Source organism: Trachemys scripta, chromosome 7 (genome assembly GCF_013100865.1).
Source record: "Trachemys scripta elegans isolate TJP31775 chromosome 7, CAS_Tse_1.0, whole genome shotgun sequence".
Classification (NCBI taxonomy): Eukaryota; Metazoa; Chordata; order Testudines; family Emydidae; genus Trachemys; species Trachemys scripta.
The window spans coordinates 111006851-111151029 of NC_048304.1; the positions used below are offsets into that span (position 1 = coordinate 111006851).

Below are 144179 nucleotides of genomic sequence, written 5' to 3' on the forward strand. Positions count from 1 at the left end.
CCATCTGGTTTGGGAACTAGAACCACTGGAGATGCCCATGCACTCTTAGAGGAGCGGATTATACCCATCTGTAGCATGTCCTGGATCTCCCTTTGAATAGCAGTTTTGGCATGAGGTGACTCCCGGTAGGGTGGGGTTCTAATAGGGTGAGCATTACCTGTGTCAATGGAGTGGTATGCCCGTTCGGTCCATCCTGGAGTGGCTGAGAAAATTGGTGCAAAGCTTGTGCACAGCTCCTTGATCTGCTGTTGCTGCAGACGTCCAAGGGTCGTGGAGAGGTTCACCTCTTCCACGCCACCATCCTTTTTTCCTTCGTAGTAGACACCTTTAGGCCACTCCGCGTCATCTGTTTCCTGGGCTGTAAACTGGCAAACGTTTAATTCTCTGGAATAAAAGGGCTTAAGAGAATTAACATGGTATACTTAGGCTTTATGTTGGAGGTGGGGGAGGCTATGAGATAGTTAACAGCTCCTAGGCGCTCCTGGACCGTGAATGGTCCTTCCCACGATGCTTCCATTTTAGGGCCTGGAGCGCCTTTAAGACCATGACTTGGTCTCCTACTTTGAAGGACCATTCTCTGGAATGTTTATCATACCAGGCCTTTTGCTCTTCCTGAGCATTCTTTAGGTTTTCTTTAGCAAGGGCTAAAGAGTGTCGGAGGGTGCTTTGTAGGTTGCTTACAAAGTCTAGAATGTTAGTTCCTGGAGAAGGCGTAAACCCCTCCCATTGCTGCTTCACCAACTGTAATGGCCCCTTAACCTCGCGGCCATACACAAGTTCAAATGGTGAAAACCCTAAACTGGGATGTGGTACAGCCCTGTAGGCAAAAAGCAACTGCTGCAACACTAGGTCCCAATCATTGGAGTGTTCATTTATGAATTTACGTATCCTGGCCCCCAAAGTTCCATTAAAACTCTCCACCAGGCCATTGGTTTCATGGTGGTAAGGGGTGGCAACCAAGTGATTCACCCCATGAGCTTCCCACAGGTTTTCCATGGTCCCTGCTAGGAAATTAGTTTCCGAATCTGTAAGGATGTCGGAGGGCCAACCTACCCTGGCAAAAATGTCTGTTAATGCCTGGCACACACTTTTAGCCCTGGTTTTGCTTAAGGGTACTGCTTCCGGCCCTCGGGTAGCAAAATCCATGAAAGTCAGTACGTACTGCTTTCCTCTGGGTGTCTTCTTTGGGAAAGGACCCAGAATATCCACAGCTACACGCTGAAATGGGACCTCAATTATGGGTAGTGGCTGGAGAGGGGCTTTAACCTGGTCTTGGGGCTTTCCCACTCGTTGGCACACCTCACAAGACCGGACATATTTAGCAACGTCCTTGCCCATTCCCTCCCAGTGGAAGGACTTCCCCAACCGGTCTTTGGTTCTGTTCACCCCAGAATGGCCACTGGGATGATCATGGGCTAAGCTCAAGAGCTTTACCCGATACTTAGTGGGAACTACCAACTGTCTTTGAGGATGCCAGTCTTCCTGGTGCCCACCAGAAAGAGTTTCCTTGTATAAAAGTCCTTGTTCTACAACAAACCGGGATCGGTTCGAAGAGCTGAGAGGCGGTGGGGTGCTCTGCACCGCCGCCCAAGCTTTCTGAAGGCTGTCATCTGCTTCCTGCTCGGCCTGGAACTGTTCCCTTGATGCTGGAGACATCAGTTCCTCCTTGGACTGTGGACTGGGGCTTGGTCCCTCTGGAAGCGATGCAGGTGCTGGGGCTGTTTCCATTGACTGTGAACCGCTGTCCACTGGTGCACTATGTGGTATTTCAGGCTCTGGCTGAGCCTCTTGGGTAGGGTTATCTGCTGCTTCCGCCAGGTCAGGCTCGCTGGTGCCCTCTGGCATTGGAGTTGTAGACGGGTTTGCAAGCGCTGGACTCAGTGCCGGCAATGATTCTGGTGCTGGTTGCGTTAACAGTTCCGGTTCTGGGACTGGCTTTGGCTGGGTCTCTGGGATTGGATCCATTACGGCTGTTGCAGTCGTTGGCAGGGGATCCAGTTCCACCACCTTTGTCTGGGTCTCCGGTAACACAGACGGGGCCCTGGTGGACGGCTCAGGGACAGGGATGGGGGTGAAAGCTTGCTTAGCCTGGCTGCGGGTAACTATTCCCACCCTCTTGGCTAGCTTCACATGGTTAGCCAAATCTTCCCCCAGCAGCATGGGAATGGGATAATTGTCATAGACTGCAAAAGTCCACATTCCTGACCAGCCCTTGTACTGGACATGCAACGTGGCTGTAGGCAAGGTTACAGACTGTGACACGAAGGGTTGAATTGTCACTGTAGCCTCTGGGTTGATGAGTTTGGGGTCCACTAGGGATTGGTGGATAATTGACACTTGAGCCCCAGTGTCCCTCCAAGCGGTAACCTTCTTTCCGCCCACTCTCAAGGTTTCCCTTCGCTCCGAGGGTATGAGAGAGGCATCTGGGTTTGGGGATCTTTGGTGTGATTGGGGTGTAATGAACTGTAATCGGTTGGGGTTCTTGGGGCAGTGAGCCTTTATATGTCCCAGTTCATTACATTTAAAACATCGCCCTGCTAAGGTATCACTGGGACGATGTTGGTTGGTGGAGACTGGTGTGGTGGGGTGAGAAGGCGTCTGGGGTTTCCCTTGGGATGTGGGTGGGGCCTTGGGTTGTCCCCGGTGGTAAGGTTTTGTTTCGGCTTGCCCCTTCTGATATTCGCTCCAACTGCTACTAGTTTTTTTCTTTTCTGCTGCCACCTCCACCCGTTGGGCTCCAATCTCCCCCGCCTCAGTTACAGTTTTGGGCTTCCTATCTAGGATGTACCTTTCTATTTCCTCAGGAACACCCTCTAAAAACTGCTCCATTTTTACTAGGGAAAGCAGATCTTCCAGAGATTTAACATTTGCTCCTGACACCCAGGCATCACAATTTTTGTCAATGTGGTAGGCATGACTGGTAAATGACACATCCGGTTTCCACTTTAGGGCTCTGAACCGCCGATGGGCATGCTCGGGTGTTAGCCCCATTCTGAGTCTGGCCTTGTTTTTAAAAAGTTCATAACTGTTCATGTGTTCCTTAGCATTTCAGCCGCCACCTCTGCTAAGGGTCCACTGAGCTGCGGCCTCAGCTCTACCATGTACTGGTCTGCAGCGATGCTGTATCCAAGGCAGGCCCTTTCAAAATTTTCTAAGAAGGCCTCAGTATCATTGCCTGCCTTGTAGGTGGGGAATTTTCTGGGATGGGAAGTGGTACCTGGAGGGGGGTTGTTAGCATTGGCTGGTGCATCCTGCTTAGCCTTTGCTACTTCCAGTTCATGCTTCCTTTCTTTTTCTCTCTCCTCCATCTCTTTTTTTTTTCATCTCCATCTCTTTTTCTTTCATCTTCATCTCTTTTTTTTCTTTTAGCTCCATCTCTCTTGTGGGCCCCCTCTTTGGCTTTCTCCTCTCTGTCTCTCAACTCTATCTCTTTTTCTTTCAGCTCCATAGCTCTCTTGTGGGCCTCCTCTTCGGCTTTTTCTTCTTTTGTAGTCATTTTCCTGTTTTCTTGTGCTGGGTCACCCCCTCTGCAGTTGACTGAAACTGGGAAGCTCTCAGCTCTGGCTGCTGCTGAGTTAACAGAGACTTTCTAACTAGCTACTCCTGAGGATGTAAAAAGAAAAAAAACCCACAATTCAGCTTGTAAATACCTTTTACCAGTCATTTTCTAATTTGAACACTTCTCTTAACAAAGGACCTGTTAAAAAAACTTAACACCTCTGCCTTCAGGCAAGGAGAGATAAGATATGCATCTATCTACTTCCAGCTGGCTTTCCAAGCAGCTAGAAGGAAAAAAAAAATCTCACTGGCTTTTGGATTTAAAATGATCCCATGGCTGCCACCATGTCAAGGCTGGATCCCCACTTTGAACTTTAGGGTACAAATGTAGGGGCCTGCATGAAAACTTCTAAGATTAACTACCAGCTTAGCTCTGGTTCGGCTGCCACCATTTCAATGGATTCCATTCCTGGGAAACCTTGAAAAACCTTCACCAAATCCCTGGTGAATACAAATCCAAACCCCTTGGATTTAAAACAAGGAGAAATTAACCATCCCCCCTCCTACCAACTCCTGGTGAATTCAGATCCAATCCCCTTGGATCTAAAACAAGGAGAAATTAACCATTCCCCTCCTTCCTCTCACCAACTCCTGGTGAATCAAGATCCAAACCCCTTGGATCTTAAAACAAGGAAAAATCAATCAGGTTCTTAAAAAGAAGGTTTTTAATTAAAGAAAAAGGTAAAAATCATCTCTGTAAGATCAGTATGGAAATTAACCTTACAGGGTAATCAAACTTAAAGAGCTCAGAGGACTCCCCTCTAGTCTTAGGTTCAAAGTACAGCAAACAAAGATAAACACTCTAGTAAAAGGTACATTTACAAGTTGAGAAAAACAAAGGAAAACTAACACACCTTGCCTGGCTATTTACTTACAAGTTTGAAATAGGAGAGACTTGATTAGAAAGATGTGGAGAACCTGGATTGATGTCTGGTCCCTCTCAGTCCCGAGAACGAACACACTCCCAAACAAAGAACACAAACAACAGCCTTCCCCCCCCAAGATTTGAAAGTATCTTGTCCCCTTATTGGTCCTTTAGGTCAGATGCCAGCCAGGTTACCTGAGCTTCTTAACCCTTTACAGGGAAAAAGATTTTGGAGTCTCTGGCCAGGAGGGATTTTTATAGTACTGTACACAGGACAGCTATTACCCTTCCCTTTATAGTTATGACAGGGGGGTTGACCTGGTCCCTAAACGGTGAGGATGATTGGAAGGCTGTACCTCAGGAGAGATGCCTTGGAGAAAAGGACTTTGTTATGAAGGTATTGTTGTGAGTTCTATTTGTCTGGAAGACTTTACTGACAGTCTTGGTAGAACTGGGTGAAGGTCATTTAGAAGGGTCAGCTGGGAGAAGCTGGCTTAGGGCTTTAGTCTGCCTGAATCACAACACAGTCTCAAGAGGGAGGGCTGTGGGGCCTCTGAACCAAGGGGAACATAAGACCGACCCTACTGGGTCAGACCAAAGGTCCATCTAGCCCAGTATACTGTCTGCGGACAGTGGCCAATGCCAGGTGCCCCAGACAGAATGAACAGGTAATCATCAAGTGATCCATTCCCTGTTGCTCATTCTCAGCTTCTGGCAAACAGAGGCTAGGGACACCATCCCTGCCCATCCTGGCTAATAGCCATTGATGGACCTATCCTCCATGAATGTATCTAGTTCTTTTTTGAACCCTGTTATAGTCTTGGCCTTCACAACATCCTCTGGCAAAAAGTTCCACAGGTTGACTGCGCGTTGTGTGAAGAAATACTTCCTTTTGTTTGTTTCAAACCTGTTGCCTATTAATTTCGTTTGGTGACCCCTAGTTCTTGTGTTATAAGAAGGAGTAAACAACACTTCCTTATTTACTTTCTCCACACCAGTCATGATTTTATAGTCCTCAATCATATCCCCCCTTAGTTGTCTCTTTTCCATGCTGAAAAAGTGTGAAGTGTGTGAGTGTCCAAGGACAGCTCTGTGGAACAGGCACTGGAATCTGGATACTAGTGGGCTGAAGAAACCCGCTTGAACCACAGCACAGCCCTATAAAAGAAGACTGTGAAATCCTTGAACCAATGGAAAGAAATTGAGACTGGGGACCAGGACAGGAAGAGTGTGGAGGGAAAGTGTCTCCAGAGAAGTCTGGGGTTGTAGTGGGTCTGGCACAGCTCCCTAGCCCAGAGGGAACTGGAGGGGAACCAAGATGCTGCGGCCCTGGAACAAGAGGTGAGTTGGAAGCCCCTAGAGAGCCGGTGGAAACTGTATTTTCGTAAAAATACATTAGCCCCCAAGAAGGGGAATGTTGCTTTAAATACTCAGGACTGTGAATAAATTTATTTGGAGATCCAGGAGTGAACTGAGGGTAGGGTGCCTGCAGGGGTACACTGTGTCACGAGAGGGCAAGTTCTGGGATGGGACCCTGCTACAAAAGTCAACCAAAACTACAGGCCAAATGCAGTTATCAACTGGGGCTTAGCATTAAAAAGCATCATATGATTTCTGATGAGCACAAGTGGTCAGCACTTCAGCATTCTGTCTTATCTGAGAGATAGCATTGCCAATCTCCATAACATACATGGAGAAACACCAATTTACATCTGCTGAGGACCTGGTCCTTATATCCTCAATCCTTCCCTATTGCTAACTGGAGCAAAGGCTGTACAAAATTAGTTACGGTAAATGTTGATTAAAAAAACCTTTTCCCTTTGGATGTCGAGATTAGGAAGATGCAGAACAAGTAAATCTATGAAAGACCTAGAATAAAGGCAGAGGATTATAAAGGATTAGGGTTTTTAATTTTGCAGTTCCTTAATCTCTCTTTTCTTTACAGGTTCCTGCCTTTGTGATACCCTCACCCCAGGGTAGAGGCTTGGGACAGAATATCATCACCTTGATATTTCATCACTGAAACTGATAGCTAACAGTTAATGCAGCTCAAGTGGTTAACTACTGTCTTTAGACCTGCGACTATGTCTACACTTGGAGCTGGGGGATGTGATTCCCAGATTGCATAGGCATACCCTCACTAGCTCTGCTCAAGCTGATATGATAAAAATAGCAATGTAGCTAGGGTTGCAGGGAGAGCAGCTTGGTCTAGCTGCCCCAAGTATGTATCTGCCTGGACCCCCAGGTACACGCTCAGGAGAGTAGCCCGAGCCACCACCCATGGTACCCCAGCTATATTGCTATTTTTAGCGCATTAGCTCGAACAGAGCTGGTATGGGTGCACCTACCAGCTGGGAATCACACCCCCGCCCCAAGTGTAGACATAGCCTGAGAGTCCTTGGTACAAACCCCAGCAGAAACACATTGCTCCTATAAACATCCAATTTGCTTTTCGATCTCCTTTATGGGGAATTAAGTCTGATACTCCCGTTATCAAGAATTAGGAGTACTCTGGTGGAAAACAACATAGGGGAATAGCAATACGATTGGGCTGCCAAGGGGAAGGCATGATGGAGATGGAGGAGGGGGAAAGCTGAGGTCTGGAAAAACACTTTTGACCAAAATTTAAAAAAAATGGAAGCCTAAAAATGCATCTTAAATTCCTATGTAGATACAGCCATAAAGAGCCTGATTTTCAAAAGTGCTGCACACCCAGCACTCAGTGGGGAGTTTGTGTGCGTTGCGTTTGCCTGAATTATCACTAAACAGGAAAAGTTCAAATCCTTTGTTTTTTCGACTATCTAATATTATGTATTATTTGTATAGTGGCTTGGGCTCCGTTGTGCCAAGTGCTGCAGAAACACACAGGGCGACAGTCTCTGCCCTGACAAGCTTTCAATCTACTTTGAAACAAGATCCTGTTCCAAAGCCCATTGAAGTCAGGGGAAAGATTCCCGTTGATTTCAATGGGTTTGGATCACAAACAGGAAGAAGGAGTAGGTCAGGGGAGAACTAGGGTCAAGATAATAAGATCATGCAGTAACATAGGTAGCCCGAGGACAACTTGATAGCTCCGTATCATTGGGGAACTCCTTTTTAATAAATAAGCCAGTTCTTCAAAGGCTATTGCCCCAGCTTTCTGTCATTAGTTTGCTGTTTTCTGTATTTATTGGAGACCTGATCTGATGCCCATTGAAATCAGTGGAGGACACCTATTGGATTCAATAGGGGATGGATCAGGCCTTTATTTTATTTTAGGCTTTTAAAGTAGGGACAATAGAAAGGACAGCTGCTTGGGATAGATTAACTTTAAGCATCTACTTAAGTCCCATTGACTTAAGGGACTTCTTCAATTGAGTCCTTTCCTGAATTGGTGCCAAATTGTGCTATAGAAAGAGTGGAGGTTGTTCTAATGATGATCCTTATAAACAACTGAACTGTATTTACCCTTAATGGCCAATTCTGTGAGGTGCTATGCTATACATTATACGTTTGCTTGTTTTAAAAAAAAAAAAAAATTAAAAAATAACTTTGTTGAAATATTTTTTTTTTTCAAAAGGCACTCACATACTATTTTGGTGAGTCTGATATAAAAAGACAGACTGAAAAAATTGCCTGATAGTTCGAGTAAAAAATAATCTAAATCAGTGACTAGCATTCAGTAATGTTCTTTTAAAACAAAACAAAAAAGCAATTATATTCAGTAAATATAATAGGCTAATATGAAATGAGATTGACTGCTAAAAAAATGTTGATATCACCAAGGAAATGACTTTAGGCAACTCAGTTTGGGAACGAGAGAGCTAGAAACATACATCAGAAGTGTTCAACGCTGGGTGACTACTCTATGCATGGAAAATCTGAAATGAAGCTGTTGATATTAAAGCTAATATCACAGAAAAGATTTAATATGAAGTGCAAACAAAAATTCTTGAAAATTCAGTTGTTAAAATGTTTTTGGTTTTTCTACATTCTACATACAAAATTCCAAACAAAGTTGGAATTATGTTTCACAGGATTTTGCTCTGCATGTAAGGGAATTGTCCTGGCACATCTAAAAGAGAATCTAACGTTGATATAGAGTTCATTCCTGCAGCTTTCCAGTCCCTGATTGTTTTTGATTGTTCTTTGTTGTAGCAATAATGATTGCATTGCTTTTGTTAGTGATCCATTAGTATTTCTATTTTAAATTCTTATTTCAAGGGGCTATTATAATTCGGTCATAAAATATCGCATGCTGAAACTGCCACAGGCGTCAACTCAGAAACACATTCAAAATTTGGAGAAAATATCTATTACACTATGTTGAATACATGAATAAACTGAAGGGTAAATTTCTCTCATATCCTAACTGCATTGCAGATTTCTGGGCTTTGAAATGTATTATGTGTTTGAGGTGATGTCAAAATAATCCTCACCAAACTTACAGGACAACGACTTCAACGGGCTCATAATTTGTGGGTCTTGTGCTAGTCTCCCAAAATGTGACTCAGCAGATCTGTAGGCCCCAGAATTTGAGAAGGTTGATCTAAAACAATAGGAGTGTGTTTTTTGTTTTGCAAACATGGATGGATTTAAATGTTTGTGTCCATTATTCTTTTCCTGCTGTCTGAAAAAAGGTGGATTCTTAAAACAACTTGGTAAGTAATTTACAATTGACTTTGGAAAGACTGATTTATGGTCTTGAGGCTCTTCCGATTTGTGGTCAGTTGTGAATTGTTGGGTTATGGGAGACTTACACTTCCTTACTACTTTCAAGAACCCTCAAGGTTGATAATCAAACTGTAGGTCCAAGGATATTTTGCAGATTTGTGCTTTTCTTTGGAGGTTTTAGGGTTCGAGAATCAACTGGACCATAAATATAGTTTTATCATCTATGACATGCAAAGATAAAATAGTGTTAAGTCTGCTTAACCATTTTCACAGCATCATGGTGAGAGAATACAACGGAATGGAAATTACTTGCACAAAATGTGACACATTCCTGGCATGTTGCTCAGTGAGGGTGACCTGTTTTTCATCTCACAGAGAAGCACACCAAATGTTATGGAATATTCCAACCTCAGCTGCAAAAATTATATTAATTACCTATTGTGTCGCTGACCTGTGCTTAGCATTTTGTGATACTAACAGCCAGAAGCAGGACAAGAAGTGGGGGCAAATCTTACACAGTGTATTGCATTTCTTAGTAACACAAGCTCATTAAGCTGTATGGACCCTGCAATTTTGGCTGAATATAATTTTTTTTCCATAGAACAGAGCCCAGTATACAAATTTGGATGCCCATTAATGGATCCACATCAATTCTGACACTTAAATCAACAGTTGGACATATAAATGTCTGTTTCACACACAAACATGCTTAGTTAAACATTCATATATAGGATTTGGACAGCCTTTTAAGGAGCCCACATTTGATTTGCAAACTGGGGCATCTTGCAGCATTTCTTAAAAGTTTTCAGATCTGGAATTTGGTCAAACAAGGTGGAAAGGTCCTCGCTGTAGATTCAGTGAAACCAAAATATTTAGTGAATTTGTGTTGATTTTTATTGAATTGTTTGTTTGGTTTCTTTTGGGGGGGAAACTAAAACAAAAATTGTGGAAGAAAATGTTTCATTTTCTTTCAACATTTTTGAAATAAAACATTTTTGATTTTTTTTATTTTAAACGATTTTTGTTATGAAACTTCCTTAAACTTTATTTTAAAAATGCAAAAACATTACATTTAAAAATTCTTGAAATCTAATGTTTCATTTTGGGTCAAGTGTAACCTTTCATTCAACCCAAAATGATTTTTTAAAAAACTTTTTGATCTGCTGAAAATTTCTCTAGTTGGTCTCACCCAAAATGAATTATTTTTCAAGGTTATGAAATTGCCAACAAACCAAAGAATCTGTTATTTACCAGCTTTAGTCCTCAGCCTCTTCAAATGAAAGATGAAAGTACATGAGGCAGCACTAAAGATGCACTTTACTCCAGTTTCTACATATGTTAGACAACACAAAAGCGCTGATCTCAATAAGGATCACTTCACCATCTGTAATTTTGGATGCTGTTTTGTGATTCTTGAACTCAAAAGCCATTATTGTTTTTAATGTCACTTTGCAAATTATTATTTATAATGTGAGCAAATTAATTTTGCTCAGTTGCCCTTGACTTTGCAGCAAGACTTATCCTTTTATTTTGCCCTTTGGCCTTCACAGCATCCTCTGGCAAGGAGTTCCATAGGTTGACTGTGCATTGTGTTAAAAATACTTCCTTTTGTTTGTTTTAAACCTGCTGCCTATTAATTTCATTTGGTGACCCCTAGTTCTTGTGTTATGAGGAGTAAATAACAATTGCCTATTTACTTTCTCCACACCAGTCATGATTTTATAGACCTCTATCATATCCCCCCTAAGTTGTCTCTTTTCCAAGCTGAAAAGTCCCAATCTTATTAATCTCTCCTCAGACGGAAGCTGTCCCATACCCCTAATCATTTTTGTTGTTCTTTTCTGAACCTTTTCCAATTCCAATATATCTTTTTTGAGATGGAGTGATCACATCTGCCCTCAGTATTCAAGATGTGGGCATACCATGGATTTATATAGAGGCAATATGATCTTTTCTGTCTTCTTATCAGTCCCTTCCCTAATGATTCCCAACATTCTGTTTACTTTTTTGACTGCCGCTGCACATTGAGTGGATGTTTTCAGAGAACTATCGACAATGACTCCAAGATCTCTTTCTTGAGTGGTAACAGCTAATTTAGACAATGGAGGATGTTGTGAAGGAAGATTGTTCATGAGAGGATCGTAGTCTTTTGAAGTGTCTACAAAAGGTTGGAGAACCACAGTCTTACTGCCTTGTAGAAGATGATTGTATGGAAGAGTAAGTTCATTAAAGCATTTGAAAATCAAAAGGACAAAAATGAATTGTGTTCCTCTTTTCCCTCTGGAAAATCTGCCATGCTGTTAATAGCAGTTTAAGGGATTGTGGCATATGTAGCTGTCGACTTTCAGAATTTCAGCCCCGCTCCCAGGAACAATGAATAGGTGAGCTGGTTCCCCCCCACACCCATATTGCTTTTGCTGATGGAGGCTGTTTGGGGTCTTAATTTCCTATCATGACAACATTCTTAGTTCTTTGAGAGTCTGTTCTGTTTGCTCTGGCTTATGCTCAGCTAGTCAGCTGATGACTTCCAGTCTACAGCGTGATACTTTTGTTCCTCGTCACAGAGGAAAGCAGATTAGGTTTGTTTCTTTTCCCCTGCAGAGTATAATGCTTTTGAATCTGCCTCTTTGAGCTTAAATTTATGTCCTTTGCTATTCCTTCTTCTACAGTACAAATCCTTTGTTAAGCTAGTAAAGTGCAATCCAAATGCTGTTCACTGTTAGTTTTAAATTGTTTAATAGAAAATATGCTCAATATGCCCTTTTACATTTCTTAATTCTTCACCTACATAAAATTATTTTTTTATTCTGCTAGAACAACCAATCAAATACATGCATTTCCTTCTGGTAAAATACATCTGATATTATAACAATATCACTCCTAATGTTACAGTTGGCATTATGAGCCACAGTGTTTAACCCATCCTGAGTCTAATAACAAAAGAAAAGGTTTGATTTCATGGATGTTTTATTTAAAATTATTACTAATATGTTAGGGCCACATTATGAATCCTTTACTTTCACAAGTAGTCCCTCTAAAATCAATTCTTCTAGCTTTGTATTCCTATTTGTGGAACTTCTCTAAATTGCCTCCAATATCTTCCTGGGTTGAGGTACCCAAAGCAGGATGCAATACTTCAGATTCAGTTGCACAAGATGCAATCTAATCTGAAGTATACACTCTATGTAACATATCTCTATTATATGCATTACAGAGCTAGTCAGAAAATGGGAGGTTTTCCCAGAACATTTAGACTTTTTTGTTGAAATATCGAAAACTGAAAAATTTCCAAAAAAATTTCAAAACAGAAACTGAAATTTTCAGCAAAAATTCAGAAATGTTCACTGAAAGCAAATACTTCTTGCAATACAGAAAGTAAACAAACTAAATAAAACAACAAAATCATTTCCTAAAAAAAACCTTTTTTTTTTTTTTGTCAAACCAGTTGGGTTGAAAAATTTTCATCAAATCTTAATACACTGGACAAACCTGCCGTGTTTCCATTTACAAACCCAAGTATTTTCAACAGATTGACAAATAACTGATCATGATGACTCTTGAAGTGAACCCCAGGTTCATATTAATGTGAAGGTATTTATACACTGTAATCAAGTCACCTCTCAGTCTTCTTTTTGGGCAGGTCTACACTAGAAGCCCTCCATCGGCTCAGCTGCACCAATGCAGGTGCGCTGCTGTAGCGCGTCTGGTGAAGACGCTCAATGCCGATGGGAGAATGCTCTCCTCTCAGCATAATTACTCCACCTCTGCAAGAGGTGGAAGCTATGTCCAAGTTAGCGCTGGTGTGGACAGTGTGTAGGTTGCTATAACTTGTGTTGCTCAGGGGGTGTCTTTTTTCACACCCTTGAGTGACATAAGTTAGCTTGACTTAAGCGGTAGTGTAGACCTGCCCTTAGATACACTAAACAAATTGAGCTCTTTGTGTTTCACTGTAAAGCATTTTCTTCAGCCCCCAGATCATTTTTGTGGCTCCTTGCTGTGCCCTCTCCAACTGTTCATCTTCCTTTTTAAAATATTGACAACAGAACTGTATGCAGTTTTCTAGCATCAGTCTAACCAATGCCATATATAAAGGTGAAATCACCTCCCTACTCCTACTCACTACTCTTCTGTATATCCAAGGATCATTTTAGCCTATTTTGCCACAGCATCACACTGGGAGCTCATGTTGAGTTGCTTGTCCATACTCCCCTAGATCCTTTTCAGAGTCAATGCTTTCCAAGAGACAGACCCCCATTCTGTAGGTATGTCCTGAATTCCTTGTTCCTAAATATATCATTTTGCATTTGGCTGTATTGAAACATATTCTGTTTGAATGGGCCTATCTTATCATGCAATCCAGATTGCTTTGTTGGTTGCCTTGTCTTCACCATTGTTTATCACTTCACCAACCTTTGTGTCATGTGCAAATTTTATCAACAGTGATTTTATAGTTACTTTCAGATCATCGATGAAAATGTTGAATGGTATCGGGCCTCATATCGATCCCTGCAAAACCCCACTAAAAGCAGCCTTGCTCAATGAGGATTCCAACACTGACAACTACTTTTTGAGATGTGACAGTTAGTCAGTTCTTAGTCCTTTTCATGAGTACTCTATTAATATTGCACAGCACTAATTTTTTAATAAAAATGTCATGTGGTACTAGGTCAAATGCCTTACAAAAGTCTAAGTGTATTACATCTTTGCAGTTACCTTTAGAAACCCAAATTGCAATCTCATCAAAGAATGAAATCTGGTTTGTTTGATAAGACCTATTTTCCATAAAACCATATTGACTGGCATTCATTATATTGCTGTCCTTTAATTCATTATTAATTGAATCTGGTATCAGCTTTTCCACTCTTTATCCAGGAGCTAACCAGTTTATTGTTACCTTGGTCATTCCACTTGTGCTTTTTGAATATTGACATAACATTAGCACTCTTCCAATCTTTCAGAATTTCCCTGGTATTACAAGATTTATTAAAAATTTAACATCAGTGGGCCAGATATGTCTCCAGCCAATTCTTTTAGGACTTTTGGGTGCAGATTACCCAGGCCTCCTGATTTAAAAATGCCTGTCTCTAGTAGATGTTGTTTTAATGTCCTCCATAGTTACTAATGGACTGGAAAGTATCCTCATATGATACATCAACCTACTTCTTTCCAAAAACAGAACAGAAATATTTACTCATCCCTTCTGTCTTTTCTATGTCATTAGTAACAATGTTATCATCTCTACCTTGTAATGAGCCTATACCATTGCTAGACTTTCTTTTGTTCCTAATATACTCTTAAAAAATCCTTATTGTCCTTGGAGTTGCTAACCTCGTATTTCCCTGATGTCTTTTGCTTTCCTCATCAATTTTCTGTACTTCTTAACTTCTAATTTATATCAATTGCTGTCTATTTCCATTTCTTAGGTTGCTGCCTTCGCTTTGCCACTGAACCGGGATGTGCTTTTAGGCACAATTGGCCTCTTTCTTGACTGTAAAATTGTGGCTTTTGAGCCAGATAATAAACTCATAAAGAATTCCCAAGGTGCAGTCACGTTTTTCTGTCTTAAGTTTTTCCTCCCCATCAATTTTGCTTGTTTTCCTCAGCTTTGGGAAATTAGCCTGTGATGAAGCTGAGAAACTGCCAGCCAGTACCACAGGGGTTATAGAAAGCCTGCCAGCCCTGCCCTGTTCTACCTGTAGCCAATGCCAGACCTGGAGGGGGCAGAGAAAGAGGGAGCCTGGCTCAGTTCAGGGCTGACCGGTGAAGAAGCAAGAGCTAGCTGCCTCTCTATCTGAGGGAAAGGATCACTAACCAGGCAGCCACCTAGGAGTAAGCAGTGTCTCCCTAGCCACAAGAAATTGTGGAGGAAACCTAGGAGCTTCCAGCACCGGAGGCAACTGAGGGGGCAAAGCCCAGGGACATTGTGGGGCTCAGCTTCACCAACTTGCAGCTGACCCACTTGAAAGAGCTTGGGAGTGTGACAAGGTGCTCGAGATGCACGAGAGGACCCTCTGGGAAGCAGGCTGCCCAGCTAAGTTTATTAGAGGGGCCATGTCCCAAACTGAACAGACACTGGTAGGAAGTAGCCCAGGGCAGAGAATTTATTCTCCCTACCATGAGGGCTGCCCCTATTCAGGGCTGGGACCCAGCGCCGAGGGAGGGCCTGGGTCCCCCTGCTCCCTTTCCCGTCCTCCCCCCCCAAGCCTTAAAGACTGAGGCCATGCAACCAAGCAAGAGGCTGGAAGTCACACATTCTAACTAGTAGGCAGTCTGGCCCTCCAGGCCACCTATTACATAGCCCTTCTGAAGTTTAATTATATCTGTCTATAATAGTATAAATATACTAGTATAAATCCAGAAATAATTCCATTCAACTAAAAATCGGGCGCTGCAGCTTTTGTTAACTCATGCTTGCAGAAACCATCTAAGTGGATAATGCTTTCCTCTTTATTTTCCTGATAATACTTTCCTCTTTTATTTTCATTTTCTAATTTAATTTAGCTTCACAGCGAGGAGTCTGAATTCAAATTGTTCACAGCAGAATGCAGAGGTTTCTATGCAAGTGATATGTTTCAGAAATGTTATGTAGATCTCAGTTAGGAAATTCATTCTTCCAGGCAAAGGCATACCGCAACATACAATAGAATAGAAATTTCTATCCGGTTTCACCATCATTACAAATATAATTCATTCAGTTGTGGCTATTATTCTGGCCTACTGTGAGCTGCTTTTGTGAGGACCAGGGATAGGAACAACTCTCAATGATGGCTTATACTTATCATTTACACCATTTTAAAGTTCTCCCACTACTGTTGATTAGCCCAACATTTAGGCCCAAAGGACTGACACTGCTTCTCTTACTAGTCAAGGAGCAGAATTGGAGCCCAGATATTGACACCTAACGAATACTAAACTCACAAGGATTTCAGTGGGAGTTTTGCCTGCACAACACATGTGACCTTTTATGGCTTGATATAAAGCCCATGGAAAAATTACCATTGACTTCAATAGGTCTTGGATAAGACACATCTAGAATGGTTGAACCAACTGTTAGCATTTCCATACAATCACAATGGACACAACTGAACTTTGGCAGCATTTCATCCCTTATTAGTTCAGTACAATCATGTTGTATTTTGTTTCCTTATATGCTAATATATCACTTTATGTTCAATTACTGGACATAGTTTAAATATCTCTGACATGACACGAACAATAATCTTCTTTTTAAAATTGTCCATGTAATATTTTTTCCCCCTTTAGTAGGGTAATGAAAACAGCTGGAGGTAAATTATTATAGTTCAAAGTTACACATTGACATATTTTTCTCTCAGTGTGTGTGCAAAGCTCCCATTAGCAGTAATGAAAGTTTTAGCTGTATCAAGAGACCATATCCCTGTAATTCAATTCATGGAATCAGAGAAATTAGAAATGGAAAATTCCTAACAGCATTAGATCATGTAGTTCATCCCACAACCCAGTGCCAGGTGGACTCTATGCAGAGTGAATGAAGGCACCAAAATATTCAACTATTTTTCATATCTATTATTTATTATACTAAAAACCTAAACAGCAAGCAAGTTTCATGGAATGTATTTCTACTGCTCAGTAATAAATCAACATATAGAAGAAACGTATATACCTCCAAGCTATGGAAAGGTAGCTGTCCCTGTAAATTTAGTGACTGACATGTTTTGAATGGCAGCCTATAACAACAACACATAACAGCTGTGCATTTTTGTATAACATGCATGCAAAACCATAAAATTCACCTAAGAATTGGGCTGCTTGGTGAAATCTGCCTAAGTCTTGGCTTAATATTTCAGATAGCAGTGTTTTGAGACTAGTCAGATCCAAATCTATCAACATCTCCATGGAAGCTTTCATTACTTCTCGGGTATAATTATACATCTATATTCAACAGCGGCATGAGTGTTACAGAAGACTGACTTTACTATTCATTATCATGACAGTTTCATTTATCTGCAGAAGGTCAGATAATAAAAGCATTTATAAAATATGTTGCAGTCAGAACATGAAAAGGAGAAAAACAGGAAGCAATCTTGAGATTTTCATATTTATCTTGGCATTGGTTTCTTTCCTTTTCATTTTACTCGTTGCATAGTCAGAAAAGCCCTGTCTTAATTTCAATCTACAATTAAGTGTTGTATGAATTATGGGTACCTCTGACTGATCTATTAGGGGAAGCGTGTAAAATGAATATTAGTCCTTATTAAGGACCAGACTGGGACTTTTCACAGAGGAAAGCACTACTCAGTATGAGTAAGGACAGCAGAATCAAATCTAAAAGTTACTTGTTACCATCACCAGCATAATGCCCATTCTGAGATTCTAGTACAGTTCCAACTCTTATGGTCCAGTTTTGACACTTGTACTTTTTAATCTGTGAGTAGTTCTACTAATTTCACTACAGCGTGGGTCACTACTTAATGTGATTGTGGCAGAATCTAGATCATAGGGAACAGTGATCCCTATTAAGGGCCAGATTTTGGCTAACCCCCGTGTGGGTATGAAAAAAAGAGAGGGAGGGCAAAAATTCTTTCTTGCACCCCCCACACAGAAATCAGCCATGTTTGCAGTTTTTGTATTCCTGTGAGCAAAGAGATTGTTCCTAGCTAGTGCCCCTAGAGGTTCTAGCCACCCCCAAAAAGGAGTGGGTGGGAGACAGGGCCATGACTCTCCAGCTGGAATGACCAGAGGGAAAGCGTGTACATCCTTATGTGGTGTAGAAGCAGGTGGTCTTCTGCATAGTAAGGAACACAGAGGCATTATGCCTTCTTGAGGCACGGTCTCTATTGGAGTTCTCACTGAGGAAATACTTTCCCCTTTCTTCCTGCCAAGTGACCTAGAATCCTATGGGCACAGTTGAGCCCTACAGCACTTCCAGTGAAAAATTAAGAAGTTTGGGAAAGAGATAGGGAAAAGCAGGGGCAGTCATGAGGCTGTTAGATATAATTCACCATAAGGTTTAATTAAGAGAGCTGATCCTTCCCCTACCTGGATGAAAAACACACCTCCTCTGTAAGTAGAAACTACACCGAGCTAAAGGTTTTGACATTTCTCGGTCCAGACTTCTCTGGTGATGCAGCTGTAAAGCAGCACATGTTCCTGCTGGAGATTATAAATGTGGATGTTACTGCTAACTTCAGTGGTTCCCTACAATGGTTCTCCAGACACTGTCATCCTGCCTGGCCAGTGGTCAGGCTTTTCCAAAGGGACCATACTCATGCTTTATCTTTACTGTACTTTCTATCTCCTGGTTTTCGTCCTCTTCAAGAGGAGTCTTTGCCTGTCAGCCAGTATATTTTATGCATTGTTGCCCTTGCCAGACTAAGAACTCACGTCTCCTGAGCAGTAATTCTCTCCTCTTCTTGCCTTACTTGCCTACTTGTCTGACTGTGACATCAGTCAATATTTTCTATCTCAAGTCTTCTCAGCTTGGTAACTTCCCTTCCAGAAATGCCTAAATCCAATATAAGCACATAGGCTGTTCCCCATTTGCACTTTACCTGCTTCTCTAGAGCCTAAAATAGCTTGTCACCCCCTCTGAGACTATGACTGTGTTTCTTTTCCTCAGGGCACCACTCAGGTTCCAATCCTTGGGTGTGGCCAAGCTGTGCTCAGCAGTTTCCAACTGTGGGAGGGAAAGTGGCTTTGAGCCACAGAAGCACTCCTCCAATGTCTGGAGCTGCTAGGTGGGCCTGCCACTGTCCAAAATTAGACCAGCCTTCGGGCTGCTTTAACTTATGCTTTTTGGCAATGGCTACATGGGGGCCATTGTGGCACACACTGTTTATTTGAATGCAGCAGTGCTCAAGCCATGCCCTGCCCCCGCATCTGACATGTCCCTTGAGCCGGGGCTATGAGTGGGTGTGGTGTAGCTTACACTAGTACAATACTCCGCAGGCTATTTAGGCCAGCTTTAGATCTGTATTGTACTGCTGGACCAATGCTCAGCAGAATTAGTGACAGCCCGGCGGAAAGCATGCTTTAGTTTCCTTTTCAACCTGTCTTTACCTTTCCACAGGAAGGTTTCATTCTCCTACAAAGGTTGTTGAGACGTACAGTAACTCCTCACTTAAGGTTGTAGTTATGTTCCTGAAAAATGTGACTTTAAGTGAAACGATGTTAAGCGAATCCAAATTCCCCATAAGAATGAATGTAAATGGGGGGGTTAGGTTCCAGGGAGGTTTTTTTTTTTTTTTTGCCATACAGTACAGTACTATAGTTGGGAGGTGTCCCCACCTTACCCCACACAGGCCCAGCCCACAGGCACTGGAGATGAGGCACGCAAGGAGGCTGAAGGTGCTGTAGGCTAGGAGAAGCACGTTGCGCAGCAGCAGTGGCAGCTTTCCCTACTCTGCAAGCACCAGGGGCAGGAGGCTCAACCCTTGGCCTGCCCACGCCCCCCTTCCCCCAAGCCCCCACCCTTAACCCGCCTCTTCTCCCCCCCCACCTCCTCCCCCTTTACTCCGCACACGGCATCCTCGCTCCTCCCCTCTCCCTCCTCTGCCTCCTGCCCGCGGCAATCAGCTGGCTTGCGGTGTTCAGGGGGCAGGAGGGAGGAGCGAGGACACGGCGTGCAGGCTCCCCCCTACCTCCATTGCCTCCTGCCTGCAGCAATCAGCTGGTTTGTGGCATTCGGGAAACAGGAGAGGGAGGGGGAGCCTGCGCGCCGAGTCCTCGCTCCTCCCACCTCCCTCCTGAACGCCGCAAGCCAGCTGATTGCCGCGGGCAGGAGGCAGGGGGAGGAGGGGCAAGGCGCTGATCCGTGGGGTCTGCTGGTGGGTGGGAGGTGCTGTGGGGAGGGCGTAGGGGAGCTGATAGGGGGCTGCCAGCTGTGGACAAAGCAGGCAACTAAACAACGTTATAGCGAAGCATTGCTCAACTTTAAATGGAGCATGTTCTGTAATTGAGCCAGGACGTAAGATCAAAACACCGTTAAGTGAGAGGACATTAAGTGGGGAGTTACTGTACTGAACCCCAAGTGCCATCCCACAGAATGGCAGATTGTATTTGGATGGTGATTATTACTAATCGTTTGCAGAATGCCTTATATACATGAGGTGTTTTCCATAGCACAGAGCCCCACACGTTTTCTGCAAGATGCTGAGCACTTCCTACGTGGGGCAGAACACCTTCCTCTCCTACTTAATGGGAGATGAGGGTGCTCCACACATTGCAGGATCAAGCCCGTGGATTGCTTAGACTCTGTTTCTGACTAAAGCAAGCACCGAACAATAGTTCAGGGTCATGTTGGTATCTCCACTTTCTTTTCCTCAACACCTGATCTATAAAAGAAAACTACATAAATGCTGAACTTTAGCGATGTCATTCAATACTGAATAATGATGTAAATAACCTTTAAAATGTGATATATTGTTCCTTTTGTAAGCAAAGCAAAGCAAAGCAAAGCGTGGAACCTTTTTAGCTAGTTTGTAAAGTGAAAGACCTTCCTGGGGGCAAATAGAAAAGATTTACTAACGCTGATACACAAGTAACAGTGGCACCTGCTCAGCTCCTGAATGCAGAAGAAACAATAGCAAGCTGGAATAAAAAGAAAGTGCAAATGGATGAGCTAAAAACAAGCGAGATGAATGCAAGTGTAATGACACTAGGACTACATTTTGGTCAGGGAAGGTGTTCTCTTTGCTGAAAGGTTAGCTTTCAGTACAGCTAGTGACTGTTCCAGAGCCCACTGAAATCAGCTGAAAGCTCTAGTTGACCGGGCTTTGGATAAGGTCCCTGAATGTTTGCTAGGAAGGAATGAGACTTTAAGTCTCCATAAAGATTTAAGGAAGGATTTTTATCCAGACCTTGCTGTATTAAGGTGCAGGGTCTCTAGAGCTAGTCAGGAATTTTTTGGCACAACTCTTCTTTTGTTGGAAAATGCTTGACTTGTCAAGAAGGCTTCTCAGGATGGTATAGAGAGAGAGACACACACACTCACCCCAGAACAGCCAATAACCCAGATGGGATGTGGGAGTCCCAAGTCCCTGCTCTGAATCAGAAAGAGCAGGGACTTGAACCTAAGGCTATGGCTACATAAGAGAACAGCTGCAGCTGTGATGCTGTAGCACTGCTAGGGCAGATGCTCTGAGCCTATGGGAGAGAACTCTCCCATCAACTAAATTACTCCAGCCCCCCTGAGTGAGAACTTCTCCCGCCAACTTAGTGCTATCCACACTGGACTTAGGTTGGTGTAACTTACAGCACTCAGGTGGGGTGGCTTATTCACACCCTGAGTGACATGACTTATACTGACCTAAGCTGTAGTGTGTACATAGCCTAAGTCTCCTTCATCCCAGGTGAGTCAAACCCTGCAAATTTTTCACAGAATTTTTCTTTTCTGGGCAGCCCAAAACATTCTTATCAGAAGTCAGTGGTGTGACACCCAGGAAGGGTTAACTTATAAAACCCATCCTGATGAAGGTGCAGGGCAGCAATGCCTGCCCTCAGGATCACTGACCAGCAGATGAGAGTTTGTTATGATGATGCAATATTTGCAGCTTGACATCCTTGCTGGACTTTGTGTATGTGTGTTAGGTCTGAATTGGCTGGCATCTTTTTGGGATTGCAGTGCACTCCAGCTTTCTTGCTCCTCTGACTGAATATACGTCTTACTGCTGTTTTCACATTAGTTTCTGAATATGCTTTTCCTCCATATGCAACAGTGATGAGGAAGGACTGTATTGCATAGTGGCAGATTGATGTAGCCTAGGTTACTGGAAGCTTTTTAGGAAGAGCACTGAGATTTGTTATTAGGAGGGAAAAGGTCTGGTAGTTAAGGTGCTGACCTGGGAGGTAGAGGTTCAACTCTTCTACTGTGACTTTACACAAGTCTTTGTGTGCCTCAATTCTCTATATGTAAAATGGGGATAACAGCACTTCCCTGCTTCGCAAGAGTGTTGTGAGGATAAATACATTAAAGATTGTGATGGATTTCAGAGTAGCAGCCATGTTAGTCTGTATCCGCACAAAGAACAGGAGTTCTTGTGGCACCTTAGAGACTAACAAATTTATTTGAGCATAAGCTTTTGTGGGCTACAGCCCACTTCTTCGGATGCATGTGACAAATAACCATAGAATCTGAGCACCTCACAATCTTTAAAAAAGAACAGGAGTACTTCATGCATCCGAAGAAGTGGGCTGTAGCCCACGAAAGCTTATGCTCAAATAAATTTGATAGTCTCTAAGGTGCCACAAGTACTCCTGTTCTTTTTTAAAGATTGTGAGGTGCTCAGATTCTATGGTTATAGGGGCCACATAAATTCTTTAGATCTAGAGGTACATAACTCTGAGTGTAGCTGATCGTGGGCCAGATCCTTGGCCCAGTTCTACCTGCATTATACCACTCTAGTGGCACAAAGCAGCTGGAAATCCAGTGGATCTGCCCAGATCAGGATTCCCCTGGCATGGTGAATTCCCTGGATGGTGCAGGGCTACTGTGGAGCACCCAGATGTAATTTAGAACAGCCTTAGTTGCTTTATGGCATGCTGTGGCCAGCCGCAGGAGCGGGTAGGAGCCATGTTTACAGGGAATAAGACACTTTCAGGCAGCATACTATTTAGTAGGGGGGAACAGTTTTGAAAGTGACACCTCCTGGGGAGGTATTTGAGAAGCCATGAGGCTGAAGAAACTATGTTGTAAGCAGCCTCAATAAAGTTGGAGTTTGTTAATTAACCCTGTGTCAGAGTGAGATCTTATATGGCAGAAGATGAAGCATAAAACAAGTATTCACAATTAACAGCCTAAATTTCCAAAGTTATGATCCACTAGGCCTGGGCTCTGTGTAAAATCTGGAATGGACCCTGTGGAAGCAGTCTCTTTTCTGGTTGTTCCTAAATTCTGGTTAGAAACAAGAGGGGATATTCCTAGACATCACACGGACCCACATAGTCTGCAACAAGTCAGAAGGGACATGATTAGCTTCCTCTACAACTACTTACTTTAAATCTTATAATAAAGCACATCATGAGATTCACAAAGCACTGGAAATGCAACCATCCAATCCCCCAATGCTTCTTATCAGTGATGAAAGAGATGTCTCCATTTGTTGGAAACTTGATTAAACTTGACTGTTCCATTCTCTCTCAACAGGGGATGAATTAAAAAAAACCCACTTTTGTGCTTTCGTTTCAAGTACAAACATCTTCCTTCTGAACCCATCTAATGAATTTTCCAGTGCTTAACATCCTCCTGAGCCTGGCTGTTTGTTTATTAGCATCATCATCATCTTTCAACTGCAGATTTGCAGTACCGCACAGCCCTATAGCTGAAGAAATGGCAGTTGGTTTGTCAAAGTTTCATTTTAGGGGGGTGTTTCTTTGAGCAGAGAAGAACTTACATCCGTTTCAAAGGGGTAGCCATGTTAGTCTGGAGCTGTAAAAGCAGCAAAGAGTCCTGTGGCACCTTATAGACTAACAGACGTATAGGAGCATGAGCTTTCGTGGGTGAATACCCACTTCTTCAGATGCATGCTTCGGATTAGGTTTTCAGTTTTCCAATGGGGAAAAATATTTTTTTTTCAACTAAATGAAATTTTTCATAGAAAGCGTGTGCTTTCCTCAAAGAAATATTTTTCCCCATTGGAAAACTGAAAACCTAATCCGAAGCATGCATCTGAAGAAGTGGGTATTCACCCACGAAAGCTCANACTGTCCACATATGGCCTCAAAAGCGTGAAGGGGAGTAATAGTTGGACAAAATAGGGAAGATCTCAGGGAGAGAGCAACATGAAGGACTGCTTGAGTCGTAACAAGCAGCTCTTTCAATAACCCACTAATTTACAGAAGCAACATTATTCTGTTTATCATGCCCAGGTCCTTCATGTAAAAGCAGCAAAGAGTCCTGTGGCACCTTATAGACTAACAGACGTATAGGAGCATGAGCTTTCGTGGGTGGAAGAAGTGGGTATTCACCCACGAAAGCTCATGCTCCTATACGTCTGTTAGTCTATAAGGTGCCACAGGACTCTTTGCTGCTTTTACATCAGTTTGAAACTTGTCTTCAGTGCTGTGTAGTTCTTATTCTACATGGCATTTCCGTTCTCGTATCATCTTCAGCTTGCTTACTGAATGCCGAACCTGCTTGTTAAGTTGAAACTAGTGCAACTCCTGCGATGAAGCTGTGAATATTAACATTTGTTTGAAACAGATCTGGTTTGCTTTTTAATCAGAACTGGTTCACAGGTTGTGGAAATGGTTCTGGTTTGAACAAACCTGCTTTTCTCGTGTTAGAATTTCATTTCTAAGCGACAGGCAGCAGTTGGGTTTGTATGTGTTCATACCTGCTTGCAAGGTGGTGGCTTGAAAAATATCACTCTGAGCTCTAGCCAGAGAAAGGTGGGTTTTGTTGGTTGTTTGTATATCCATCTTCTCCTCCCTTAAAAGTTTCTTCAAAGCCACATAATTAAAAATAATCATTGAGGCAGAAGGAGTAAGGAGGAGGGGGGCTGTGAAAGGCATATGCGAGAGAACGGGTGGCAGAAGACTGGGCTGTAGGAATCCCAATACCAGGGAAATCAAATGAATTTTAAATGCAGGGTTCCACCACTAAGCTGGAACATGGTGTGATATCTGGGACCAATTTTTTGCAGGAAGTATATCACCTGCAATCTGTGCCACGAAGGGGTGAACTGTGCTCCAAGGAAGCACATGGGGATGACAACTATGCAGCTTTTTGAGGGGCAAATGGAAAAAAGGGTTTTTGAAAGACAAGGGCGGTCACAATTGTAGTGTTGTGGTATCAGATTACACCCCCAGCTCCTAAGAAGAGAGAAATGCATGTGTTAGGGACCGGAATGTAGGCAGTTGTGACTTGTGGTTGGAGGAGTCAGGCCTATTCTTTAGCGCAGGTATTGGAAGTTAGGAATCGGAGCAAAGGGTCAGAGATAAAGTCAGAGATCGGGAATCACAGCCAAAGGTCAGAACCAGATTACCTGGCATGTCGCAAGCCAGGTATGTGACAATCAGGGTCCAGGACCCCAAATGGAGAACAATGTGTGTGTGTGTGTGTGTGTGTCTGAACCCCAATGAATAAGCAGCTGAATCAACTGGTTGTATAAAATGTTATTGTGTATAAAAATGTCAAGCAAGGATTTTTTATGAAAGCTCGTAGTGTTCTAAACTTAATAATTATTGAGATGTCATTAGAGGAGGTTTTGGAACAAATTGATAAACTAAACTGTAATAAGTCACCAGGACCAGATGGTAGTCACCCAAGAGTTCTGAAGGAACTCAAATGTGAAATTGCAGGACTAGTAACTGTTGTCTGTAACCAATCATTTAAATCAGCTTCTGTACCAAATGACTGGAGGCTAGCTAATACGATGCTAATTTTTAAAAAGGGCTCCAGAGGCGATCCCGGCAGTTACAGGCCGGTAAGCCTGACTTCAGTACCAAGTCAACATGTTTTTTTGTAAAGGGAAGTCATGCCTCACCAATCTACTAGACTTCTTTGAGGGGATCAACAAGCATATGGACAAGGGGGATTTTCAGAAAACTTTTGACAAGGTCCCTCACCAAAGGCTCTTAGGCGAATTAAGCTGTCATGGGAAAAAAGGGAATGTCCTCTCATGGATTGGTAACTGGTTAAAAGATAGGAAACAAAGATGAGGAATAAATGGTCAGTTTTCAGAATGGAGAGAGGTAAATAGTAGTGTCCCACAGGGGTTTGTACTGGGACCAGTCCTATTCAACATATTCATAAATGATCTGGAAAAAGGGATAAACAGTGAGGTTGCAAAATTTGCAGATGATACAAAACTACTCAAGATAGTTAAATCCAAAGCAGACTGCGAAGAGCTACAAAGGGATCTCACAAAACTGGGTGACTGGGTAACAAAATGGCAGATGAAATTCAATGTTGATAAATGGAAAATAAAGCACATTGGAAAACATAATCACAACTATATATACAAAATGATGGGGTCTACATTAGCTGTTAGCACTCAAGAAAAAAGATCTTGGAGTCTTGGACAGTTCTTTGAAAACATCTGCTCAATGTGAAGTGTCAGCCAAAAAAAGCTAACAGAATGTTAGGCACCATTAGGAAAGGCATAAATAATATGACAGAAAATATCATATTGCCTCTATATAAGTCCATGGTACGCCAACATCATCTTGAATACTGCGAGCTGATGTGGTTGCCCCATCTAAAAAAAGAATTGGAAAAGTTTCAGAAAAGGGCAACACAAATGATTAGAGGTATGGAACTGCTTCCATATGAGGCGAGATTAATAAAACTGGGACTTTTCAACTTGGAAAAGAGACAACTAAGGGGGGATATGATAGAGGTCTATAAAACCATGACTGGTGTGGAGAAAGTAAATAAGGAAGTGTTATTTACTCCTTCTCATAACACAAGAACTAGGGGTCACCAAATTAAATTAATAGACAGCAGGTTTAAAACAAACAAAAGGAAGTATTTCTTCACACAATGCACAGTCAACCTGTGGAACTCTGCCAGAGAATGATGTGAAGACCAAGACTATAACAGGGTTCAAAAAAGAACTAGATAAGTGCATGGAGGATAGGTCCATCAACGGCTATTAGTCAGGATGAGCAAGGATGGTGTCCTTAGCATCTCTTTGCCAGAAGTTGGGAATGGGCCACAGGGGATGGATCACGTTGTGGAAGCAGATAAAGAACTGACAGGAAGGAAATGCAATGCATGACAGTTCGTTAGCAAGAGTCAGGCTAACTGTAACCCTAATAACACGAGATTTGTAGAAGCAAGGATTGTTTGAGGTGAGTGGGAAAGAACTGTGTGAGAAGTTGTTGCGACCTTGTGTAAATAATGTGTAAAAAATATTGTATGTAGACTAAAGTCAAAACAAGTAAAAAAAATAAAATATCACGATGGCCCATGTATAAACAAAATGCAGCTGTTGCTTATTATTGTTTGTAATGAAAGGTATAAAGGTTTGCTGTAATTGTTTACCTGTAGATAGACCTGTTTAACTCTCTCTCGCTACGCAATTGTTAGAGAAAATAAAGTAACTGACTTGCTGTACCCAAACAAAAAGTGAGACCTCTGTTATTCTCCAATAACTTGATGATAACCTGTCTGTTCATTCCCTTTGGGGCACCTGGCATTGTCCACTGTCAACAGACAGGATACTGGGCTAGATGGACCTTTGGTCTGATCCAGTATGGCCATTCTTATGTTTATGTAAAGTCTTATGTTTATCTTATGGATACAGGTTATGGTTATGAATTTATGTATTTAGCAAACTTTACCTCCACCTCACACCTGGCTGGTGGCTGGTCAAGCAGGGAGGAAGCAGACTAGGCTAACTCCAAGCACCTAGCATTGTACAATCCAGGAAAAGACAAATGATGGGCCATTGAAATTAGTGGGAAAACATCAGGACATCCTGGCTACCAGTGGAAGGAATTTTCCCACTTGGAATAACCATGAGTCACCATACGAGGAGAAAGAGGGGGAAATTGAGGGTGGGGGGAAGCCTTTTAAAAGCAGGATTGTGTCAGAGGTTTGGCATCCACAACTGACGGACAGTCTCAAAGAGGGGGAGGGATGGATCCCTTTTATGGCGAGGGGGTACACTGGGAAACTGTTAAAAGGCAACAGGTAGCTTGTACTAGAAAAGAGATTTTATCTAATGTGGAAGTATAAAGCCGGAAGTTGTATCTGTTTATTTTCTGTGTCACAGGTATATGTTTGATTTCCTTTGCGGCCTCATTTTGAATCTGTGGTTTTTCTATTCAATACATTTGGTTTATTTTTAACCCCAAGCAGGTCTCTGGTGTGCAAATGGTGTGGAGTGTGAGTGCCAAAGTAAACTGATAGCTGAGGGGTGGGTTTCATGCCTTAGGGGGTGACAAACCAGAGGGGAAAGTTCCAAGTGTCTGGTAGTTAAGAACTCAGGGAGGATGGATTTGAGGAGACTCTGGATGGGAAGAGCTGTTGGTGTCACACTGCAAGGAGTAACTAGGCTGATGGAAGGCAAGGTGAAATCTTATACACTTCTACCCCTATATAACACAACCCGATATAACACGAATTCGGATATAACGCGGTAAAGCAGTGCTCTGGGGGGGCGGGGCTGCACACTCCGGCGGATCAAAGCAAGTTTGATATAACGCGGTTTCACCTATAACGCGGTAAGATTTTTTGGCTCCCACGGACAGCGTTATATCAAGGTAGAGGTGTTGTTGTGGTCTGGCTCCTGGTGTCAGAGATCTGAGCCAGAGCAGCACAGCATTAAGATGTCTGAAGGTTAAAGGGCAGATAGTGACAGGAATGGATCAGCAAGGAAAGCTACCTCTTGGAGGTCAGGTAGTGTAGGGAAAAAGCCAGAACTGTCATAACGCCAAGCAGAGTTGGACCTTGCAAAGGAAATTAAAACCAATAGTAAAAGGTTCTTTAGCCAGATAAATAAAAAGAAAGCAAGGAAAGAAGAAGTGGGACCACTAAGCACTGAGAATAGGATGGAGAGTAAAGATAATCTAGGCAGGGCCGGTGCAAGGATGTTTCGCGCCCTAGGCAAAACTTCCACCTTGCGCCCTCCGCCCTCCCCGAGTCCTGCGGCAGCTCCCCCCCCCCCCCTGCCCTGAGGCACCCCCTGCAGCAGCTCCCCTCACCCTGAGGCACCCTCCCCCGCAGCAGCTCCCCACCCTGCTCTGCCCTGAGGCACCTCCCCCGCGGCAGTTCCCCACCGCCCTGAGGCGCCTCCCCCGTGGCAGCTCCCCCCCAGCCCGGGGAGCCGTGCGGCAGCTCCCCAGCTCACATCTGCTCCGCCTCCTCTCCGAGCACGCCGTCGCCGCTCCACTTCTCCCGCCTCCCAGGCTTGCGGCGCTAATCAGCTGTTTGGTGCCGCAAGCCTGGGAGGGAGAGAAGCAGAGCGGGGTGGCGTGCTCAGGGGAGGAGGCAGAGCAGAGGTGAGCAGGGGTGGGGAGTTCCCCTGCGTGCCGCCTCCCGCCCCCCCTTACTTGCTGCAGGCGGCCCTCCCCCCGCCCCCCTCCCCCAGCTCCATCCGCCTAAATGCCGGCAACGACTGTGACGGCCGAAGATCTGGCCGTGTGGTTGCCGCTGAATAAAATGCCGCCCCCCAAATGCTAGTGCCCTAGGCGACCGCCTAGGTCGCCTAATAGGTTGCACCGGCCCTAAATCTAGGTATGATCAACACCTAAACAAATACTTTGCCTCAGTTTTTAATAAGGGTAATGAGAAGCTTGGGAGCAGTGGCAAGGTGGCTAATGGGAACAAGGGCATGGAAGTAAAAATTACCACATCCAAGGTGGAAGCCAAACTCAAAACAGCTTAATGGGACCAACTGGGGAGCTTGGATAATCTCCACCCAAGGATGTTAAAGAAACTGGAACATGGAATTGCAAGCCCAATAGCAAGGATTTTTAACTTTAAACTTGGGGTTGTACCCTATTGCTAGAGAATTGCAAATATAGTGTCATGACTCATGGGCCTCAAACTTGGCCCACAAGGTTCATGGGAGCAGCCATGCATCAACCTTCCATCTGTCAGTCTTAGGACAATAGCTTGCCTGGGACTCATGAAGCCTAGCCCTCATGTGAAGCTCCACCTCAGAGGTGCAGTTGGCAGAGTCCCAGAGCAGCTGATTGTCTTGATGGCTTGATTTCCTGGCATCTGACTTGTGGTTCTGACTTCCGATTTATCTCCTACATCTGACACCCTCATATTCTGACCCAGTCCGACTCTTGTTCCTGACTTGTGGTTTCAATCTCCAGTGTGAGTCCTGCTTCTGACCGCCAGGTATCATGACCCAACTCATTCTTGACTCCTGTCCCGTGACTGAGGACTCAGCTCTGACTTTTAGGTCTCACTGTCATGACCCAGCAGTGACATATTACCTATATTTAAAGGGGCAGAGGGAGGGAGAGAAGTGATCCAGGAGACCACGGGCCCATTAGTTTGACCTCAATTGTATGCAAGGTCTTAGAACAAATTTTGAGAGAGAAATTAGTTGAGGACATAGAGATAAACAGTAATTGGGATAAACACGACATGGTTTTACAAAAGGTATATCATGCAAGACCAACCTGGTCTCTTTCTTTGAGAAGATAACTGATTTTCTAAACAAAGGAAATGCAGTAGATCTAATCTACCTGGATGTCAGTATAGTATGTGATACAATTCCACACGGGAAAGTATTAATTAAATTGGAGAAGATGGGAATTAATACAAGAATTGAAAGGTGGGTAAGGAACTGGTTAAAAGGGAGACTACAACAGATTATGCTGAAAGGTGAACTGTCAGGCAGAAGGGAGGTTACTAGTGGAGTTCTTCAATGATCAGTCTAAGGACCAATCTTATTTAACATTTTCATTAATGATTTGGCACAAAAAATGAGAGTGTGTTAATAAAATTTTTAGAGGCATTGCCAATATGGAGAAGGAGCAAAATAGCATACAAGAAGATGTGGATGACCTTGAAAATTGGAGTAATACAAATTGGATGAAATTTAATAGTGCAAAGTGCAAGGTAATACACTTAGGGACGAACAACAATAATTTTTGTTACGTGATGGGGACGTATCAGTAGGAAATGACAGGTGGAGAAAGCCTAGGTTTATTGGTCAATCATAGGACAACTGAGCCACCAATGTGATGCAGCTGTGAAAAAGCCTAATGCAATCCAGTAGAGATAGGGAAGTGTTATTACTGTTACACAAGGCACTGGTGAGATCTGATCTGGAATACAGTGTGCAATTCTGGTCTTCCATGTTTAAGAAAGATGAATTCAAACTGGAACAGGTGCAGAGAAAGACTGCTATGATAAGAGGAATGGATAACCTACCTTGCAAGATGAGATTTAAGGAGGTTGGCTCGTTTAGGCTAACAAAACAAAGGATCAGGGGAGATATGATTGCTCTCTCTAACTACATCAGAGAGATAAACACCAGGGAGGGAGATATTTAAGTTAATGGCCAATGCTGGCACAAGAACAAATGGACATAAACTGGGAATCAATAAGTTCAGGCTTGAAATTAGATGAAGGTTTCTAACCATCAGAGGAGTGAAGTTCTGGAACTGCCTTCTAAGGGGAGTAGTGGGGGTAAAAAACCTAAATGTCTTCAAGACTGAGCTTGATAAGTTTATAGAGGGGATGCTGAGATGGCCTACAATGGCACATGGCCTATCCGCAACTGCTATTAGCAGATCTCTTCAAGTGCCAGAGATGGGACACTAGATAGGGAGGGCTCTGAGTTATTGCAGTGAATTCTTTCCCAGGTGTCTGGCTGGTGGGTTTTGCCCACATGCTCAGGGTCTAACTGATCACCAAGTTTGGGATTGGGAAGCAATTTCCCCCCAGTCAGGTTGGTACTGACCCTTCGGGGGGGTTCACCTTCCTCTGCAGCCTGGGGCACAAGTCATTTGCTGGTTTTAACTAGAGTAAATGCTGTATTCTCTGTAATTTGAAGTCCTTAAATCATTATTTGAAGACTTCAGTCACTCAGCCAGAGGGTATGGGCCTACTACAGGAATGGGTGGGTGGGGTTCCATGTCCTGCAATTTGCAGGAGGTCAGACTAGATGATCATGATGATCCCTTCTCACTTTAAAGTCTATGATGACCCTTTACTGGTCTGGGTAACCCCCAAAACATCACAAGGGAGCAAGGCTGGAAGGAGCATAAAGTAACACAGCTGGAAACAAATGCTCTGCTGCTGGTCTTAAGAGCAGGTCTGCTGATACCTTCAGCCAATCGGGTAGTTTGGCCAATCGGGTGGTTCACAGTGGATCCAGCTGTGCTGTCAGACTGCCTGGGGGTTAAGTTAGCAGGCAAACAGGCTAGCTGCAGGTCTTTACTCCTGTCAACATGCACCTATTCTATAGCTACAGCAGCAGCTGAATCTGTAAGGAGACTAGTCCAAGGTGTACAGGATGTGGAGAGCATGGCAGGTAGCAGTAGTGGTTGAGCTGTGAAGGGGCCAGAGAGGTGTGGTGAGGGGAAGAGTGTTCATATGCTGTGTGAATTGGGAGTTGCTATGCAAACAACAAACTGTATTGGAGAATCTGTGTAGTGGATACCTAGGGCATGTCTATACTTATGGCTAAATCGGATCGGCACTGCTGCGATTGATACAGCGGTGTTGATTTAGCGGGTCTGGTGAAGACCTGCTAAGTCGATGGCAGAGTGCTTTCCCGTCAACTTCTGTACGCCAACTCCCTGAGAAGCATAAGGAAAGTTGGCGGAAGAGCATCTCCCATTGACACAGCGCAGTATAAACACTGCTGTAAATCACCCAAGTTACGTGAACTTCAGTTACATAACTTACATAAGTGAAGTAGCATAAATTAGGTCGACTTTCAGCTTTAGTGTAGACCACTCCATAGATAAATGCTTGCATGTCTTAGGCCAGGTCTACACTAACCCCCTAATTCGAACTAAGGTACGCAACTTCAGCTACGTGAATAACGTAGCTGAAGTTCGAAGTACCTTAGTTCGAACTTACCTCGGTCCACATGCGGCAGGCAGGCTCCCCCGTCGACTCCGCGGTACTCCTCTCGTCTAGCTGGAGTACCGCAGTCGACGGCGAGCACTTCCGGGTTCGACTTATCTCGTCCAGACAAGACGCGATAAGTCGAACCCAGAAGTTCGATCGCTCACCGCCGAACTACCGGGTAAGTATAGACCTACCCTTAGAGAACTAAAATGTTTCTGTCACCGAGTAAGTGCTTCAGAAAGAGAAGTAAGAGAGTATTAAGAATTACTTGACAGGAAAGAAATGGTAAATAGTTAAAAGCGGATGATTTTCTGAACTATGAGACAGACAATAATGACATAGAAAGTTCCTGAACATTTTATTTTAGGATGCAGTGTGCTTCTAAATGTATGGAAAATGCACTTAATAAAGGTTAGGTGGAAACTTATTCTGACAAGGAATGCTTTGCAAAAATCATCTCGCTTGATAGCATTTTCAGTTTTGGCACAATACTTTTGTGTCTTTTTGGTAGTAGCAAAATAATACAGATGATTCATATATACTGAAATAAAAATACTTCTTAGATGGGAGAAGTTACTTTTAGTTGTCCGTTATGGAGATATTAATAGAGATGGATCCAAACCACATCTAATATCTAAACTTACCTAAAGTCTGTGAGGGTTAAAACCTGGATCTAATTTTTGTGGTTATGCTTGGGCCTAAAAACTCACCTAAGAAATCCACCTCCTTTATTGTCCTTAGATTTAAAAGCCTTCCAAATTCCCAGGGCTTTTGATCTTATGTTCTTTTTCAGGGCTCACAAACCTTGCCAAAAATCAAATGATGAAACAGTTGATTCTTAGCCATTAAAGGGAAATTAGAACAATGTATTGCTCAATTTTATCACTCTCTCTTTGTTTACTTTCAATGATTCAGAAGGCGTACTTAAAAGTGATGCATAGGTTTAATCAATCTGCTTCCTACTTTCCCTTTTGTTGCATCTGCTGCCCTTGGAAACAAGCACATAAAAGTGCTTCTTCACATTTTCCGCATCAACCTGACAAAAGGCAGTATCTGTCCATCTGGCCTGATACACAATCCAAAACAAAACAGGGCCAGCTGTTGGGCCTCTTCTAATGAGCAACCCCTCCAGGACGTGTACATCTTCACATCGTCTTACCTTGGACCTTGCATGGAACAGTTTGCAAATTAACTTTGGTATGTTTGTTTTTAATTGTCCCACTAGCTAGGTTCCCAGACTGTGGGACCCATTGAACTATTCACAAGCAGTTTATGGAACCGAAGAATTTACTTGTCAATAATTTTGAATTTCAAATATTAATGTGATTTGTTTCTTCCTTTATATAGAGCCAGCAATTAGCTTGTTGTGATTATTCAGTATTCACAGATGGAACATATGCTGTTCCTTTCGAAATTCAACTTAGCATAACAGTCCAAGTATTAAGCACATACAATACAGTATCATTCGAGTTTTCCAAATGTGTTTAATCTGAAAATCCTAGTTATTCGAATCCACGGTGTGTCCCCCATGTAGCCCTATGTTAGTTAATAGCATTTCTGTGTATCTGAATGTCAGGTTATCTGAAACTTTCAGATGTCCCTCAGGCGATATGAACAAAGAGGAGTGTACTGTATACTCTTTATCTACCTTGACTTAAATTATATTGTAAACTATTCAGGATTCAGGACATGGACTGTCTTCCACTAGATTTATGTACAGTACCTAGCCCAATAGGACCCTGATCCTGGTTGGGGTATCTAGGTGCTACTATAATACAAACAATACATAATAAGTATTGGAAGGAGTAATGGGCCAGATTCTACTCTCACTTAGATTGGTATCAATCTCAAGGAGCTCCACTGACTTTTCTGGATTATTCTGGATTTACATCAGTCTAAAGATTTAATCTGCAGCCCACTGAAATCAATAGGGGTCTTTCAGTGGATGAGACCAGCCCTAACTGAAAGCAGAAGTTGGCTCATGTCTGTAGTAATAAACCAAGACAAGATTTCAATGGGTAAAAGATGTAAGAGAGGATTTGTAGCAGTTAGTCACCTTTGCATATGGGCAATTGATTATTACTTTAGAGTGCAGATGTTTTTAAAAAGTAGATGAGATTCAGCAGGAATCATGAGAAGGCATTTATGCCTTTAGACCAGCCTTAGGAAAACTTAACAGCTGTCAAGGAAAATATGTTTTCATTGATGTATTTATTGATTACCAAGAGCTTGATCTTTCCATTGACTTCATTGGCTTTTGAATCATGCTTTGAGAGGGTGGCCAATTCTGAAATTTGCTTTCTCAGTATGATTAGGTTAATATCATGCCTGTATGTGGCCGTTGAACACATTGTCCAAAACTTTCAAGCCTATTTGGATCAAAGAACTATAGAATTCTTGGATTAATATTCTCAACAATTTTATATTACAATGTGTCTGGTACAGGAACATTATTTCTGGGATATGTATGTTACCACATTGCTGTCATTTGCACAATGGAGGAAAGAAATAGTTTTCATTGGGTTTAGTTTATATTGGATCCTTTCGTGTTTTCAATATCCTGCTCAACTCTAGGTGCTAAAGAGGAAGCTTTAGGACCCACCCCCATCCAGTGGCGGATTAATAATTTTGCCGCCCCTAGGCTGGGAAATAATTGCCGCCCTGGTCCCGCCCCGACTCCGCCCTTTCCCGCCCCCATTCTAACCCCCTCCCCAAAGTCCCCGCCCCAACTCCACCCCCTCCCTTCCCCTATTGGATCCCTTCCCCAAATTCCCACCCCCGGCCCCGCCCCTTCCCCCAGCACGCGGCGTTCTCCCTCCTCCCCACTCCCTCCCTGCCCTGTGAAACAGCTATTTTGCGGCGCAAGCGCTGGGAGGGGAGAGAAACAGGACGCGGCGGCGCGCTTGCAAAGGAGGCAGAGGTGAGCTGGAGCAGGGGGACGGGGCGCAGAGGGGAGCTTCCACTCCTGCAAATTTGCCGCCCTAGGCCTAGGCCTTGGCCTTGTTGGCCTAGGCAATAATACAGCGCTGCCCCCATCCTGTATCATTTTCACAGCCAGGGTGGGGCCACTCACAGTGGGACCAGTGCGAGGTTTGCTGCACCACAAGGGGTGAGGTAGGATCTGAGGGGCTGTATGTAGGTTGTTCATCCCTGATAGGATGCAGGGCCTTTGTACCACGGAGGCTTCCTGTGTGACAGTATCCGAATGGCAAGTGAGGAAACAGCCAGGGCAGGATTATGGAAGCCTGGAGCAGGCTAGAAATGCTGCTGCTGCAATAATCCCGCACCCCCTGGCAAGAGTGTGTAATGTGCAGAAGGCTGCTACAGCCACTCTGCAGCTGGTGCTTGGGATGGTGTGATTCTTCCTATCCTCCCACAGGTCTGCCTAGTGCCCTACTCACAATGGGCACCGGCATGAGGTTTTGGCCCTCGCTCCACAATTACTGTAACCTGTTTGGAAAAGAGTGTATTATGTGTGATAGAAGAAGTGTATTGTTCATTGTGAGACTGTTCATTGTGCCCTCCATCACCATAGTATATGAGCACCTTATGGTCTTTAATGTATTTATCGTCCCCCCATGAGGTAAAGAAGTATTTGTCCTCATTTGACAAGATGGGCAACTGAGGCTAAGTGACTTGCCCAAGATCACCCAGGGAGTCTGTGGCAGAGCAGGGAATTGTACCTGAGTCTCCCAAGTTCTAGGTTTGTGCCCTAACAGCTGGACCATCCTTCCTCTCCCAGATACCTGGAAACTGTAGTGGACAAATCATAGTAATTGCCTCACTAATGACACAGTGTATGCTAGAAATCTGGTACCTTTTGGTGGAACAACTTAAATTTATTCCTGCTGTGTAAACAGTGGCATAAAACTGAATAACTTGCTCATGATATAATGGAGCAATAAAAATTGGATCTAATTGTGTGTAATAAGGCACACAGGACATTGCTCCAAAGATCCAGAGATAAAAGAAAATCTGTTCTGGAAATAGACAACTAAACAGATATGGCTGTGATGGGCCCAGTAAAGGAACTTTGGGGCCTGATTTTCAGAGGTGCTGCACACCCATAACTCCAGCTGAAATCAATGAGCACTGCAGGTGCTCAGGACCCTTTGAAAATCAGGCCCCTAAATGGAAAAGAAGAACTACCGAGAAGGATTGAGTCAGTAAATATTTTCAGGGAAAACATAAGGGTAGCAAAAAAGCAAAACAAATTAACATGAGTCAATTGGGTTGAGACAGGCTATTACAAATTTATTCAGGGGAAAAAATGCAGTGAAAGTAATTTTGCTAACCATTACCGTACAGTTCCCACAGATATAAACTACTATAAATAAAAGGAAAGAACTGTGCTAATCTCAAATTCCATTGTGAAGAAACTGTTGGCAAACCTTGACTTTTTAATAGCGACCCCTGTACTCTTGAGAAAGTAGGTTCATTAATGAGGACGAAGATTAAATTAATGCTGACTCAAACCTCTCTGAGCGAATGAACTCTTTTTTACAGTGTCTTCAGTAAGAAGAACATAGAAAAGAAATCTGAATAATTTGGAAGGTTCCTGTGAAAATAACCATTTTAAAAGAACAAGTAATGGAACTCTTGGAATGTCGGAACAGATGCAGTCAGCCAGTCTAGGAACAGGCCAAGCATAGTGAGGGAATTAGCTAATAAATTCCATTGATAATTATTTCTGAATAATAAAACAACAGGGTAGGATGCCTGAATGAAAGCAAATGTAGAGTCAAATTTCATTATCCAGTCAGAAAAAGGGATCCTGACAATTACCATAACTCATAACTTCTATCCACAGTAAAAAAAAAAAAAAAAAAAATGGAACAAAAACAAAAAAAACAAATCTAGGGTGAGCCATGAGCTACAGGTAACATGTTTTCGGGTTCTATTGCAATGTTGATGGATGCCAATGAAAGAATCACACTCACGCTGAGTGTGCTATGCCCCCAGCTTTGGATAGTCTCTAGGAGGGGCCCGTTCCATGTGCCTGGCCTCCAGGGGTCTCAGTTTTCTCCAGGGTAAGCCATGTGGTTTCATCAACTCCTTAGATTGGACCTCTGGGCCTTCAGCACTCCTGCTTCACACTGCGAGCTCTGTTCAGAGATTCCAACTGAGAGAGACTCCTGGTAGAGACTTGTACACTCTTCAGGGATTAATGGACCTCAGCAAGCATTCTCAGGGACACTCAGAGTGTGTTATCAAAACAGTAGGGTTTATTAGTCATCTGGAACACAGCATAGGAAGTCCTTACAATAGCATAGAGAACTGAAGGTTAAAGCCTAGACCATTCTGGTTAGCCCAGAGCCCAGACAAGCTATAGTGAACCCCATTGTTTAAGCACCGCGTCTCTCTCCATCTGACCTTTTGGTCAGACTCCAAGTGAAAGCCCTGACTTCTTCCAGCAGCCAACTCTTATCCCACCCACTTCACACCTTCCCAGTCCTTTGTTCTCAAGCTGTGAGAGGTTGCCCAGCTCCCCTGCTGAGAGGTGGGGAAATCTATCTCTGTCTGAGTCATAGGTTGCTAGGTATCAATGTCCTGGTGATTGGCTTTGCCATTGTCTTCATGGAGTCTCCTTTGACACGGGGTCAGCCTCAGCTAGTCTTTTTTTCTATGACCCATTTAGTCTCAGGCTAGGTCTATACTACCCGCCTGAATCGGTGGGTAGAAATCGACCTCTCAGGGATCGATTTATCGCGTCCCGTCGGGACGCGACAATCGATCCCCGAATCGGTGCTCTTACTCCACCAGCGGAGGTGGTAGTAAGCGCCATCGACAGAAAGCCGCAGAAGTCGATTTTGCCGCCGTCCTCACAACGGGGTAAGTCGGCTGCGATACGTCGAATTCAGCTACGCTATTCACGTAGCTGAATTTGCGTATCTTAAATAGACTCCCCCCTGTAGTGTAGATGTACCCTTAGACACCAAGGCAACATTCGTAGCGGTATCTCTTAGCCTGCCCTGAGAGCAAACAGTCCTTTCCTACCCACTGGGTAACAATGCAACAATGTAGGGGAAGCTGAGGCACACACTGGATTCATAACAATATTACAGAAAATTCTCACTTCATCACAGAGAGCCCTTCATTGGCACTGGATCAGTCCCATTAATGATAAATCTTGGCAGAGAAGCTGGATGACATTTTAATAGGAATGTGGATGAAGGGTCTTAGTTAAGCATTTGATGCTTCTGCTCTAAGAGGGTATGCCTACACTGCAACATAATTAGTGAAACTCAAGTCAGTGAACCTTGGGTTTGAGAAACCAGGGCACGAGCATCTACGTTGATTGCTGATCCTAAGCTGAGAATTTTTGAACCCAGGCTCCAACCTGGGGCTCTAGCATCCACAGCGCGGTATGTAGGCCCAAGTCCAGCCAACCATATCCTAGATTGCCCAGCATCCTCCCGAAATGTGGCTGCTCTAGTGCTTTGGTCATGGGGAAAACTTGAATGTCTACCCTGTACATCACTGGATGTTTAATCAGCCCTCCAAAACATCCTGCCGAGCCGTCATTTTGATCCTCGGGCTCCCAGCAACTAGAGCCAGCAATGTGATGCAGTCACCATTTGAGGAGCTTCTCTCACTTGCATTTTCTCTTTTGTTTAAGGAAATGGGCAAAACTTCTGTGATATGCTGGTGAACATTCTGGCAGAGTTTTCCGACCCACCGAAGGCACCTGACAGAGTTAAGGATGGAGGAGGAAAAGGAGAAGGAGGAGCAGAACACAGACATGGCAGACTCTAGTGGGCTGATGCTGCTCATGACAGTCGGTATAGCCGCTGATGCCCCTTACATAGATCAGCACTTCTGCAGGAGGGCCACAAGCAAATGTAAATATGGTAAAGGGACTCTACCCTCTATGGGGATATATGATTTAGAGTGTGTTCAGGTGAATGCACTGTCAGTTTTCTATGGAAAGGAAGTAGCCCTCTCTCTGAGAAAGTGTCCCCTTTTCTTAGAGGGAGGGATGTGCCAGCTGGAGGGGAAGAAGGGGATGATTGAGGGATAGAGGCAGGCAGAGATGAGCCTGAGGACTTGTCTTCACTACCGGGTGGATCGAGGCTGTGACGATGGATCCACTGGGGATCGATTTAGCAAGTCTAGTGAAGACCCACTAAATCAACCACTGAACATGCTCCCAACAACTCTGGTACTCCATTGGAATGAGGCCCATTATTCACGTAGCTGGAATTGCGTAGTTTAGGTCAACTTTAGATCGTACTGTAGACTGCCCTGAAAGAGAGAGAGAGAGAAACAGAGAGTCTGTGAGTCAACTGAGATAGAGAAAGGGCAGCCAGAGGGAAACTGGGAATGAGTGGAACTGAGAGTAAGTTGAGAGACTGAGATTGAGCAGAACAGACAGACTTGCAGAAGAGGGTCCCTTTAATTTGAAGCTGGCTGGCTGGTCAAGTCACTCCATGTTTGATGGCGTGTTCCTGAGCATTGGATCCGGTCATCTCCTGTCATTGATTCATGTTGTTCTGGAGATCTGGAACAGGAGAGCCAAATATCCTCCTGATCCAGTTGGTCTGGTCTAATGTATAGACCTGCAAGCAAGTATCACTGGAATCAAGTCCATTTCTTCACATAATAATACATGGAGATATACCTATCTCATAGAAATGGAAGGGACCCTGAAAGGTCATTGAGTCCAGCCCCCTGCCTTTACTAGCAGGACCAAGTACTGATTTTGCCCCAGTTCCCTAAGTGGCCCCCTTAAGAATTGAACTCACAATCCTGGGTCTAGCAGGCCAATGCTTAAACCACTGTGCTATTCCTCCCCCTCTAAAGGAGAGGTGCTGGTGGCTCAAAGACTGACTTGGGCTTTAGACAGTACCCAGTTTCATGTTTGGGCAAAGGGGAGCTTTGAAATAAAATAATAAAAATCTATAAGATAATAGCCTGTACATACAGAGATAGATATTGACATACTTCTTTTATTTAGAAGGTTATATATAATTAAATACACTTAATAGTGAGTTATAGTGTGTGTGTGTGTGTGTGTGTGTATTTGAACCATTATAAGTTTTTTTTAATTCTATTGTAGGTAGGTGGAATCCAGTTCCAGTTGTTCCAATTTAAATAATTTTTTTTTTGCCAACGAGTTGTATTACCTTGGCTACCTTTAAATAACCTTTTATCAAGGTGTACCAACTCCCTTCCCTCACCTACCAGGTAAATTATATCACCACTGTGATGGACCATTACTAAATCTTGGTTGCTGGTTTTGGGACAGGATGACCCCCAGATGTATTTCAAATTATAACACAATAACCCTACTCTGAGAGGTCTCTTTACACAGAGACTGGTGGGACCACATCATGCAGACCAGGGATGCCCAGCAGTGGGTCTAGAACATTTGCATGAAGAAAACTTTTTGCCTTGCCTTATGAAACTATATCCTGATCTCAGAGGCCCTTGCAAAAGAAGGTTTAATTACACTCACAGCAGGTGAAGAATGGTGGTTGATTGTATGTTTAGCAGACTGAAATCCCACTGGTGCTGTCTATAGACCCATTTGGATTCCAGTATCCTCAATGCTGTCCTCATTATTATGGCTTGCTGTGCTTCACAATCTTTGTGAAGCCAAAGGTCCCTCTCAATAGAATTATGACAGTGACAGGCTGCTAAACTGGTAATTAGCCAGAAAGTGCAGCTACCACAGATGCACCCAGGCAACAGAAATTAGAGCTGTTTTGTGCTCCCACATCATGGGCTTGCATGGGCCATTGGAAGATGTAGAGTAGTACCATTATGAATGTGCTTGTGCAATGCTTACAGTACATTAGGTAAGGGGGTGTTGATTGTACTTATGATGATCACTTTTGAAATGGCGGGGGGGGGGAAAGAACTCTGGATTTAGTGATCTGGACTGAGAAATAAATTGTTTGCATACAACTTCAGTATTGCTTCTTATGTGTTTATTTTTATCATTTGAAATAGACACTATATGTTGGTGTAGTGGGGCAGCTGCCCCACTCCTGCAGAAAAGGGATTAAAAGCAGTCCTGGAGAGGGCTGCAGCAGGGAAAGGGATTAAGAACAGCTGGGGGAAGCTGACTGGGTAGCTGACTACAGCTGTGGCCAGCTCAATCAGGGCCCAGCTGGCCCTTATAAGAGGGCCTGTGGGCCGGGAGTCTTGCTTTAGCCCTAGAGTGAGAAGGGCTAGCTGCCTGAGAGAAGGTACCTGAAGTGGAGCAGTGCCGGGGAAGGGCAAAGGGAACTGGGGAGCTCCAGCCTGGTAAACCCCCAGGCTGCAGGCCTTGGTGAAGGCCTACCAAAAGGTACTAGGGCTGCAGAGAGGCAGCCTGGGAATAGGCAGAGGCAGCTGGTCCTAACCCCTTGCCAATGATGAGTGGCCATTATGGACTGCAGTTTGCCCCAGTGAGAGGGAGCTAGATGATGACTGGCAGTAGCCACTGAGGCAAGGTGGGTTTAGAGGGTTGGAAGTTCCCCGGGGAGGGGAGACCCAGAGTGTGGAGGTACTGCTGGGGCACACCCCCAGGTTAAAGGGTACCGGGGTCCAGGAGGGACATGGGGGTCCAGTGCCAGGTGAGCCACCGGCTTGCAGAGGGTGCTCCACAGCTGGTGAAGAGCTAATTCCCAGGACAACCAGCAGGAGGTGCCGCGCCGGTGAGTCGTCGCCTCGCTAGAGATGGCAATACAATTTCTTAATAAAATAAAAACCTTTCTTTTTGACCATTTATTAGAAAAGCACAATATTAAACTATTGGATCGGATACAGAGGGACCTAGACAAATTAGAGGATTGGGCAGAAAAAAACCTGATGAGGTTCAACAAGGACAAGTGCAGAGTCCTGCACTTAGGACGGAAGAATCCCATGCACTGCTACAGACTAGGGACCGAATGGCTAGGTAGCAGTTCTGCTGAAAAGGACCTAGGGGTCACAGTGGACGAGAAGCTGGATATGAGTCAACAGTGTGCTCTTGTTGCCAAGAAGGCTAACGGCATTTTGGGCTGTATAAGTAGGGGCATTGCCAGCAGATCGAGGAACGTGATCGTTCCCCTTTATTCGACATTGGTGAGGCCTCATCTGGAATACTGTGTCCAGTTTTGGGCCCCACACTACAAGAAGGATGTGGAAAAATTGGAAAGAGTCCAGCGGAGGGCAACAAAAATGATTAGGGGTCTGGAGCACATGACTTATGAGGAGAGGCTGAGAGAACTGGGATTGTTTAGTCTCCAGAAGAGAAGAATGAGGGGGGATTTGATAGCAGCCTTCAACTACCTGAAGGGGGGTTCCAAAGAGGATGGAGCTCGGCTGTTCTCAGTGGTGGCAGATGACAGAACAAGGAGCAATGGTCTCAAGTTGCAGTGGGGGAGGTCCAGGTTGGATATCAGGAAAAACTATTTCACTAGGAGGGTGGTGAAACACTGGAATGCGTTACCTAGGGAGGTGGTGGAGTCTCCTTCCTTGGAGGTTTTTAAGGCCCGGCTTGACAAAGCCCTGGCTGGGATGATTTAGCTGGGAATTGGTCCTGCTTTGAGCAGGGGGTTGGACTAGATGACCTCTTGCGGTCCCTTCCAACTCTGATATTCTATGATTCTATGATTGCCTGGCAGGCCAGCAGCCATTCTACCAAAACACTAGCAACACCAAAACCTTTAACAAAACCATCAACAAGTGCAAACAATGAAACCGTTTCCAAGATGGAAACCCCATACTGTGGCATGTCTCCAGGCCCCCTCATCTCCTTTCCCATGCTTGTCATGCACTGGGCACCAGGATTAGTGGGTGGAGGTAAATATAGAGGAGGGGCTCAGCAGCGAGGACTGCATGGAGAACATTTGCCCTGTCCATCCACTGATTGGGCCCAACTCCATGGCCCATCCTGCCATGGAATTGTCCAAAATGTTCCTGGTCTGCAGCACATTGCACTGTGGAGGGGACTCGGAGGGGGGGGACAGAAGGAGCCTGCAGTCTTGCGGGCATTAGTGAAAGCAGATGCTCATAACAGTTTTCTGCTGTGCTTTATCCTCCTCCCTTAACTGCAATTCCTCTTCTAGGAACTGTGAAACTAGTGTCTGTTCCTGCACTGAAATCCTGTCCTCAAGCGGTACAGCCAATCTGAGCATTTCTGCTTGCTTCTCATCTTGCCTTTCTATTTGCCACCTGATGGTACAGGCTTCTACTGGAGTGCGGGCAAGCTGTCAAGATACTACAGTCTGTGGAGGTCAGTGGGTCTGGAAGCAGACAAGACACAGATGGTCGCAGTCTCAAGTGTTTCAGGGAATGAGCATACACAAAGTCCTTCTGGAATTTCAAGGACACAAAATGTAATTTTGTAAAACTGTACTTCAATATATTGCTAGAAGGATGCTTCAGACCACAGAAGTTCCCTGGACACAGCAAGTTTAATTGCCATGAAAGACTTGCACAGAGAGTGTAAGTTAAAACCACAATTGCGCTTTTCTAAAATTTGCAGATCAGTTTGGACATTGGGGGACGGTGATCGCTGTGGCATTCTACATAAACCTTCCCTATCATTCCAGGCATTCCACATTTTGCAGGACATAACAGTTCCTGTAGTTCCCGGCTGGCAAAGAGAGGTTTTGTTCCAAGCTTCTGGGGAAGTCAGCTGTGTATGGAGAGTGAGCAGCACATCTAGGAGTGGAGTGGGCTGGCCCGCTACCAAGGTAGACCTGGAAAATACACCTTTTCCTAAAATGTGACTACCTATCTGGAATTCCTGCTTCAGGAAAAGATTTCAGCTATCAGCACCCAGGATTAGGTCAACATTCATGAGGGAATTAACAGGATACTGTGTTAGCCTTCATGTGGGATGGTACCATGGATTTATACAGTGGCATCATAATATTTTCTTCCCTATTATCTATCCCTTTGCTAATGTTTTCTAACATTCTATTAGCTTTTTTGACTGCCGCTGCACGGTGAGCAGATGTTTTCAGCAAACTGTCCACAATGATTCTGATCTGTTTCTTGAGTGGTAACTGCTAATTTAGACCCTGTCATTTGTCTGTATATTGAGATTATGTTTTCCAATATGAATTACCTTGTATTTATCAACACTAAATGTCATTGGCCATTTTGTTACCCAGTTATCCAGTTTTGTGAGACCCTTTTGTAACTCTTCACGGCCAGCTTTGGATTTAACTATCTTGAGTAATTGTGTATCATCTGCAAACTTTGCCACCTCACTATATATCTTCTTTTCCAGATCATTTATGAATATGTTGAACAGCACTGGTCCCAGTGCAGATCCCTGGGGGATGCCACTATTTATCGCTCTATATTGTGAAAATAGACCATTTAGTCCTACTCTTTTTCTGGTCTTTTAACCAGTTACTGATCCATGAGAGGACCTTCCCTCTTATCCCAAGACTTCCTACTTTGCTTAAGAGACTTTGGTGAGGCTTTCTGAAAGTCCAAGTACACTATATCCACTGGGTCACCCTTGTCCACATGTTTGTTGACCCCCTTAAAGAATTCTAATAGATTGGTGAGGCATGATTTCTCTTTACATAGGCCGTTTTGATGCTTCCCCAACATATTGTGTTCATCTATGTGCCTAATAATGCTGTTCTTTAATATAGTTTCAACCAATTTTCCTGATATTGAAGTCAGGCTTACCATCCTGTAATTGCAAGAATTGCCTATGGAGTCTGTTTTTAAAAATCGGTGTTACATTGGCTATCCTCCAGTCATCTGGCACAGAGCCTTATACCACAGTTAGTAGTTCTGCAATTTCATATCTGAGTGCCTTCAGAATGCTTGGGTGAATACCAATTGGTCCTGGTGACTTTTACTGTTTAATTTATCAATGTGTTCCAAAACCTTCTCTAATGACACCTCAATCTAGGACAGTTCCTCAGATTTGTCACCTAAAAAGAATGGCTCAGGTGTGGGAATCAACTGCAGAAGATGTGAGGGAAAGAGTGATGCAAAGAATGTATTTAGCTTCTCAGCAAATGCCTTGTCTTCCTTGAATGCTCCTTTTGCACCTTAGTTATGCAGGGACCCCACTGTTTGTTTGGCAGGCTTCCGGCTTCTGATGTACTTTATAAAATTGCTGTTCGTTTTTATGTCTTTTGCTAGTTTCCCTTCAGATTTATTTTTGGCCTGCCTAATTGTACTTTTACACTTGACTTGCCAGAGTTTATGTTCCTTTCTATTTTCCTCAGTGGGATTTGAAGGAATTTTTAAAATTGTCTTTTTGTCTTTTTACTCTGTTTAGCCAAGGTGGCATTTTTTTGGCCCTCTTACTGTTTTTTTTAAATTTAGGGTATACATATAGTTTTTGCTGCCAGTGCCACAGTGAGCCACTCCTCCAGGGGAGCATCAAAAAACTCATCCGAATACATTCCCAGGATGTTCTGCCCCTGCTCCTGTGGGAAAGCCTCCTTGGGGACTGGTTTCACCACTGGACTCATCCAGCACCTAATGCTGGCTCCCATTCATTCTCATTCTAGATTCTGGGGCCATCAGGTCACCATCTTGGCTGACCAGGTCATCATGCACCCCTGTTGGCTCTGTGCTAGGTTCAGTAACCAGCACCCGGTCAAAATTGACAGCGAGTTCCCAGAGGTGGGGTTCTGGTCCCTGGCTAAGCACTCCAAGACCAACTACTGCAAAGTATGTTCCCTACACTGGTCATCAGTCCGGTGCATTTCCAACATGGCCAGCTTCTTCGTTGTTTAGTGATAAGCATAGTCATTCCCAGTACATTTACTGAAATCATTGCTTTACTCACCTCACACACCACAGATTCAACAAAATCTGGCTGTGCTACTATGATTAGGTAGGAGCATGCTTGGCAAAGGACTTCTGACTGGTGGCCATTGCAAATGCAGAAGAAGGTTCACTGTGTTTGCAGCGCAGCAGTCAGAATCCAATGGAAAGGTTAAATGTTGAGCTGTACTTGAGCTGAGGTGGTTGCCTCCATTTCTTAGGAGTCGATTGGTGACTTGTGGGATAGAGAGGACAAAGAACACTGGTACACCAGTGTAGGGATTTGTGGGACAGCGTTGGTGGTCTCCCAGGCCTGAGTCCAGAGTGGCTGTGTCCACACTGCAGAACAATAAGGTTTGAGTCTTGGGTCCCAGCTGGACTTGGGCTTGTACCCTCCATCCCTGTGGGGTCCTAGGACCCTGTGTCTGAGCTTGAGTCAGAGAGAGTTGTGTGTGGCTAGAAGGGGGGTTAGGGTCTGAGCCCAGGCTCATATTGCAGTGTAGGCATACCCAAAATCTTAACTGGAAAGCTAATTCAAACTGACTTGAATAAAAACACTATCCCATAGACTGACATTGGATAAAATGACATTAACAAAGGGCAATGATAAATAGCAATGTAATGAGCTGGCAAGAAGATGGTTTGTGGGGTACTGCGGGGCTCAATGAGTCCTATTGTATCTCAAGAGTCTCAGGTAGAGGGAACCCTCCAGTTGTGTGCCTCTCCCTCCCAAATCTCCAGATCCAAGCAGCCTACATTTTAGACAAATTTTGATGTATATCTTAAATCTATAAATGGTTGGAAATGTTTATTTCTTCAGAAAACAAATGACTTTTCAGCAAAAATTAAAGAGTATTGAACATTTTTGGCCCAAACCCAAAATATTTCAATTCAGAAATGCTCTATGGGCTTCATGTGAGTTGTAGTTTGGGTACCTCCATGCTTCCATTCTCCTCTACAGCTAGGCTCCCTGGTTGAACTACATCTACCATGATGCACCACGATTTGCCCTGTTGGTAAGCGGATGTCATGCAGTCTTGGACTCACCGAATGTGGTGCATCATTAGAGATTTAGTCCAGTAGGAAGCTTGGCCCATAGAGGAGAATGGGGACATGAAGCTAATAAACTACAATTCCCATGAGGTACTATGGCAGCATTTCCAAATCAAATTATTTTGGGTTTTGGGCATTTCATTTTTTGATGACTATCAAATTTTTTAATGGAAATCAGATCTTTTTGAGAAATTTTGTTTACTTGAAAACCTAATTTTCCACTAAAAACAGATTTGATGGATTTAAAAAAAAAATTCTATTTAAATCCTCTATATTCAACAAACGAAACCCCAGCATAAGAAAGCGTGACCCCTGGGGAACACTGGACTCAGATCTCAACTTTGCAGTTTAATTTAGCATCTTCATATAACCCCTTTTAAATTAAATTAAACAATCAGACACAAGTGGTTGCACTAATTAGACAAATGTACTTTGCTACTTTAGTTTGCTGCATCCCAATGAAATGAAAACATTAAATCAGGATTCTTGGTATTTATTTGTTGTAGTGTTATACAACTATGTTATAGTGCTGCCACAATGCTTCCAGAGAAAACCAATGGTGACCTTGAAGTTAGGGATCTATTAGTTTAGTTCAAGTCTTGTTATGTTAGTAGAATACAAAGACTGATGCTGATGTAATTTTATGGAGTGCGCTCCCCTTCTTTCTTGCTTAGAATACCACTGTGTTCCTTTTTTATGTCCTTTGCAGGCATGTACTGTGACCTGTTCTAGTTGAAACATTCTGAAAGGAGCAACATCACAGCCATACATAATAAGTCTGCTCAAGGACACAAGCAGCAGAAATCATGAGGATAAAGCAAAGATAGAATTATAGGACCAGACCCTAAGCTGCTATAATTCAGCATAGATCCACTGATGTCAATTCAGACACGTTGCTTTAAATCAACTGAAGTTCTTGCCCATCCTCTTCATTTATACGTGTGTTTGGGGAGATAGTACTTGAAGGAACCAAGTCATGCTCTGGGTGACATTTAGAAACAGAGATTTTTTTCAAAGACACAAATGGGAGGCAACTGCCCACCTGTCAGGAGTGAGCTGAAGGGAGCCAGCAGGCCTGCTTTTAAGCTCAGAAGGCTCAAAGCTTACGCTAGCAGCTGTGAGTGCTCCTGTACCCGCCTTGTTCCCAATCTGTGCTATCATGGCTTGTGCCTGACTCTGGTTCTAACCATTGGTTTGAATCCTAGGTGCTGCCCCTAACTCAACTGCAGCTCTGACCCTTGACTTGATTCCTGGTTCTTGACGCTGGTTTGTGGCTCCTGACTCCTGTTCCAACCACTGGGCTTGACCACCCATGCCCTGGTTGTGAGACAAGCTCACATTGACGTCCAGTCAATTGGCTAAATGCCAATTTTACCTTTCAAAATAATCTTCTTGGAGCCTGCTTCTCCACTCACACAAATGCTTCTCCTAGCATTTAATAATAATAATTAATAATAGAAGTTAGTCTTGGTACATGTCTTAGTAGTTAAATTATATTTCTTGGCTTTTGACACCTGTCCAGCACAGATCACTGCGGGCTTAGAATGATGCATAGTGATATCTGGGAGTTGCGGGCAGCCGTGCCTGTGGATGGTCAATGTAAACAAACTGTCTCGCGGCCCGCCAGCAGATTACCCTGACGGGCCGCAGGTTGCTCACTACTAGTGTATGACTTGGCTGGAGGGCTGAGTCACCGAAGACCGACCACAGAGAGTGATTGCAGGCGCACACGCTCGGCCAGGGGGTGCTCGCGAGAGGTGAGTGCGACCCTGTTGTGGTGCTACATTAATTTTGTATTGTGCTAACTTTTTGATTAAAATACCATGCTGTGCTAAGGGAAATGCTTTACAGAACTCTAAGTATATATGTCAACGCAGTTACCTCTGTTTTTGAGGAGATTACTAACTTGCCTGACACTGTCAATTTCACATATAGTTTTTTTAAATAAATAAATAAATAAATAAAAGGCATCCTAAAAATAGGTGTGTTCATAAGAGTCAGAACCAAAGTCCACGGAAGTTGGCTAGAAATGATATTAGATATTTGGAAAATGCTCCAAGGACTTGCAGTTACATTGTTATGCAAATATATGTGTAATCAAGTTGTCTAATTTTAAAATAATTTGTATAGCTGAAAGGATAATTTCCGATTCAGTGTTCAGCATGTTAGCTTGCTTCCTATGGAAGCCAGTGTGAGCATATCTTAAAAAAATGAATGTGTCCAACTTCTACTACAGTATACTATGTATACTAACTTTCTCAAGGACACTTTAAATTTATTTTAAATTTAAAATACTATTTATCTTTGTAACATGAGAATTTAATTTTTATACAGAGCATTTCAAGTGTTAAAAGGGATGATGGACTACAATAAAACCATTGAATAAAATCCCAAAATATGGCTGGTTAGAAATAGAAAGTTCCTATTGAATTTTCAGGTTTTAACAATCCAGATTACTTTTATTGACTACTCCTGACAATGAATCATTACATCCGATTGCTAATTTACCCCAGTGCTTTATAGAAAGAGCACAAATATTGGGTGAGAGCTATGCAGATTTTCACCAGGTGAGGATCTGGCCCATGAAGTTTAATTAATGAAGGCATCTAACAAGTGTATAAAGATAGGAACATTGTACAGGGCTGGGTCTAGCACAGTGTCAGTGGAATGGGAAAGTCGGCTAAAATATGGCTAACTGTAGCCAAGATTGCTTTTTCTGACCTGAGCTGCCCATAATCCAATAGAAATTCTCAAAGTCTTCCAGTAGCTTTGTGCTAGACATTGTCTGAAAAGTGGATCTGAAAAACCCAGCCAAAACATACTTATTTATATTAGTGGATGAGTCTGAAGAGCGGTGAAGGGCATTAGGAACTATTGTCTGCCACATTACAGGTGATATTTTCTTTTTATCAGCCAGGCAGACATGTTCCGTTCAGCGGCAGGCACAGTATTTCAGTTGGTGTCTTCATATCATGCCAATTGCTTTACTGGTGATGCTTAGCTGTCTTTTGTCTGCTAAACGAGTGACCAGACATGTAGAGCCAAATCCCCAGCCGGTGTAAATTAATGTAGCCACTTTGAAGTCAATGGAGTTATGTTGATTTGACCCCCAGACTGGATTTAATTGATTAACACAGACCTCATCTTCCCACTGATGCAGTGTATGGACTGCATGGAATTTGGTCGTCAAACGCTTTAGATGTGCAGGCAGTGAGAGCATTAGCTGAACCTATTGATCTAGCCAATGACAGCAATGAAGATCTTTTTACAGCTGGAAACTCTCTTTGCCACCGCAGTCCTTCTTCAGGATTGTGTGCAGGAGACCATCCCACCTTTCCTGCCCCTTGCCGTGCATCTGATTCAACTGGCAGACAGTTCCATGTGTAAAATGGACTCAGGACTGTCAGGTACTGTCTGATTGCAAGTGACTCGGAGTTTTGAATCTCTTGAAACATTGCCTTTTATGGCAGAAAACAGTGGTGGTTTAGGATGATCCAGTAAGATGTCAAGTGCTTACTGAAAAACGGCATGTGTGTAATATAGTGAGATTGGCTTGAACTGTATAATATCTGCATTGCCTGTTGGAATTAAAGAGAGAAAAGAGCTGCTAAGAGACAAATATAAATGGCTCTCTTCAGTGATGCACACTCATTTCTATGTCTCTTCAGATTTAAAAAACAGGCAAATGAGCCTTTCTCCAAAGACCAGTAAACCATAAGACTACATTTGCAGCAATATGCAGGATTTTAACAGTGCAAGGCCCCTGAATGTTAATGAAATATCCCTTTTGTGGTGCTTTGAAAATGTACAGTCATTTATACTGTCACCAGAGTTGTCATACTGTCACCAGGAGGATATAAAATATATGCTGTCCAGATGATATTCTCACTGAGTATAGATAGCCCTTAGGAGTATATTAAAGCTGACAAGCCAAAATTTTTAACACCCTTCTCTAATTTTTATATGTACAACTCACCAATACACCCGACACCACCAGCCTCTGTCGGGGAAGGGAGGAAAGGCTACAGCAGACTTAAAAACCCTGTGTTTTGGCTGGGTGACCCACCACTCATAGACTTTAAGGTCAGAAGGGACCATTATGATCATCTGGTCTGACCCCCTGCATGCTGCAGGCCACAAAACCGTCCCTACCCTTTCCTTGACTCTGCTGATCCTGCTGGGATCAGAGATTTGGGCATTCACGTGCGGTTTTATTCAGAGCACATGAAGGCAATGGATAAACCCTATTGACGTCAGTAGGGTTTGGATCAGCTCCATGAAGAAAAGGGGTCCGTGCTTGTTATGCCATCCTAAGATCTATGCAACAGCTAGCTTCTTGGGAACTGTTGGAAGTGAAAATGATGAGGAAACTGTTCTTTGAAGTACCTAATGAGCAGAAACCTTGTCAGTTTAGTTCCCTTGCAAAATAGAGCTGGCAGGGAGCATGGTAGAGGGTGTGAGGCATGCGTGTGCACACCCTTAATGTACACGTTTCTGTCCATGACAAACACAGCATGCTGGGCTGATCATTGTTGGGTCACTCAGCTGAAGGTCGGCCACTTCAAGTCTCTAGGCAATCAGACTTAACACTTTAATATTTGTACAGTACTTTGCAAGGATTAGTTATATCTTCAAGGACCCTAAGTAGTAGGATTACTATATTATGGCTAGTACCTAGTGGGCCAAATCCTTAGCCGTAAATGGGCAGAGATCCATTGAAGCCACTGCAGCTCTGCCCATTTACACCAGCAGAGAATCTGTCCCATTACTGCTTGGGGAAGGTTGCTTGCGCAAGGCCCTGCAATGAAGGAGCGGAAGAGCTAGGATGAGAGAGTGGGAATTCCTGGCTCCCAGTCCTGCTCAGTCGTCATAGGGATATAGGACTGGACACAGGCACCGGCTTCCAATTGTCCCGGGGGATGCTCAATACCTCCTCAGCCCCAAGCCCCTCCCCGCCTCTTCCCATCCCTGCTCTGCCCCCTCTCTGCCTCTTCCCTATCTCTTTCCGCCTCTTCCCCCAAGCCTGCCTCATTCCGGTTCCTCCCCCTCCCTGCTAGCGCCTCCTGCATGCTGTGGAACAGCTGATCATGGTGGCCAGGAGGCGCTGGGAGGGAGGGGGATGAGTTGATTGATGGCTGCCGGCGGGCTGGAGGCCCTGCGGGGAGTGGGAGCTTGTCTGCTGGTGGGTGCTCACCACCCACTAATTTCTTTCTGTAAGTTTTCCAGTTCTGGAGCACCCATGGAGTTGGCGCCTATGGGACTGGATGCGACTTGCTGGGTCATTGAGTCCAGTCCCTTCTGTCACAGGCAACTCCATCATATAATCCTGTTCACCTGTTTACCAAGCTCCATCTTTAAACTAGATGCCATCTCTGTTTTTAATCCTCAGCTTGAAGATGTGACAGTCTTTTCTACTAGCATTAAGAAAAACTCTCAAACCTAAATATTGGGGAATGTCACCCTTTGGGATTCCGAACCTTAACAATGCACCTATAAAACAAAAAAGACTATGTCCAAATGATGACTCTGTGTCCTAACTTTTGCAAATGTAACTACATGGCCCTTGAAGTCCCTTCTAACCTTATGGCTCTATGATTCTACCTTTTTAGAATGTATTCACTTTGCGTATTCATTGTTTTGATATTAACTTTTTAACATAGTCTAATAAACACGACTGCCTTACAAAGAGCCGATGACTCATTTTAAATAACAATCACAAATATGGGTATCTGTACAACCAGTAATAAAAACAACCACCCACACAAAAAAGACTGGGGTTGGAAGATACTGTTCAGAGTGTTTACATTCTAAATTTCCCTCTTTAAAATCAAGCAAATCTCTTGGGAAATATTTGAATTTCATGTGGCTAGGACCTGAAAATAAAGGTCAGTGGTGCATTTTAATACTTGAAGCAGAAAGGTTTGAATATTTTATTGTCATTCACCTTGGTAATATTTACAGCCATTAGAACCAATTTTGCAAAACTGAAGCAATATTTACTCTAAATGAAATGCACATATGGTCTTCGTGAATATTCAGTTACTTTCATTTGAGGCTCAGTCACTGAGCTTGTTAAGTCACATAATTGTTGCAAGACATTCCTCAATAGCAAATTATGTGAATTAATTAGAGTTTTACAGAGAAAATGAAAACTGATCACACCCCACACAATAATGTCAAGCTCATCTCAATTCTTTCCCTCTCTCTTATACTTAGAAACTTTATCAACATTTCCTTGTGCTGTGTAGTTTGAAATCCTTTGCAACTGCAAATCTATCCCTCTCAAAATATTATTTGAGTGGGCCATATTTGACTAAAGTCTATTAGCCCCAGTGCGTTTGCATGCAAATGGAAGGAGAAGGAGCCCTTTCTTCCCCTATTCCATCACCTACATAAAGGAAAACGGAATGCCAATGCATTCCCTGAGTATGATGAGGGAGTGGATTGGAGAGAAGCCTATTGAGAGGTATTCAACAGCTAAAGGAAAATGATCAAGGCCCTCTCTCCCATATACTATCTGGGGCTGAGATGGGGGTATGCATACTGCACTCTTACAGAGGATATGCAACAGTGTCATTCTGTGCACCTCAGCGCTTGGCAGGGACAATGTCTATGGGCTCTGGCCCATGATAGAAGCCATGACAAAGACCATAGCGTCTAGCTAGTTCATAGTGTTAGCCGGAGCACACAGGTTCTCAGTTACTTTCATAGCGTATGACTAATATGTATGTGCATGACATAGCAAACATGGAACAATAATTTACATAAAGGTTTTCAGAAGGAGTAGAGCATTCCAAGCAAATTTCTTGTAGATTTAGTTTGTACAAAGCACTGCACCAGAGGACAAGGTTCTGTTAGAACATCCAGCATGGGGATTTGGAGAAAAGAAAGAGAAAGTTTCTGATGAATGAACCAACCTCCAGATAGTACACTGAAGATCAGTTTATCATTGATGATGGGGAGTGGGGGGTCTTGGAGGAAGAGACCCTTGGCAATACCTGCCTTTCCTCCCTCTCTTCAACGGCCTCATATTGTTGTTACACTTCCTCCTACTAACAATGGGTACCCTACAGCCTCTCACTGCTCTGTTTGGTGGCTGGGTGTGGGTTGCTGAGGTGCTCTCTCTGTGTGTACCATTCTGGGAACCAGCATCCAAGAATGTTTTCCCAGTGAAGAGTTCCACATGCTCAACACATTGAGTTGTCACCAGACCTTCAAGTTGGGCATAAGGTTGCAGTTCCAAACTGGTGCAGATCCTCCTATGTAGCGACACCACTGTAGGAGGGGGGCTGATGGTGATGACTTACAATCTAATTGAAGAGAAGCCACAACCAGTTCATACAACAATAGGAGAGAAGGAGAACAAGGGTAACTGTAATATATTCACATAGTTACATAGGCCTGCTATGTGCTCAGTATGATAGCTCTGAAGTGTGTGTGTATGTGTGTGTGTGAGAGAGACGTTTGCCTCCAACCTAATTTTGGCATCAAGCAGAAGTAGTTCTTGAGGTGGGATTTGGAGAAGAAGAGGTCAGTGACTCTATGACCTAGTTCAGGGATGGCATTTGGGGCCTAACTTTCTTTCACACTAGGTCCTCTTTACACTCGTTTGGTAGTGCAAACGGGCTGTAATGTGTACTTATATCCACTTTTACTCGCAGGCCAAGGGGCTTTAAGAAGCAGGCCCTCCAGTAAGGCATGGCATGAACAACAGCACAGAGATGATTGTGGGAGATGTGGCCACACAAACAAGGCTGGTATAGGGTGACCAGATGTCCCATTTTTAAAGGGACAGTCCCATTTTTTGGGACTTTTTCTTATATAGGTGCCTATTACCCCCCCACTCCCTGTCCTGTTTTTTCACAGTTGCTATCTGGTCAACCTAGGCTGGTGGTATAGGCAGAGTGGAAGGGATATGACACAAGAAGAGGCGAGAGAAGATGAATAGAGGGTCAGAGTTGTGAAGGGCCTTGAAAGTGATGGCAAGAAGCTTGAACTTCATGTGGTGGAAAATGCAGAGCCAGAGGAGGGATTCAAAAAGTAGAGAAAAATGCTCAGAGTGATGGGAAAGAAAGACAAATGTACAAAATGTTCCTAATATTGGAGGGAGATCTAGAGATGATGCAGATACAAACCAGACTAGTTTGGGTGACGGAATAGACTTTTTTCACATAGTTTCATTTCTTCCTCACATTTGCTATTAGTATAGTATGTATTTTTTGTCCTTCAGAGTAATAAATACCCTAAGGATTGACAATTGCAGTGCCTATTGATAATAGCTTATTTCTTTAAAAAATGGTTCCTCTTAAGAAAAAACAATAAAGGACACTCCCATCTGGGTACTAATGACATAGTAATGGTTGAGTTCAGATTCCCCCTTTCTTTGTTTTAGTCTCTCAGGAAAGCTCAAACATGTGCTCCTTCCATCCTCCTCAATCCCTAACCTCTCTGAGGTGACAACTTAAAGTGATTAAAATGGCTTTTAGAGTTTAAAAGAGAGTGGAGTCAACTGAATGGAAATCAAAGCACTGGTTAGCACATAGAACTTACCAGATAAAGGGAGGAATATTTCATGAATATCCTCTCCATGAACACATGGCTCCTTCATTATTCCTGTTTCTCTCACAGAGTTACTTGCTGGCTGACTGAATAAAGCCTTCTCTCTCTCACTGGCACTGTCCTCATGTCAGTACAATCAAATTAACTCTAAACAAGGATATGATATTTGGAAGGTTCAAGAAAAAATACTGCACTGTGAATTATTTGTCTTTCTTTCTCTTGCGCTAGTGATGGCTCCTTGCAGACAGAAGTGGATATACTCAGGGTCGGGTTTGAGTGATGCTGCCATGAACTTACTATGCTTTTGAGCAATGGCAAATGAGCTTCTTCAATTCGTCATGGTTTCACTGCCGTCTTCTACTGGGTTTGGTTGGGACAAAGGGAACGTTGTTCACTGGAGACGAGTGAGACAATACAGGAGAGATCGAATAAGCATTTAAAAAAATTCTTTATACGGTATTTGTTCAGTGGAAGACAAAATCCATGGACCTCAAGTAAATGGTTCACTAGCTCTCACTGCTCCTTCCTTGACCTGCTGTATATCTGAGCTGACACTATGCAAGTTTTGGCACTCCCCAGCTTTAGTGGTTCCAGCTTTGTCCCCATCTGTCCACATCAAAAAATTCACCACAGAATTGGAGAGCACTGACTACAATTAACCATTGTCTGCTAAAGGGGAACCAAGGACAGGCACAACAAGGATGGTGCAGATCAAGTTTGACGAACTATGACAGGAGTTTTGTGAGGGAAGTTGCACAATATCTGTCTTGTAAGCCTTGAACAAGGTAGTTCTCTGACTGAATTTATATGCAAGTCTGAAAGAATGGAACTGTGAGATGAGGGGTCATATCCAGCTTGCTTTATTCAAACAAGCCGTCTAACTGATTCCGGGGGCAAGGCGTGATTTGAATAAAGCCGTCAGAATTTGGATCTAGGTTCTCTGTTTTCCTGTTTAGTAGTTCTGGCCAGTTAATATTTCTATTCCATAAAATCCAGCTCCCATGAAGATTTCGCATATATCCTAGGACTGAAGTTGTTTAAATCGTGCACCTGAAAGGACATCATCAACAGTCTTCGAGACCCTCTGGCAACAATTTATATTGGTGTTTTTCACACTATAGAAAATGCTTGTATGTGAAAAGGAGCTTCTGAGGGTCTGAGTTTCTTATTTTCACATTTCTCCTCATTCATAGCTGACTTTATTTGTTGCTCTAGGCAACATTGGTTGAGTCATAAAGACAGGGAAACCTCACTGGGGAAGAGATTCATACTTGGGAAAAGGTTGCGTAAGGGATGTCAATACTTCAAAAAGAAATAAAACAGTAAGTAAGATCTGTCTTTTTTTCTGCTATATTGATCACTTTTAGTGGGTATATCCAGAAAGTTGACTTTTTTCTGTTTCCTATGAAAGGGTTAATGACTCAGGTGCCAAATATCCTAAACTGTGTACTTCCCATGTTGAAGTTCAATGAACATGCCTTCAGTAGTATTAGGGATGTTTTTCTTTGCCTATTTGATAGGATCAATAAAAACAAATGGAAATAGACAAGAAATTGTTAGGCCTGGTGCTTCACAAGCAGTCAAAGAGGAGCCTGTTATGCCTTCTGGAGCAGCTCATGACCATGAGTGCCAACCTCAGGGCATACTGCCCAAAGAAGGGCAGACACCCCAAGCTGGTGATGTGTTCTATAATTAGATTTTGCCAATCAAGTAACCAATGTAAACTCGTGGATCACTTTAACAGTCTGACTATGGAGTCACAGACAGTTCCCTTGGGCTCTATCTTGCCACTCAGGCAGCTGGACTTAGTGATAAATGGTCGCTAACTCCAAAAATCACAAAATATTCAGGTTGCTCCCAGTTCCCAGATCAACTTGTACCTAAGATCACACACCAAAGCCAACACTGGTAGCCATTCCTATAATAAACCAATTAAGGATTTATTAACAAGGAAAAAGAAATGAGAGAGTTATTTAAAGGTTAAAGCTGGCAACAAATATGCACAAAAGAGTTCAGTCTCTGGTTCCAAAAGGTGATGAGACGTAGTAATCTGTCGGAATTAAATGTCTCTTCCAGGCTAAGCCAGGTTGATCCTCGGGAGCTCTGATTTTTGTTTCTTAGCTCCAGACCTTGTAAGAGTCCAAACTGCAAAGAGATGAAAAATCTTCATTGGCAACTATCTTTATTTCCCTCTTGTAGCATTCCAACCAATGGGATGAGGCCTTCTGCACTTACTTCTCCATGGGCGGGTGGGGCAATCAACAAAGCTTTTGTTCTACAATGGCCCACTTAATTTTGATAGCCCTCCTGGATGCGTAGGTGGAGCTTCTCTTCCTATCTGAGTTCACAGGTTCAGAGCAGGAATTTTTACAATTATAAAACAAACATATTTTACCCTGTAGCATGGAATATAGACATTACAAGTAAGATTAATGCAGCAGTTTACAAGTATTTTATAGAGTCTAAACACTAAATACATCCTTACAAGTATAATGTCTATCTTGAACAATATACCTGAGCTGGTTTGGTTTCCAGCTATGAATTTATCAGTGCTCAGCAGATGCCTACAAACTTGGCAAGAATTGCAACCTGGTTTATCAACATTGCAGAACCCATAATCCAGATAGTTATAATGACTTTCATGGTAAATGTATAATTAGCTTTAAGAAGTTATAGAAAACTGATTTAGGGATGTACACTAGAAAAAGTCATTCTTGCTCTTAGTACAGCTGGGTTAGAGATACATGAGAACTACATAGTAAGGGTGGCTACAAGATTGTTTCTGTCTACCCATGAAAATATAAGAAAGATATAATGGGGTATGTTTACATTTTAAGCAGGAATTGGGTATGTGGCTTCCTGTGAGATCATTTGCCCTAATTTTGCTTTTGTATTGGTTTCAAAACTTTCACAAAGTCTCACAATAACAAGCAAGAATTGGTATACTTTTTTTATGAGCTAGGCGGATGTAAGCCCTGTGGCCTGAAGTTCTAGAGGGTAAGGAGCTCTCTGCTCCCATCTGTTGGTGAACAGGGGGAAGAATGGCCACAGAGTTGCTTTATCTGCATATTTACCCAAAGCTCAAGGTAGACAGAAGCTCCAGAAGGGAATGAGCTCTCTGAGCCACCTATTGTGGAACAGGAAGAAGTATGGCAACAGAGCTGGTTTCATTTGCACAATTTTTTACCCAGAATTCCTGCAGTAACAATTTGGGAGTCACTATAACTGTACACCACCTCAGAATGGTTGGGCAGTGGAACTGAAATGAGAATGTAGCAAGGAGTACTTCCCAAGTAGCAAGGATTCTGTTCAAAGGTCCTATATGTTCCTGGTTGTTCTGTACTGAGGGTCTTGTACTACTAGGAAGACTTGTCTATGGGATGTAATGTTAAGGTGGCTTTTTGCTGAAAGCTGCAGAGGGCTGCACCAGAGCTGAATAGATGCTAGAGGTCCTTTCTACATGGCCACTAAATAAAGCTGAAATCACATTAGGTGGTAGAGTCTCAGGAGAGAACCAGGCTGCCCTTCCCAAGGAACTGGCGACAGGCCTGAGTGAGTGAGCCTCAGGATTCTGAGACTGTTTCCCACTGACACCAAACTGTGAGTGGGGTTTAGTGGGTATGGAAGGGGCAAGTGACATGGTGAAGGGACATTTGCCTACTGGACATTCACACTGGCAAGTGGGGAACCAAGTTAATGTACCATGAGGGACTGTTTATTTATTATTCATTTAGATAGATTGTTGCTGTGTTTTCCCAAATGTATGCTGTTCTCTTTCCTTCTAATAATGTTTTCCCTTGTTTCATACTTACTCAGTGCCTGTGAGAGGGGAAGTATTGCTTGTTAAGGCACCGAGAGAAAGTAGTGATCCCAGAAATTCTGGGTGGGGACTTGAGCCAGTGGTGTGTGTTACTTTTAAGAAGGACCCCGCCCCCAGCTATTTGAACCTGGCCCTTGTTGTTGCTGACCACTCCAGGCAGAAGGGTTGCACATGGGAGGATTAATTTCTGAGGACTAGCCTCTCACAAAAGAACAAAGATGGACTTTCTGGGACTGTTGAAAGGCAGCGAGTTGGGATGATGGTGCAAATTTGAGAAGAATGGTCGAATAGCTCTATTGAAACAATGAAATATGAGCAACCCTAGTACTCCCTGAATGGTTATTTGTCTTGTTTTGTGAAGTGGTCAGATTCATTGCCTAAGTCCTGGATGAAAAGGAATGATGTATAAGATAGTTTCATCACTTTTCCTGACACGCTTATATCTTTTTTCCACTGACTTTTGCTCAGAGAAGTCAGCTTCCAGTCACTTTTATAGTATTTTAAAGTTTGGTCTGTCCTATAATTTAGATTAATAGATCTTTCTGGGCTTGTTGGTTTTGTATTTTCAAATTTGATTACTTTTGTTACTCGCCTTGGTATATAAAGCTCAAGGACTTGTGTTCTATGCCATATGGCACATTAAACCTAAATTCTGCAGCCAGGCTCCCTGATGAGTAAGGCACAGCTGGGCTGATTTGAGCTGTGTGTTGGAAATTATGTAGGCGTGATGCACAAGTCCAATGGCGCTATCAGGCGCAAGACAGACCGTGGGAAGCAGGAGAGAAAGAGTCAGTGTGAGATCTCATCAGCTGACCTACAGCTCTGGAACTCTCTTCCACTGGTGTTAAGACTGAATGATCACAAACCAATACTGCCTTCAGAATGAAATATACCCTCCTTTGTAATAGTTTGCCTACAGTGAATAAATACAGCAATAACAACCCCTAGCTGTTTGTGAAAAGAGATGGGAGAGTAGGGGACAGGACAACAGGAGATGTAATCTGGTGTTTATTAATGTTTATTATATTGTACTCTAATCAGGTCAGGGCCCCATTGTAGTAGGTAGTGACTTCACTTGAATAGAGTACCCTTGACATCAAGGTGCCATTGAAGTCAGCAGTCTTACTCACGTGTATAAAAGTAGGAGCATGTGTATGTATTTCAGCCATTGGACCTAAAAGTCAAGGTTGGAGAACAGCATAGCACAGTGATGGGGGCCCCTTTAACGCCACCTTTGCACCCTCTGGATTTTTACCTGCTGTGGGGGGCTGAAATGGCTACCGGCATGAGTTAAATCAGCCTCAATGGCTGATCTAACATATGGCAACCTGCTGAGAGTTGCCTATGGGCCAAATGGCTGCCCAGAATTCCCACAATGCTCAGCACTATAGGTATACCTGTTCTGCCCCCAGATCCACCCCGGCATGCCCTCTGTGCCAATGTCCGTAAGTGGGGGACAGCACTTGGCCTCTTCCATTGACCCTACACTGCTTCTGCACTCGGGAAATTCTCCTCAGGCTCTTTGCCATTACAGCTACAGCCCCTGTACACTGCAGAAGCAGCATGTAGGAGCCATAATCAGCCCAAAGATATAATGAGAAGGTGAGTAAACAAGCCAGTGAAGGGGGTTGGTAATAATAATTGGATGTTTTGAAGGCTCTCGGTTACCATAGTGATGAATAGATATAGAAAGGGCGTTGGGTCAGGGCCATCATATTTTCTTCCTTCATACAGTGTCCATAAATGGGAGCAGGGGATGAGTGAACTGAAAGGAATGAGGTTCACCATCATATCTGCTACCCTCAACATCTCCTGGCACCTTGAGATCCACCATGACCAGGCTGGGCCAGAGAGAGGGAATCCATTATATAGCCAAAGCTGGTGGAAGTGGCAAAGTTCTTAACAACACCTGGAATGTGGGACTTACGTTCCTCCTGTTAACTCCTCCCTCATGTGTCCTGTTCCTTCCCCACCTTATTTCTTCTCTTTCCTATCTCTCCCTTTTTGCCTTTAGTTTCATAAGATAGCTAAGACAACTCCATCTTTTGCAGCACTGCTGTGAACCCATGACCAGAGAAGCAACTAAAAGCAGTCTACTAAACAAGCCAACACTGGAACATTTGCCAGGTCTCAGCATGTGCTGTGCCTGTGGTTCTCCATCAGGGAAAATGCAATTAAGAGTCACAGCTAGAGACTGAAGCAGAATTTTCTCTCTCCGCTATTCCTTTCCGTCCCTTTGGTGTGTGTTTGTCTTAAAGAAAACAGGATTTGACTTTAATAACTGCAACTCTAGAGCATCCCAACTCACCTTCTTTTCTTTTCCCCAAAAGGACAATTAAGACTATCTTTACTACCATCTAAAAGACTGTCAATCAGGGGCCTTTTTCTTACTAGAAACTCCCTACAATTAACAGCAACGGGAACAAGAATATTGTTAAAATCAAAGCCTTACTTAATACTTTACATGTCAACTGCTTTAACTGATTTTCTTCCTTTCCCTGTATCTTTAACTAAAGGTTTAAAAGATTTGCAATGGTGGTTGTTACAACAGGAGTAAGGTAGCAATAATTAGATGCAACACCCTGGACCACACTGAACTGTTTAATATTATAACAGTAAACAAGGGTTTTATTAATATCTTATCCCCTGTTGGGCCTGAGACATCCCTTCCCTACCCAGAGCTGAACTCTTGCACGTACCTTTAGCAGTTTTAGAATCTCCAATCCGAACTCAGATGAAATGGCTGCTTATCACACATTTAAACCCTGGGACCAATGGAGCTTGGTTGATTTACACTAGCTGATGGTCTGGAGCTATTTCTTACTGAACAAAATGTTGCTCTATTAATTAAATGAAGACAGTAATGTCCTGATCCTGGATACGTGTAGGCATGTGAGTTGTCCCAATGACTTCTTACATATATAAAATTATGCAACTATTCAAATCTTTTCAGGGTTGAGGCCTTAGCCACTTTGGCTCTAATTCAGGAAAGCACTTAAACAGAAACTTAACTTTAAGCTCATGCTTAAGTTCCATTGAAGTCAACAGGACCAAGGCATATGGTTAAAATTAAGCATGTGTTTAAGTGCTTTCCTACTGGTGCCTTTGTAAGTTGCTTTTCTTCCTTCTGTTTCCTCATTCTTCTTCTACCAGATTTTTATAGCTTTCTAGCTGTGTTTAGTTTCATGCATTTGAAATAGGATTACATACAGCACCCCATCCATTACACTAGATGTAGACAACACCAGCTGCACAAGACAGAAAATGGAGTAACCCACAGTGGAACAAGCATTTAAAGTTGCTTACAATTTCTATCATCATTAATTATAGGCTACTTTTAGCATCTCGATAGCTGGAAAATACTGCCTGGTGCTATTTGACTGGAGTGAATCACAGTAACTGCAGAGGGAAATGGGACAATAAGTAAACAAACAACTCTTGACACAATGACATTTTGATTTGTGTGGGTACATATTACAGCTGTGCTAAATAATTTCAGTCCATGCAATCCATCCTTCCAGATTCTTTTCTTGTGAGGGTTACAAACTGTCTAATGCAAACTAAACCAACAAATGGCTGGGTAATTCAAGGGATTGGTAGTAGATATTAATCCTAGAATAGTCCAGTCTCTGATTTAATGATACTTGACCTTACTGTGCTTAGGAAAATGCTAAAAGCCCTCAAGTGCTCTACAAATAAGGGCTGAGATTTTCAAAAGTGGAAATCTAAAATTTGGCTCCGAGGCCAAGATTTTCATAGGGGACCACTGATTTGGGGTGCTCCATTTTTTAGGTGCCCAACTTGAGATGCCTTAAAAGGGTGCAATTTTCAAAAAGTGTTGAGAACCTCCTGCACCTGACACTACACCCCATTTTCTTCATAGTGATAGTAGTATGATATAATTATATCATAATTATTATGTATTTTATGCAAGATAAGTCATGTGAGATGTCATTGGAAAGGTTATGCTTTGCTGAATATGATTATCCTATTTGTATGCATATATCATTTTTGTATCCAAAGTAATGAATATTGATCATGTATCTATTTCACATGTAACTATTCCTGAGTAATGCCCACTAGGAAAAATTCTCTCAATTTAGATGGCTGGCTGGGAAGGGCCCATTCAGGTTAATGAGCCATTAGGAAGAAACAATAGGCCTTAGGTGAAGCTCATCTCCCACCTGGTGATCCTTTCTGTGCAGGCACGGCTCCATGTGTTTTGCTGCCCCAAGCATGGCAATCAGGTGGCTTCCGGTGGCATGCCTGCGGGTGGTGCACTGGTAATGCGGACTCGGCGGCATGCCTGCAGAGGTCCGCCGGTCCCGCGCCTTTGGCGTACCTGCCGCAGAAGCCGCGGGACTGGGGGACCTCCCGCAGGCATGCCGCCGAAGGTAGCCTGACTGCCACCCTCACGGCTACCGGCAGGCTGCCCCCCCGTGGCTTGCCGCCCCAGGCACGCGCTTGGTGCGCTGGTGCCTGGAGCCGCCCCTGTTTCTGTGGACACTCCAAACAGCCAGTGGGGGATGGCTGCTGTGACTGTACAGGGGCATGTGACCAGGTCACCTGGTGCTGGACTCCATCTTGTGATGTCAGTATTTTTCCACTGACTGGCATGGGAACCAAGTTTTGAAACAAAGGGTTCCTGCCATATGCAAAAGATATATAAAAGGCAGGGGAGTGACATCATCCAGGTTTTTCACTGACTCTCCACCCAAGAAGACTCCTGGAAACACATGAGGAACAAAGACTGAACTGGGGGAAGTGTGGGATCCAGGCTAAAGGGATTTTTAACCTGTGAATGGAACACCTGGGGATGCCAAGCTGTAAGCCAGTGCAGCTTTCCCCTTAAGAACCTGTAGCCTGCTTGTATCATCACATAGGGTGAGAATCTGCTATTCAAGCTTAGTTTCCGGTTTTGGTTTATTTGCTAGGTAATCTGCTTTGATCTGTTTGCTATATCTTATAATCACTTAAAATCGATCATTTGTAATAAATGTGTTTTTGCTTTATCTAAACTAGAGTGTGGAAATCATAACTCAGGGCAGAAAGTTGTTGCATATTCCTCTCCACATTGAGGGAGGGGCGAATTTTATGCAGCACAAGATGGTATAATTTTGGATTTTTACTCCAGAGCGGGTGCATGCCTGAGGACCTGGAGCCTTCCCATGCAGGGGCTGGTCAGAGAGCCTACATGCATGTAACTGTAGCTGGGTGTGTCCCTAACTGTATGTATGCTGGTGAAAGTTCAGACTAGAGAGGGCTTTGCAGCTTGTCACAGCAGTACGGTGTAAAAGGAAGCCCAGGCTGGTGGGTCTGGGGGGCTCAGTGATACCCCAGTTCCAGGTGGCACCCCAGGGAGAACCCGTCACACCTCCCCTCTAAAAATCAGGCCCCGTTTTGATGTATCAAATCATTAGTTACTTTTGACAAATCCTGACCCTGAATCTTTATATGGGCTCCTAAATAAGTGGTCTGATATTCAAAAGTACTAAGCACAGCAGCTCCCACTGAAATCAAGGGAAGTTACTAGGTGCTCGGGTCATTTATTCAGTTACCTAAATACAGAGTTTGGAGTCTTTAGGCCCTCATTTTTGATAATCTTGGCCTGTGAACCCACCTTTCAAAAGTGGCTGGCTAAACTGCATGCTTATCTTCCTCATTGCCACGCACAATTTGGGTGGCAATCTTGAAAATTTGGCAATCTTAATGAGAGAGGAAGAATATTCTTGCTGTTCAGGGACTGGACTTGGTAATCAGACAACCTGGGTTCTATTCCCAGCTCTGCAACAGATTTTCTTAACATGTCCCTTGGTTACCTGTTCCAATGCCTAATGCCCCTCATTGTTAGCAATGTCTACATTGAAACCTGTGTAATTCTCTCTGTGAACATTGACTATGTACATTGGGGCTCTACAACCTCTCTTTCGAATGATTGTTATGCAACATAGCAACCTTTGAATCGAATAACATTCCTACATTTACTGTATTAAAATAGACATAAATCCTTTTAACCTATATAAGTGAAATCCCGACCGCAGGGCAAAACTCCCTTTGTCTCCAATAAGTCAGAATAGAGCTGACCAGAGGAAGACAAATCCATTTTGCAGCAACTTCGGAGGTTTTGACATTTGTTTTGATTCTGCAGGGGAACACAAACAAAACCGTTCAAATGTTTTTGGTGTCAAAATGGCGTTTTTTTATTGAAACCTGAGCTTTTTGATTTAGGAAGGGCTGCATATGAGTTGCCCCAGGACAGCTTTACATCTCAGGTTACTCTGTAAAAGGCCGAGTAAGGACTTGAACCTAGGTCTTCTACATGGCAGGCCAATGCCCCTTCAAAATAGCAGTATACATGAAATGTTTCAGATTCAGTAAAACAACATATTTCAGTTACAATCTGTTGCCAGTCCATGGTGTTGGGAGGCCACCAGTTCTTCCATGTGATAGACATGGGGCAGACTCTGCAAAATAAAATGGCTTCTTTCTCCTTTTCCTTCTCTTGTTTTTCCCCAGTTCAAAGAGCCACTGCCATTCTGGGATTCCTACTCCAAATTCTGCTCTCAGTTAGTGAGGAGAATGGTTCAGTGGTTAGGGCACAAGCCTAGGTGTAGGGAAATCTGGGTTGAAGACCCTGCCCTGCTATTGACTGTCACTTAGGTGCTCTGTGCCTCAGTTTTCCACATGTAAAATGGGGATGATACTTCCCTACCTCACAGTGGGGCTGTGAGGTGCTTAAATACTGTGGTAATGGGGGCCATATAAGTAGATTGATTTACACCTCGGTAAATCCAGAGTAACCTCATTGAAATCAAATAAGTGTACATTTAGACTGTTTAGTATTTGTTGGTCTCCATTAATTTTCCATTCTTCTCTCTTTATACTACAATGTTCAAAACGCTACAGTTCATTGCTACCGAAACGTTTTGGATTATTACTTTAGGGGACTGTGATTTGCTTTCACAGGGGCTTCTCCAGCTGATCCTGCTTTTCAAGAGAAAGGTGTCACCGAGCCACTGCCAGCCATCTCTGCTGATTGGTGGATGAGGAATTTCAAAGTAGTGGCTGATGCCTGAACCACTTTCTGGGAAGCTCCATTCCCACAGGAGATTGTCATTCAGCTAGTGGTCAGGATGTAAATGAGAGCAGAATTTGACTTAGTAGGTGAAATCCTGGACTTACTAAAGTCAACGGTTTGGTCATTGACTTCAGTGTGGTCAGATTTCACCCAGTCACTTTATCATGCACAAGAAGGTCAGGGAATGTGTGGGCCCCTTACTGAATGTGGGAGGCAACCTAGTGACAGATGATGTGGACAAAGCTGAAGTACCCAATGCCTTTTTTTGCATAGACAAAGTCAGCTCCCAGACTGCTGCACTGGGCAGCACAGTATGGGGAGGGAGGTGAGCAGCCCTCAGTGGTGAAAGAACAGGTTAATGACTATTTAGAAAAGTTGGGCATGCACAAGTCCATAGGGCCAGATGCAATGCATCCAAGAGTGCTTAGGGAGTTGACTGATGTGATTGCAGAGCCATTGGCCATTATATTTGAAAACTCATGGCAATCGGAGGAGGTCCCGGACGATTGGAAAAAGGCAAATATAGGGCCCATATTTAAAAAAGGGAAGAAGGAGAATCCGGGGAACTACAGACCGGTCAGCCTCACCTCAGTCCATAGAAAAATCATGTAGCAAGTCCTCAAGGAATTCATTTTGAAGCACTTGGAGGAGAGGAAGGTGATCAGGAACAGTCAACATGGATTCACCAAAGGCAAGTCATACCTGACCAACCTGATTGCCTTCTAAGATGAGATAACTGGCTCTGTGGATACGGGGAAAATGGTGGACATGATATACCTTGACTTTAGCAAAGCTTTTGATACGGTCTCCCACAGTATTCTTGCCAGCAAGTTAAAGAAATATGGATTGGATGAATGGACTATAAGATGGATAGAAAGCTGGCTAGATTGTCAGGCTCAACAGGTAGTGATCAATGTTTAGTTGGCAGCCGATATCAAGCAGAGTGCCCAGGAGTCGGCCCTAGGGCTGGTTTTGTTCAACATTTTCATTAATTATCTGGATGATGGGATGGATTTCACCCTCAGCAAGTTTGTGGATGACACTAAGCTGGGGGTTAGGGATAGGGTCCAGAGTGACCTAGACAAATTGGAGGATTGGGCCAAAAGAAATCTAATGACGTTCAACAAGGACAAGTGCAGAGTCATGCACTTAGGACGGCAGAATCCCATGCACTGCTACAGGCTGGGGACCAACTGGCTAAGCGGCAGTTCTGCAGAAAAGGACCTGGGGATTACAGTGGATGAGAAGCTGGATATGAGTCAACAGTGTGCCTTGTTGACAAGAAGGCTAATGGCATATTGGGCTGCATTAGTAGGAGCATTGCCATCAGATAAGGGAAGTGATTATTCCCCTCTATTTGGCACTGATGAGGCCACATCTGGAGTATTATATCCAGTTTTGGGCCCCTCACTACAGAAAGGTTATAGACAAATTGGAGAGAGTCCAGTGGAGGGCAATAAAAATTATTAGGGGGCTGGGTCACATGACTTATGAGGAGAGGCTGAGGGAACTGGGCTTATTTAGTCTGCAGAAGTGAAGAGTGAGGGGGGATTTGGTAGCAGCCTTCAACTACCTGAAGGGGGGTTCCAGAGAGGATGGATCTAGACTGTTCTCAATGGTGACAGATTACAGAACAAGGAGCAATGGTCTCAAGTTGCAGTGGGGGAGGTTTAGATTGGATATTAGGAAAAACTATTTTCCTAGGAGGGTGGTGAAGCACTGGAATGGGTTACCTAGGGAGGTGGTCGAATCTCCATCCTTAAAGGTTTTTAAGGCCCGGTTTGACAAAGCCCTGTCTGGGATTATTTAGTTAGGGTTGCTTTGAGCAGGGGGTTGGACTAGATGACCTCCAGAGGTCTCTTCCAACCCTAATTTTATATGATTCTATGATTAAGAACATTACGTAATCATGAAAGATCCTGGTATAATCAAACACTGCTTTAGTTATCTGTGTGTGTGTGTGTATGTGGGGGGAGGTGAGGGGGAGAGAAAGAGGGATATTCATTCAGCTAGTGGACGGGATAAGGCAGTTTGTGAGGTTTGCTTAAGCTTTGTAAGGCCTATTACTGTCTCATTATTTCCTTCCTAAATTAGTTGCAGATTTTGTACTCAAGGCACTAATAATATAATGGATTGGTTCCCAGGTTAATTCCACATAGTCCTATACTGGTGACTTTGTCACAGTGGGACTGTGAATCTAAAGCAGAAGAATTCTCTTATAGTTTTCTCTGAACATGCTTTTATTATATAGTTATTTATGTTACTGTGTCTGGAATGCTGCTATATCTTGATAATTCATAGTTGCTGAGTTGAATCATTCATAACCAGAAGGTTTGTTTAGTTTGTTATATCTGGATTAAACAACAACATTCTCATCCATCTTTTAGTTAAAGCTAAGCATGCTGCAGGGTTCCATCTGTATAGATCAAGTTGCAGGATCTGGGCCCTCACGGGGAATTATTTAAATACGGTATTAAGCACAGACCGTTATTTTTTTTCTCTTTAATAACAGGTCTGCAACTAAATGCAAAGTTCACGGCAAAGAATAGGAAGTAAATAACTAGTTCCTTCTCATGAAAAGTGGCAAGTGTTCCCTTTTAAATTGTGTAACATTGCCTAAAAACGGCAGTATTGGATGTCTTAGGAATCTCAGTCTCAGTCATGCTAGACATCAAAGTGTTGCTAGTTGAACTACAATCTCTTGAAATGCTAATCTGCATCGTTCACTGCAATGGACTGAACATACAGATTGTTCCTTTAATTATTTGAAAGAAAAAAGGGGGAAGATCTCCTTTAATGATTTTCCAATTCAAGGGCAATGTAGTTTCCTGCCTCCAGCCAATTTAATGATTAAAATATGGCTTTGTATGATTTATGAGTATCAAGATTTCACACCAATCTGTTAACCTTCCAGTCACACAGTGATGAGTGAACCCAGTCTGAGTCTGGACATTTGGACTCAGTGTTGGGGCACATTTTGTCCAATTCTGTTTTACTCTAAAAAGGGATGGATGAATCTGTAGGAGGAAGTTTGGAACCTAATTTTCTTCAGCCAGGGAGGTAATATTCTTCTGTGGCAGGAAAAATAGGCCCAGGTGTTCAGCCTCCAGGTCCACAATTATGAAATACTTTCTCCAAGTAATTGGGGAAAGGAAATTAATTGAAGGGAAATTTATTAAAAAGGCATTTTTAACAGACTTTGCTATTCTCCAGGGAACCGTCCTCCCTGTGGTGCTTCTCCTTAATCAGGGAGAGACATAAGAGCTGTATGTCTCCAGCATTTTACACTTACAATGGAAGAAATGTATTTTCTAGGGTGAGGCATGACAATTGGGCAATGCCTGCCTGCCTGCCTCCCAATGACAGGGATCCCATGAGTCTGCAATGAGTGTGGCAGCAGCAAATGGAACCTGGAAACTGTGGTGCTGGCATGTGATATACCTGGGCATGAAACCTACGGCACTTCGGAAACTCCAAAGTACAAAATGCTACTGGGCATTTCCTCAGCAACACCAGCTATCGCGCCTGACACTCTGCTCTCGGCATTGGCTTCCCACAGAATTTCTAATCAAGTTCAGTGTTTTGGTCCTTTTTTTCAAGCTCAGGGTACCTTACAGACTATTTAAAGCTCCACCAGGATGAAGACCATGCTTGACAACTTCGCTCCTGCAGTACAATGGAACTCTCAACAAGAAGAGTCAAACTTGTCTCCAGGGGCAGTCCGAGCCTGTGGAATGAACTCCTCCAGCAACTAGAGACCACATCAAATCTCACCACTTTCCACTCCAAGTGCAAGGCGCATTTCTTTGCCTTTGCCTTCTCTATTTAAACACATAGCAGCAGGTATAATAAAGAACAAACCAACCAACCTCTACCTGAACAAGACCCCTGACTGCTCACACTTCTTCCTCTGGGGAAAGGATGAGGGAACAAATAACAGATACCAGATGTGTAGTCATTACTGAAAGGTGCTCAGATACTATGGTGATGAGCATGCTATAAGAACCTATATGGAATGGAACAGTGTGGTACTATGCAATGAGCTTCCGGCTGCTTTCGCAGTCGCAGTGTATTCTCACTATGGCATAGACCAGGGGTCATCTATTTCTTGGTCAAGGCCCAAATTTCTCGGTCAAAGTCCAGAATCCAGAGAAAATAATAAAAAAACCTAACAAAAATGATAATTATAAGTAAATAAAAAGATTTTGGGGTCCGTTCAAAAAGCATCTGGTGGTCTAGACTTGCCCTGCGGTCCGCCTATTGACTACCCCTGGCCTAGACTGTAACAGAGATGTACAGCTCTAATTAAGGGGCTGCAGTAGCAAGAGACCCTGAGATATAAGCCCTTGTATCAGAGGCCTGGTATAAGGCAGGACCTGCTCACACAATTTGTCAAGAACAGGGCTGATATTGCAGAAATACACATTCCTAAGAAATGCTAAGCACAGAGTGCTCACGCAAACACATCCAGATATCAAGTGGTACCAAAATATCCCGATATCAAGGATGGTACAAAAACATTTCCCAAGGTTAATAGCAACACACTGATTCCTCCTAAAAGATAAGGTCAGGATGACAGTACGTAATAAAAATGTTTTAATCAAACCAACGTGTACAAGATGATGGGTGATAACTAGTGACGTCAGGGGGCAGTAACTAACTACGTCAAAGGGGTAGTACTAACTTGTTTGTATCAGGGTATAAAGAGTATCTCAGAGGGAGTATCTTTGTCTGGCCTTAGGGAGGAACGGAAAGTCCCACCGTTCACTGAGCTGGTCCATTGTTATGGGCATACATGTATTAGTGGTCTGATAGAGTCTGCAGGATACTAGTACCATGCTTTGTCAACAATAAACCAGGCTGGGTGCCTTCATCCCTTAATGGATCTTGTCATCATTGGGTGTTTCGCTTGAGATCTGCCGTGCCAGCTGTCTGCACAGGGCTGGGGCGGCACACAGAGGGAACACACACATGTAGCCAAACATCTATCAACATCTAACCACAGGGGCAGTACGAAGTTCACCTCAACAAGGGCAGCTTGAGGGGGATTATGACTCAGGCTGTGTTGTCTTTTAGGAAATGTGCCCTTAGGCCTGTGGGCTGGGAGGGAAGGTATGGCCTCATCACCTTTCCTGGGGCAATATGCTACTTAGGGCAGGCCCTGCATTCTCCTGAACACTGGGGCTGTGATTTTGACGGGCCTTGAATGAGGAGTCAGGGGAGGGGTGCTTCTTTCATCCTCTTCCCCTGTGCCCAGGGCCGGCTCCAGGCACCAGCCCACCAAGCTTGTGCTTGGGGCGGCACCTGGAGGGGGGCGGCGCTCCGGCCCCCGGGGAGAGCGGGGCCACGGCCGGGCTCGCCGCCCTCCCCCCGGCGCTCTGGCCGCCCTCCCCCTCGGCGCCCTCCCCCCGGCGGCCGGGGGGAGAGCGGCGAGCCCTGGCTGGGGCTCTCCCCCGGCCGCCGGGGGGAAGAGCAGCGAGCCCTGGCTGGGGCTCGCTGCCCTCCTCCCCGGGGCCCCAGCCCCCCCCCCCCCCCCCCCCCCGCCGGGGGGGGGGGGGCGCGGCGGCCGGCGGCTTTTTTGCCTGGGGCGGCAAAAAAGCCAGAGCCGGCCCTGCCTGTGCCTGTTGTATGGATGTTTGGTTCATGGTCATTATAACCTCATGGGATACGTGAGAAGTGGTATGAAATTTGCATTTGGAGTGGAGCTGACCAATGACGCAATATGAATATGGTCCAGTGCCTTCAAAATAAACTTTTGGATTCATGTAGCTCTCATCCGAAGCCTGGATGAGAAAATTCCAAGCCATGCTTCTTAGCACCTTCAGCTTTTCTAATTCTTAATCTAGTTCTAGCCCTGCTTCAGTCACTCTGACAAACATCAATTAATTAAATGCTGCCTCTGTAAATAATTCTTTTATATTAAATGTAAAACCAGAAGTACTCAGTTATAGGAAGCCTGCATGAGTCCAGAAGAATTCTGGAAAGAAAACGAAGTGCCATGGCTTGTGCTATTTAATAAAAAAAAATCATTTAAACACATGCAAAATAGTTGTGAAAACACAGCAATTACCAGCAGAGTGACCCTGGCATCTGCCTCCCAAGCTAGCACTATGTTTCCTACCTAATTCTCTGCTCTCACTCTATCTTTCAGCCCCATCCTTTGACTCTGTGGCCTCTCATGCCTACATAAAATGTCTGCTTTTACCTGCCAGGCAGTGCTTCTGAACAGCTAGAGTGGGGGACTTGTGCTTGGTAATGACCCACCTGCAAAACACCTCACAGCTTTTTTTTTTGTCTATATAAAATAACCTGGTTGTTTGAAATGTGGGAGGGGTTTTATTCACCATCCAGGACAGCTTGAGGCTTTCCTGTTATAGGCACACTGACCTAGTTCTTTAGAAAGGTGTACTGGTCACACATTTTATTAAGGGTAAATGGTTGATAAAGGGTTAATTAATGATTAGTAGTTATAAGCAGCTTACAGATATTACTACGCATTTTAGATTGGGGAGGGGGGTGTTACGTTTTCCCCTCGATGCCCAATCCACAGAGGATGCGAGTCTGTTACAGCTCTCAGCTACAGAGTGGAGCTAGTGGGAAAAATTCAGTTGAAATGTTTTGTGGTCAGAATTTGATGATTTCTCTGCAAAATGGAATTACCTGCGTCTGCCCCGCTTTTCACTCTGGAGGCATCCAGTTCTGTCTCCAGTGTCAGTCAAGATGGCGGCTGTCACATAAATGGGGGCTTGTCTGGAATATGAACCTGGGAATCTCTTTATCAGTAGAAGGTGTTGTATAGGTGGCCATAAACAATCTGCTGGACTCTATAACAATTGATGAATCATTTATTAAGCCTTTATAAATGGATCTTTAATATAGAGTATGACCAGTGCTCTTACAATGGAAAGCCTTGTCTACACTAGGTTAGTATTTGCAGGAGTTACAGCTGATGTGCACTTGAGTCCTGATCTATAGGGACCCCCTCTGAAGGTGACAGAATAGTTCAGTCTCAATGCCCATATTGTCCTCTGTCTTTCTGTTGGTATTACCAAACAAGGGTGCCAACTATGATGGCATTTTCTCTGAGGTGGTCCACTGGGAACACCACAGTGACCATAAAACTCATTTCACATACACTGCTGAGCAGCATTTAACTTCTGAGTTGAAAAATTGCCTATTTTTAATCAGATTATATTTTTTTCAGGCAATTATCACTTCAAACAAAATGGACCAAATCCTGGCCTAAAGTACCGATAGCACAAAGGGCCAGAATACTGTCCCAGGATCTTTGAGTAAGTACCCTACTGACAGGCTGTCTGCATACTTTGCCCAAATCATGAGGATTCCTTCAGTATAATCTCTTGGGGTGACACATCAGTGTAGCCTGCTCTGCACCACCTTCTACCAACCCTCCCAGTAGACAGGTATGGCTGGAGTGCTGCAATTATCTGGGCCAGCGTAAGACATATGCACTGTAGGCTCATGTCTAGGCCCTGGCTTGTGAAGTGATGTGATTACATGAGAATCTCAGCTTTCATTTTCAAAGTAAGCCTCCTCGCCTCAGGGTTGGGAAGAAAAGCTTGAAAATGTGAAACAAGTGTAATTAATTCAGAGAAGTCTGCAGACAGCCTGCCACTGAGGTGCTAACTGCACAGCTCTGGTGAGGTTCTACCAATGCCATCCAGCAGAGGACACTTTGAGTGGCAAGAGGAGAAGACTTCAGGAGGCCCAGTCCACCCAGTCAGATTCATACAAGCTGCTGGAGTAAGTATTGGAGACACTTGCCTGCTGCCATCCCTGCCAGGGATAAAGAAGAGATCCCTGCTATCACAAGGGTAGAAGGCCCCTGCTGCTGCTGCTGCCCTTACCTATATGCAGTGTCCTTTGTTATTGGTATTTGCCAGTTTTCACCTGAATTTTGGCTTTTTCAGAACCCAGAAATTTTTCTTAGGGGAAGTGGACAGGTCTGTGCTAAGGGCCATGGGGGCAGGAGGGGGCTCTGTCCAGAAAGTGCGGGGAGGGAAATCAGTGCTCACGGGTTGCAGGTTTCCACTCTCCATTTAATCCTGGCCCTTCAACCTGGCCCTGTTTCCTTCCTCTGCAGTGGGCAGGGGGGAATGAGAAAGCATGGAGCTTGGTCATTGGTCCCTGTGAGTACTGATCAATCCCCTTCATCTGGTCACTTGTGTACCAGGTGCCCCACCCTCACTGCCCCTGTCCTTCCCACCCCTGGCCCCCATGAGTACTGGCCCCCCTCCATCCCCCCAACTGCTGCCCTTCATTTTCATTTTTTCCAATTTTCTCCTGTTTTTAAATTTTTTTGTAATACCACCCGATAAATTTCCAGGAAATGGGAAAATTAAAAAACCCTGAAGGGCTTTACCTGCCATGATCACTAGAAGTGGTGGTGGAGCCAAGATGCAGGGGTGAGGTTGCAGGGATGGAGCCATAGAATATCAGGGTTGGAAGGGACCTCAGGAGGTCATCTAGTCCAACCCCCTAAGGTCCATGTCCTAGTGTCCCTCTGGCCCCTGATTGTCTCTAATTTGGCCCTCCTCTGTTTAGTGCAATAGCCCCTCGTGAGCTGGTCAGCTGATATCAGTAGCTCAAGACTTTGGGAACATAAATGTATAGTAGAGCAATCTTCCCCACTCCCATACCTCAGCATAGGTTGGGATGACCAGGCAGCAAATGTGAAAAATCGGGACTGGGGTGGGGGGTAATAGGAGCCGATATAAGAAGAAGAACCCAAAATCAGGACTGTCTCTATGAAATCGGGACATCTGGTCACCCTGGCATAGGTACTGAACAAAGAAGCACTGTTCAGCCAGACTGGAGGATCAGAGCTATTATTCCTTCAAATAGAAAACACTACGTTAGCCTCTTTTCTCAGCTTCCCCAATTGCTTTAATTTAACACTGAATCTTGTTGGGACCATTATTCCAATATTTAATTTAATACATATCTGATAATAGCTTTTAGTGGAATTTCTAGAGTATTGGCTAGTTTTTCCATAAGATACTAGACATGAGCAGAATGAAGGGAACAGCTGAAATGGACTAACCACACTGCAATCATCTGAATTCTTATATATATCTCTTTCTTACTTATTCACTAGGTAGTATGTAGTAATTATACAGAAGAGGATTTGTGTGCGTGACTGCTTTAGCAATTAATACATGTTCAGACAGACTAATAGTATGGTCAGGCTTTAGTGCATTTTTCCTCTTCATATTCCGTATAACAGGGCCCTGGGTTTCTATATGCATTACTTCAAATGATGTACAATTTTAACTCTGCATAAAAGCTTTTTTTCATACTAATATCAGGACAGCAAACTAGCATCTGCTTGTTTGAGAGGAATGCAGTTGAGCAGATATTTTTCAGAAATGGATTTCAAGTGGTTTGTTGTCTAGACCTCGTTGTATTTTAAGTGTTTGTTTTCATTTTGTTTACTCGCATCCGTGCTCATGAAATCCAATATGAGAGAAATGAGAAGAAATGTTTAAAAAGAGATTTCTGCCTAGCTGCTTTTATTGTTAGCTGTTTGGCCGTGTGTGTGTGTTCTGACAGCTGGCACAGCAGACCTTGAGCAAACCGCCCAATGACCACAAGATCCATTAAGGTGCAAAGGCACCTGGCCAGGTTTATTGTCGACGAAGCTCGGTAATAGAACCTGACAGACTCTACGAGGATACTAAGACATGTATGCCGGTGACAATGGATGCAGCTCAGTGAATGGCGGGTCTTTCCATTCCCCCCTCAGCTGGCCAAAGAAACTACCTCTGAGATGCATCTTTATACCCTGATACAAACAAGTTGCATACTGCCTCTTACATAGTTAGTTACTGCCCCCTGACGTGGCTAGTTATCACCCATCACCTTGTACATATTGGTTCGACCGAAACATCTCTGTTATGTACTGTCACCCTGACCTTATCTTTTAGAAGGGGTCAGTGTTTTCCTGTTATCCTTGTGAAATGTTTTTCTACCATCCTTGATATCAGGATGTTCTGCTACCACTTGATATCAGGATGTGTTTGTGTGAACACATTTGTGCCTAGCACTTCTTAGGAATGTGTATTTCTGCAATAGCCCTGTTCTTGCCAGATTCTGTGAGCTGGTCCTGTCTCATACCATGCCTCTGATACAAGGGCTTATGTCTCATGATCTCTTCCTAATACAGCTTTAACACCTGTACACAGTGTTGTCATAGTTGTGTTGGTCCCAGGATATTAAAGGGACAAGCCAGGTGAGGTTATATTTTTTATTGAACCAACTTTTATTGGTGAGAGAGACAAGCTTTCGAGCTTACTCAGAGCTCTTCTTCAGGTCTGGGAAATGTACTCAGAGTGGCTATGGCTACACTACAGCTTACGTCAACATAAATTATGTTGGTCAGGGGTGTGTATTAGCCACCTCCCTGAGTGACACAATTTATGCTGACTTAAGCACCGGGATGTTGGTGGAGAGAGTTTCTCCTGCCAACATAGGTACCGCCACTCACGGGGACTGGAGTAATTGAGCTGAAGGGAGAGCTCTCTCCCGTCAGCTTAGAGCGGCTACACTAGAGAGCATACACCAGTGCAGCGGTGTTTAGCATAAGTAGGTAATACATATATCAAGGGATTATTCAAGGTGAAGTGGTCTGTTAACATCTCTCCAGTCACTGGGGACATGGGGAGGAGAAAACTTTGGGGAGAGAGGTTAGAGGGTTATAGTTTGTTGTAATAAGCTATAAATCAAGTGTCTTTATTCAGCCCATGCTTTTTAGTATCTAGCAAAGTTATGAATTTAAGCGCCCAGGCTTGTCTTTTGACGGTGTTGTGCAGGTTTCCTTTCAGGACGAGGACTGAGAGGTCAGCTATAGAGTGATTGCTAGATGACAGCGTGCTTTTGTCTTCGATCAATTTTCTGTGTGAGTTCATTTGAGAGCATAATGATCGTCTTGTTTCACCCACACAGTTGTTAGTGGAGCATCTAGTGCATTGGATGAGGTACACCACATGTTGTGATAGGCATGTGTAGGGCCCATGGAACTTGAAAGGTGTGTTGTGGGGGGAGTTGTGGAGATATGTCTACAAGTTTTGCTTCTGTTGTTCTGACAGGGTCTGGTGCCATTTTGAATTGGTGTGTCCTGATTTATGGGATGATGAGCTTTTGATGATGAGGTTGGGGAGTTGTTTGAAGGTCAGAACAGGGGATTCAGGAAAGATTTCTTTCAGGATGAAAGAAATCCCACTGATTATGGGTTGTAGTTGTTTGATATTCTGTATGGGTTCCAGTGTGGGGTGATAGGTGACAATGCAGGTGTGCGGTTGGAGGAAGTTTTATTTCTGGCATCAAACAGGTTCTTTCTGGGTATTTGGGTTGTCTGTTCCATGATGTGATCTAGTTCTTTGGTGGAGTGTCCTTTAGTGAAGGCAGTTTCAAGTGTGCTAAGGTGTATATCCCAGACTTTCTACTCAGAGCATATTCTGTGGATCTGAGTGCCTGGTTGTAGATTACTGATTTCTTGGTGTGTTTGGAGTGGATACTGGATCTGTGAAGGTAGGAGTGGAAACCCATGGGTTTTTTTGTATATAGTTGTTAATGGGCCACTTAACATGCATTTCAAGGGACCATTCAAGGTGAGTCATAAGAGGGGAAGCAGGAAAAACTCACAAAACAATCTGTTCTACCTTGTTTGTATTTAACTGTGACACTCTGAGTATATTTCCCAGACCTGAAGAAGAGCTCTGTGTAAGCTTGAAAACTTGTCTCTCTCACCAAGAGAAGTTGGTCCAATGAAAGATATTACCAAGATATCACCCACCTTGTCTCTAACTTCTGTAGACAGATCGCCATTCATATATAGAAGGGAGGGGTAGTTGTTAGGCACTCACAGGGATGGAGGTTAGGAGTCCTGGACTCTGTTGCCAGCTGTGCCACAGATTTGTGTGTTACCAGGGATAAATTCATTTATCCACCTCGTGCCTCAGTTTTCCTATCTGTAATATGGAGGTGCTGATGATAATCCTCGGGTATTGTGTGTCATGAGGACAAATTCATTAATGTTTGCCAAATGCTTTGAGGTTCTTAGATTATAAGGTTTTGGGGGGCAGGGATTGCCTCCTGTAATGTATTTGTACAGCACCTACCTTGCACAGTGTGGCCCTGGTCTATAACTGGGACCACTAAGGGCTACTGAAATGCAAATAAGCAATAATGATGATGATGACAGGTCCTATTGAACGTTTGAAGTGGTGTTACTGCAAAAAAGTTAGAGCCAGGTCTTCAGCTGGTATAAATTAGCATAGCTCCACTGAAGTAAATAGAGCTATGTCATTTTACACCAGCTGAGGATCATCTGGCCTTAAGGTTCTCTGTTAAAAGGAATAAATACAGACTGTTGTATAGAAAAGGAAATTATTTTTTTCTCTCTCTACCTCTGAAGAGAGAGTCAGGAGGCAATTCTTTTGGTGGTGAGGAAGAGGCAATATAAAATATATGCAAACAGATCAAACAAATATGCCTTTTGGGCATATTGATCATATTGGAACCTAGTGTAGCTGATATAGAATGTAATATCAACAAGTACTGCATATAATTAATATATTCTCTTATAAGTCACAGTGATATACTGTAAAACGCAACAGAGGGTCCTGTGGCACCTTTGAGACTAACAGACTTTCTGTTAGTCTCAAAGGTGCCACAGGACGCTCTGTTGCGTTTTACAGATTCAGACTAACATGGCTACCCCTCTGATAAGTGATATACTGAAAGGTTTTCCCAAAGGAAGCGGATCATAAAATCCCAAGATCAGGTCCCTATGTGTTTTGATTAATATGAGAATTACATTTGAATGTGAATCAATATGCATGCATAAATGAGTTAAACTTGCCTATTTTGTGAAGTGATTTATGTCACCATGCTGATAAACACATAGAAGTTGGCACAATCATCCTTGCTAACCTCGCTATGAACCTACATTATCCGTCAAAGTTTTTGGGCCAAGCCTGCAGACAGACAAACAATGAGGTGCTCCCTCCAAGATCCACTGGATTTGCTCCAGAGCCATGCCAGTATAACTCAGAGCAGAATCTGGCCTTCAGTAAGTCCAGCCATTAGCTACACATTTTACTTCGTTAAACCAAGTGATCCGTGAAATTACACATTTTTTTAGCAGGTGCATAGAATTTTCCATTATTATTTGGCACATCATCATGGAATGATATCTAGAGACTGATGTAAGATAAAAAAAATAAAGACAAATATAAATTAAAATTGTCCTGAGACAATCAAATGCATGATGTAGGCATCACCATTTTACCTGAACAACATTACTGGAGCAGTAGCATGTTTGCTTTTTCTGATTCTGATCAATGGCAGTTTGGTTTCACTGGGAGCAAGATCAGGCCCCACAATGGTCCTTCTGACAAGTTTTCTGCTCCAAACATGAGACAAAATACATAGAAAAAAGCATTGGAACATCGGATGATGTTGAAAATGAACAAAATACTTCTGAAGGTGAAACAGAGATGAAGAGAGAAATTAGAAATGCTTTGAAGGAACGCAAACTAAACTGTTCTCAGCTTGATAACAGCCAAGCAATGGTGTCATAACTATAAAGGGAAGGGTGTAACAGCTGTCCTGTGTACAGTACTATAAAATCCCTCCTGGCCAGAGACTCCAAAATCCTTTTCCCTGTAAAGGGTTAAGAAGCTCAGGTAACCTGGCTGGCATCTGACCCAAAGGACCAATAAGGGGACAAGATACTTTCAAATCTTGGGGGGGGGGGAAGGCTTTTGTTTGTGCTCTTTGTTTGGGAGTTCGTTCGCTCTTGGGACTGAGAGGGACCAGACATCAATCCAGGTTCTCCCCATCTTTCTAAACAAGTCTCTCATATTTCAAACTTGTAAGTAAAAAGCCAGGCAAGGCGTCTTAGTTTTACTTTGTTTTCTCAACTTGTAAATGTACCTTTTACTAGAGTGTTTATCTTTGTTTGCTGTACTTTGAACCTAAGACTAGAGGGGAGTCCTCTGAGCTCTTTAAGTTTGATTACCCTGTAAAGTTATTTTCCATACTGATTTTACAGAGATGATTTTTACCTTTTTCTTTAATTAAAAACCTTCTTTTTAAGAACCTGATTGATTTTTCCTTGTTTTTAGATCCAAGGGGGTTGGATCTGTATTCACCAGGAGTTGGTGAAAGGTTTCTCAAGGCTTCCCAGGGAAGGGAATTAGCTTTGGGATGGTGGCAGCGGACCAGAGCTAAGCTGGGAATTAAGCTTAGAAGTTTTCATGCAGGCCCCCACATTTGTACCCTAAAGTTCAAAGTGGGGGGAAGCAGCCTTGACAAATGGTAATGATAATGTACAATTAGGAGTAATGGGATGAAATTAAGCAAAAAAAAACTTGGAATAAATACTTTGGGGGTGGAGGGGAAATCCTCATCAGATAGTGGAATAATCTCCCAAGAGAAGTTGCGGAAGAAGTGTGTCATTTACAGACTGAGCTTAAGAAGCTGCAGTAAGTAAACCTGTTGCATAAAGTCTCTCTCTCTCTCTCTTTTTATCTGTAACTTCTAAAAGTGCCATATGATGTGACTTCCAGATATCATATAGGAGAAAAGGATAAGTGAATTGTAAAAGAAATCTGCTTTGAAGGGAGGTAAGGTAAAGAAGAGAGTAGGGGTCAAATCTTAGCCCCATGGAAATCAAGAGCAAAATTCACATTGATTTTAGTGGGGTTGGGATTTCACGCCAGGAGCATTACTTCCCAATAAATATAGCTACAAATGTTGGACCAATATGTGAGTATAATCGATAGAAGTAATGGAGACAAGAGCCTGCAGGCTGGAAGGATGCGCCTAATGAATAGGAATGGGAAACTCCCCCTCCACCACTAGACCCTTCATTTGTGGAGTTCCCCAAGGATCTGTTCTCTCTCCATGCCTTTTCAACATCTACACACAACCATTAGGTGAACTGGTCCAATGACACGGAATCAAGAACAAGCAAAATGCATGTGACACACAGCTCTACCTTCCTTCATCACATACATCCACACCACTACAACCAAGCGGACCCAGTGCCTGCATGAGATCAGCTCTTGGATGAAGAACAGCAGGCTGAAGCTGAATCCAAGAAAGATAGAGGTGATGTGGATGTGCAGATGAAAGTATTCAATCTCCATTAGTTAAAGAAACACACCCATAATTGGTCAGTTCAATCCATAGTCTAAGAGTACTCTTGGATTCCTTGCTGAAGCTGAGCTCTCATGTAGTAGCATCTGCAAGCAACACTTTCTACCATCTCCACTTGGCTAGGAAGCTCTGTCTCATCCTGATGGATGAAGACCTGGCCTCAGTTATTCATGCTTTCATCACCTTTCAGCTGCATTACAGCAACACAATATACCTGGGAATGAAGCCTTCAGCACTTAGGAAACTCCAACTAGTACAGAATGCTTCAGTGTGTCTCCTCAGCAACACAGGCTACCTGGAACGTATCAAACCTGTCCTCCACTCTCTACACTGGCTTTCCACAAAATATTGTATCAAGTTCAAGGTCTCATTCCTTATCTTCAAATCACTCCATCACCTGGGCCCAGGGTATCTAAAAGATCATCTAAAGCTCCAGGACAATGACAGAGGTTGACATCTTCACTCCTCTGCACAGTGGAACTCTCAAAATAAAAATAAAGATAGAGTGTGTGGGAGACAGAACCTTCTCCAGGGGCTGGTCTGAGATTGGGGAATGAACTCCCACAAGAGCCACGGACCAGCACAAACCTCACTACCTCCAAGTGCAAGGTGCATTTATTTGACCTTGCTTTCTCTAATTCAAACACAGAGGAACAGGTATATTTATATATACACATAAATTAATAATAATAACTACTAATAAAAGATACACATTATCAAAACAAGACACTTCCCTGGACACACTTCTTCTAGGGAGAGGAATAGAGAAAAAACGACAGCTGTCTAGTCACATGGCTTAATGCAGTATGAATGTGGTATAACAACCTATATAGAATAGAATGGAACAGCAAAGAGGAATCAAGTTCAGTGTAGCTTAATTTCTGAGTTAAAATCTTTTAAAATTTACCCTCTTCTTTCCCCCACAATAACCCCTCTTTTGTTCTCTGCTTCCTATTTGTGGTCATGTGATAATTAGAAGCTGGAATTACTTTAACCTCACACCACTTCACTGCAGCCAATAAGCCTGTGCAGTGCAGTCATTAGAAGAAATTGGACACTGTAATGGAAGGGAAATAGGAATAAAAGATGAGATTGAGGACTGCCACAGCCCCCAAGTTAACTGCACCTCTGACCTCTTCATAGCCTCCTTGAGAGCACCCCACATATATTTCAGGCCTCTGCTAATCATCATGCTTGGAGTGGGATCCTGCAGTCTCCTGCAATTCAATGTAATCACCTCAGCAGGCCATCTTTTAGTTCAGCACCTGCAATCCTATTCTCCTATGGGCAGTGACAGGGTTAATAAGTGACCAGCCAGCTTTCATAAAGCAAAGTACTATTTATTTAGACTGCTGAGGAAATATAGTTTAAAAACAATAAACAGCTTCTATGCAGGTCTAGCTTAGCGGGTATCACCCAGCTTCTACATGGTTACCTTGGCAGGTTTCAAAGTACTTCAAGCCCTCTCGCAGGGCTTATCCCTCTTGGTCACAGTCTCATGTCATTTCTTGGATCAGAGGAGAGTGACCTCTCTCCCTCTGTCAGGGTGATCACTTTATACAGTTTTCAGTTCTTTTCCAGGCCTCCAGGTCAAATTATATATACAACTTCCCTAGACTTCTCCTGGTCTGTTACCTACCTAGGAATTTTAGTTCCTGCAGAAAACCCTGTAAATCCTCCATGGAGCCAGAGTACAATCCCTCACCCACAATGAGACATATAATCAGGGCTGATGCAACCCATTAGGCGACCTAGGTGGTCATCTAGGGTGCTACAATTTGGGGGGCGGCGACCGCGGCAGTATTTCCTCGGCGGGACCTTCCGCCGCCTCTGTGGGGGGTGGCATTTTGGGGCAGGACTTTCCGCCGCCTAAGGCGGCAGAAAAGCTGGCGGCGCTCCTGCATATAACACTTATAAAGCTGATGCAATAGTCTTTGATATTCCATGTGTCTATAGCATCTGTCATTAGGACACAACTGTTTATCTAAAATATCCCACAATGTAATCAGGAATTGGAAAATTTGTGGAGGTTGGATAAACGTGATAGCAAATGTTGATCTTTTTTGGAAAATTCTGGGGTAAAATCCTGGTTCTATTGAAATCAATGGGAGTTTTGCCATTGACTCTACTGGAGTCAGGATTTTGTGTTAATTCTGAAAGACCACAGGAATTGCCAGACTGCATCAGAGCCAAGATTTATCTATTCCACTGTCCAGTCTCCAACAGTGGCCTGTAACAGATTCTTCAAAGGAAAGTGCAAGAAATACCTTTATGGGATAACCTGTCTGTAGCAAAAGTTTCCTCCTAATTCCCATTAGTTAAAGCATGAGGCATTATATTAATAGATTGTATTTTGTTAGTGGTATAGTTAAAATGCTAATTTTCTAGCCAGAAATGACTGACTGGTGAGAATTTGAATCATAGGAATTATGAGTTGTTAAGTCATCTGACACACCTGACAGCTGGGAATTTTGACCAAATAGAAGCCTTTGTTAACAACCGTTTCCTAAATTCTGCTAAAATTATAGATCATGAACATTTAAGAACACACATTTTTAGAAAGCTATAGAAATCTCCTAAAATATCTGCTTACAATTTCTTAATTAGCCTAAAGTTGCCAGCATGGCTGAACTGTGGTGGTGTTCCATATAATTATGGCCTTGATCCAGCAAAGCACTTAAGCATGTGTGCCCTGAATGTCATGTGATTAAAGTTATGCACATGTTTAAGGGTTTTTTTTTTAAAGCAATACTCACTGAAAGTAACTTAATGTCTCTGTTCCTGAATGTGGAATTTCAAAGATCAGTCTTTATCTTTCAAAATTCAGTTTTCCTGAGGGTGGGGATGTATAAATGATTTAAAGGTTGTTTTCCTGTCTCGATTATACAAACTATAATAAAACGAGATGACTCGTCCCCAGATGACTGCTTTACATGAAATACTTTTCACTGTTCTAGGGCAAGTTTTTATTGGTTTAGAGTTCAATTGACAAAGTTTTGTATTTATATAACAGCCAAGCATAGCTGGAATTATGTTGATGGATTTTGTTTTCTTTTTGGCAAATGTTAATTTGTCTCATAGCCCCATAAAAACCCACAAAAGGATATTTAATGTAAGATGGCCAGGCCAGTATAAAACATGGTGAGGGGCCTTGCAACATATTCTATCCCGTTCTGTTCTCTTCAGAAGAGTCACTATGAATCTAAGAAAGCATCCGACGAAGTGGGTATTCACCCATGAAAGCTCATGCTCCAATACGTCTGTTAGTCTATAAGGTGCCACAGGACTCTTTGCTGCTTTTACAGATCCAGACTAACATGGCTACCCCTCTGATACTATGAATCTAAGGACTTTTCAGTACAGCATTTGCTGACATGGTTAGCATGTGTCACATGTTCTTTCCTTCTGACTCTTTGGGGGGGGGGGGAAACGCATGTGTGTTTGTTTTGTATTGAATGTTTATTATTATGTATATATGATGTGCCATGTTTTTGTATTGGTGATGGTAAAGTCAAAAGTGAACCTTGCCCTTGGAATGGAAATGGACTCTGTGTGAGGTGGTTCTTTAGTCCTGTGAAAGTCCTTCTGTGGTCATTGGGCACCTCCCAGCAAAGCATTGCCAAGATCCTCTGAAGATCCTCAAATTTTTAGGCTGGAAAATTCATCTTGCACTGACACTTTCAGGCTTTAGAATTTTCAGGAGGAAGAATTTCTTTCCTGGCCCTAAATCATTTTGGTTTAAGCTGTCTGCCTTGAATTCAAAGGCCAGCCTCAATATCTGAATGTACAGGGCGCTTGTGCTATGTGCTTGTTATTATCAGCTGTTAACACAATGGGGCCCCATTTTTCCTGGGTGGGGTGTCTCTGGGTGCTAATACAAGCGTTACCACTACTAATTGAATGGTTAGACAGAACTCTGTTTCCCCTCATGAACTAGGTTGAAATTGTCTCCTTTCTTAACATTTCATTGATCATTTTCCTTTTCCATTTCATCTGCTTCCGTGTTAATCCTCCTTTTGATGTATTAACTTAGTACATGGCACCCTGCAGTTAGCCATTAGAAGAGAGGCACCCTCTATCTTTTCTTATCTATCTTTTCTCTGTTGATTCAGGTCTCTGCTCTTCTAAAAGCCTCCTGTGCCTTCATCCAGAAGGGAAAGGCGCCGCTGGGTTTTACCGGGGTGCATTGTTTCATTGGCAGCCCCGCTGGGAGTTAATGCCCCCTCCCCACTCGGCGGACCTGCTGCAGCGCTCTCCGAGGGGCTCTCTGATGTGCTAAGACGCAGTAACACGTGTCTGGCTTCAGCACCCTGGAGAGCTCCCCTTCCTAGCCGGCTCCCGGCGCCGAGCGATGCTGCAGTCCGGTCCCTGCAGCATCACCTCCCCCTGGCGCAACAGTTTATACCCGAGTCACACTCCTGGGAACTGCCCCGGGGTTAGCCCCCCCGAGGGGCGCGGCAATGCTGGCACGCACCCCTCTTCTCCGCCCTGAGCGCGGGGCGCTGGGCAGGGAGCCTGCAGGCCTGGAGCCCGGGCTGAGTTTTGCTGGGCTCTGCCGGCTTGCGAAGGAGTTGGGGACGGGCACAGCGCAGCTGCCAATGACCGACCCCCTTCACACTGAGAGGAGGGGAGGGAGGCGCTGGGGCACGCGAAAAAAGCCAATTCCTGGCTCCGAAACTCTTCCCAGCAGCGCATCATCCTGCTCGATCGCAGGCGCTGGGTTCACACTATGGGCAGGCGGGGAGGGGGGGAGCCAATGTTTCCGGGGCCGGCTCCGTTTCCCATGGCACTTAATTAAACATGCGGCCAGGTTACCTGACTAAAGGTAGGAAAAGCCTCAAGGGGCTGAAAAATTCCCTTCCCGCCGCCTTTGTTAATGGTCGATCTCACTCGCTTTGCTTTCCCCTCGTGCCCTGCCAATGGGGCTCTATTTGCACGTATGTCTGGGGATCAGTGTGTCGCTAGTGGCGAAGCTCATTTAGATCTTCCTCCAGGTGTCTTTAAAACTTTATTCTCCGGTGGCTGGGGATTTTTCACACGCCTCTGTGGAGAGAGAGAGAGGGGTGTCCCTAATTCGGGTAGTCCTTCATCCACTTGCTTTTTTGAATAGTACTTTATTGCTTGTTGCATCATGTATTGTAATGCTGGATTATTAATTTATGATGTATCTGATTATACTTTATTACCTTACTCCATGTGCTTTTCATTGCAATCTTTGTCCCCGGTGGAGATGCCATTGCACGCCTGTCTGTGGGTAGATGTCTGCCTCGTGGCCATTTATAGCATCATCTGGGTGCTTTTTCTCTTTGCTTGAGCTTCCGACAGGGTAGGGATATAAGCGGGAAGTGTGTCTGCAAGCAAAGGGTGTCACTCATTCTGGTGGCCTCTTATGTTCTTCATGGATGTGTTTGTACGGCAATCCTTAGCGCTCACGGGAAGGTTTCACTTCACGTGTCCCTGGGAGCAGGGGTGTTTCTAGAAGGAATGGCCATGAGTATCTTCCTGTTTTCACTGTAATCTTATTTTCCACTGATGCGAGGGTTGAACTGCACATGTGCCCATGTAGGTGGTGTAAGGGTGGAGGGGCCATAAATGCCCCTAGGGTATGTTTGTGGAGATGCCACTAGTGCCTGTGGTAGGATTGGAAGAAGAGACACCACTAGGGCCCGTTGGGGGAGTAGAGGAGGAAGTGCAACTAGTGCCCATAGGGGGTAGAGGTGTCGATCATCCCGCTGTACGCAGCCGTGGCGGTGGTGGGCATGGTGGGGAACTGCTTGCTGGTGCACGTCATTGTGAAGAAGATGCACAATGTCACTAACTTCCTGATCGGGAACTTGGCCCTGTCAGACGTGGCCATGTGCGCCACCTGCATCCCACTCACCCTGGCCTACATCTTCAAGCCCCGCGGCTGGATCTTCGGCAGCACCAGGTGCTACTTCATCTTCTTCATGTAGCCTGTCACCGCCTACGTGTCTGTCTTCACTCTGGCCACCATTGTTGTGGACCATTACATTGCCATTGTGCATCCACTGCGGCGCCGCATCTCGCTGCAGCTGGGTGCCTACGTGGTGCTCTTCATCTGGATCCTTTCTGGCTGCCTGGCACTGCCAGCCATGGCTCACACCTACTACGTGGAACTCAGCCAGCAGGAGATCACTCTGTGCGAGGAGTTCTGGGGGGAACAAGAGCACCAGCGTCAGACCTATGTGCTCTTCCTGCTGCTTATCACCTACCTCTGCCCCCTGCTAGCCATCCTGGTCTCCTACACCAAGATCTCCCTCAAGCCCAAGAACAGGGTCATGCCTGGTACTATCACTCAGATTCAGGCCAACTGGGACAGAGCCAGGCACAAGAGGACCTTCTGCCTGCTGGTTGTAGTAGGGGTGGTCTTTGGGGTGTGCTGGCTGCCCTTACATACCTTCAACCTCATCCGGGACATCAACATCAATGCCATGGATGCCTATTATTTTAGCCTTGTCCAGCTGCTGTGCCACTGGATTGCTATGAGCTCTGCCTGCTACAACCCCTTCATATATGCCTGGCTGCATGATAGCTTTAGGGAGGAGCTAAAGAAGTTATTGGTCTGGCACAGAAAAGTGGCTCCTTATAGGTAAAGCATGACAGTGAGTGTTGTCCTGACCTGCTGCCCAGCGGCTGCCCAGCGGCTCCTCCTGGAGGGTCACTGACCTACACTGAGCTCCCAAAGTATATTGCTCAAGTTGCAAACTAAAACAATAAGCTGTGCCATCCAAATGCCTCCAATCCTGTGCCAGGCACAACTTGCCTCATTCCACTTTGAAAGTTATGGACACCTGTTCTGTTTAAAGAATATGTGTCTCTAGGTGAAACATGTTCGCTGCAGACTGTTCCTTTAGAGGGGCTAGCCCAAGAGAGGGGGATTGGGGTGTATGCGTGTGTCAGAGTGAATTCATTTTTTAGTTTTAAAAATACTTAGTTAAAATACAATAAACACATTCATAGATATTTGTTTTGAAAGTCAGTGGAAACTATTTCCCCCTTCCTACCTCCTTTCCTGGGTCAATCTGGGTTATAGTTTATAAAGGAAATGGATGCAAGGGACATTTTAGTGATATGTTTCAAAAATTCCCTGAAAAGAAGATCCAGTAAATAAGGAGAGATGCCCACTCGGAGAGATGCTGTGTATCTGCAGCTTCCACTGTAGATGCACAGAACCTCTCCGAACTTGGTGTATACCATTATACAATCGGTAATCATAGAATCATACAATATCAGGGTTGGAAGGGACCTCAAGAGGTCAATGACTATATTGGGGGTGTTCCTATAGATTTCTTTTTAAAAAAAAAATCTGGAAATGTTAGTGGTCAACATGTTTTCCTATTTTGTGCAATTAGAAAGATTCCTTTGTAAACTTCAAGGGATTTTATAATTTGTCTGTTTTTTGTTTTAAAACAAAAAACAATCAGTGCCCTAAATGGCCCTGCTGTAGGTAAGAACAGAGAAGGTGAACAATGAAGGCTGGGGAAGGGGTGGAGGAAATAATATAAAAAAGAGCAACATTGTCCTTGGTGGAGCTCCCAATTAAGCCATCTGATGTAGAACATATTTCATGGACTATATTCTGCAGCTAGACGTGTAATGTTACACAGATGTGCCCAGCTGTGATAAGTGTTTCATTTTATATTTTAGCTACCCAGAAAAGTGGAGTAAGGACTGACATACGAAATGTACAAATTAAACAGCACCAACCAAAAGATGAATAAAAAACACCTTTAAAAAGAGCATATGGTGAAAAGTAAAGAGAACTGCTTCTATTTGGGTTCACCCCCATCTTATTAGAAATTTACAGACGTAAATATTGAAGTCTATAGCTGGAGCAACTGTTCCTCATGACCAGCTGTTGAAATTACACCATGTGTCATTATCAACACAAGCCTGTCTCTCCATCTATCTAGGTTCCTATCACATTCCCCATCACCACAGTGTCTGAGCATCTATGGTGATTAGCATAATCATTTTTTAGAAGACAGCAGCAGGAAGTTATTGTGAATTAATGGATATGCAAGGAGTCAGAATATGCAGGATAGCAATGGGAAACTTAAGTCACATTCACTCCCTGATCAGGCTCGTTATTTTCATGGCTGCATAGTAGGATATTACGTTTGGTTGGGAACAGATGGACACAGTGCCTTAGCCAACACTGAATGTCTAGGCACATAGCAGTCACATGCTTTCTGAGGTTTTTGCAACAGATTATTTCAACATTTGTCAACACATTTTGTTGTGTGGAACATAGTGCTCACCAAAGGTGCTGAATTCTGAGTACTGGAGACTCAGATCTTATTCTTCGAACAGGTCCAGCAGAGGCTAGGGCACTGGATATCTGGAAGGACTATCTGGCCAGTATTGCTAGCTGTGCCACCAACCTGCTGGGCAAGTCACTTTCACCTCCACATCTGTTTTCTTCCTATTTAAAACAATTTTCTGCCCTCTTTAAGATCTAAGGATAAAAAGTGTAGTAGTACTATTAGTTCAGTCTGCAGGTCCCTACCAATACTTGACCTCATGCTGAGACTGCCTCCAAAGGTCCAACTGATTGTCAGTTGTGGTGGTGCTTTTTAGTACACCTGCCCACTGGGAACTAGTCTGAGACCACCAATATATTTGACATATGCTATTGAAGAGTGATCAGAGTATTAACTCCAGACTTCCTTGCCCCTGTTAGATATGTACCATTGAACTGGAGGTGAAAGAGTCCATAACCCGTCACTAATTCCCTGTGTATTCTTTTCCCTAGTCTGTCTTTTTTTTTCTTAATTAAGCAGTAATCTCTGTTATGGCATGAACTGTCATCTCATTCACATCAAATGTGTTCGCTATTTTATCTAGGTGTGAATCAGTACAACAGACATCTAAAACTCTTTGTGGATTTATAAACTGTAATTTAAATATGGGAATTGTTAATTAACCGAAGAGACTCAGATTGTGAGCTGTATCTGAAATCAACAAGGCTGGACTTGTCACTGTTACAGGATGCATGGATCCCATGATTTTCATGCTTTTTAAAATAAAAAAGAACCATGGCTTTTGGCATCTCTGTTTCCTTGTTTGTTTCACTGGTGGCAAGTTGATGGGTGGGTAATCATCTGAACAAAGGTCACTACTTGGTTAAACTGTAACTATAGTCTGCATGATGAGCAGGAACTCAGAGTAACACTGGGGACAAAGGACTAGAGAATTGGACTGTTAGTGAAAGACTTAATTCTCGAAGAGGTCATGGGATGCCATACTGGAAAAATCATGGGATCAGGAAAATTGGTGATTCCATAGTTCTAGGGCAAACTTTTAAAACCAGCCTCTGTTTTGCTACCTATAGTTAACTGATGCCAGTATGGTTTCATACCGGATCAGACTGCACAATCTCGAATGCCCACCTGAAACTATCAAAATTAGCTACATCTTTGGAGAGGTTTGCAAGATCTTCACTTCCCACCTGCAAATCTCCTTACTAGCTGAAGAACTTGTTGGGAACTGGGCATTTCTGTCTTGGGCATCCTTAGATCAGTGGCTGAAACCGGAGCTGCGTGGCAGGACCAGGCAAGATGGGAGGCAGGGGAAAGCTGCAGAGAAGAGTCCAGAGTGGAGCTGGGTCGGGAAGGTGGAGAAAACCTGGAGCCCAGAATGTGGCGGTGCCCGGAAGGGGCTCCAGTGGAGCCTGGGGCTGGAGGAAGCTGAGGCAGACACAGAGTACAGTGTCCATAGCAAAGCTGCACGGCTGGCAGGGGGAGGCTGGTGGCTTGTTCCTGTTACCACCCTCGGCCCTTTGCCAATCCCAAATCCTGAACTTGGTTTACAACTTGTGGGATTCGATAAATACTCCGCGTGGGTTGATCTGTGAGATTTAAATTCCACTTGGCATGTACCTCTCAGCACCTCTCCTTCTGCTGGTCCTGGCAGGGGTGATGTGACTTGTTCTCCCCCAGGGATGGGGAGCTGCCATTCTAGCACCACTCTTCTCATTGCCTTGGGCCCCTCCCACTGCCAACCTCTCACATTATCCCTCTTTACTCCATCAGATGTTCCTGTCCCACACCTTCCCTCTGCACTCACTTGTGCTCCCTTCCCCCTCCCATTCCTACTCCTTCTCCTCTGCCCCTCTCAGCGCCTGTTCTGGACCCACATTCTCTTGCATTCTCCTCTGTCTTCTCCCACACCAAGCTCCCCAATCCCCCCTTGTTTACCACCTTCCCTCCACATTCCACAGCACACTCCCCAGTCTTCCTCTTGCCCTGCAGAACCCCCATGACCTTGCTACTGCTTCATACTCTCCAATTCCCTCTCTCTGACAACCTCCTCCTGCCCCCTCTATCCCCTGCACATCCTCCTCTCTCCCTTCTGAACCCCCATATGATATCATGTTTGGGCTGTTTGTAGTCTAGGTTACATAATGTGATTGTGTTATCAAAATGTAAGTGTAATGAGTACTTAAAAGAGAGACATTTACAGTTTATTAAATGTAGTACAGTTTGTCCATTGCTATGTACAGATGTTACTGGGAATGGTACGCAAAGTCTGGCTGTAATTAGTTTCCTAAATGACTCTCAGTTCAATAGATGGTGGTGAAAAGGACCTTTGATGGGATACAAGTGACAGAATCAAAATAATAACATGTAATCTCTTTAAAAGGAATATGAAACTTTAAGGGCATGCATGGAGTCTTTGTATTAATGCATTTTGGTATATTTGTGTTTTTAAGGGAGCTTGGGAGACCCAAATGTTCTTTGTGCCCAGGCCCCAGTTATTCTTAATCTGCCTCTGTTCCCACCCCTTTCTCTTACTGTTCTTGGCACAATGGGGTCTTGTTCTCAGTTGGGGCCTCTATTAATAAATAAGTATTAATAAATAACTTCTCAGTTCTGAAGATTAGCAGAGGTTCAGGTTTTATATCCAAAATTACTTATGCATCTATCTATAATTTTGAGTTAATAATAAACAGTGCATCATCAACAAGTTGCTGCTTAGTATTATCATCTGTGGTTGCAAACAAAAATGTTCTTTAAGAGGCAACGCTTGTTTTCTTCACTGCAGTGACCAAAGCCTCCTGTGCAGTTCAGTCAGAGCAATTGTGCTTTGCAATGTGGGTTGGCTTGATGGGCCAGATGTGGGGGAGCGAAACCCTCCTGTGTACAGTCCTTTGTCTGGCAAGGTGTAGGAGACAGTGAGGGGGTGGAGCATGAGCCACAGATCCTCCAATTCCTCCCTCAACAGAAGTGTCACCTACAAACTACTGCAGTGATTGGGCTGAAGTACCTTAATGGAGTGGCTGTACAATCTTTGAAGAAGAGTCCTCTGCCCTGCTCATCTCTCCAGCATGTGCCCCAGTTACCATGACCAGGTGCCAAGAATTGAAGCATGAGAAATTTAAGGTGCAATAAAAGGACACCTGACAAAATGTCATGGGATGCTGTTCTGGGAAGAAAGACTGCTAAGCAAAGATGGGGTCCATCTATCGAGGAAGGGGGAGAGCATATTTGGATACAGACTGGCTAACCTAGTGAGGAGGGCTTTAAATTAGTTTTCACGGGGGACAGGGGACAAAAGTCCACAGGTAAGTCCAAAACATGGAGACCTGGAAGAAGGGTTGGAGTCTGGAGGAGCATGGGCTGTTATAGCAGGGTTAAGGGAGAGACAAGAGAGAACATAAGGGGAAAATCAAATCAGTATCTTAATGTCTGTATGCTAATGTGAGAAGTATGGAGAATAAGCAGGAAGAACTTGAAATGCTAGTTAATAAACACAACTAGGACACAGCTGGCATCACAGAGACTTGGTGGGATAATACGCATGACTGGAATATTGGTATAGAAGGGTACATCTTGCTCAGGAAGGACAGGCAGGGAAAAATGTTGCTTTATAAATTAAAAATGTATACACTTTGACTGAATTTAAGATGGAAATAGGAGACAGAGTTGTTGAAAGTCTCTGCATAAGGATAAAAGGGGCAAAAACCAAGGGTGATATCATGGTAAGGGTATACTACAGACCACCTAACCAGGAAGAAGAGATGGATGAAGCTTTTTTTAAACAACAAACAAAAGCATCTAAAGCACAGGACTTGGTGGTGATGGGGACTTCAACTACCTAAACATGGACAATAATACAGCAGGGCACAGATTATCCAAGTTCTTGGAATGTATTGGAGAGAATTTTTTAGTTCAGAAGGTGGAGAAAGCTACTAGGGGAAAGGCTATTCTAGATTTGATTTTGACAATTAGAGAGGAACTGGTTGAGAATTTGAAAGTGGAAGGCAACTTAGGTGAAAGTGATCATGAAATGGTAGAGTTCATGATTCTAAGGAATGGTAGGAGGGAAAACAGCACAATAAAGATAATGGATTTCAAGAAGGCAGACTCTAGGAGACTCAGGGAGTTGGTAGATAAGATCCCCTGGGAAGCAAAAATAGGAAGTATGGCAAGAGACCACCCTGGCTTTACCAGGAGATCTTCAATTATCTGAAACTCAAAAAAGAGTCCTACAAAAATGGAAACTAGGTTAAATTACAAAGGATGAATATAAACAAATAAGACAAGTATATAGGGACAAAATTAGAAAGACCAAGACACAAAATGAGATTAAACTAGCTAGAGACACAAAGGGTAACAAGAAATCATTCTATAAATACATTAGAAGCAAGAGGAAGACCAAGGACAGGGTAAGCCTGTTACTCAATGGGGGAGGGAGGAGAGAACAATAACAGAAAATGTGGAAATGGAAGAAGTGTTAAATTACTTCTTTGTTTCAGTTTTCACCAAAAGGTTAGTAGTGATTGAATGTCTAACATAGTGAATGCCAGTGAAAATGAGGTAGAATAGAGGCTAAAATAGGGAAAGAACAAGTTAAATTTACTTGAACTAGTTAGATGTTTTCAAGTCACCAGAGCCTGATCAAATACATCCTAGAATACTCAAGGAACTGACTGAGGAAATATCTGACCCATTAGCTATTATCTTTGAAAAGTCATGGAAGATGGGAGAGAAAGGGCAAATATAGTGCCCATCTATAAAAAGGAGTCCTGTGACACCTTAAAGACTAACAGATTTATTTGGGCATAAGCTTTCATGGGTTAAAAAAAAACATGTCTTCAGATGCAACTGAAGAAGTGGTTTTTTTACCCACGAGAGCTTATGCCCAAATAAATCTGTTAGTCTTTAAGGTGCTACCGGACTCCTCATTGTTTTTGTGGATATAGACTAACACAGCTACCCCTCTGATTCTTGACATCTATAAAAAGGGAAACCCTGGGAATTACAGACCATAAGAACCTAAAAACATAAGACTGGCCATACTGGGTCAGACCAAAGGTCCATCTAGCCCAGTATCCTGTCTTCCGACAGTGGCCAATGTCAGGTGCCCCAGAGGGAATGAACAGACAGGTTATAATCAAGTGATCAATCCCCTGTCATCCATTTCCAGCTTCTGGAAAACAGTGGCTAGGGAAACCATCCCTGCCCATCTTGACTAATAGCCATTGATGGACCTATTCTCTGTGAACTTCTCTAGTTCTTTTTTGAACCCCCATTATCTGGCAAGGAGTTCCACAGGTTGTTTGTGTGTTGTGTGAAAAAATACTTCCTTTTGTTTGTTTTAAACCTGCTGCCTATTAATTTCATTTGGTGACCCCTAGTTCTTGTGCTATGAGAAGGAGTAAATAACACTTCCTTATTTACTTTCTCTACTCCAGTCATGATTTTATAGACATCTATCATATCCCCCCCCCCTTAGTCGTCTCTTTTCGAAGCTGAAAAGTCCAAGTTTTATTAATCTCTCCTCATGTGGCAGCTGTTCCATACCCCTACTAATTTTTGTTGCCCTTTTCTGAACCTTTTCCAATTCCAATATATATTTTTTGAGATGGGGCAACCACGTCTGCATGCAGTATTCAAGATGTGGGCGTACCATGGATTTATATAGAGGCAATATGATATTTTCTGTCTTATTATCTCTCTCTTTCTTAATGATTTCCAACATTTTGTTTGCTTTTTTGATTGCCGCTGCACATTGAGTGGATGTTTTCAGAGAACTATCCACAATGACTCCAAGATTGCCTTCTTGAGTGGTAACAGCTAATTTAGACCCCATAATTTTATAGGTATAGTTGGGATTATGTTTTCCACTGTGCATTACTTTGTATTTATCAACATTGTATTTCATCGCCATTTTGTTGCCCAGTTACGCAGTTTTGTGAGATCATTTTGTAGCTCTTCACAGTCTGCTTGGGACTTAATTATCTTGAGTAGTTTTGTATCATCTGTAAATTTTGCCGCCTCACTGTTTACCCCTTTTTCCAGATCATTTATGAATATGTTGAATAGGACTGGCCCCAGTACAGACCCCTAGGGAACACCACTATTTACCTCTCTCCATTCTGAAAACTGACTATTTATTCCTACCTTTTGTTTCTATATTTTAACCAGTTACCAATCCATGAGAGGACCTTCCCTCTTAAGCAAAGTAAGCTGTCATGGGATAAGAGCCTTTGGTGAGGGACCTTGTCAAAGACTTTCTGAAAATCTAAGTATACTATATCCACTGGATCCCCCTTGTCCACATGCTTGTTGACCCCCTCAAAGAATACTTGTAGATTCGTGAGGCATGATTTCCCTTTATAAAAACCATGTTGACTCTTCCCCAACAAATTATGTTCATCTATGCAACTGACAATTTTGTTCTTTACTATAGTTTCAACCAGTTTGCTGGGTACTGAAGTCAGACTTACTGGCATGTAATTGCTGGGATCACCTCTGCAGCCCTTTTAAAAATTGGCATCACATTAGCTGTCCTCCAGTCATTTGGTACAGAAGCTGATTTAAATTATAGGTTACAAACTACAGTGAGTAGTTCTGCAATTTCACATTTGAGTTTCTTCAGAACTCTTGGGTGAATACCATCTAGTCCTGGTGACTTTATACTGTTTAGACCAGTCAGCTTAACTTCAGTATCTGGAAAGATAATGGAGCAAACAATTAAGCAATCAATTTGCAAATATCTAGAAGATAATAAGGTGATAAGTAACAATCAGCATGAATTTGTAAAGAACAAATCATGTCAAACCAACCTGATAGCTTTCTTTGACAGGGTAACAAGCCTAGTGGATGGGGGGAAGCAGTAAATGTGGTATATCTTGACTTTAGTAAGGCTTTTGATACAGTCTTGCATGACTTTCTCATAAACAAACTAGGGCACCAAGTGGTTGGGGGCGTCTGGGATTTTTCCTCCCTCCCCTCCCTTCCCCTCACACAGAGTGTGGCGTGGCTGATTGGGCACCTGGGCCTGATTTAGCCACTCCCATTGGCCTCCAGCAGGCAGAGTCCCTCCCCCGCTCACCCTTCCCCTTGTCTCAGTGTTGCATTGCCAGCACTCTGCGGGGGAGGGGCTGTGTGCTCCGCAGCCTGTTTGGTTTGGCTCCACGTGGAGCCAGCAGCTTGAGTGGCATGGTGGTAAGGGGAGTCCCAGAGGGGCAGTCAGGGAGCAAGGGGGGGTTGGATGGGTTAGGAGTTCTGGGTGGGCTGTCAAGGGGCAGGGGTGTGGAGAGGGATCGGAGCAAGCAGGGGACAGGGAGCAGGGGGAGGGTTGGATGGGTCAGGAGTTCTGGGGGCGGGTCTTGATAAGGGTTGGGGCAGCCAGGGGACAGGTAGGGGGTAGGGTCCTAGGGAGGCAGATAGGGTGGGGGGGGTCTCAGGAGGGGGCAGTCAGGGGACAAGGAACAGAGGGTGTTGGGAGTTCTGAGGGGGGTGGGAAGTGGGAGGGAGTGGATGGGGGCAGGACTCTCCCCCCCCCCATCCTCTTTTTTGATTGTTGAAATATGGTAACCCTAAAAAAGCAGTGCCCTGGCTCGGCAGGGAGGAGCTGCCTTCCGGAGGCACCGGAGAGCCAGAGCATCAGCTTGTGGGGGTGGTGAGCCCCAGCCATGGAGGAGCCGGCACAGCACGGGGGGCAGCAGCCCTGCAAAAGCAGCGGCACCGCTAGCAGGGAGCAGCCACACCCCCCTACCCCTCCTGCAGCCCGGTGCGTCCCCCACCCGAGGGCTCCTGCAGGCTGCAGCAGATGCATGCAGTTGGCGGCTCCCATGTGCCTGGCGGCTCCCCCCCCTCACCACGCTCGGGGCTCTGCGATTCCCGGGCATGTGAGCCACCGGAGAGCGGGGCCCTGAGCCTGCTCCAGGAGGGGCAGCAGCTGCTCACACTGCCAGGAGCCGCAGAGCCGGAGCGTGGCAGGATGGAGCCGGGGGGGGGGTGCACGGGGGCCACCGCCCGCATGCATCCACTGCAGGAGCCCCGGGTGGTGGGGGGGCATCGGGTGGGTTGCAGCCTGGGCAGGCGCACCCCCTGTCTTTCCCCTCACCGCGGTCGGGTTCTGCGGCTCCCAGGCGTGTGAGCCGCCGCTGCCCCTCCTGGGGCAGAGTCAGGGCCCTGTGCCCTGGTGGTGGCTCACATGCCTGGGAGCTACGGAGCCCGAGCATGGTGAGGGGACAGCCGGGGGGTGCATGGGGGGCTGGCACCAACATGCATCTGCTGCAGCCTGTAGGAGCCCCCGGGGGGGTGGTGGGGTGGTGGGCTGCAGCCTGGGCAGGAGGGATGGGGGTGTGGCTGCTCCCCGCTAGCCGTGCCACCGCCTTTGTAGGGCTGCAGTCCCCCTGTGCCGTGCCGGCTCCTCCATGGCTGGGGCTCGCTGCTCCCGCAAGCCGACGCTCTGGCTCTCCGGTGCCTCCGGAAGGAGCTCCTCCCTGCTGAGCTGCTGCAGTGGCCCAACCCCGGCAAAGCCAGTGAGTGGACTCAGGGCGGGGGCCGCCGGGGTGGGGTGCGGTGGGCTCGAAGGGGGGCTGTGCACCTTCCAGGGGAGTTCAGGGGGCAGAGAGGGGCAAACCTGTGCACGGCTGGCCCCTGGGGTCTATAAAGGCTCATTGGGATTTGCCCCTCAATGAACCGATAAGCGGGGGGGAGGGGCGCAAGGTAGAAGTTTCGCCTAGGGCACAAAATATCCTTGCACTGGTATGTGCATAGGTATGTGTTTGCGAATGGCAAGAGCATTTCCACTCTCAGGTGCTGAGAGTCTGGGATACTTCTTTTTCACAGAGAGCCAAAAGTTCTCCAGTGCTTTTCTTTTGGATTCCATCAGCTGGGTACGATCACTTGACAGCTCTGACTCTATTTCTTTGTCAGCAAGAGGGAGATGTGTAGCTGCCAAATCTGCACATAAAGGGTTTCTAACCCAGTCAACCTCCTCAGCTGGTTAGCCACGAAACTTCTCTGATAACTCTTGATGGAGATTTTTCAGGTGATTAGAGACAACTTCATCAATGTGTTTGTAGTCAAGTTGATAGTCTTCTGTGAATTCATTGAGGCACTGGAAACCGTCTGCATTTCTTTCTTCATATTTCTCTCTCCACAGAGTGGGCTTCTTCAGGAATTCAGAAATCTTGTCACCAAGCAACAGGATGTTGCTGTTCTTTCCTTGGAGTGAAGTGTTGAGATTGTTTAATTTCTCAAAAATGTCTACGAGACAGCAAAGACTCGAGAGCCGTCTTTCATTGGTTACGTTTTCAGCCAGTGCAGGGTTGTGTTTTGACAGGAAGAGATGGAGTTCATTCTTGAGACTGATGACATGGTGAAGCACCTTCTCTTGGGACAACCATCTGACTTCCGTATGCAGAAGGAACTTGTCCTATTGAGAGCCCATTTCATTGTACAGAATAGAAAAGAGCCAGCTTTTAAAAGGTCTTGCTTTTACAAAATTCACAATTTGCACTGCATCATTCAAAACCTTGTTTGCTTCAGGTTCCTGTTTTTTAGCAGCCAGAGCCTCACCGTGTGTCATGCAGTGCGTGACTTTAATGTGGGGTGCAATGCTGAGTACTTCCCTTCTGAAGCCCTTCTTGGGACCCACCATCGCAGCTCTGCCATCAGTACACAGGCCAATGCAATTAGATCATGACAAGCCATGTGCTCTCAAGAATTCATTCACAAGATTGAAGATGTCTTCTCCCATACTTTGCCCCTCAAGTGGTTTGCAGAATAGCGTATGTTCCAGAATTTTAGCCTCCTAGCACTACCTGACAAACACGAGTTGAGCCAAATTCATGATATCAGTGCTCTCATCAAGTCGTATGGCAAACTTTGTGCTTTGTTTAACTCGAGTCAAAAGTTGCAATTTGATAGCTTTGGAAAGTTCATTAATCTGCCTGCTCACTGAATCCTGTGACAAAGGAATAGTTTTCAAAGTTTCACCATATTGATCTCCATGCATAATCTGACACATCATTACCACAGCTGGTAATACTCAAGGGATGCTTTCAGAGCTTTTGAAGGCATAGTCACTTGTTTTTTTTTCATCATGTCTCTTTGACCACCCAATGACTTAGCACAGCATTGGAAAAAATTTACATCTTTATTTGCATGTTCAGAATGTTACGAATCAAGTGCTGTCTGTGCTTCAACGGTTTCATGATGTCATTTGCTCAGATCTCAGAACACAGAATCCATAGCAGTCTTTGCTCGTGATTGACAAGAGTCCATGAGAATTCCAGTTTTACATATTCATCTTGATATTTTCTTAATTTAAAATTGAAAGGTTCTTTGATATGATTGTTCACAGCAGACTTACTAGTGCCAACACTTGTTGAAGGTTCACTTACAAATTCAGCTGGATTACTGTCGGCATCAATGGTTTTTTATATTTTTATTGGAGTAATGTTAGCATCTGATGAGGAATCAGAAACATGCAACATTTACTACTACCACCCACAACCCACTTATCCATGTTGTTTGAAAAAGATCGAACTAACCTTTAGAAGGGAATACACACATATACCATGCACGGGATACTGACTATCCCTAGAGTCTTTGCTTGGTGCTTTTTATGGTGCCAAAAGCTGTGCATTACTGTAGAGCCTTATGCAGGACTATTGTTTAAATCCTGCTCCGCAAACAACATTGCCCCTGCCAGCAGCCACGCTCTCCAGCCACCCAGATCTGAAGGCAGGGCCACCACAAGCAGCGCAGAGGTAAGCGTGGCAATGTGAAAAGGGATATTTGTCAATATCACTTTCCACAGCAGATTTAGCGCCCCATTGCCAGCGGCAGCATAAGTAAGGATGGCCATGGGATGCTAGTTAGTCTGCTGTGAAAAGTGATATTAACAAAGTTTCTTCGCTCCCCCACCAGAAAACCTTTTGGTCCGGCTGGGTTGGGGGTGCACCCCAAATTTGCACACCACTACCCTTTAAATAGTTTATTATAGGATTATCTGCAAGCAGTGTCTTTGGTGTGAGATCTAAAGAGATCTAAAGAGACCTGGAGAAAGTGACTGATCCTTTGAGACTGGGATTAATCTAAATATTGCTGTGATTCTTGGTGTAAGGAATCATCTACCACAAAGGTAGGTTGGCCTAGGTGACAAGATAGGTCAGAGTACCCAAGGGAACTGCAAAAAGAAGAACAGGAGTACTTGTGGCACCTTAGAGACTAACAAATTTATTAGAGCATAAGCTTTCGTGGACTACAGCCCACTTCTTCAGATGCAGGGGACTGCCTGACTCCATTGTAAGGCTGTTATAGTGCCTGAGGCATTTACACTTGATAATTAATTGCTAAAATCTAAGTATAGAATTCACAGCCAATTTGGGGCTTGTGCTTTGAGTCTGCCCCGAGGCTGGTACTCACGTTCTTGAGTCACTGCAGATCAGCTTGAAAAAAGTAACTACAAAATACAAATGCAAAATGAAACTAAAATTGATTATTTAGATGTTTAAATCATGACTGATAAAACTTTACCCCTATATATACCTTCCATCAAATGATTCCAAAACATGGTATGAATTAGCTGATTGTGTCTCACAGCTCTCCCTCCACTCCCTTGCAGGAACACAACCCTATAAGGTGGGTACTGTATTTAATATTCTCATTTTACAGATGGGAATACTGAGGAAGAGAAAAGTTAATGGCACCAATTTCAAACTTGGGTATGTAAAGCCAGAGGCCTAAATCAAACCTATATTTATTCACCTGAACCATTTTCTGCCAGACTAGTAGAACTGGAAACTGGAGGGCTGGCAAGGTCCCTGTCTTAAGGAGCTTACACACAAATATACAATAAAAGAAAGATAAAGGTTGATATTTTCAAAATAGTCTAAGGGATTTAGACATGTCTGCCACTAAAATTAATGTGTCTACATCACCTAGAGTGCTTTGAAAAATTTAACTATGATCTCTGCCCTGAGGAGCTTATACGTTAATAAAAAAACACTTATGAACCAGCACCTCAGCTGGTGGAGATTGGACTTCTATGGAACTACATTGATTAACACCAGCTGTGTTAATCCTATGTGTTAACATCAGACAAAAGGAAAGAAGACTGAAAATATAACAAGGGTTATGATGAAGACCAGGCAGGTCATATTTACTTAAAAGTACACAGTCCCAAAGGGCTGATTCATTTCAATAAGGCTTCTGAATACCAAAACCATACAAAATAAATCCCTTTCAGTGCTGACATTTTAGAATATAAATTCTTTGATGCAGAAATAATTAGTGGCTCAAACCCCATTGTAGAAAAGAAGAAATTCCTCTATAGCTGGGCAACTATGATGGCATTGATAGGAGTTAGGGACAATGATCAATAGCTTTCATTGTTCCTCATCAGATGAATCCACACGGTGATTAGGAAGGATGGTCCACTGGTTAGGGTACTAATCTAGGACTTGGAGACTGGGATTCGGTTCCCCGCTTCACTACAAACGTCTTGCAATTCACTTGGGCAAGACCGGGATTCAGTTCCCTGCTTCACTACAAACTTCTTGCAAGTCACTTGGGCAAGTCACTTAGCCTCTCTGTAGTTTAGTTGCCCAGCTGTAGAAATGGGGATGATGGTCCTTTCGCCTCGCCTCACAGGGGCATTATGAGGATAAGATTGTGAAGTACTTTGAGATCTACTGCTGAAAAAACACTATATAAGAGCTACTTGTGATTATTAGCTCTTTTCAAACCATTTTAAATACATAATATGTGTAACGTTGTCACAACTCTTTATTCTATGTCTAAAATATGTAAATATCACTGGGGTGTGATAGAGAATTTTATTTCTAAAGGACAGTATAATAACTTTTTAAAAAATGTGCACTTTATTGCTATTATAATATGCATCAATACTCATAACTTTTATTCACCATCCAAGTAGCTGAGTCCCTCTAGTGGCATAAATTCAGCATGTTAGCAACATTCCATTTAAAAAATCCAATTACATCAGTAGATTCAATGCTAGCACTTTTTGAGGCTCTCTAAAGGACTACTGTGACCTGATCTTGGGACAGACACTGTGCACATCCATATTAATAAGTATAAATTGATTTATAGCCATGTGGCAGCAAGTATAGGTGCACTGGAAGAGACAAGAAATTCAGAGAATGAGTGATATTGATATTCCAGGATTCTAATTGCTTTAAATAAGAGACACAGTGTCAGGAGTAACGTAATGCCCAGGGTAGCCAATAGGGATATAGGCTTATAAAAAAATGTATCGTGAGCAAGGAGCGAAGTATGTTAAGTGCATTGATCTCTGCTTATCTTGTAAATACACATCGCTCTCACTCTCTCTCTCTCATGGATATTTGGAAGACAGGAATCTAAGGCACCAAAACCAAGCTGGCATCCACAGGAAAATCAAATGGCATGAAAAACCCACAACAGTAAGTATTCACTGTATTAGATGTTTGTTAAACTGTATGGATTTAATAGCAAATAAAAGAGAGAACTTTAATGGATATTGGTTGCAGCTGATCTCTCTTAAGAACCATTTAACGGAACGCAGCCTCTTGAGATTTGTAATTTCACCTTTGCCTTTCCAGATGACTGTTTATTATACATGTGGTGGCAATCTCTGGACAGTGAGTAATCCATTCATTATCAAGGCTGACTGAGAGTAAACGTGTGTGCAGCAATGACTCCTTAACCCTGCTGACAGCGAACTACAAAGAAGGAAAATGATGAATCCGGATAATTTAACCTCCCTAAGCTTCCTCTCAGCAATTCATAGCAACGCTAGCAATTTATTCTCAGGGCTCCAGTTTGTTCAGTCTTTCAAGCCACTCATCATCCCATGCTACTCCCTGGTGGTTTTTGTTGGCATCATTGGGAATTATCTCCTCATTTATGTCATCTGCAAGACGAAAAAAATGCACAATGTCACCAACTTCCTGGTCGGCAACCTGGCTTTCTCAGACATGCTTATGTGTGCAACCTGCGTGCCCCTGACTCTGGCATATGCCTTTGAGCCCCGGGGATGGGTTTATGGACGCTTCATGTGTTATTTTGTGTTCTTAATGCAACCGGTCACTGTGTTTGTGTCTGTCTTCACCTTGACTGTCATAGCTGTGGACAGATACTATGCCATGGTGTATCCTCTCCGGAGGAGACTCACTATATCAATCTGTGCTTATATTCTGGCTGCGATTTGGCTGCTGAGTTGCATCTTGGCTGCCCCAGCTTTGGTCCACACCTATCATGCTGAGTTCCCAGAACTGGACTTCTCCATCTGTGAAGAGTTTTGGTTCCATATGAAGAGGGACCACTTAACGTATGCCTACAGCACTCTCATCATCACATATGTACTGCCTTTAATAGTCATCTCCTTGTCCTATCTGCGGATCTCTGTCAAACTGAAAAATCGAGTGGTTCCGGGAAACATCACCCAGGGCCAAGCTGAGTGGGACAGGGTTAGGAGGAGGAAAACCTTTCGCTTGCTGGTCCTGGTGGTGGCTGCCTTTGGAGTCTGCTGGCTCCCTCTGCACATCTTTAATGTGATAAAAGACATGGATATTAACCTAATAGATAAACAGTATTTCAACCTCATCCAGCTGCTGTGCCACTGGTTTGCTATGATGTCTGCCTGCACCAATGCCTTCCTTTATGCCTGGCTACATGACAGCTTCAGAGGGGAATTGAAGAAGATGTTTGCCTGGAGGAAGAAGAAGATTGGACCTGCCACTAACTGCATTATGGCCAGTGTGATGCTATAAGTCTGTGTGTGTGTGTGTGTGTGTGTGTGTGTGTGTGTGTGTGTGTGTGTGTGTGAGATTCAGTTACAATGCATTTCCTTTCCAGTGATGAGTGTAAAGCTATGTCTACACTAGAGAACTTACAGCAGCACAGCTGTACCAATGCAGCTGCACGGCTGTAAGATCTCTCATGTAGCCGCTCTATGCAGATGGGAGAGAGCTCTCCTGTTGACATAATTAATCCACTCCCCAATGAGAAGTAGTAGCTATGACAGCAGGAGAAGCTCTACCACTGACATAGCACTGTGCACGCTACCACTGACGCCGGCGTAACTTGTGTTGCTCATGGGGGTGGAATATTCACACCCCTGAGCAACATAAGTGGTAGTGTAGATCTAGCCTTAGTCTTTCCTATAGTTATTGATGACCAGGTTGTATGTTCCTCCAATGTGTTACCCTCAGGACTTGACTGTGGCAATCCAGGGCCCCAAGCGCAGCCTCACATGTAACCTCTGTGGCCCCAACTCCACCAGGGTAGCAGAGGTGACATCTAAGAGTCCTGTGCTGTCCCCACACCAGATACAGAGCCGTCTGCTGGGTTGTCAGGGGGGATTCAATCCTGATCAGTCTCCCACTCTGCAAAACCTCTACTGTGGCCCCACCCTCTGCTTAAGATGATGGTAGTGGGGGCCATGCATACAAGATTATACTGGTGAAGAGGCAGGGGGTCCCTTTACCCAAATGAAAAGCCTTCTGCTGGGATGCTGAATGTGGCCATTTACAAAAAATGCTTTTCTTTTAAAAATGTTGACAGCAGAACCATATGCAGTGTTACAGTGACACCACTGCTTATGCACCCAAGGATTACATTAGCCCTTTTTGCCACAGCATTGTACTGGGAGCTCACTTCAGTTGTTTGTCTACCATAACCCCTAAATCCTTTTCAGAGTCCTTCCAGAATAGAGTCCCATATTTTGCAGGTATTGCCTGCATTCCTTGTTCCTAGGTTGGATTGTTGCATGCCATTGTTTTGTCAGGACAAAATGACCATCTGTGACATGGAGGCCTATTGGTGGTTCACTACTCTGTCAGCTACTCTTGTCAGGCCTGACGTACTCACTACACCAAAACACTCTTGTCATAAGCTGTATCTGAAAGGTGTCATGTAAGATATCATATGTAAACTGTTAACACTGGTCCTAAAAGTCACTGCGTGGTGTATATACAGGGTGTGCACAAAGAGTTATACATATTTGCTAGAATCAGTCTTACCAATTGTTTTGCAAGCTATGCATAAGTCTAGTCTGCCCTTGGCAATAGAAAGTGTATTTTCTTGGCTGACCAGCCAGGTTGTCAGGCAGAGACAATGAAAGTACATTTACATATAAGGTAAACCAAACTATCTAGCTCACAGGTTGGGGAGAAGATAACATGGCATTTACACCCCAGCAGGTCAGGGAAATTTTGTCTGGGCTTGTTTTTCAAAGAATACATTTCAGCCATTTATTGAACTATAAAAAGAATGGGAGAGAACCCCATAGTTATCTTTCATCTGAGGAGTCAAAGAAACCGAGTGCTTTGAGCTCCATGTGTTGGGTTCCGGCTAAAGAACAGGCCAGCCATGCTGGAAGACTGACTGTCATGAGAAAAACCTCTTTGAACAAAACGCTCTAGTTTGCTGAGTTTCAGTCTTGAAAGCATTTTTACTTTTGTTTGTTTGTAACCATTTCTATCCTTATTCCTTATATTGGTATCACTTAAAACTATGTCTTTTTGTTAATAAACTTGTTTACCATAAATCAACTCAGCACTTTAATGTATAAGCAAACTTGATAAGGTTTTTGGGTGTTACAGTAAGGAGACTGCACACTGCAGAGAAAGACATTGTTGGAGAGAACTTGGGGCTGGAATATTGGTTGAGATCCCTCTGCAAGGAACAACTGGGCGATGGAATCAGGGTGAGGCTGTTGTGCTGTGAGCAAGGTGCTGGTATCAGGGCTCTGAGACATCCAGGGTCACAGGGCAGATGGTGACACAACCCCTTACTGAGCCAGGATGAACCCCAAAGCGTCACACCATACTATTCAGAGACAAAAAGAACGAGGAGTACTTGTAGCACCTTAGAGACTAACCAATTTATTTCAGCATAAGCTTTCATGGGCTAAAACCCACTTCATCGGATGCATGCAGTGGAAAATACAGTAGGAAGATTATATATATATTAGGTGAGCTATTTTCAGCAGGAGAAAAACTTTTGTAGTGATAATCAGGATGGCCCACCAGGAGACAGACACCTTCCCCCCTCTGTCCTTAGCACAAGGAGTATGAGACAAGTGTAAGGAGAGATAATTATAAGTGCTTAAACATATAGAGAGTTCATACTATCAAACAAATTCATAACTTGTACATAGATTCCCCAAATTGTCAGCGTGTGTTTGTTGCATTCACAATTTAAGCAAATGTCCCTAGCTTGAAAGTTACATTTGAAATCCATTATCATTTTGGGTTTTGAATATAATGAATTGAAAAAGTACTTGTATGATCATTTGAATGATGCAGGTAGATGTATTCAATTTGCATAACTATGCCTAGCTACTGACTTGTCCACAGGACTGGATAAGTTATTTTCCTAACCAGACATGGTGACCTACACATACAGTGCTGAAGAGTTTTTGATAGTAAAGATTTTCTTCCTCGCTCTCGTTCTCACAAGCACACACGGGTGGTGGTGGGTGGGGAGTGCAGGGAAGAGGTGACAGTAAAGTCTTCAGCTGTTCCTGAAACTAATTCTTATGCCAGATGATGACATTGGGCTAGACTGTGATCTCAGTTTCACTGATATAAACCTGGACTGACTCCAGCAATGATTTACATGGTTGTACTGTAAATGAAACGTGTTTCCTTCCTGTTGCTTCTGGAAGGTTTGTGAGACATGCAAGAATGCATCTTGGCATCAGGGAACAAAAGAAAAGAAAAGTGAGTTGTCAAGTGTCCCGTTGTGCTGCCAGCCTTTATTTAAAGGTTTATTTTTATAGTTTATTAAAGAGACGGAATTTAGAAACCAATTCTGAACAGTGGGTTTTTTGGTTTTTTTTTGGTTTGGGGGTGGGGGTGAAGATTCCAAAAGACAAAACAGTAGGACAAAAAATAAAAAAATAGGAAACAAACTATATTTTGTGAGCTTTTGCCATTTGTTTGGGGACTTGTTTGAATTAACAATGTATATAAATTATGTGGAAGAAACAAACTCCACTCTCAGGTTGGAAGCAACAAAATCAGGGACAGCTATATTTGGGACGTGCAATTGCAAGGGAAGAACACAGCTGTCAGAGAGCATCTCTGCCTCAGTTTCTCCAAAGTACAAGCAAAATTACACAAGCATCTTTGTGACGTGAATTAATTAAAAACGTCTGCATTTTATTGAGGCTATTGGCTATCTATTCCAGTATTTTCTCACTTTCTCTTCTCAAACATCATTATCTCAAGGCTAAGTCACACTGACTATTCTGCTGTTTTCCACTGGCTTCTGACGTGAGCCCTGCTTCTACAGGTCTCGCAATATCACAGCTAAGACTTGACAGAACAGTTGCTCTGTCTCTGACACTTAAATGGCTGAACTTAAACCCTCTCTTTCTTTCCCTGCTTCCATAATTAAGAGACAGCACCTCTTATAACAGCAATCACTGAGCACTACCCAAAAAAAAAGGCAGTTTTTTTTGTGTGTTTTTTTTGTTTTTGTTTTTTGTTTTTTTTTAAGAATTTCACTCACCAGTCAAGCTTGCAGTCATATCACCTCAGGCTGTGATCTCATCAGATTCCAAAAGCTAAGAACGACCAGGCAACATCATGAATCAGGCTCCAAAACCAAAACCAAACCAAAATCAAGAGATTGGCTTTAAAATTGTGAGTTTAAAATGATTGCATCTGGGTTTCTTTTTCTTTGCCATGTGGTTTTTGAGATGAAGTCCAGCTGGAGAGCCTGGCCCCTAGAGGAGAAAGAGGACATGACGCATCTGGACAATAACTCTTTGAAGACACCATAGCAACTCAGCTGGATACAATTTAACATTGAACTGACCCCCAAAGAAGTGTTTCAATTAAATTCAACAAAGTTTTTCAGTTCAGGCTGACCCAAAAAGAAACAAAATAGTTTGTTTATATTCTCCCACTGGAAATTGAAAATTGTAGGCAGGAGTGATAATGGCACATTCCTGACAGTTTTAGATTGGCTACGAAATGCGAGTATGTCAATGATTTGAGACTATTTCCTCTTCTTTCTCTCCTACTCCATCACCTTATTCCCCACCACTTCAGTTCCTGACTGGGGTGGAGAGGAAAAAGAGAGAGAAAAGGGAGTCCTCATTACAGTCACTATAATAGCGTATTGCTTCTTTTCTGATTTGCTCTTCCTAGTCTGCCACTGGTTCTGAGTATTCGTAGGCCCAACTTGACTTAGCCACATGCATCCATTTTTATGGTATTCTCAATGAAGTCTGTATATTCTCAAGCTCTAACGTATCTGGGGAATTGAGTTACCCTGACTAATATAGTTATTTTATTCTGATGATACACACATATCTGATATTTCTGTGCCGTGCCTTCCCTTATTTAGAGGCACCTCTCACAATTTTGTCAAGTACCAGACATCACTGATCTTCTTGCCTCTATTTAAAGGGCCTTTCTACTGCTGCGAGGATGCAAGTATCTCTTTTCAGAGCCTAGAATTATTTCTGAACTGTGCTTGTTATCTCCTAGGGAATGTGCGTGGAGCTATACAGCCATCTGAGTTACTGCAGGAACATTCACCCTTCAGTAAACCACATGGGCTCAAACAGAGACCAAGAGAACATAATGTGAAATAGGCGTAATGGCATTAGGAGATGCTATAATTAATGCGTACTTGGATGACTAACACATACAAGCATGACTACAGTGGCTATAAAATAAAGCTACTGACAGTTTAACAGAGACTACAGGCATTGCATAATTTACAAAGCAGAGGAGAGAGCCAACAGGGCCATGCCCTCCGGCACTCCTGCACAGGGGACAACCAGAATGCTGCAGCCTGCCCTGGCCGGCAGTGCTGAACAACTCAGATGTCAGTGGGTGGGCTGTAGCATGGCCAGGACTCGACCTCACTCCAGTCCACCAGCAAGCACCACAAGGTTAGTGTTGGGCGTGAGAAGTGGGGGAGGAACAATCAGCATCTTTCCTACTTTTGTAGCATCTACCACCAGTGAGTGCATTCCTCCCAGCACCCGTGGAGACATCACACCTTAACCTGGACTCTGTCCTATTCTTCTCTTAGGGCCTGACTTCAGTGGGCTTTAGACCAGACCCTTATTGCACATGATTTTTCAATCCTGGAGGTTGCAGAATGGCCCAGCAATGCTTCTCCTCAGTGTTAGCCACCAAGGATTATCCCACTTACCAAAACTGCCTAAAACAGGGGAGAGTTTGGACAGTGTAATAGGGTACTGGCCCTGTTAGGCAGTCTGAGAAGCCAGTGACCCCATTCCAGCTCTCTGGGATAACTAAAGCAGTTATTGGGAGAGAGGAAGGTGATCCAGGGGAGCTGTCAGTGTCTGGAAGAGGGAAAGTATAAAGTGATCCAGACCATTGTTCCTTTAAGGGTCCAGGACTGACCAGGAGCCTTGTAGAGTGGACTGGGCAAAGTTCCCCTCCCTGCCATTCAGTGCAGACTGGTGTCTGGGATTATTAGGCCCACCTAATAAGGCTAGGGAGGATTAAGGGGGTGTTCAGGTGACTGGGCTAATGGCTCTAAAGGAAGCTCCAAGCCTAGATAGGGAAAGCTGGTGAAAGTGTCAGAACCCGCAGGACTGGAATCTAGGCCAATGGGCATTCTAGGTGACCATCATGTCCACATTGCCACCAGCAGCTCAGGCCAAGTTTTCCTAGGGAACCCTGTGAAGCTAGATGCTGCAGGAAGTACCGCCCAGTGAAGCTTGAGTGGCAGCCCCCTTACAGCCCACTGATTGGCCCGTGCTGGTATATAAACCAGGAAACCAGCACAGGGAGCTGTCTGTGCAGTGATGTAGGTTATCTGCTTCCTTCTACTCCAGACCTTGCCTTGCTGTGAACGCCAGCTCCATACCCAACAATGCTACTTGCCTCCTGTCTACAACTTCATGCCTGACTCTGACTTCCTGGTATCCTGACCTGGCTTGACTGGCTGCTACTATCTACTAACTGCAATTTGTAACTGATCCATGCACACACCCTGCCTGTGGCCTGGCCCTGGCAAGAAGGTGCTGATGGGGGTCGGGGGGGGGGAATCAGCTAGCACACAGTTCCAGGAAGGGGTTATTAAACTTGAGAGGTGAGTTACAGGGCAGGGAGTCCAGAAATTAAAGCCACAGTCCCTAGGCAGGAGGACTGTGGGACCTGAGACTTGATTGAGTTTGTGGGCTGGGAAAGCCAGAACATAAAGCCATAGTCCCAAGAATGAGGACAGTCGGACCCTAAACTTGATGAGTGAGCAGAAAGCTGAATGATATCAAATAAATTAGACCCCAAAAGAGGGGGAACATTCTTTCACAAACACTGGCTGTGGTGGGATTATTCTGTAGAGCTGAGAGGGAAACTGAGGCAGGGTGCCTGCAGGTCTCCCCAAGGTCATGAGGACAGGAATTATGGCATTGTATAAATGGCACCTTTAGAAATACACAGATTGAAAGATTCCTCAAAGACAGATTGATGAACTGCATTCAGAGTGACCCAAGAATCGCTGTCTACATTATTATTTTCACTAATATTCATAGTAATACATAATAAGATTTAGACACATGCAGGACATGTCTCTTAATCCAGTTATGCAAACATTATTTAAAATAACCATGTGAAATGTGTTTGCTAGTCTGAACTGATCTCAGGGAATTCCCCATGGTTTACCAAAGGGCCAGGGCTCTTCAGTAGAGTGGGGGTTTGAGGTGTATCTTTAATTACAATTTAAGAAATTATTGCACACTTTGATTTTTATGAAGCGGTATAGCTATAAACTTAGTTGACCTATTTATTGTCCTAGTAAAATTTTTTGTTTTGTTTTATTTTCTAATTCAGGGAATGGCAGGACAGCTCCTTTGCATCACTAGAGCAATGTTACAGCATGAGCTACTGTAGAGCAAAATGTTGCTTTTTTTTTTAAGTTATGCTTCCATTTTGACTTATCCAGTTATTTATTATACGTACTGTGGCATCTGATTGTCTCAGCAGAGGTTTCAACGTCCCAGCTAGGATTCTGGTTGTTCACTGACTCTGGTTCTGCATCTAAATGGTGCTGTAAGTACATGTTTAGAACTCCATGCTATTTACAACCACAAGAATTGCTTCTAAGACTTCTTTCAGCACTATGTGACTCAGAGTGGCTTTGGCAGACAATCCAAGCATTACCATCTTGCTTGGGTGTTTACAGAACTGGCTGAGTGATTTTTTTATGCCAATTTTCAGACATCAAATGTTTTAGACAACAATACACTTCTGAGAGTATGTGTGGAGACAGGTCTAAATTGTCATATTTGGAGCTGGATGGATTTGGATCCAGACCAGAACTTCTGCAAAGTATGAGGTGGGAGGCTCAAACTGGAAAACCATTTCCAAAGCCCCACCTACAGTACTGAAATCAATGGCAAAATTCCATTTGGTTCAGGTCTCTACTCTTCAAACGGTTTGAAAATTGTGATAAGACTCAAAACTAAACAGAAATGGGGATGGATCTGAGGGGAAACTGTTACTCAAAGTGAGAAGACATGAGGGGTGTCAAAGCTATGAAGTTCACAACTTGACTAGTCCATTCTGTGAATTGTGTATGAGCTGCAGGAGATTTCTGGTGAAGACTCGCAGGACAGCGATTTAACAAATCTGTACTTCATAGACTCATAGGATTGGAAGGGACCTCAAAAGGTCATCTAGTCCAGTCCCCTGCACTCAAAGTACTATCTAGATCATTCCTGAAAGGTGTTTGTCTAACCTGCTCTTAAAAATCTCCAATGATGGAGATTCCACAACTTCCCTGGGCAATTTATTTCAGTGCTTAACCACCCTGATAGTTGGGAAATTTTTCCTAATGTCCAACATAAACCTCCCTTGCTGCAATTTAATCGGACACTTTCAGATCACCAGACTTTATAAATGGCAGGAGTAAGGGCCAAATGCATACTTAGACACAACCACCATTGCCCTAGGCAGGAGCCAGGTCCTAAAAATTAGAAGACTATCGAAGTGAGATTTCTGGGGCAACCATGAGGGAATTCTTAGATATGTTTTACTCTGTCGTGATGAGTAAATATAGCCCTACAACTAGGGAATCTGGCATCTTCCTTAGACTGGAGTTTGTGTGGCAAAGATGACCTAATTCTCCAGCAAATTCTATTGCATTCTGCAGCACCTCGTACTATGAAATATTTATTAGTGAGTTTGCTCTTGCAAAAGCCTCAGCTCTTCCAGGTATCTGGCACTTTTTACAAACTTCTGGGTAAGGGCTCTCTCCTTAGGCATATGCTTTATCTATTTCTCCCTTGCAACATGTGTGTGCCTGCCTACACCACGATGTTAAAAGAAATTGGCAATGGCATATCAACAGCAGGCCACTGATGTTCAGTACCAGTCTCACAAAATCTTAGAGGGACTGTGAAAATTGGTTGCAAGAGAATCATTTGTGTTCTCACATCCCCATCATCACTCCATTCCATCACAGGCCAGGCCACAGCTTAGAAAAAATCTGTATGGAGATGCAAGGCAGCACAGGCTGTGTTAGTCAATCTGGATACTAGAGAGGCAGAGAAAAATACAGGGTCTGCATGTGTTCAGCACCTAATATAAAGAATCACTTTTGTGTTAGTTCATAGATTCCAAAGTCAGAAGGGACCACTGTGATAATCTAGTCTGACTTCCTCTGTCACACAAGCCAGAGAACTTCCCTGAAAAAAATTCTGAGAGCTTATCTTTTAGAAAAGCCCATCCAATCTTGATTTAAAAATGGCCAGCATGGAGAATCCACCACAATCCTTAGTAAATTGTTCCAATGCTTAATTACCCTCATTGCTAAAAACTTCAACTTCCAGCCATTGGCTCATGCTATGCCTTTCTCTGCTAGACTGACGAGCCCATTATTAAATATTTGTTCTCCATGTAGGTACTTATACACTTTAATCAAGCCACCCCTTAACCTTCTCTTTGATTAAGCTAAATAGATAAACTCAAAGAGTTGAATTGCTATAATGCAGGTTTTCTAATCCTTTAATCATGCTCTTGGCTCTTCTCTCAACCTTCTCCAATTCATCAACATCCTTCTTGAATTGTGGACCTGGGAAATGGGCACAGTGTTCCAGCAGTGATTGCACCAGCGCTAAATAGGTAAAATAACCGCTCTACTCCTACTCGAGATTCCCCTGTTTATACATCCAGGGATTGCATTAACCCTTTCAGCCCCAGCATCGCACGGGGAGCTCTTGTTCAGCTGATCATCCACCCCATCAAGACCTCCAAATCTTCTTCAGAGTCACTGCTTCCTAGGATAGTCCCCTGGCCTGTAAATATGGGCTACATTCTTTGTTTCTAGATACATACATTTACATGGAGACCTACTAAAACGCATCAGATTTGCTTGCGCCTAGCTTGCCACATAATATAGAATGCTCTGTATTAGTGAGCAGGCTTCTTTATTATTTTTCACTACCCAAATGTGTGTGTAATCTGCAAACTTTATCAGTGATTTTATATTCTCTTCCAGGTCACTGATAAAAATGTTAAATGGTGTAGGGCTGAGAACTGAGCCCTGCAGGACCCCACTAGAGAATTACCTGCTTGATGATGACTTCCTGTTTGCAATGACACTGAGACCTATCAGTGAGCCAGCTTTTAATCCATTTCATGTGTGCCACGTTAATTTTATATCTAGTCTCTTAATCAAAATGTCATGAATAAGTCAAACACCTTAGAGAAGTCTGAGCATATGACATCAACATTTATTACCTTTATCAACCAATAATATCTATATCTTATAATCTAATTTTTTAAAAAAAAGTGCCTGTCAAACTACTAATATCTATCTTCCATAAACCCATGTGGATTGGCACTAATTATATATGTCCTTTAATTCTTTATCAATCAAGTCCCATATCAGAAACTCCTAGATATAAGTTATCTGGACCAGCTGATTTAAAAATGTCTAAGTTTAGTAGCCGCTGTTCAACATCCTCCTGAGATGCTAGTGGAATGGAGAGCGTTATCATATGATATGACTGTAGCATCTCTTCCCCCCCCCCCCCAATACACAACAGAAATATTTATTGAACACTTCTACCTTTTCTGCATTATTACTGCTAATTCTACCATTTCCCTCTAGTAATGGTCCAATACCATTGTTATGATTGTTTTTGTTCCTAATACACTTTAAAAAAAATCCTTATTGTTCTTAACTCTGCTGGCCGTACTTTTTTTCCCCTCTCTTGTGTCCCTTTGCGTCCCTTAGGAATTATAGAAAATCAGTAACTCTTGATTTATATTCATTACGATCAGCTTCCCTGTTTTTCCATTTAGTTATGTCTATTTTTTGATGCCTTCACTTCCCCTCTAAACCAGGTCACTTTTTTAAACCAGTGCAGCCTTATCCTTTGATCATGGGATCGTAAACTGAGTTCTATCCTCTCTCTAATGTGTCTCACAGCAGCACTCACCTGCCACTCACTCCCCCTCCCTCCGACCTTTCCACCACTTCCATGGTCTTCCTTTTTTAAACAGGGTCAGAGCCTGTTTCCATTGAAGTCAATGAGAGCTTTGCCATGGACTCAAATGGGAGCAGGATCAAATCATTTATTGCCCGGGTTGCAGGTCCCAGCACTGCAGGTACAGAGACGCTGCCAGAAGCAAAGGGGTACCACATGTCACTTTATGGCTTTTAATGCCCTTGAACTGGTTCTAAAGGGGTTCAAAGCTATATTGTCAACACCACAAAGAACTGACTCAACAGTGGATCCCCTGAGAAACTTGACTTTCTTGACAGGAGTTAGGCTTAGGAGTTGGGGAAGGATGGGGTGAGTGGAAGGGGGAAGGGGTTTTCTGTCCCATGAGAATTTCTGGGATTTAGAAAATGTTCCTGTCCCAAATTGGGACAAAATATAGAAATCGTGAATTTCACAGAGCAACAAACTAAGATTTCCATTTGGTTTAATTGAGACATTTTGTTCTAATAACTAAGAAAGAGTTAACTTTGGTTTTGACCCATTGCATTTTTTGATTAAACTCACAAAAATTTTAAACAGTCATTTTGACTTGATGAAAACAAAACTCTGTTATGAAAATATCAGAACGGGGCATTGACAGTTGCAAAACCCATTTTTTGGGTAGAAAAAAAATGGCTTGAAAATACTGCCTACCCAAACGAGTTAGCAGCCTTCTTTAGGCCTGTTACAACTGTTTATATTGGTATGACATGTGATGTCACACCGGCCAACGAACACTGCTAGATCTCTCATTCAAAGCTAAAGGAAAATAATACTGCACCATTAAGATGGCACAATTAAAACAGTAAGTTAGGAAACAGGAGAAGTCAGACATCAGCTCAGCAGCAATAATTAATTGCATTGCACATCCTCCATGACTTAGGTATAGTTTTACAATATGAAGAATATTGAGCTACATAGTTAGCTAGAAAAACAGGAATAGCAAATTATTCATCTTTGTATGATACTTAAAATATTCACACACTAAAAGTGTGAATGAGCAATACCTTGATTCCATGGGAAGCGGATAAGCAGTAGCAGCAAAGAAAGCAGCATGAATCTGGCAAGAAACAAGTTCTCTCTAGTTACAGTTTCTTTATGGGAAACTGTGATAATTGCAGCAATATAAAGTCACCATGCTGTTAATAGCCTTGTGGGCCTTTGAGATACCGTTGTGCAGTGTTCCTCTGACATCGAAGTTCGATCAGAGGAAAGTTTGTAACCACCACTCTCCCTGCAGGTTGAGGCAGAATAGGAACAATAGTGGGGTACTGCCAAACGTAGATTCTGAGGTTTTCTATTGTCCCATTCAATGATGGCCAAATATTCAGCCCATCAACAAGCCCAAAATGGCTGGGGTGGGCACTGGGGAGATGCACTTTGGACCAGGATCGGCATCCTTTTCCCCTCACAGCCTTAAACTATTTCAGCTCTGTTACTGAAATAGCTGTGTGTCCCTAATGTATTCCCAGCATAAGGGGAAGGATGGAAGCATCCATCCAATGCCCACCTCAACTCAGCCAATGTGTGCTGATGAGCAGGGAATACCCATGCACCTGTACTCTGCAATATAAACATCACCCTGCACTACACCCACTGTACACACATGGAATCCAGCATGCTCCCTCCTGAACCACACACGTTTCTCTGCCAGGGGATGTCATAAACTTGGAATGTTGTATCCAGCTGCCCTATAGTTATATATTCGATCTTGACCATTAACTATCTCTGTTAGATCAGAGTGGTCTTGCATTAACCTTCACAACGACCAAATCCTATCTTACTTAATCAAATCTCTCACAGACAATTTTAATGCCCAGTTCATCAGCTATTCTCTGTGTACTGGGGGGTGGAGGAGAAGGGGACATAGGAGGTTTTTCATCATCTTTCTGCCTTTCCTTCTGAAATGTCTGGAGATTAAAGCAGCCCCCAGTGCCAGACAGAACAGCCTCAGTTCTGCTTTAACTTGCGTTGGTGATTAGTGGTTTCTAACAAGCTGCTCTGACAGCCAGGTTTGCAAAAGCACACCGCACTCTGGGTACATTCCAGACTTCTCCCGACTGCCCAGTAAGTTAGGGTGTTAGGAGTAGCTGACAGAGGATACAACAGCCCTATGTACTTGATGATTCCCCTATGCTAGCAAATCCTCCAGATACTGCCTCAAGGCAGCTTTAAAAGTACCCTTGGTACCACGCCAGTAGCACAAAAGGGACTTAGCATGGGCCAAGAAACCGATCATTCATTTTTAATGGTCTCGCTGCAAGTACTATCTAATCGAGATATCGTATATTGTATGGGAAGGGCTAGCTCCTATGTACTCCAGACAACCATTTCATATACTGCATTACACTAAAATAACATGCAAATAACCTACACTGATTTTGGGTTTAGTTTTTAAACATATGAATTAAAAAATTAAAGTGAACTAACATTTTGGTAACAGTTGAAAGCCACAACAAGGCTGTTTTATAGGTCCCCAAGTTGATTGCATCGGCAAATGGATAAACCCTAGCAAGTAAACTAGCTTTGGCATTTTCAAAATAGAAGACAGCAAATTAAAATCTCTTATTAAATCAGACATGCAGGTTGGTCAAAATGCAGTACCAAGTAATATAAATGAGATGGAAAGGAAGCGTCAGCTTCTCCAGGTGTAATGTGTAAGAATTAATCACTCGAGACCAGCTTGTTTGTAAAATGTATTTAATAGCTTAAATGAGTGATGCCCTTAATTTATGAAAGGCTGAGGGTATGAGTGCTGAGTCCTTTAATTATATCCATAAAGACAGCGTAGGTGTCTCTGAAAAATACTTGGTTATTTGGAATGGGCTATGGAACCAGATCCTACAAACCCATATTCATGCAATTAGTTTGCTAGGGCCAGATTTTCAAAGATAGTTAAGCATCTAGGCCCAGATACTCAAAAGGTATTTAGGTGACTAACTGCCATTGATTTCAATTTAATTAATGGGGGTTACGTGCCTAAGCAAGTTACTGGGATTTTTAAGAGTCTACCTGAAATCTTGGGAGCTGAAAATGTGGCCTTAACTCATATGAATAGTACTATTGATCTGGCAGAACTGGGCCCAGCCACGAGTAATTGCCTATATTTATTTTAACGAAATAAAAAAAAAGCCATACAATTTTTAATGGAGTGACCCCTGCTTTGCTGATAAAGTAATGATCATTTATAATCAGACATTTACCACTATTCAGATTACAGCTGTAAATCAGATCTCTGTACACCTGCACAAAGAGACTCATGTCAAATTACATTAAATTACAGTAAATTACAAATCACAGTTCTCACACATGGAGCAGAGGTAGAAGAGAGAAAAAAAAATCACATCAATGGCAAATCTTCTGTAATAGCTCTTGTAGTCAAAATAACAGGTTTTGCATTTGCAGCTCATTCCCCTGGCCCTCCCCACCTCCTGTTTGTCACAAAAACTAAAATACACACTTTTGCAAAGGCAAAAATTGCTTGATATGCAGAACTGACAAATTTTCATTTCAGGCAAATTGGTGAGTGTTTCAGAGTTTAAAAAAAACCCACTTAAAAAAAATGATATATACTTTGCCATGAAAACCTGTTTTTGTTAGTGGAAATAGCACATTTTTGTCTTTGACCAAAGTTAAATCTCACTTGTGACCTTTCTCATCATGCAACATACTATTTGATAGTTTCACACAAGTCTAATGTGAACTAAATATGCTTAATTATAATTAGTGGGTAGGAGAAATTGAATGACCATTGGAAATGACAAACAACTTCACACTGATATAGAAAAGTAAACTGATGTGGAGGATGATGTAGAGATGCCTTGCCCCACAGAAATTGTGCATCTGTCAGACTCAATCTCTCTGAGGCTGCTCCTTGTGCATTTGGAGCAGCAAACGGCTACCTCAGGTTTTATTAACCCCACTTTCTTTTGCTTTATTCTTCCTTCTTCCAGTGGAAAGAAGTAAAAGCGTGAGGGAGTTTCCCTCTGAAACACATTGGAATTAAAAAAAAAATTCAAAAATTCCCATTAAAAAAGGAACAAACCAAAATGAAAAAAATTTCCACTTGGAAAGAAACTTGAACACATTTGCATTAGTATTCATAGAGCATCCATTATTGTAGAGTCTAAGGGTCAGATTGTCAAAACTATTTAGGTGCTTAAAGATGCAGCTAGGCACCAAGTGGAATTTTCAAAAGTCACTTAGGTGCCTCACTCTCATTTAAATCTAGATGTTTCTGAAAATCCCACTACCTGAAAATCCCAGTGACTGTTCCACGGTGGATAAATAGTTAACTAGTCCTAGAGAGGAAATATGACTGTAGAGCAGTGGTTTGGGCACCCATGTGGGAGGTGAGAGACCATTGAAGCAAGGGGACTGGACCTATCACTCATTTTTTTGACAGTGGAACAGCTTCCACTGGAACGACTGATGGAACGTCACATCAGAATGCCCCATAGTTCAGTGGTTAGACGATGCTTCTTGGAGGTAGGATTTGAACAGGGGTCTCCCTTCTTTCCCCCTCTAGTAGGGCGGGGGGTGGATTTGAACTTGGGTCTCCCACATTCCAGCTGAGTACCCTAACCAATGGCTGAAAGCTATAAAGTAGGCACCACTTCCTTTGGCTTTTTTGGTGTAGGATGAGGCAGGCATCCAACTCATTCCTGCAAGAAATGCCTTAGGCACCTAAGTTGCCTGAGTCAGGGCCGCCGAGAGGGGGGGCAAGTGGGGCAATTTGCCCCGGCCCCGCAGGGCCCTGCGAGCCCTGGCCCGGTGGCGGTCCGGGTCTTCGGCGGCATTTTGGCAGTGGTCATTCAGTCTGCCAAAGACGCAGAGTGACTGAAGGGCCCCCCGCCGCCGAAATGCCACTGAAGACCCGGACCGCCACCGGGTGAGTACAAGCACCGCAGCCCCTCCCGCTTTGCCCCAGGTCCCCTGAATCCTCTAGGCAGCCCTGCTCCCCAGAGGAATTTTCGAAAGTGCCTAAGCAATTTAGGCACCATACTCAGATACATTTTTCATGGAATCAGTTGAGGTTTGGAAATTGAAATCAAGGAGCATTAAGCATCTAACCTGCTTAGGGGAAAAAAATCCAGTTTAGGTACCGGTCTGTATCTTTTGAAAATCTGGCCCTCAATGACATGAGAATCCCACCCCTGGAGAGCTCTACACATCCCCAGTTAAAAAGTTGTTGCTCCCTTTTCTTCTTTCTGTGCATTTCTTTCCACAGCTTAGTTTACAGCGTGGTAAACTAAATTAATAACTAATTAAGCTAATAACGGCAACAAATAATTAAGCACAATTGGTTCTTGGCTTTTATTTGTCTCTCTAGCCTCTTGTAAATAAACAATGATCACAAGTTTATTTCCAATTGATGGGGTTTTGCATTTCTTTATATTAATTAACATTAAATTGTAATTTTCTTGTTTTTCCTCACAGGAAGCATGCAGAAGGGTAGGAGAAGAAGGTATTGACACTTACATCTTTATTAGGCTCTATTAATCTCTTAGTAGCTAGCATTGCTGTAGATAAATATTGATATCTAAATTCAGGGTGAGGGGCTAAGAGATCTACTGCTAGTGAAAAATCTGATACTGAAGCAAAGTGATAGCTGTGAAGAACTGTCACAGGTTATAAGAAGTTGAATCCCAAGCTTGTATGCCAAGTCTTATATGGAAGTGCAAAACAGAGCTAATGTACTGTAATGTAGTACAGCAATGGTGTTGGGGGTTGGTCTATTCATTCAGTTGGTATATATGGCTAAAAAGTGTTAACATGATCAGGTAACTGTCCAACATTAAAGAGTTTTAACTAAGGTTTGGGGGTTGGTATACAGAGACCTCAGGCTGCTTAGGATCATGGCGCGCACACCATTCAAGATATGAAAAAGAAGGAGAAAACAATTAAAACACCTGAAGTTTTAAATAAGGTTTTTTTATTTTAGCAACAAACCCTGTTCCCTTTAGCTGTAGAGTTTTCAAAAGGAACCTTTCCACCCACCTACCATCATCTGTCAGGATTTCAGATGGTAATAACATCCTTTTTGGGAAAAAGAAGAAGTTAGCTGAGATGCGTTTTTGCTGTGAAGTCCAATCCTGTTGTCAAGAAGACAATACAAGTCAAACCCTCCTTCATGCACCAGGGAAGAGAAAATAATAGCAAAGATAGAAAACACACTCTGTCTCTGCTGTTGACTTTCAATTGCAACCTCACTGAGAAACACAGGCACGGCACATGGTCCTATCAGCCACTATGAGACCTGGCAAACTTGTAACAGCATCAAACAGTTTAGGGCAATGCTTTTAATTGCCTCTTTCTGGTCACAGACTTACAGTAATATTGCAAAACATATACTCTTAGCCAGCTAAGCTAAGATGGGGAGAGAAAAGGACACATGAGATGTGGGAGAGAAATAAAATCTCAATACTCTGTGGTCTTTGGGAGTTAGCTGGAGCTGGTGGAGCTGGCAGTGTCATCTGGGTCCCTCTCTTGGGCCAAATCTGGACAGGACATCCCTCGGGATTAGGATGAGGAAGGCTTGGGGTCCCAAGAGATGGTGTGGCTAGCAGCCTTGACAGGGAAGCTTGCACCCGTAGCCAATTTTCCTCCTAAAGTCTCTTTCTTTAAGGGCCCCAATAGAGAGTGATGGGCAGAATAGCTCATCGTCTCATTATTTTGCCCACCAATTAGGCCTAGTTTCTGATTCACAGATTTTGGTTCATTGATTTCTGATCCCACACTTCTCTTGTTTACCAGGCATGCTTTCAACACAGACCTTGAACTAGATCAATAGGCCTTTTTGTGTGAATGTGTTTGGTCTGTCTCCTTTTTGCACCTTTTCCCATCAATTATTCTAAGTCTTATACCAATGCTAGAAGTCTAAATAATAAGATGGTTGAACTACAGTGTCTCATATTAAATGAGGATATTGATTTAACAGACATCACAGAAACTTGGTGGAATGAGGATAATCAATGGGACACAGTAATACCAGGGTACAAAATATATCGAGGACAGAACAGGTCGTGCTGGTGGGGGAGTGGCGCTATATGGGAAAGAAAGTGTAGACTCAAATGAAGTAAAACTCTTAAATGAACCCAACTGTACCACAGAATCTCTATGGATAGTAATTTCATGCTCAAACAATAAGAATATAACAGTAGGGACATATTACCGACCACCTGCCCAGGCTAAATCTAGCTCATGTCTATATTGGTGCATAAAGGCACAATTGGGTGTAAAGTGTAGCACCTAGGGCATATTGACTAGGGTAAAAGTTGTTACCGCTGCATAAAATACAGACAGAGAATATAACATAGTCCAAATAGAAGATGTGATCACCATGAAAAGCAATAAATGTGAATGGATGGATTTCAAACCTCTACAAGACACTAACAACAGTGGCATAAAAATAAGCATTTGCTCTACAACTGTGTGGGAACTGGAATTCCCATTGTGTAGGGAATTCTGAAATTCTCTACCACAACAAAATATTTGGACAAAAATTCATTGACTCAATCAGCACTTAATATTTGTCTAAATGAAAACAAATTTATAAAAATTTCTAAAAATTTTGAAATGAAAAATCGAAATGCTTTGTTCTAATAAGGTCACCCTTATCAAAATGCTTCATTACTTCCACACACATAAATTAAATGGTCAGAAGTAACAGGTTTCCACAGAACATGTCAGTTTTGACAAATCATTTTTGATCAGAAATATGTTCCACCCAAAAAACTTTTGACCAGCTCCCACAGAAGACTGAGCCAACCTGTCCAGTGTTATGGCTTCTGTTGCCAGAATGCTCTTGTACTAGATGCAAGTGAAAGAAGGCCTGATGCAAAGCACAGAGGCCAATGGCAGTTTAAATATGGAGTTGGACACTAAAGTATATGTTTTGATACCAGTCGACCAACCAGTGCATCTCTCAGTAATCGCATTAATGGGAACTGCATGTGGGTCTAGCCAGTAAGATAAGAATGCAGTGTATAATCATTGTGTCCATGTTATTCATCAACCACTTTACCAGTTACCCAAATTGCTTTAGGTCTTTAAATACAATTCTTTCAAACCGCAAGAAAAAATCCCACAGCTTTATAATTACTTTCCCTTCAATGTCTGGATCCCTTTTAAAGCTAATCATCTGTTAATGTGCATAATTTTCAGAATTAATTCAATTTGTAACCCTATGAAATACTAACCACAGCCTATGGCAGACCTGTTAAATTTTCTTCACAAAGTCAATATTATCATTTGTGAATCACTCAAACACTTGTTTACCCTCATTGCTTTTGATCATACTTAATTAACAAATAATTTTATTTGTGCTTCCTATTGGAAAATTACCACTAAAGGAAGAAGGAACTTAAGTTCAGGATGGGTGAAGTTTAAGCTATCTACAGGGAAGCATTCCTACTTAAGAACATAAGAACAGCCATTTTGGGTCAGACCAAAGGTCCATCTAGCCCAGTATCCAATCTTCCAACAGTGGCCAATGCCAGATGCTTCAACAGGTAATCATCAAGTGATCCATCCCTTGTTTTCCATTCTGTGTCTCACTATAAATAGCAGGTTTGCTATGTTGAAGGATCGTTATGGACTAAGGTCATCTAAGTCTGTCCCCACAAACACCTGTTGCTTTACTTTTAGTCTTTGAAGCTTAGATTTACACCCTGTTAGATCCTTACAGGTATAGGAAGACATCTCTTAAGTTACATTAGAATCCTGAACTGGGCCACATCTAAAGTCAAAGAGAATCTTTACTGGTCTTTCTTTACTAGTGGGTGGGTAAGGTTCTGTGGCAGGGATTATCATAATCCCTTCTAGCCTTAAAGTCTAAATCCAGTGGTGGTACTTTTCTGATTAGGATGGGACTCTTCTGTTTACTCCTTGCTCACATTTCAGACACAAAAGAGGTCACCTAAAGACCAACTTAACTTCAAATGTTTAATTTAGATCTTTACAATCTCTTTTCAAAACACTTATAGAAAGCATAATTTCAAAACCTTTATGTAAGGTTTTCCTAGATGTGATTTCTGAACACATCTACGGTGTTCATAAGAAGAAATCTGAAAGTAGTTAATTTCCTCCAAATAGGTGGGGGAAAGTGTCTATTTACCCATGAAGTAAAATACTCCTGATTTAAGAGATAGGTAGTGTTTGTGTCATTTACTGAGGGTCAGATTCTGCCACTCTTGCTCACATTGACTACTCAGTAGAAGCACTCCTGGAGTAAAGTTCTATTTAATATGAGTAAGGAGTTCAAGTCTGGCACTCAAAAATATGAATGTGATGCAGGAGATTCCTCAGTCTGTTAGACAGTTCACATTGCATCCCTCATGTAAATAATCTAATGATGAGAAAAATGTTTGACTAAGGAAACTTTGAAACAATATTTTATTTATATTAATGCCTCCACACTATCTGCTTCTGATTGTGTTCTACATGGATACTGCAATGGATCCAATGGTATTCCACCAGGAAAACTGAGACCAGAGTTTGGTCTTTTATTTCTATAAGACCTTTGATATAAAAAGCCTCAAACATTCCACTGCAGAAAATATCAATATTTGCTAAACAGCAGAAACCAATTTCCCATATTAAAATGAACCACACACAAAAAAGCAAAGTCCAATGTCGGTTTCTTTTGTCATCTGAAGTGAAAAGGAGAGAACGAAGGTGTTTTTTGCCCCTCATTTTATAGTTATCACCCTTTGACGTGCATTTTCCTCAGGGTTGCCCCAAGCTAAAGCTCATTCCCACTGTGAGGTTAGAGTCAAGGAGTCTGATGGTGAAAGAGATGCCATGCTGTTTGCTAAGATGCAAATCTGTTTGTACCTGCCCCCTTTGCTTGCCAAAGAATGGCCATGTGATAGGTGATTAGCCATCAGCTTTCAGGGCACCTGGCTAGAGGCATCAACTTTGTGTCTTTGAGAAACAGGTTTACCTATTCCCCAGACTTGACTGGTAAACACCCTTCAGTCATGATTTCAGCTTATGTTTATAACTTTACATATAATATTGCAACACACATTTCACCATGACATTGCCTAAAGAATTATTAGTTTTCAAATGACACTTTACAAGGCACATTTTATACAAAAGATTACTACAGTTGTGTGTAGGGTGTGAATACAGGGATACATTCTGTCACAACATGGTAGAATAATTAAGAGGTCTAAAATTTAAGATCCCTTTTTGGTTAGTGCTGAAAACTTAGTGTACTGCAAAAACCCACATTAAAGTAAGAGAGTCACATAGTAAAGCTTGTTTTGACAATGCCTTGACCCACAGGTATTAGGTTATACAGGCGGTTGTATGTCTTAAGGGCTAGAGCACAAGACCAGCTGTGAGGAAACCTGGTTTCTGTTGCCGGCTCTGTGGACTGATCTTGAAAATGTCACTGCTCTCTGTGATATAGTTAAGCCTACGCTGCAGTGGGGAGCATGTTCCCAGCATGGGTAGACAGACAATACTAGCTCTGCTCATGCTAAAAACAGCAGCACAGCTGGGGCACCACAGGCAGCTGAGTACAAACCCGCCCAGGACCTCTGGATATGTACCTCAGCAGCGAGCCCAAGCCACCACTGATGCTACCTCAGCTACACTGCTATTTTTAGCACATTGGCTTGAGCCGAGCTAGTATGGGTCTGTCTACCCACACTGGGAAGCACGTCCCCACTGCAGTGTAGACGTACCCTAAACTACATCACAGGCTTGTGGGTTGAAATCCCAGCCCCGTAGAAGTCAAGGGAAGTTTTGCTATTGATTTCAATGGGGCCAGGATATGATTCGATTCATCATCTTTAATGAATCCATTGGAAGAAAGGCACAGCAGAACTCCAATACATCCACTTCCCACCCACATCTGCCCCTGACATGCCCCCTACACTGGGGGGCGGACAAAGGCTGAGAACCTGGCTGTAGTACAGACACACCAGCAAGGAGCTCCCTACATCAGGAAAATCCTCTGTGGCTAGATTATAGCCCCTTGTACATCACAGGAGTTATAGTGTGACTGGACTTGAGAGTTTAGCCATGAAGGCACAGGCCTGCTCAGTCACTTCCAATGGAAGACACACAACAGAAACAGGCAGCCTGCCAGGGGCAGAGCCACTAGAGCTAGAGAGACCACTGCCAAAAAACAGGAAGTGACCCGTTGATCAGAAAGTCATCAAGATTCAAAAGTTATAGCTATTGACAGCTCAGTGGGAAATAGAGTTAAGGGTATTAAGCTTTTCCTTTGCACGCTGCAAGCAATAATTGGAAGGTTTTGCTTCAACCATACACTGAACTTTATGTAAACATTTTGTATAAGCACCCATCACCATAGTACCTGGGGGGCATGGATAAGTGTTCACATCACACTCCCCTTCGGTACCCAACCCCGGGGAAGCCAATGATCCAACCAGCAGACCAAATTCAGTGATGAATCATGGTCACGTGCCACCCGAGGCACATTGCGCATATGTTAAGAACATGACCATAGTACTTAAACACTTTGAGCTGTGCAAGGAGCTTTACAGGGAACATATGTTCATATCAGTACTTTAGCAAACAGAAATAGAAGTTGGTATTATTATCTACACAGGACTATGTACTATGCTGATGAGCAGTGCTGGAAATGGGGTTTTTGAAATGAAGAGGTGCTTGTATGCCTATACAATGCTCTTCTACCCATCAGCCAGAGCCCTAGAATCAGATTGACTTTATAAGCCAGTGGGCCAAACCCCCGATAAGCCAGCATAGAAATATATACCCCAGCTAAAGTAGAATTTGAGCCTCATCCTTTGTGGTTTTTTAAACAAAAGAGTTGAGTCTCATCACAAACCTTCCATAGACACAGGAGTTCCTTCTTGAAACCCAGAACTCACTACCTAGTCTTTCTTAAAGCCCCTTGCTACTGAGATTTCTACCTCTGCTCCTTATAGGTTCTTCCACCCAGACATTGCACACAGCTGGTACAGTGAGCCCTCACCAACTCCTTCTTATGCCTTGCTAACTCCCTTTTGGGCTAGGCAGGCACCCTCTTATAGGAAGTGCTGACTCTGAGATGTCATATGACCCCTGGCCACCTGACTCAGCCAGTCAGCCCTCCCCTTTAAATAGGGTGATAGGCTGTGCACATTCACTCCAGTATCAGTGTTCTGTCAGAGAGTTGGCTGGCTATAGAGTGCTAGTTTAATAAACAGGAATCATTACAGTGAGTTTCTCTTATGTGATTAGGAAACAGGAATAAACTCAAGTAGCTTGGAACCTACCATACTTCAAAGGCACAAGAGGGTCATTAATTTAGCAGTAATTACTAATGAAAAACCTCTTATAATGTGAATTAGCAAGTAATGGCACAGTTAACTGACAAGTATAGCAACTGATTGGCAATAAGTAATTAATAGAATAATGTAAAAAAACAGAGTAGGTGGGAAGTGGGTGCCTTTCATAAGAAAAAGTCATGCTTGAAGCTCTCAAGTGCACTTAGCACTTGATAAAACAGTTTAACTGAAATAGTGAAATGTTGCTTTCAGTTCATTGTATACATCACTTACCATCTTCTAGAGCTCTTTTAGCATGCTACCTTCAGAACCTTAGTTAATCATGCTTTTTAGTTTGAATTTCTGTCTCATTTGGAGTAGGAAGATGCCTGCTACTGCAAGAATTTCAAGCTTCTATAGCTTCATAGGTAATCTGATGCCATGGTGACGGATATCAAGATAAGAATCTGGATAGATAGCTGGGGAAAGGATGAGTCTCAGTCAGTTTGCCTGAGAGGAAGGCACTCCCTGCATGCCTCATTTATGCTAGCACAGAGAATACATAGGGAGGAGAAGCATGCAATCTTCCTTTACTTTGGTGATCTACTCTATTACAGCTGTGATAGTGAAGACAGGAACAATAGTTAAAATAAACCTCTGCAAAAGGGATGTATGAGAATAGGGCTATCACTTTTACCAAAGCCGTACCATTGTTTTGTAAAACTTGTGCTTATGTGGGACCCAAAGTGGGTAAAAGGGGTTTCAAAGATTGTGTCTACACTAGTATTTCTTGTTCTATTTAGCTCATACAGCACCAAATATGTGGGGGTCCTGGTGCATGTCTGAGGCTTCTAGACTATGATAATACAAATAAGTAATAATAAGCTCCATGATGGAGCTCTACTTCAGATTAGACACAAACAGGCCTTTTTACCAGCATGTTCTCTAATCCTGCTGTCAGTTGGACTGGTGCTAAGAAAACAGTACATAAAATCTTAGATTAGACACATATGAAGAAACAGGAAATCTGTCATCTGTCATTGTTCAGTAAGAGTGTAATTAACATTTTTGGGTTTGTATAACACCCCAGGTTTGCTATGTTGAAGGATTGTAATGGACTAAGGAATAAGGTCATCTAAGTCTGTCCCCACAAACACCTGTTGCTTCACTTTTAGTCTTTGAAGCTTAGATTTACACCCTGTTAGATCCTTCTAGGTATAGAAAGTCACATCTCATCAATTACATTGGAATCCTGAACTGGGCCACATCTGAAGTCAAAGGGAATCTTTACTGGTCTTTCTTTACTAGTGGGTGGGTAAGGTTCTGTGGCAGGGATTATCATAATCCCTTCTGGCCTTAAAGTCTAAATCCAGTGGTGGTACTTTTCTGATTAGGATGGGACTCTCTTCTGTTTATTCCCTTGCTCACATTTCAGACACAAAAGAGGTCACCTAAAGACCAACTTAACTTCAAATGTTTAATTTAGTTCTTTTATTCTTACAGTAATAAGAAAAATGTGCAGTAGCAAAGCAAGCCTCAGATGTCTTAAAAGCTGGCATACCGTACTGTGTTCAGATGCCCGTGAACTATCTGAACACTGGGGAAGTCAATAGTAATTAATGACCCTGGAAAGTAAATAATTTGATGTTCACAGAAAACAGAGGAGCAAATGTTCCACCACCGGGGAATCTATAGGGTCTTTTTCTTTCTTGCCTTATCACTGGATGTAAACAGCAATTTGCACATTTGAGTAAGAGTCTAAGCACCTTGGATCAGAAAGGTCACACTATGCATACAGATTAAAGGAGCCGGTAGAACTACAAACTGGAAAAGAGGGCTGGATTTTTGTATTCTGAAGATGCACCAGTAAATGGCAAATATAAGGGTGTTTTAAACTTGGTTGACTGTTTGATAATTGCTTCTGGCAATTTTTTTCTTTTAGCCCAATCAGAATTAATGAAAGTTTTACAGCTCCTTTCATGAAATTATCCTGCTGTAGGTCCTATGACATATTGGAGTAAAAGAAGGCAAAACTGCATCCATAACTCCATATTAACCTATTAATGAATGGATAATCTTGGCTAATGCCTGGTACCTCTCTCAAACTATTACAGAAAGTTTCTTGCATTTGTACTGAAGAGATTATAAAAATGCCAAATCAATAGATATTGCATTAGCTTAATTGAGGCTCTGAGGAAGGACTTACTAGTTTGTTGGCTATAGGAACATGTTTCTATAAATACATCTGTCCTTTTATTCACATAAAATCTCTTAGCAAATTCACCTTTGGGAAGCGAGGGGGGGTCATTAGGGAGGCATAGAAACTTCCCCCCTTACAAACTGTCCAAGGGGGTTTTGTTGCAGAACACAAACCATTTTGTCTAATTGCTTTGTAGAAGTACATCATGTTATAAAATGCAGCATTCACTGTACACTATCACACAGTACACTTACATTTGTGCCTGGAGAAGTAATTTGCCAGTTGATTATAAGCATGAACCTAAGTTTGTTCTGAAAAGAAAACAGAATAGTGTGCTATGTTTAAAAAGTTGGTCAATCTGTTGTCGTGTGTGTGGGTGTGGGGGGACATAAAGTGATGTGTTAGATAATAACTGCTTTCTTTTAAGTGTTTTATATTTTTATATTTATATATTTTTCAGTAAGTTAACAGCTAGTACAATAATACTTTATATTTATATAGCACCTTTGTCAAGGCTGATTCCCCACTCCGGCACTTCGAGTGCAGAAGGTGGGGGCCCACAAGGACTCTAAAAGTTAATACTGGCCACTCCAGGCTTGTATTAAACTCCCAAGGTTACAGCTTTTTGCAGCATTGCTGCTCTGTCCCCCTCTTCCCAGGATAACAACCACAGACAGACAAAGGGGAAGTTTTTTCCCAATTTTAAAAAGTTCTAGCCTTCCCATTGGCTCTTTTGGTCAGGTGCCCACTCCCTTCCTTTTACCTATGCAGGGAGACTTTTTAACCTTTTACAGGTAAAGTAAGTAGAGAACAACTACTAAGAGAGATTTTATAGCTAACTGCCTGGCTGTGTGGGTGTCCATAAAAGAGAGCTGCCTCCCTCCCCCTTTCATTTATCACAACCTTTAAACACTAAGCTACCCAGTGCTGCCAAATGTTAAAGAATTCATCTTCACAATTAGGGTTGCTTGAATTATCCAATGCTAATAAATTATCCACATAATTTAGCTCACTGTTCCCCATTAGATTTTAATTTATGCAAATGTATTTGTTATGCATAAATATTCACCAAATGGTTGGTGCAAATGGATTTCAACCTGGTGTTAGTGATCTGTTTTCTTTGGCTGTTTGCTATTCATGATACCTGATTGGTCACCTAAATCACACGGTATTGTATATTCTCTCTGACTGGATGACTGAAAAGTTTTTAAATAGAAGAATAATGAATAACAAATGCTGAATAGCCAATATGCTTGTTTGTGCATGAACCACCGATATTTGCGTGAGATTCAATATTCACATTCAGAACAGCCATTTCCCAAATATCGATGCACACAAAACCCAGCTTGTTTAATTATGAAATCATAAGGGGTAAAAACATGGTTGAAGTGAAAGCCACTTGAAATTCAAATATTTGCAAGCAAAGTATTTTTGTAACTAAAAAACATGTGAAACTGGGGCCTTACTCACTGATCTGTTTCAATGGGGGCTGCAGGAAGGGCGGCCAGCACATCCCTCGGCCCGCGCTGCTTCCAGCAGCTCCCATTGGCCTAGAGCAGCGCACTGAAGCCAGTGGGAGCCGCGATCGGATGAACCTGCGGACGCGGCAGGTAAACAAATTGTCCCGGCCTGCCAGGGGCTTTTCTTGAACAAGCGGCAGCCCAAGTTTGAGAACTATTGCTCTACTTTATCACCGCCCTGTGTGGTAATTAAAGTATTATTAACCCCACTTTACAGATATGAAAAGAGACAAAGAAAGGTTAATTTGTCCAAGGCTATAGTAACCTGCATGGAATTTGGAGGAGGAGGCGGCACCAGCAAGTCAGTCTGTGTGCACAGGGCTACAATGCTAGCTGCAGTTACAACATATTTGTAAATAATTCTTTTAAGAAAGAGCCTGTTTAGTTTTACCAGCATGGCTTCCTCTCACATTATCCAGCATGCTTAATATGAAACAGACCAGTGAGTAAGGCCCCAGTTTCACATGTTTTTTTAGTTAGACTTGGGGGTTTATCAGTGTCCAACGATTTACAGGATTGGGACCTAAGAAACCTGATGATATAGCTTAAATTATTGCTAAATTAGCATTGAGTAATCAGACTATCCTCTTTCCCCTAAAAGTCAGCCCCTAGATTTAAATACAAGTTCAATTGGTTCTGTTTCCCTAACAGTAAATATAGTATTTTTTTTTCAAGAATGGGGGGAAGGTCTGTGGAGCAAAATAATTAACTACATATAATATTTCAAAAAACTTTATTTTCTTTGTCACCTGTTCACCAAGATTTTTTTTTAAGTCTACCTACATTTAGACTCCTGAATTTTGTCTAAGCATCTAAATAAGTGGCCCGTTCTCCAAAAGTGCTGAGTATCTTGCAGCTCCCACTGAAGCTAACCTGAAATCCAGCTGATAATGTTTTGCAAAAACATCTAAAAAGGGAGCCTCTTCTCCTGTACAGAGCAGTCTATTTGTTCATTTCAAAATTAAAACTAAGTTGCAATTTTTATTCAACATCATGGACAATATATTTTGGCCTTTTCTCTTCATGCGACTTATTACGGATAAGATTCTATGCATAGAAATGAGCTATTTTTAAAAATCCTCCAAACGCCTCCTAAATATATTTGCTGCTGCTGTAATTGAAAATATTCCTTAACTTCACCATTTATCTATTACAAATAAATACTTACTGCTTTACTCCACTACTGGATGTGCTTTGAGTGCCACCTTGTGCCCATCAGCGGTATTTCACTTTTGAATCCACTATCAAGCGAAAGTTTTACTTGAGAATTGAAGGGTGGGAATGAAGGAATTAAATGAACCTGAAATGTAGAACTACGTAGTGCAACTAAGGAAGGGTTGCATTGATCAATAAACACTGCTGGAGATTGGAACACCACATTTAGTACACTCTGTGGGCCAAATTTTCAAAATGTGATTTCTAATTTTGTATGTGCAAAATCTGTTTTCTTCTAATTTCCTTTGTCTCCTGTAATTTTAGAGATTGCTTGTAGGGAGGTAAAAATGTGTAGGTGTAAGAGTGGGGTGGAAAGACCCGACTGGAAGAAGTTTGGACTCCATGGCTTATGAAAAGGTAGCCTTAACTGAGGTATGAAATGATGACTTTTCGGAGCTTGAAAAGTACAGTGGGCACTGCCAGAGTTCATTCATAGGTGTTAATTATATATAATGCATTTCAAGTTTGTTAATTCAGTCTGGTATGCAACTGTGGTGAATAAGGATTTTGGCAGCAGCCATTGAAGAACCCTAGCATATCTATTGCCACCCCTCGCCCCCAGGCATAGGTGCTGGTGCTAGGGGTGCTGCAGCATCCCCTGGATTGAAGCGGTTTCCATTATCAGGATGTACAGTTTGGTTCATTGGCTCTCAGCACCCGCACTATAAAAATTGTTCCAGCCCCCCTGCTCCTGGGGACAGAGCCCTTGTAACTAGGGAGCAGAAGGAGGAGTGTCCCAAGGTAAAACGTCCAGTTGAGAAGCTTGGTGGTGGCAAGAAGCATTAAAGACTGGGTCACAAGAAACCCGGGGTCGTGACAACAGGTAGATATATATGGGAGAGAATCTGATTGCTTAGGGCAGTGGGACGTACTGGCCCCCGCTTCCAGCAGCTCCCATTGGCCTGGAGCAGCGAACCGCGGCCGCCGGGAGCCGCGATCGGCCGAACCTGCGGACGCGGCAGGTAAACAAACCGGCCCGGCCTGCCAGGGGCTTTCCCAGCACAAGTGATGGAACAAGTTTGGGAACCACTGGCTTAGGGTGAAACTTTAAAACTTTCTTTGTTATCTGCACAGAGATGTGAAGAAATCATTTTGCTAATTTAGAACACACTGAAAATTCATGTTCCAAATTCATTCCTGGTGCAATTCTGCTGAAGCCAATGGAATCAGACCAGGGATGATTTTGTTCCTACTAGTTGTATATTGCTGGACCATATAAATGCATAACCTCATTACTCCTACTGTTGTCCTCCCTCCTCCTATTGTTTATAGCATTCATCTTAATCTTGACCATAACCGCTTGGGGGCAGGGACCATGTTTTTCGAGATGTCTGTACGCTGCCTAGAAAAACCGGGCTCAATTCTGAATGAGACTTTTAGGCATTCTCCTCATACAAACAACAACAGTAACAGATTTCATGCTTACACTTTGACATTGGCAAATTGGATTAGCCCGCTGGATTTTTTAAATCCGTCTTTCTGCAGGGATCTACTTAGATATTTTTAGCAAATGTAACAGCCTCTCGGACAGAGCACTCCTCAGTGGACTGAGATAGAAGTCAGACAAAGAAGGTGGAAAGTACTATGTTACCATTATAACATGGAGTGTATGGTTCTGTATCCTGTGCAATTGGAGAAAAAAGGCAGTAGTTCTGTATCAATAGCACCATAGACATGTCTTCTCTGTGTCTGGTTATCTGATTGGTGGTTTGGTGAAATTTCTAACACAGGATGGATTTTTTTGCTTATGCCCTTCCTTAGGACCATAATGCCAAGGTGGAAGCTTTCTGCAGCACACTTAGCTAGAACTCAGAGCATCCATTTTGTTGTAGGCATGTGATGCATGGTATATGTTGCCCATTTATGATCGTATTAAATCGTGCCCTCATTCCTGTTTGGAGCAGTGTGGCTGTGTGTATGTGTGGAGCTATAATGACCAACATGAGGTGCTTGGAGGACTTCTGCCTGAGTAAGCCAGAGGCAGAAAACCTCCAGGAACACTGGGGGAAAGTGTTAAGTGCTGAAAATTAAAGAATGCACCTTTCCCAGCACCAGTGCAAGATGCTAACAAGCATGCTCAAGTGACAAAACCCTGAGCCATGTCTCTTACCTAGTTGTCCATATCACCCGCTGAGGGCTACTGTTCACCACAGTCACTTTGTTGCCACTTAGCATTCTACCTGCGTCTGGCACAGATGAGCTGGAGAGGAGTTAGAGAATCCCATCATCACCTTCTCTCCTCTGGTGTACCCATGCATGATGGGCCAGAATTTAGCCTTCGATCAAGCAATTAGATTCACAAGCACTGTTTTTTCCCCCCCCTGAAGCCTGGAAACAGGAAAAAACCCTGTTTATGTACAATAATGAATGCAAACAGAATGCTTCTCCCATTGAGCCTCTAATTAGGGAAGAGGCAGCTATTTTCTCAGTAGGGAGTAAGCACAATGGTGCAAACTTATACTGCAAATATAAAATCATGTTTCCATTATACAAACAAATAAATGGTTTTCCCCGTATTCTTTTTTACCCAAAGCAATAAATCTCCCACTAGCTCACAAATGATGCAACACAAATGGGCTTTCATTATTCCAAACATTTTTTACATCACGTGCACAAAACCGTACTTCATTTCCAAGAGAAAAAACATGGTGGTTTGCATTTCCTGACAGGGTCTTTTCCCTCCCCCAGCAACTTGGATAATGAATTTAAATAAACCAACCAAGAAAGGGCTAAGAACAGAAATTCATCTTGCTCCACCAGATGTCAGTGAAAGCTGCAAAACCGAAGAGATCTACAAGAAACCAGGAATCTGTTAGCATCTTTAATTGCAAGATAATGTTCATTGTTGAGCCATGCAGCTAGGCCATAATATTCCCTTTATTTTAGGAATGTGTGTCCTATTTAGGCTCGATTCTATCACCATTTCTCACACTGAGTTAGTTGTTCAATCATTTTAATGGGAATTTTGTGAGCATTAGAAGTGGATAATAACTTGACTACTGATGTATAATTGGCAATCGGATTTGTACGGATCTTTAAAAAGTGATTTTTCTTTTAGTCAGAGGCAATATTTATTTGATTCCCTCCCATTACTAATAGTAGTTTAGGGCCAGATTCTGTCATGTTTATTCAATTGAGTAGTTTCTTACTCTACATAATGCATAAGCATAAATGGAATTCCGGTTGCAACTTTTAAGATTGACATGTCCTGACTTTTGAGTTCTTCACTTTGCAAATTTAACACTCTTCTAATGTAAACACGTATGAATTTCCCAGTGTTAATCCTATAGTCATTGCTTACATGGAATTGACCACAGGCTTCTGCTATAATTGTGGCTTTGTGAACTCTGCAATGTTTATACAATCTGGATCTGGAGTTTGGTTCACAAAGCTCTTGCCATTTACTCCCTTACTTTCGTATATGGTTTCACAGTATGGTATGCGTCCTTTCTGCCTCATAGCAGCCCCTTCATACAATAGCATTAATGGTACTCTGTGTTTAAAAGGGGAGTCAGATGTGGCTGAATAGAGGCGGGTAGGAATCAGGGAACATCCATATTTTTCTTCTATACTCTTTGACCCTCATTAGAGCAGAGTCCCTGTGGAGAAACTAACAAAAGCATGCTCACCAAACTAGTTATGCTGTCAGGTTTGGAGAGGTGGCTGGGAGAGAGAATGGGAGAGCAGCCTGCATATCTGGTCTAGGATCAAAAAAGATCGCCACGGTCTCTTCCAATGGGTCTCAGATCAACACTTGGATTCTGTACCACAGTCTCTGCTGCTCTGTTACCACCATTGTCTATGAAAGAATGACACGGATCTGGAGAAGACCAATGTTGAGTTTGTCAAGTGAGTTTTGCATTCTGTGAGTGTCTATGCAGGAGGGGAATATAGGGGCCCTAGTTATTACACCATAGTTATTTTTTAGTGCTTACACAACTAAGTATGCTTAGAAATTTTGCATACTTCTGAAACCATGAAACTTCCCAGAAGGGCCGGTTTTGTCCCTTTTGCTAATTCTTTCTTAAAATACACCTCTACCCCGATATAACACTGTCCTCGGGAGCCAAAAAATCTTACCGCGTTATAGGTGAAACCATGTTATATCCAACTTGCTTTGATCCGCCGGAGTGTGCAGCCCCGCCCCGCCCCCCCGGAGCGCTGCGTTACTGCATTATATCCAAATTTGTGTTATACCGGGTCACGTTATATCGAGGTAGAGGTGTAATATGTCTCTGCTATGAATAGTATCACTTTTTTCCAAGCACAAATTCCATCTAGTCAGTATGTGTCAAAGAAAGATGCAGATATGGGCGGTGGCAACAATGTTTGACTCCAGATGAGGGTTAAGCTGGATGGTAGGGTTTGGTAGGAATGACGCTGAACTCTTCTGAGAGGTCCTTATGGGATTTCAGTCCTCTTGACTGACTTGATAAATGGAGAAAGAGAGCGAACCTTTTTTCCTTACATTATTAAACATGGTTTACTGACTGCCACAAGCCACCACCCTTCTCAGTGACAAAAGTAGCTACATACAATCAAAGGGAAAACCAAAAAATATTTCTGGCTGACAATCAAACTAGAAATGAGGGTGGGCACTGGATTGATAGGCTCATAACAAAGTCCACACAATGTAAGGCTAGATTTTCAAATGCTTGGCTCCCACAACTGGAGGAAGAATTTCCAAAGAGTTTAGTTCCTGTTTAGACACCTAGGTAAGGGTCAGATTTTCCCAAGTGCTGGGCACCCCACAGAGCTGTTTTTTTTTTTTTAGAGGGGGAAAAATAGAATCAATAGACAAATCTCTTTTAAAAATGGCTTTAGAATTTGTTTTAGACTTCTGTCATTTTTCATGCTGAGAACTTTCCAAAGTACACACCAGAGCCAGATTCTAATACCCTCACTTGTGCTGAGCAGTAAATGTGCTCCATGAGCAATCCCATTAACTTGCATAAATCTACTGCAAGTCACGGGACCATTCATGGGAGAAGGTGAGTAAGGCAGGAGAGGGCCCCTCCAAAGACCATAAGGTGAGATTCCATCCCCTGTGATCATGGTCAGTAGTCCCTTACTCTACGGTTAGTAACATTCTATGAGACTATCCAAATAATAATGTGACTAAGAGTGGCGAAATCTGGAGCTTAATGTGTTATTACTGTCATCTATTGGAATTTTCTTCTAAAGAAAGTTCCTATCCCCACACACTATTCAGAGTGCAGGAAGTCTCACATAATGGCATTTCAAGAGAGAACATTTCTCCCTTTTTGTTGGATATTAACATGAGTAGAACCTACCTCTCTTATGTGAATAGAACACTCCAACGTGATGTTTTATTAACAAGCTCATCCAAACACATTTGCAAAGCTTTTCATGATCCTCTATCAATTGATCCATTTGCATATTCAGAAAAGCAAACTTATTAAAAGATGGGCCCATTATTGAACAATGACACTAAAGTCTTTAAAGATTGTTGGGCTATTACATTAAATCAGTTTCTTATTAACACCATGTATTGCAGAAAGATGATTTCATCTTGCTAGCGTTATCTGAATTTTCAATTTGCACGCAAGAAAATCTCATCTTCATTGATTCTTAGGTTTGTAATTAACAGCTCCACTGTGTTACCGTACATCTAAGATTTTCCAGTACCTTCCTTCAGTTGTATTGTATTAATTCATAATCTTGTGATGTCATAGTTCAGGGTGACAGGTTATTTATGATTCCTAAGTCCTTTTGCAAACATAGAAGCAGTGAGATTTAGGGCTTTATCTTTAACTGATAGAAGATGGGGGGATGTTTAAGGAAATTATTTAAAGAGAATTAAACAATAGCCAAAAGATTACATGGCAACTTTTTTTTTAAACAGTAAGAGTCAGATTCTCCCACACTTACTCACATTGGGTCACATCCTCAGTTAGTATAAATTGGTGCATTTCATTGGTGTGGCATCACTGAAATCAATGTATACCACCTGAGTATCTCGCTCATTGTTTTCCTATGTTTATAACTAATCCTATTTGCCCAACCCTCAGCTATTGCTTTTAAATGAATCCGACTTCTACATGTTTGTTTGTTCAACCTTCCAAAGGTATCTGACCTTCCCGCCAAAATATCTCCTAGCAGGGGACTAGACCCTCTCACGGGCTGACCTCAGTCAGGAGCTGGGTGGTGGGGTTCCTGAACCCAGGTGCTTCCTAAGGAGGGTGCTGGGGACACTATAGCTTTGGAGTTGCTTCCTGCAGTGGCTGAGGTCTGGAAGGAGAGGCTGGCCCTAGATTTATATTGTGATGATAAAGATATCAGTTACATATGAGACTATGGGGATGAGGAAATATCAGTGAGCAGTTGTGGTGAATTGGCTCAGCAGTGATGGGTCAGCAGAGGGCATTGTGATGAACTCGCTTTGTTCCTCGGGAGGCTGATAGGTCAGTGTCTGGGGATGATTCTGTGGCACGGGGAGCAGTGGATCATGCAAGTAGAGTGTCTGGGCCCTGGGAGGAGCATGGCATTGCAGGCTGAGTGCATACTGGGACCCCTAAGGTGTTAGGGTCTATAGAGCTAACAGTTGAAATGCCTTGAGTACATGCCTGAGCTGCACTACACTGGTTGCATGCTGCCAGGGATTGTTCAAGACAAGCACGCAGTGTGCAGAGGCAGTCAAAAAAGCAAACAGGATGTTAGGAATCATTAAAAAGGGGATAAAGAATAAGACGGAGAATGTATTATTGCCCTTATATAAATCAATGGTATGCCCTCATCTCGAATACTGCGTACAGATGTAGTCTCCTCATCTCAAAAAAGATATACTGGCTCTAGAAAAGGTTCAGAGAAGGGCAACTAAAATGACTAGGGGTTTGGAATGGGTCCCATATGAGGAGACATTAAAGAGGCTAGGACTTTTCAGCTTGGAAAAGAGGAGACTAAGGGGGGATATGATAGAGGTGTATAAAATCATGAGTGATGTGGAGAAGGTAGATAAGGAAAAGTTATTTACTTATTCCCATAATACAAGAACTAGGGGCCACCACATGAAATTAATGGGCAGCAGGTTTAAAACAAATAAAAGGAAGTTCTTCTTCACACAGCGCACAGTCAACTTGTGGAACTCCTTGCCTGAGGAGGTTGTGAAGGCTAGGAGTATAACAGTGTTTAAAAGAGAACTGGATAAATTCATGGAGGTTAAGTCCATTAATGGCTATTAGCCAGGATGGGTAAGGAATGGTGACCCTAGACTCTGTTTGTCAGAAGGTGGAGATGGATGGCAGGAGAGAGATCACTTGATCATTACCAGGTTCACTCCCTCTGGGGCACCTGGCATTGGCCACTGTCGGTAGACAGGATACTGGGCTAGATGGACCTTTGGTCTGACCCAATACGGCCATTCTTATGGTCTTATGTTATGTTCTTATGAGCTGGTGTGTACCACAGCATTGCTGCAAGGGGTAGTATGCCTCACTGATGGCCCTGCCATCCTGCTTTTTACAATGCTGCACCAACAAACCAGTCTGAGCTTTCACAGGATGGGAAATATATCTCACTTCTTAATCTGTCATATAACATGTAATCCTTCAACCATGATAAAATTAACTGCTGCACCCAACTGCACAGAAATGCTGAGCTTCACAATCCTGCTGTGATGTTTTCCCTTTGCCATCTAGTGGTGACAGTCATGGTTTTGGTGAGTCAGTAGATGGCATGAGCCAGAACTCAACCAATGCCCAACATGGTGGTAGTGGGCACTGTGCTTTGGAAGAGATCCTACAGATCCTAAGAGTGGGCATGTGCCTAATCTGTGTATTGCACTATTCTGCTAACAGGATACACCCTGACCATTGGTGCTGAATAATCAAGTTGTATCGGAGAAGAGGACGAAAAAGGCAAATATAAATAATAAATATATTGGTTAATGTGGTCATTTTATCACGAGACTGATATCTATTGGACTAGAAAAGTCATGTCAGAAAATTCTAGTAATTATCTAGTACTTAATTTCACTTTTTGGCTGTCTTGATCAGGTAATTGAACCCTGATTCCTGTCATAACAATGGAACATAGAAAGGAAATATAAACATTATATAACATCTTTGGCAGTTCTGTTTTTCTTAAACATATGACTCTGATTATCTGCAGATACTTGAAGTGTTTTGTGATCTCAATCAGCATTTTATTCATTCACTGCCTCTCTGTTTATTGATTTATAAGCCCTTCAGAGTGGCGGTATTACTGCTAGCATTTTACTGTCCGTGGGAGTAAATCAGTATTTCATTACTGGTGTGTTAGAAGCCATTTTAAAACTGCTATTAGTTTTGAAGCTACTTAAGAGAAGTGACGTTATATTTGACAGCAGAAGACCGACATAGAAATGATTCTGAAACATAACTACTGTAATGACAAAATAAGGTAGAAATTCCAGAAAGAGCGTCTTCATATTCCTGTAGCATCAGTGACAATATCTTTTGCACACGGTTTAATGGGAAGCAACAGCTGACTTCACGGGCACCTCCAATGGCTGCCACCAGATGTATAATAGATATTTGTACTCATTACCACAGCTCAGCAAAGTGATGCACGAATAAACATATAACACTACTAGTAGTATTATAACAATGCATAACAGTAATACTAGTAATAGATAATATTAGTATTAGAAGAATATTGAATCACAGGAAACACACCGATGAGATAGTTAATGCTGATAATCAGTGATCAGTACTGAGGTCCCTACCCAGATTTTATAGTCAGTGTTAGGCCTTAAGCAGCTTCTGAGTAAAGACTGACTAAGCACCACGTTAAAACACGTGTGTTGAATTGATCAAATTGTTTTCATGGGGAAAAATATCCACCAAAAAAAAATGAAAACATTTCATTTCAATGTTTTTGAAACAAAATGTTGTTGGTTTTTTTAAATTCACACCAACTTTTTTTTGAAATTTCCTTCCATTTTATTTTAAAACACCATTTTAAAAGTACCAAATCATATTGAAACAAAGTGTTTCATGCAACCCAAAATAATGTTTTCCAACTTTTTGGATTTCAAAAAAAGTTGACCTGCAATGAATTTAATTTTGGGGTGGATCCATATGGCCAGCAAACTGAAAAATCAGTTATTCACACAACTTCAGTTAGGACCTCACTATCTGGTCAGTAATATATTATTTAGAATAAATGTTTCCAAGAGTCTGAGCTGACTCAACTAAGCTCAGTTAATGCAGTTAATAAGGAGTATTTCTTTTCCTCCTGAAAAAAAAAGACACCAAAACTGTTCACCAAACCTTACAAACGTGACGTCTATTTCCTGTGCCCCTGCTACTTCACTATGAAGTTGCTTGAGAGCACCTTAAAGAACTTGATGGCACTAGGCTTTTAAAATCTGCTACTGCCAATCTTTTTTTAATACTCATTTAGCACCAGAGCCTGCACCACAGTGCATGGGAGCTTTGCAATTGACCTCAATGGGAGCAAGAGCTGGGCCTTAGTGAGCTACCATAAGTTTCCAGCTTTGCACCAATAGTCACAAAGTTTGGATTTCCCCCGCCCAGCAGATTTACAAAATGTGATGTATCACTGATGCACTAGAGGTGCTGATGCATTTGGGAATTAGTGGACATATATAAAATAAATAGAGCTGGTTGAAAAGGTTCCACCTTTTGGATGAAATTTTTCATAAAAATGTGATTGTATTTTTTCCACCCTCTACAGGACAGATTGAAAAAATAAATTAAAATAAAATAATGGAAATTTCCTGCGAATTGTTGCAAAAATTACATTCACTTTATAGAATGCTAAAGTTTAAGGCCAGAAGAGACCACCAGATCATCTAGCCACCCTCATATCTAGGCCAAAAACCAGAATTTGATCAGCTCTAAAAATAAGCACTGCATAACTGCACATACAGGAGTGGGTGGGTGAGATTCTGTGGCCTGCGTTGTGCAGGAGGTCAGACTAGATGATCATAATGGTCCCTTCTGACCTTAAAGTTTATGAATCATGACCTCCATTGAAGCCACATAGAGTTTTGCAATTGACTTCAATGGGGCCAGGATTTCACCCAGAAAATAGATTTTAACTTGGGAGCCAACATAGTGGGATGACTTCTTTCAGTTGTGGCGGGGGTGGGGGGAGGGTATTTTTATTTTTTTTAAACACAATTAAAAGTTTTTGGTTCACTGCTGCTGTTTCTGTCTTTGTGGGATGATATTTAAATTATTTGTCAAGGGTGTCTAGCATCCATGATAAGGGTTCTTAATATTCGATGTACTGAAACTAGATTAAACAAATAAAGGCTAAAGTTAGGTCGAATGTTTTTATTTATGGTAATTAATTTTTTGGTTATACAAAGTTTGAATATTTAATGACATGTATGAGCATGCAGCTCCCCTTACATTTAGTTGAAACTACTGCATTATCAAATTCATGGGGTGAAATCCTCATCCCACTGAAGTTAATTGGACTTTTGCCATTGACTTCAGTGGGGTTAGGATTTGACCCACAGTCTATACAGCATTTCCTATTATCTTACCCCCAGGAAGTCCTGCATGCTAGAGGACAGTCTTGTTCTACTATACATCATTCACTTGGATGGAAAAGGAAGCTGTAAAATCTGTATCCATATAGCCTTAATGGGTGATAATGGTGGGCAGCGATAAATAGTCTTCAGGAGTAGTGTATCCAATTTGTTTGAAAGTACAGAGACAGCAACACAATGATTAGAAATATGATAAAACATGTATTGAGAGATTGCAAAAAATTAGGACTATTCAACTCAGAAAGAGAAGAGTTGAAGGATATTTCACTGGGCTGTTTACAATTATGAAGGAAATACTGTAAACTGGAATTTTTCAAAAAGCCTTTTATTGGAAATTAATATTTTCCTCAACAATTTCTGGGTTTTTTTCAACCAAAAAATAAAAAACATGATTTTTTTTGCATCAGTTTCCAAAAACCAAAAGCAACCAAATTGGGGGAGAGAGGGAAGAGGGGAACTATTTCAAAAAATCAGAAAACAAATGTTTTTTCATCAAAAAGTGGAAAATTTCCATCAATTCTCTCCTCACCCCCAAAATCAACTTTTCATGGAAATACATGTATTCCAGCCAGCTTTGCTGTTGTCATAACTATAAAGGGAAGGGTAACAGCTCTCCTGTGTACAGTACTATAAAATCCCTCCTGGCCAGAGACTCCAAAATCCTTTTACCTGTAAAGGGTTCAGAAGCTCAGGTAACCTGGCTGACACCTGACCCAAAGGACCAATAAGGGGACAAGAT

The 144179-nt window shown here is 43.0% G+C and overlaps 2 protein-coding genes across 2 annotated transcripts; both read left to right on the forward strand.

The window, feature by feature from the left end:
- Positions 1-39249: 39249 nt before the first annotated feature.
- On the forward strand, positions 39250-88650 carry PRLHR (prolactin releasing hormone receptor). Its single transcript, XM_034776872.1, is given in 2 exon segments — positions 39250-39447; positions 87673-88650. Coding segments are annotated over 2 exon segments (1176 nt in total).
- Positions 88651-103549: 14899 nt separating this feature from the next.
- Positions 103550-106778, forward strand: LOC117879733 (prolactin-releasing peptide receptor-like). The gene is made up of 2 exons (XM_034774978.1): positions 103550-103682; positions 103842-106778. Exon 2 carries the CDS (start codon positions 103977-103979, stop codon positions 105009-105011), a length of 1035 nt encoding a protein of 344 aa, XP_034630869.1. The 5' UTR covers positions 103550-103682; positions 103842-103976; the 3' UTR covers positions 105012-106778.
- The last annotated feature ends 37401 nt before the right edge of the window (positions 106779-144179 follow it).

Coding starts and splice junctions, on each gene's coding strand:
- LOC117879733 (XM_034774978.1), top strand. CDS start 103,977: ATGATGAATCCGGATAATTTAACCTCCCTAAGCTTCCTCTCAGCAATT.